The sequence below is a fragment of the Brassica napus genome, chromosome C3 (assembly GCF_020379485.1).
Source record: "Brassica napus cultivar Da-Ae chromosome C3, Da-Ae, whole genome shotgun sequence".
Classification (NCBI taxonomy): domain Eukaryota; kingdom Viridiplantae; phylum Streptophyta; class Magnoliopsida; order Brassicales; family Brassicaceae; genus Brassica; species Brassica napus.
The window spans coordinates 39,831,816-39,972,883 of NC_063446.1; the positions used below are offsets into that span (position 1 = coordinate 39,831,816).

The 141,068-nt window shown below is 36.4% G+C and overlaps 16 protein-coding genes and 1 pseudogene across 30 annotated transcripts; 11 read left to right on the forward strand and 6 right to left on the reverse strand.

Annotated features, from left to right (window-relative positions):
- The first annotated feature begins 6,213 nt into the window (after positions 1-6,213).
- LOC106348182 (NAC domain-containing protein 102-like) lies at positions 6,214-7,535 on the forward strand. Its single transcript, XM_013787868.3, has 3 exons — positions 6,214-6,473; positions 6,549-6,829; positions 6,919-7,535. Exons 1-3 carry the CDS (start codon positions 6,314-6,316, stop codon positions 7,234-7,236), a joined length of 759 nt encoding a protein of 252 aa, XP_013643322.1. The 5' UTR covers positions 6,214-6,313; the 3' UTR covers positions 7,237-7,535.
- Positions 7,510-10,273, reverse strand: LOC106348156. Of its 4 annotated transcripts, none has more exons than XM_013787834.3 (5): positions 9,991-10,244; positions 8,965-9,026; positions 8,024-8,884; positions 7,843-7,917; positions 7,510-7,761 (listed from the first exon to the last, which is right to left on the reverse strand). In XM_013787834.3, the coding sequence occupies exons 3-5, from the start codon at positions 8,855-8,857 to the stop codon at positions 7,648-7,650; spliced, it is 1,023 nt and encodes a 340-aa protein (XP_013643288.1). In that variant the 5' UTR covers positions 8,858-8,884; positions 8,965-9,026; positions 9,991-10,244; the 3' UTR covers positions 7,510-7,647. The 4 variants fall into 4 exon arrangements, with proteins under 4 accessions (XP_013643288.1, XP_013643305.1, XP_048606659.1 ...); XM_013787851.3 differs by having other exon boundaries at positions 8,982-9,026; positions 9,991-10,229; XM_048750702.1 differs by having other exon boundaries at positions 8,024-9,026; positions 9,991-10,273.
- A 976-nt stretch (positions 10,274-11,249) lies between these two features.
- Positions 11,250-15,395, reverse strand: LOC106438584 (diacylglycerol kinase 2-like). Its single transcript, XM_013879796.3, has 8 exons — positions 15,198-15,395; positions 13,753-14,886; positions 13,155-13,530; positions 13,000-13,076; positions 12,702-12,821; positions 12,194-12,364; positions 11,936-12,073; positions 11,250-11,739 (listed from the first exon to the last, which is right to left on the reverse strand). The coding sequence occupies exons 2-8, from the start codon at positions 14,254-14,256 to the stop codon at positions 11,590-11,592; spliced, it is 1,536 nt and encodes a 511-aa protein (XP_013735250.2). The 5' UTR covers positions 14,257-14,886; positions 15,198-15,395; the 3' UTR covers positions 11,250-11,589.
- A 744-nt stretch (positions 15,396-16,139) lies between these two features.
- LOC106441987 (probable E3 ubiquitin-protein ligase ARI13) lies at positions 16,140-17,301 on the forward strand. Its single transcript, XM_013883730.1, has 2 exons — positions 16,140-16,573; positions 17,052-17,301. Exons 1-2 carry the CDS (start codon positions 16,140-16,142, stop codon positions 17,299-17,301), a joined length of 684 nt encoding a protein of 227 aa, XP_013739184.1.
- A 1,126-nt stretch (positions 17,302-18,427) lies between these two features.
- LOC106441988 (probable E3 ubiquitin-protein ligase ARI15) lies at positions 18,428-21,151 on the forward strand. The gene is made up of 2 exons (XM_013883731.3): positions 18,428-19,753; positions 19,847-21,151. Exons 1-2 carry the CDS (start codon positions 18,891-18,893, stop codon positions 20,493-20,495), a joined length of 1,512 nt encoding a protein of 503 aa, XP_013739185.1. The 5' UTR covers positions 18,428-18,890; the 3' UTR covers positions 20,496-21,151.
- A 281-nt stretch (positions 21,152-21,432) lies between these two features.
- Positions 21,433-23,361, forward strand: LOC106443758 (probable E3 ubiquitin-protein ligase ARI15). The gene is made up of 2 exons (XM_013885313.3): positions 21,433-21,759; positions 21,863-23,361. Exon 2 carries the CDS (start codon positions 21,869-21,871, stop codon positions 23,162-23,164), a length of 1,296 nt encoding a protein of 431 aa, XP_013740767.1. The 5' UTR covers positions 21,433-21,759; positions 21,863-21,868; the 3' UTR covers positions 23,165-23,361.
- Positions 22,589-31,440, reverse strand: LOC106441990 (protein KOKOPELLI-like). Its single transcript, XM_048750704.1, has one exon. The coding sequence runs from the start codon at positions 24,575-24,577 to the stop codon at positions 23,303-23,305; it is 1,275 nt and encodes a 424-aa protein (XP_048606661.1). The 5' UTR covers positions 24,578-31,440; the 3' UTR covers positions 22,589-23,302.
- Positions 31,441-34,747: 3,307 nt separating this feature from the next.
- LOC106367414 lies at positions 34,748-35,812 on the forward strand. The gene is made up of 3 exons (XM_013807185.1): positions 34,748-34,986; positions 35,047-35,641; positions 35,723-35,812. The coding sequence occupies exons 1-3, from the start codon at positions 34,748-34,750 to the stop codon at positions 35,810-35,812; spliced, it is 924 nt and encodes a 307-aa protein (XP_013662639.1).
- Positions 35,813-42,079: 6,267 nt separating this feature from the next.
- Positions 42,080-45,826, reverse strand: LOC106348203 (probable LRR receptor-like serine/threonine-protein kinase At5g63710). 6 transcript variants are annotated; one of them, XM_048750706.1, is made up of 10 exons: positions 45,457-45,826; positions 44,878-45,003; positions 44,665-44,794; positions 44,519-44,590; positions 44,293-44,436; positions 44,142-44,207; positions 43,984-44,054; positions 43,424-43,909; positions 42,732-43,126; positions 42,080-42,673 (listed from the first exon to the last, which is right to left on the reverse strand). In XM_048750706.1, the coding sequence occupies exons 1-10, from the start codon at positions 45,494-45,496 to the stop codon at positions 42,332-42,334; spliced, it is 1,872 nt and encodes a 623-aa protein (XP_048606663.1). In that variant the 5' UTR covers positions 45,497-45,826; the 3' UTR covers positions 42,080-42,331. The 6 variants fall into 6 exon arrangements, with proteins under 6 accessions (XP_048606663.1, XP_048606664.1, XP_013643375.1 ...); XM_048750707.1 differs by having other exon boundaries at positions 45,484-45,825; XM_013787921.3 differs by having other exon boundaries at positions 42,080-42,652; positions 45,484-45,802.
- A 2,969-nt stretch (positions 45,827-48,795) lies between these two features.
- LOC106380350 (SOSS complex subunit B homolog) lies at positions 48,796-49,710 on the forward strand. Of its 4 annotated transcripts, none has more exons than XM_013820128.3 (2): positions 48,796-49,017; positions 49,090-49,710. In XM_013820128.3, the coding sequence occupies exon 2, from the start codon at positions 49,237-49,239 to the stop codon at positions 49,654-49,656; it is 420 nt and encodes a 139-aa protein (XP_013675582.1). In that variant the 5' UTR covers positions 48,796-49,017; positions 49,090-49,236; the 3' UTR covers positions 49,657-49,710. The 4 variants fall into 4 exon arrangements, with proteins under 4 accessions (XP_013675582.1, XP_013675590.1, XP_013675576.1 ...); XM_013820136.3 differs by having other exon boundaries at positions 49,155-49,710; XM_013820122.3 differs by having other exon boundaries at positions 48,797-49,017; positions 49,095-49,710.
- A 1,666-nt stretch (positions 49,711-51,376) lies between these two features.
- LOC106348232 (pyruvate kinase, cytosolic isozyme) lies at positions 51,377-53,962 on the reverse strand. Of its 2 annotated transcripts, none has more exons than XM_013787931.3 (4): positions 53,868-53,962; positions 53,346-53,622; positions 52,504-52,965; positions 51,377-52,417 (listed from the first exon to the last, which is right to left on the reverse strand). In XM_013787931.3, exons 2-4 carry the CDS (start codon positions 53,601-53,603, stop codon positions 51,605-51,607), a joined length of 1,533 nt encoding a protein of 510 aa, XP_013643385.1. In that variant the 5' UTR covers positions 53,604-53,622; positions 53,868-53,962; the 3' UTR covers positions 51,377-51,604. The 2 variants fall into 2 exon arrangements, with proteins under 2 accessions (XP_013643385.1, XP_013643391.1); XM_013787937.3 differs by having other exon boundaries at positions 53,740-53,915.
- Positions 53,963-59,205: 5,243 nt separating this feature from the next.
- On the forward strand, positions 59,206-62,039 carry LOC106380380 (WD repeat-containing protein 26 homolog). 3 transcript variants are annotated; one of them, XM_013820144.3, is made up of 6 exons: positions 59,207-59,618; positions 59,922-60,159; positions 60,244-60,531; positions 60,799-60,900; positions 60,969-61,610; positions 61,690-62,039. In XM_013820144.3, exons 2-6 carry the CDS (start codon positions 59,923-59,925, stop codon positions 61,849-61,851), a joined length of 1,431 nt encoding a protein of 476 aa, XP_013675598.1. In that variant the 5' UTR covers positions 59,207-59,618; position 59,922; the 3' UTR covers positions 61,852-62,039. The 3 variants fall into 3 exon arrangements, with proteins under 3 accessions (XP_022555508.1, XP_022555509.1, XP_013675598.1); XM_022699787.2 differs by having other exon boundaries at positions 59,206-59,618; positions 59,922-60,531; XM_022699788.2 differs by having other exon boundaries at positions 59,206-59,535; positions 59,922-60,531.
- Positions 62,040-64,733: 2,694 nt separating this feature from the next.
- Positions 64,734-66,629, forward strand: LOC106348245 (serine/threonine-protein kinase SRK2H). Its single transcript, XM_013787951.3, has 8 exons — positions 64,734-65,038; positions 65,109-65,285; positions 65,366-65,419; positions 65,514-65,606; positions 65,675-65,767; positions 65,843-65,947; positions 66,031-66,129; positions 66,201-66,629. The coding sequence occupies exons 1-8, from the start codon at positions 64,919-64,921 to the stop codon at positions 66,516-66,518; spliced, it is 1,059 nt and encodes a 352-aa protein (XP_013643405.1). The 5' UTR covers positions 64,734-64,918; the 3' UTR covers positions 66,519-66,629.
- Positions 66,630-67,000: 371 nt separating this feature from the next.
- On the reverse strand, positions 67,001-70,021 carry LOC106348251 (TOM1-like protein 5). The gene is made up of 10 exons (XM_013787963.3): positions 69,739-70,021; positions 69,334-69,446; positions 69,097-69,175; positions 68,894-68,992; positions 68,666-68,779; positions 68,412-68,572; positions 68,240-68,318; positions 68,054-68,139; positions 67,705-67,971; positions 67,001-67,605 (listed from the first exon to the last, which is right to left on the reverse strand). The coding sequence occupies exons 2-10, from the start codon at positions 69,432-69,434 to the stop codon at positions 67,263-67,265; spliced, it is 1,329 nt and encodes a 442-aa protein (XP_013643417.1). The 5' UTR covers positions 69,435-69,446; positions 69,739-70,021; the 3' UTR covers positions 67,001-67,262.
- Positions 70,022-77,685: 7,664 nt separating this feature from the next.
- Positions 77,686-80,786, forward strand: LOC106348261 (DEAD-box ATP-dependent RNA helicase 31). Its single transcript, XM_013787974.3, has 9 exons — positions 77,686-78,520; positions 78,648-78,754; positions 78,854-78,909; positions 78,999-79,223; positions 79,303-79,509; positions 79,583-79,765; positions 79,851-80,066; positions 80,159-80,341; positions 80,439-80,786. Exons 1-9 carry the CDS (start codon positions 77,790-77,792, stop codon positions 80,664-80,666), a joined length of 2,136 nt encoding a protein of 711 aa, XP_013643428.1. The 5' UTR covers positions 77,686-77,789; the 3' UTR covers positions 80,667-80,786.
- A 423-nt stretch (positions 80,787-81,209) lies between these two features.
- LOC106348269 (alcohol dehydrogenase) lies at positions 81,210-83,468 on the forward strand. Its single transcript, XM_013787985.3, has 8 exons — positions 81,210-81,673; positions 81,757-81,892; positions 81,983-82,052; positions 82,123-82,216; positions 82,303-82,516; positions 82,594-82,735; positions 82,803-82,973; positions 83,073-83,468. Exons 1-8 carry the CDS (start codon positions 81,385-81,387, stop codon positions 83,262-83,264), a joined length of 1,308 nt encoding a protein of 435 aa, XP_013643439.2. The 5' UTR covers positions 81,210-81,384; the 3' UTR covers positions 83,265-83,468.
- Positions 83,469-110,425: 26,957 nt separating this feature from the next.
- LOC106397936 lies at positions 110,426-111,940 on the forward strand (annotated as a pseudogene).
- Positions 111,941-141,068: the final 29,128 nt, after the last annotated feature.

Sequence of the window (141,068 nt, forward strand, 5' to 3'; positions counted from 1 at the left end):
TATGAACACGGATTTGTACGATTCTGAGCACCTTTCATTACTTTCCGAGGTTCCTTATTATTTGGAACTTATCTGTCTATCTCTAATAGACATTGTAGAAACTTGATTGTGTCTCTTAGACATCAAATTCGTGGTGCTTAAGCTGGTATGACATAGTCATTTTTTTCTTTTCGGGTCAGTGTGTCTGGCATATATTTATGCTAGCTTTTATATCTTTTGATCATATTCATTTAGAACGTCTAGATCATAATCTTTGGTCTGAGGATCTTGCCAAGACAACTATGGTTGATACCATTATATTTATCTTTTACTCTTTACTCTTTATCAGCCTGATAACTTTCTCCTTTCAAAGTTGGATAATCAGATTACTATCTTTTGTAATCTGTGTTCTTGGCCACTTGATTAAATCATCCATGTTTGGCACAAGATACATTATAGTTTCGTGGAGGAAGTCTTATTTATCTAATATATATTCTCAATCCTCATCTGAGGTTCCATCTTAAATGGCACACATATATGTGGTGGAATATTCGTATTTTCTTAAGATGGTTTGTGTATATGTCTGGTTTATGACCCTTAATCATTCAGAGATGGGAATGTCTATGCTTACATGTATGGCCTGATGTAAATCAATATTTATATACATAATGTCCTTAAGCTTTAGGCTGGACGTGGGTGATGTACCATTAGTGAGAGCTTTAAAGCTTTCCAGCCGTGTATATTATGGTTGTAAACCATGGAATCCGAATTTATGATATGATCATGGACTGTGGGTTTTAGTCCTCTCTCCCCCTCATGAACATACTCATAATTTCGTAGTGCTTAGGACAGTGGAGCCTTAATTATTTTAGTGATTTTCCCTTTTGTGTATTTATAACACATTGTGAGATTTTATGGGATCACTTTTGTGCCTTAATTAATTTTTCATCATGTTTTGGATCAAGATGGCTAATCTGGTCATGCCATAAGTGTTTATTTCATGGTGAACCATACTGGTTACCATGGCTTTATGCCTCTTTCATACTAATCCTTAGCATAGAATAAATCAGTAGAAAATATGGATATAGGCATTCATAATGCTTTTAGGCGATTTTTCAAAAATCTGAAAGGAATCGTATTTTTTTTGCTCACTGGTTCAATGTAGAAAACATTGAATTTTTTTTTCTTTATAACTCAATGGGTCTGAATAATGTCGTGTCTTTTGCCATTGTCAGTACCAATTAATTGATTTCAAGTGATTGTAGGAAGGTAAAGTTGAACCTATACAATCAAGATGAAGTTAAATCTATGCGAGAAATCAATCTATCAGTGAATTGATTCATTAGTATACACCCAACAATTGATTTTATGTGATTGCAGGAAGGTAAAGTTAAACCTATACAATCAAGGTAAAGTTAAACCATGCATGAAATAAACTATATAAAAAAACAAAATCGTTTTTATTATTTCAATAACATAAATGAATAACAAATAAATCAAATCAGATATGAAAACATAAAATCAGAATGTCGGAAAATTATTCAATGTATAATCCAACCTCATGGTCCATGAGTGTCCACTCGGAATCCTCCTCAGATCTCTTCTTATCAAATGTGGCTTTATTAGCTTCATGGATTTTCATCTCACTGTCTAGTACTTCATAATATATCTCCATGATGTCATTAAACCGTCTGATGTTATCCATCCTTTTCTGCTTTTTGCTCAATGTCTAATAAATATGAGAACAGGTCATAATAGGTGGTGAAACCTTTGGCCTGATGTGATAACAACACTTCCTCTTAATGGAATGTGTCACGAGTTTTGTTTAACAAATCCTCGTTTGTTACCAATTCACCACATAGTCTAAGACTATAGGTGATTCTCATAAGATCAGAGTGATAATTGTCCACGGATTCATAATCCTGGAACCTTAGAGCTTCCCATTTTTTCTTGGATTCGTGCAACAATGGCTCACAGAATCTAGAATTCAAAAATGACCAGAGATTATGAGGATCATTAACATATCCAAACTCGTCTCTTAGGTCCTCATAGAGATGGTGTCGCATAATCATTATGGCTCTGTGTCTTTCACACGCAAGGGTGTCATTGCCATACTTGATGCACTTCCCAAGTCCTCTAGACTTCAAGACGGCTGAAGTGTTTATAGCCCAATCAAGATAATTATCTCCAGAGAGATCAAGAGCTTTGTAATATGAGGGTATGAAACTCGACATCTGAAATCATTATTCAAAACAGGTCTTAATCAAGTAATCTTTTTGAAATTTTTCATGCTTCATATCAATGCCACACACGGACCAAAAGAAAAAATTTCTAAATGATGCATTTTCTTAAAACCATACGGTTTAAGGTGTGGATCAATGTATTTTTCAGATTTAAGGTCCTCTTATTTCAAACACAAGGTTTCAAGGCCTTTAGGGATTCTATCTTAGATGATCAGAAAAATGTTCCATATTTTCTTGATCCCATTGGATCGGATCATTTAGTATAATGATTTTTTTCAGTTCAGATCAGATTTCTTGAAAACTATGAATGATCTATATCCCTAACAGTCGAGATTTCATGTTCAGTATGCAATATTAGTATGCAAACAATATGCAATCAAGCAAACTAATTCAATCATGAAATCAGGTTAGGGTTTTCGAAAAATATACCATATATTTATTATTATTATTATTATTTTTTTTTTCGAAAAATAATCAAATCAGAAATTATTGTGACTTAAAAAAATAAATCAGGAAGATTTAATTTTTTCAAGCAATTTATTATATACTTTTCGATTTAAAAATAAATATATTTTCTCAGATATATCTCTGATATTTTGATTTTAAATATTAAAAAAATATTTTTTTTTTCAATCCTAATCAAGTTCTAGTCGTTATCAATCATCAGGAAAACAAATTTCTCAGACAAGAACAGGAGGGAAAACCTCGGATTAATTTATGAAACTATGATCAGATTTTAAAAAAAAATTATGTAACATGCAGTCCTTAACAGTTCTAGTTGATTCAGATCAGGTAAGAACATTAAACAGAACAATATTGATAAGTTTAACTTTCAATCCTAAACAGTTCTAATGTGAAACTATCATCAGGAAAAATTTTAAACAATTTTAAAATCAGTTTCAGATTAAGAACAGGTTCAAAACAAGTTCAGGTTCGAGATTTTAAAGAGTTTATGGTTTCTGGTTTTATTTTATTTGCAGAGACATGTTGCTAAATATAGCTACATGGGGGTATTTAATACTTTTATGGGTTTTAGATGAGTTTTCGATGATACCTGAAAACTTTTGATGGGTTGATCGGTCTATCAGTTAGAGATCTTCCTGGTTAGCTGATGGATTGCTTGGAATTATTGTTTTTGTTGCTGCTTGTTGGAATAGGAGACTGATATATGGTTGAGAGAAATTTTGGTTTCTGGAACAAATTTTCCGCCTGTATTGTAGCTGAGCGTGAGGGCGCGTCCGAACTCCGATTGATGCAGGGTTAGTGGCGTTGGCTTCATCTCGTCAAGAGCTTTAATTTGGTATCTGGCTCGTCGTCTGGATCCACCGGAGTTGAGGGATAGAGCTGTTTGAAGTTCGTCGGGAATTAAGGTTTTTACTGCTCGGATTTATTTCTGGTTTTTAGGGTTAGGGTTTATGACAGCAACGTCGTGCTGATAACGTGTTGTAAATGAAGTGTTGGGGAAATCCTTCTGTTATTATTACTGTCGACCAGAAGGTTCATATATATACAAGGTATTAAACCGTCATAAGGTCATGTTTATCCTAACAAGATAAGGATAAGGATAAACACTATGTTACATATATACATGGAATATATACTAGATAAACACATAGTCTCTGGTTGTCTTTATCATGTCCCGGATTGAGCCTGCAGTACGGATTGGTCCATGGTCGATCATCATTTAGTTTATAACACACTTTTTTTTTTCGACGTCAAAAAAAAAATGCACACTTTTTTTGGCACGAGATGCCTACTATGTTCGTATTTTACTTGATTTTGACAAACATACTACTCATGCATTGATTTAATATTGTTTCTCGTCCTAAAAGCATATAAGAATCCTGTTACACCAGTCACCTCCTATCCGGAGAACAGCATGCCACCAACAATATCTCATAACACAATAGTCCATATACACAACTGACACTCACCTTAAGCCCAAATAAAAATTTGAATAAAAAGCCCAGTAGCACCAATCCGTCCAAATATCATATATTCGTTAGTCTCACCTGAAATGGAGAAGATAGAGGGGTGAGTAACGGGGAAGTCACTCAGTGAGGTATGAGATACTAAACCCGAACTCTATGGACCCGGACAGAGCACTCCGAATAAATATAATTTAATCCTAACACGTTGCAAACACGGTACCTAAAGTACCCAGAGATCAAACAATGGTCCTAGCGAGGTGCACACTCGCTGCCCACTAACATGCCAAAAACACCACCGAATATGTAGTCGGTAACACACGCCCATAGACGATTTCTCGACCTCAAAGCCTTGGCACAATAGGTCGACTACGCTGTGCCGCAGCATCCACCACACCCAATGTACTGGCCGACACACCCATGGTCGGCTAACATCCAAATCACCTCAATATACTATATACATATATATTATCAATTATAAATGAACAAGCACTGTTGAACCATCTAACACCTTAGTTCCGGTTTAAGCAAAAAATCTAAAAACTAAACAAACAATGACATACTCGATTTCACATAGACGAAACATATTAGAAATAAATTATACTTATTCGAGTTCGTAAGCCGTGTAAAGAAGTTCGGGAAAAGACCTTCACCTTAACCACGTTGAGAAAACACTCGGGATTTGTCCAACAAACCTCTTCGGTCAGGATTTAACAAGAATTAATTATCAAATAATTCACACCTTAAGTCCACGATGGTTTCCCTACGCATGAACCAATTAAGGGTTAAATTATATAAGTGAATTTCTTGTAGCACAAGAAATTGAGAAGAGGACACTCAACCATCACGGCTTGGGTTTACGTTATTGGCTCTCGTACTCCGACAACACGGCTCCATCTACGATGACTAACAACTCATGGTGGTGCAGAACGGTGGTCGGCGGTGTTGAGACGGTGACTCCTCACGTTCATTTATCAGATCAATATTAAACCAACCACAAAGCACTTGCGACTGAACTTGGTCTAGCAAGGGTAGTGACATCACGGCGGTAGCTCTTCGGTGATGGATGGTTCGCGGGGAACGGATCGGTGGTGGTTGGTGTTAAACGCCGCAGCTCCAGTTTAGATCGTGTCTCCTCCGCATCTCTCGGTTATAATCACATCCATGACGAGGGTGATAAAGGCTCCGGCGCGGCAAGGATCTCAGACCCTCCTCCGGTGAGATGATCATGACGGTGGTGAAGAACCGGCGACGATCAAGGCATGGATCTCCGGTGGACTGAGATGACTCAAGGATTTGAGCCGTGGTGGAGAGGTAGAAGACGATGGTGAATAACGCGCGGCTGATGTCACACTATCTTAGGTTTAGAAGATGAAGTTACGTATTAATAATATGTAAGCTACACGATTTACATTAAACCAGTAAAGAAATTGCTTTGAGTTGGTTTGGTCCAATAATTAAACAAACAAATGCTCAAATCTGGTTTACAGTAACCGGGTCGTTACAAATCCATTATCCATGTGTTTCAATTCCCAAATATACCTCAAGACTCAACTATAAAACAAGATCGGTAACCAACCTTTTTCGCTAAGAAGATCAGTCACTAAATAACTACTAAACAACATTCTTTAGTAAGAAATTATTAAAACATGTTTAAAAATAAAATGTCGTTTTATGCCAATTATATATACAACGATGTTAGTCAAAGAAACTGTCAATTATCGCATCTGTAGCTTTACAAAGTACGTATAAGCCGGCATGCGACTCTTAAAATGGCGACATTCCAATGACAGAACATAAAGTAATCCTGTGCGGGGAAGCGTGCCGTAATACTCTTCACAGTCCACTCACAAGTCGTAACTCATATACATTGACCAGAAAAACAACGTGTTTTACACCGAGAAGCAGCCGATGGCGTCCACAAAGATTCGTGCGCATGACGTAAGCAATGACATCACACACTCTGTGCACCGATTATCAAATCATTCATCGCCACGTGTAAATTCAGTGGTCTGCGCAGTCGACGTTGAAAAGAAAACGGTTAGTTGACAGTTCTATCACATGTGTCAAGAAACCATCTCTCACACGTGTGATTCACGAACCTCTTCTTTATAAAAAGCTCCATGGCCTTACTATATCCTCCCTCGCAATCGCTGATAAATAATGAAGGCTGAGCTAAATATACCGGAGGGGTTCCGATTTCACCCGACGGACGAAGAGCTCGTTAAGCTCTATCTTTGCCGGAGATGCGCATCGGAGCCGATCAGCGTCCCGGTAATCGCAGAGATTGATCTGTACAAGTTCAATCCATGGGAGCTTCCAGGTATTACTTCAACACCACGAGGCTAGTCTCTCTTTGATAATTCGATTGTTGAACTGAAATGGAATCTTGTCCCAGAAATGGCTTTGTACGGAGAGAAAGAATGGTACTTCTTTTCACCTCGAGACCGGAAATACCCAAACGGTTCGCGTCCAAACCGGTCAGCTGGAACCGGTTATTGGAAAGCGACTGGAGCTGATAAACCGATCGGTAAACCGAAGACGTTGGGGATTAAGAAAGCACTCGTCTTCTACGCCGGGAAAGCTCCGAGAGGGGTGAAGACGAATTGGATTATGCATGAGTATCGTCTCGCTAACGTTGATCGATCTGCTTCTTCCAACAAGAAGAACAGCTTGAGAGTACGTACGCTTTCGTAATTGTTTTTTTCTGGTTCTTGTCTGGATGCATATGATAGTGATTAATGGGGTTTTGTCGGAAAATTTTGCAGCTTGACGATTGGGTTTTATGTCGGATTTACAATAAGAAAGGAACAATGGAGAAGTGTTATCCGGCGGTGGTGACTACTACGAGTACGTCGGACTCTAAATGCTCGAGTCACGTGATTTCACCAGACGTCGTCACGTGTTCCGACAACTGCGAGTCGAAATGGGTTGATGATCTCAAGGACGAGTTCATGTTTGGTTCCACGTTGCAAAATGACTCTTTTGTCCCTCAGTTTCTGTATCAGTCGGAATTCGCCACACCGTACGAAGATCCGCAGGAGCAAAAGCCGTTCTTGAATTGGAGTTTTGGTCATCAGGGGTGAAGTTACAAAGAGCATAAAGGTTGAAGCTTTCTCAGAGTATCCAGCCACCGCACACGAGGGGACTCGGTGTCGGATTCTGACCCGTAAACCAAGTTGGGCCATACAGTTACAGAATTGGTGTCCACTGGTTGTTCTGACTCTTCAGCTAGATTCGATTTTTCTTTTGTTATAAATGTCTAAAAAGATATCGAAGTAGAAACAGAGGAACTGTACAAGCAACAGTGACCATTATAAATCATATATATATATATATATATATATATATATTCATCATAATCAATGAGCATGAGCTTATTTTACTTTGATGAAACAATGTACATTTTTTTCTCCAAAATAAGATTACAAGAGAGAGCGTAGAGCAGTGAGAGAGAAAAGAAAAGAAAAGAGAGAAAGAGAGATGGTGAAGATGGGTCAAGAGTCACCGTGAGAAGAACGAGAAGCCCAGATACCAAACACAAGAAACCAGAAGATGAATAAGATTGCCCAGTAGCGTGCAGGACCATACTTGATTCTAGTCAGCACCACCTGTTTTCAATTTTTTTTTTTTTTTGTAAATTAGTAAAATAAGAGCCATGAAAATTATGTAAAATGAGATGATTCACTTACGAATCTGAAGAAGATGACTATTGTTAAAGCACATAGACCACCGAGAAGGATATGAAGTCCGCTCCTAGCAGTTTTCTGCACAAATTAAAAGAACCGTTAAACCATTTAAAAGCTAATAATATACCTATCACTGCTATCAGAGAAGCCTTAATACTATACACGGTTTGATTGATGTACATACCTTTCCAACACGAGGAGCAATGAGCCAGACCAAAGTAACAGTGAGTAAACCGGTAGCAAGTAGAATACCAGTACCTTCCACAGCCCATTTAGTTGCACGGTTTTCCGCAGGCAAGACCCCAAAGTTCACAGCATCTAAAGGTTGTTCTGGCATAGCCTGAGAAGCTGCAGCAGAGTTACTGTTGTTGTTCAGGGAATGGGGACCAAACCAGGACGATATCTCACTAAGTCGTTGCCTTCGAATTGCAGCAACTTCATCAGCATCTATAGTTGATTCTGTATTCACCGGCAATACAGAGTTTGCATCTCCTCCTCCATCAGCTGTTCTTTCTCTCAAGGCGACAACCACTTTGTTGAAATCTGCAGTTTTTATATTTTCCGCAGCATTCCCACAGATTTCGCAGACGGTAGATCCATGGTTGAGAAACCATTTGAGCGCACAAGCGTAGTGTACCAAGGCAAGCTCGTTTTTGCACGAACATCCAAGCTCAAGCAATGCATCCTGATGCTGCTGGATTCCCATTTCGATATCAATGGGGTTTGCCCCATTGCTCTTGACGATGGAACTCTTCTGCTCAGCCTCTGTATCTTTGCTGACATATTCTGCATTGCTTTTACGAGCTTCTGGAATGGGAGGAGTGATCCCCAAAACCCCCAAGGCGGTGTCTCCTCTTCTGTCGGATTCTACAGAGTGGCATACACGACAAGTTGGCAAACCAGAGTCAGTGTCTGTACTGTAACGCGCCTCAGCTGCTAGTTCCTCCTTCTTGACGGGTGGAGAATCGTGATCATTGACTCCACAGTTTGCTGTCTCCAACTGATTCTCTTTACCCATCAAGCCCGGAAAAGAAAAGTTCTCTTTCTTCACAAGACCACAAACAAGAAAAAAAATCTACTTTAAAGACATTAAAAAGGCCTAACAAGACATTAAAAAGACCTCACTGTATCTAGTTTTGTACACTAAGAGAGAGATGGGCTATTTTTTCATTTTTTCAAACGAGCTCCTGCAAGTGAAAACATTAAAATGATGTCATAAACATAAAAGTGGAACAATCTTATGGTACTAAACACTGATCACTTTCAACAGAGACAGAAAAACGTGAATTAAGAGAAAGTATAAAAAAAACAAGCAAATGAAAGAAAAAAAAGGAGCCAAAAGCTTACATGCAAAAAAAGGAACAATGCATAAACAACTAATGATGACTGAGCTTTGAAGAGGTTAGTGAGAATGTGATACTAAGTGAGCTTAAAGGTACCATTTATAATCAGCTTAAAGATCCAACCCAACCTTTCAGATATCAAAAGAGCCAAAAACATGGTGAGATCAGACTCAAAAAACAAGAAGAAACTGACCAAAATACATGACAAAATGATGTCTGAAACAAATAAATCTTTTCTTCCAGGTAGTAACCGAGGATGATGAATTGCAGCAAATCCAAACGAAAGAAAACATTAACCATAAGTATTATAAAATAAATATATACAGTAAGCAGATGAAATCAGTCATTACTCCAATTGGTTTACTTAAGCAGCCATAACTCTAATTTTTAAACTTAAAAAAGTAGATTAAGCAGCCTTTACTTTTAATTTTATTTTTTTTAATTAACAGAAGCAGATGAAAACAAGCTATTACTCCAATAGGTTTTAACTGAAGAAGAAGCAGCATGAAGCAGCCATGAAAGATTTAATTTAATTTTTTTAATCACACTACCAAATCTTCACCACTGATTTTAAGGAGAGAGAAGAAGACCATTGAAAAGATGACATCAGCAGTTTTTGTTCTTACTCTCATTGGACTCATGAGCCACCGACTAAAACAGAGACAAGAACAAAATCACAGACATACATGAAGATTTAAAGCGATCTAAAGAATGAGAGATCAAATCTGAGCAGAATTTGAACGTTTCCGGATCAATAAACTTAGGCAGAGAAAAATAAGGGGGGGGGGGGGGAGATGAGTGAACAAACCTCCGCCGAATCTGGATGAAACTTTCGAAAAGGCAATCTGGTTTTGGATAACTGGGTTCCTCGGATTCTGGGGAATTGAGGAAAATGCTCGTCAGATTCGGAAAGAGAGAGAGAGAGAGAGTTCTTCTTGCCACTACACCAACCTTCACATGGTGGTGCGGAGAGCTGAGTGTTTTTTTTTTCTTTCTCTTTTCAGTTTTCTTTTCACTATATAACGTTTTTTTCGAGAGGAACCAAAAAAAAAAGATAATAAAAGAATAAAAAAGATGATGATAAGTAATAGATGATACGTATATTTTGAATTGGAATATTTATTTTCGAATTAAATGGTCTTAGATTACATTTTGGGAGAAAAAATCTTGACTTCATATATCTTAACAGTTTTTGTTTCGATTACTTCGATTTAGATACTTGGTCAAAACGTTTATTTCCCTTTTATACCAAAAAAAAAATCATTATGTTGACTAGAAACTCCATAGAATCATAATTAATGGATAGTAACTATTTTTTTTCTATAAGAAAACCCAAGCGCTAATTTAAAATAGGGAAGTCTGGATTTAATAAAGTTCTATACGGATGATATAAAAGCAGACGATCTGTCTTCGTTTGGCTCTAATTTGTTTTCTAGATTTTTTTTCTTTGAGAAAAATTAAAAATATTCTGTTTTTTTCTGAAGATTTTTTTTTTGAGGCAAGATGGATGGAAAGGAGCTTAATTACCCAATCTAAGAAATTCGACCCAAAAAAGAATATGATTATAAATATATGATTTAGTGTAATTGATTGCTACATTTATATACGTTTTCTTCACAGCAACTTAAAAAACGTATATATGTAGTAGTAGATAATCTAATCGTACTGGATAAGCTCAAATTACCATTGGTTTACAAAACAAAACTTGAAGTAGATGGTTTAATTTTAATTTGATTTAATCACTGAACACTGCGTTTACACTGAATAAGATTCCTTCTTCTGCTCTTACTTACGTTTCAAAAACAATTCAACACATTTGACAGGAATGCTTAAACTAGTGATGTCATGGCAAAACCCTACCATCGATTCACGCCTGAAAGAAGCAGAAGCTGTTTGAAAAATATGAAAGTGGACTTTGTTTTTAGTTCCTCTTATACATTTGGACAGCCACATCCAGGTTGGTTCTAGCTTTCGGTGCTGAACCTAAAAAAGAACCTTTATAGGTTCTCGAGGAAATTACACGTAACTGAATCTTATACGACACAAAAAAAAAAACAAAAGCTCATATCAGACAATGAAAAGACGATTGATGTGGGGTAGGTAAATTAAGCCTTTCTTCATGGCCTTTGTATCATACCCTAAAAATTAACCACTGTATGTATGTATATGACCAAAGTTTTTCTAGTTGACACTTTGCGAAGCCAATCTCGGGGGCTTTCGTATGGACACACTATACATATGACACTCTTCACAACACACACAAAAAGGGAAAAATAAAAAATACACAAAAAATCAGGGTACAAAGCAAAAATCTCGTACCCGGGCTTTCTAGTTGGGTAAGACAAGATTGTAAGTTACTATTCTTGTTAGCAAAACTTGTTGAGATGATATTTGTATTTCTCTTCTTCTAAGAGAGATGGAGAGCCATTTGTTGAAGAAGTTCTTTCTTTTGACATGCGTTTATGACTCCTTTGCATTCTGCATCGAGTAAGACCTCGTTCATTATGGCCGCTGCATGGCCTCTAGGTTCATCTGATGCTCTTCTTAACATAAACACCTGAACACAAAACCAACCCCTACATCATCATCATAACTCATAAGGGTTTCTGATAGTGTTTACCCCTACTAGAACTACTAGTCATTCTCCACAAAATGGTATGAAACAAGTGTTTCATTGTTTGATAAGGTAGAGCACAGAGTTTGTAGACTTAAGTATTCTGTCATATGATCGACGAGAGTAAGAAGTGATGTACCTGCCCGTGGTGAGTTATTTCCAAGCATCCAGGTTGCTGAATAAACGGTTCTCCATCTATTTGAACAGGGAAAGGACTAGAAACATGTATTTTTATTACCTTCCCCTGTGCTAGCCTCCTAGCCTGAGAAAGACCAACCTGAAATGAAGAATCACGCGTTCAAAAGTTGTTGAATCCATTCAGCCTCACACTGAATGAGGAATACTGCTAGTAAGTATCATAAAGGAGAGCAAAGAGACATCTGGGAAGAGATTAGACCTGTAGCTTCCCCAGGTGCCACGCTCCACGGACACATACAACCTCGAGAGTCTTGTCGTGCATAGACTGAATGCTAAAATTATCATCATCGTCATGTTCATAATCATTTTGCCAAAGATCTACTCCGCCCATATAACTTCCAATGTTAAGTACTATTAGACCCTCTGAATCCTGAAGGAAAAACAAATCAGGGACATCAGTTCCTAGATGCAACAACAACGATGTTAGCCTTTTGGGCAAATAAACCTAGTCTCAGTTACCAGAATCAAAGAATTTTCCACATACGGAAACTAAAAGGAGTTGTCAGTCAAGTTTTTTTTTTATCAAGCAACTATACATTATCTCTCATGCTCAATTTAACTAATATATGCAAAACGGTAGTGGTCGGGGTTTCCATATATCAGAGAACAAAAAGGCCTAACAGTGAGGAAAGTGACAGAGACAAATCCTGTAAGAACAGACCACACAAGATGGGGAAATAAGGATTGATTTCGCTAGAGTACGATACCTTGGGAATATCAATGTCTTTTCCATCAACCTCAAGCCAGACTTGCCATGGTAAATCGGCACATGCTCGATCCATGATATCCCTAGCACCTTCTTTAGCATATCGTAATTTATTTACAAACTGCATAATAAACAAGATAAGCAAATATATCAACCGTTTGTTTTGTTTAAATAGGATAATTGTTGGGTTAAGCCCACAATGCCTACAACACCTATGACAATGATACTTAGTTTCATCTACATACTGGTGCTCAATATATCAAATAAGTTCAGGTTAAGATAAACCCAACATTGAGTACCTGACTACAAAACTTCTCTGGATTTTCTTGCCGCATCATGTGAAATTCATATGCAACCTTGGCATCGCAGCCAATACCTAAACAAAGAAAATGTCAGCTATACTTAATGATCCAAGACAGAGGCCAAAAAAATCAATGATTCAATAAAAATGCACCTAAGTAATTCATCATAAACTTGTGGCTTTCTCTTGCCGGAAATATTTTTGTACTCTCTTCTACAATCTTTACACTCCAGCGATCCAACATTGTGACTGCAGCATGATCAATGTCTTGCAAAAACGTTCTTAGACTTCCTTGTCCATCAACTACCGAAATACCTCTTCCCCACTGCAAAACTCTAGATAGATCATTTCCTGTTCCTAACGGAAGAATAGCGACAGGTGGAGGAGATTCGAAATTCCGCTTCTCAATGGCATCAAGCACCCAAGCAACTGTTCCATCTCCCCCGCACACCAAAACTCTAAAGTACTTCACTTTGCTACATAGGTCTAGACCAGCATCTGGCCCTTGACAAGATCCAAGTTCAAAGACCTGTAATTTAGCAAAGAGACTATCACTTAGTGATATTATACCACTCAGTAAACAATATACTTAACAGCAAACAAACTTCAGAACAACATTAACTACATGATACGATAAAACTAGAAGACAGTATGGATTCCATATTTCAAGCATCACTTGCTAGTTGCTACTGGGATAATATTAAAAAAAAATCTATAGTGGAATTCTGACAAACTGAAGTTCATTTGTTACCTGTACTGGATTTAACAGCATATTGAGTCTCCTATGTAGGAAAGGACCGAGCTGGCCTCCACTCTTAGCATTAATAAAGACCAAAAGCGGTCTTGCATCCGGGGGCAAATCAACCAAGCTATACTTCTTCATACAATTAATAACAGCATTTTTACTTCGTTTAGGTGCCCCAATACCATTTGGCATGTCCGAGACCTTCTTTAAGCAATCTATGCTCCTGTCTCTGCGTAGTTTCTTAACTACAAGCCCATTAACTAGGCTTTTCGCAGGATTGCTGCCTGAATCCTCCAATAGCTTACCACCATTAGATTGGGCATTCCCATTTTTACCCCTATTTCGCTTTCTTCTCATCTGCCCTCGTATCGAAGCTAACTCGTTTTTAATAGTACTCAGTACTCTGTTAACGCCACTTTCTCCGCTGACTTTTACATGCACTGGAGAGAGAATCACCCTTCTGAGAGAGCCAAGATCACAAGCGTCACCGGATTCCTTGGACATAATCATGTGACACTTGACATGTATGAGGCGCTGGCATCAAAGACAGTGCCACATCGGAGAAGCCTCAATGAAAGGAACACCACAGGGTTCATCACAGTAGAAGCAAAAAGCAGACATGTCGGCATTATCATCCATGTTAACCCACCGCTCAGACCAGTGATGCCTTACATGGTCAGATCCAGCCTGCGCAACACATTTACAATCTTTCGCCGCAGAGCCTGAGCAGTAAAAGTGAGCTGCTACGCCACATACAGAACACCTGTGGACAGGGATACTCAGAGCTGCTTTATTAGAAACATTCTGGCCTGGGACAAGAGAGTAGAGACAGACGCAGCAGGTGGATGGCTGAGGGCCGTAACCGTAATCATCGGTCCATTGATGATGAGAGAGTGGAACTCTCAATCGTTTCCATACCTTCTTCTTCTCTCTAGCAGCAGCTTTAACCCAATTAAGAGAAGTTTTGTTCTGCCATTTAAGAAACGCGTACACAAGAGCGAGAACTCCAAGTGATCCAGTTACAAGCCATCCGAATATAAAGGGACTATCAGCCCCAGAATTGATCAGCCAGTGAATAAAAGAGAATCCCACTTCCATCATTGTAAACCTAATATGCCATTTAACTTACAGCTTTTACGCCTGCCAGAAAATCACATACGACAACAAAGGATCCGTGAGAAGGTAAACCTTAGGCAAGAGATTTGACTACACCAGAAACAATCACAGATTCAACATGGCATAACATTTGATTCTAACGTAGTTCGATTAAATTCGAAAAAATCCACAATGAATTGTCTAAGCACCCGAAGCTATACGAAATCAAGCAATTCGGAGAAACAAATCACGCAGAAGGAGTCATGTAAATCGAGAACCGATCTAATCGACTAGAAGCTAAAAAAAATCTAGATCTGACGCGAATACTAACAGATGAGTCAATTTAAAATCCGTACCAGATGAAATCAAATTCACAGAATCGGATCGGAGTTCACGACGGAGAACGGGGAGGTAAAATTAAAACCCTAGATTTTACGAGCACCAGTCAAAATTTTCTCCAATTCCTTTTACCTCCTCTAAGCCAGCGAAGCCGAGAAAGAGAAAGAGAGGTGAGAGAGAGAGAGAGAGTGTTTATATATAACGAAGGGTGAAAAGCAAAAGGCGGGACTTGGGGCTATATACGCGCTACAAACCAGCGAGCAGTCTCTTTTGTTCCGTCGGTGTTGGCTTGGACCCCTTTTACCATTATACCCCTCACTAGAAGTCCTTTATGACGTCACTTGCTTTAAAAATAAATCGCGTCACTCCAATTACTTAATTTTGACTCCACATGCCCTAGATTTGGTAATTTCTTCCGTCAAACAAATAACAAATTTTAATTTTTTTTTTTTTTGATTAACCAGGTGTTGACCTTGCGACCCCCCACCTAGGCCCGGCGCCACCCTTTATCTGTACCTTGTTACGGGCCCTGGACACACCTCCTCCTCCCCGCGAGTCGAACAGCCGACCTCCCCTCCCCAAGGAAGTAGTACCACTGGACTACGAGGTCCTGGGTACACAAATTTTAATTTCGACGATCCAAGTATATATTTTAGTTATTGTTTAACGAAATCAATACTGATTATCTCATACAATTAATAAATTGATTTTATAAAGTTATCCAGAAAAAAAAAAGAAGGGGAATCAGCTAGTTGCATAATACAAATCGTGTTGGAGACCGTATTTTCTAGATATTTAAGGCCCAATGGGACTAATTTCCTTTATTAGAAAAAGTCGGTGTGAAAAAAGGAAAAACCTAACTTGAGACGCAAGCTATCGAGAAGCCCTTAACTCTATATATATCCACCTCTCTTTGCTCAGTTTCTTGATTTGTTCTTTCAGATCTCAATAAAATCATTATGGAGGACGATCTACAGAGACCCTATTTTGTTTGTACTAGAGATGATCTTAAAGAGAAGATGAATAAACAGATCAATGATATCTCCGAGATCTTCTGCGTTTCAAACTCCGACGTGACTGCCCTCCTCATGAAACTCAGATGGAACTCGCAGCTTCTCTCAGAGCGGTTGTGCCAAGAAAACAACAAACTGTCGACTGAGTCAGGTTTTGTCACTGACTCGAACCAAGATTTGTCCCATTCCGATTCTTCTTGTGATGACGTTGATGACAAAGTCTCCACACCCTTTTGTTCTCATCAGTTCTCCATAAATTACTGGAGTAAGTACCTTGAGAAGAACAAGAAGAAATATACAATCTCTTGTCCTCTTCAAGGTTGTCCAGCAGAAGTTGAGTGGGACGCGATCGAGAACCTAACGGTAAGGAAAAAGAACAGGTACGATGAGTATGTTCTGAGATCTTACCTGTATATTGGCTTTCATCTGACAATATTCATTGGTTATATACAAAGTTACAAACACACAACTAGGTTTATATCACCACAAATAAATGTAGTGTTTCAATACAACTAGCATGTCGAGATAGTACTTTATAAGTCCAACTTCTTCAACCTGTTCCCACTCACTCCATCTCTCTCAGCTATCAGCTTAAACCACCAATCCTTTGAAGCAGCTTAAACCACTCCAGAAAGTCTATATTTTGGGTTAAGTTTGTGCGCAGAGAATAGCCACTGCATACGAATCCAGCAACTAAAGATTAGGTTTCAGTCTTGTCAGACAATTCAAGTCCTTGCATAATCAAGCAAGAGAATGATTTTCTTCTTCTTCCTCCCAGCGGGAAAAGTAGACGGTGCGTTGACCAAAACGACCAAAACCAGAAACAACAGTTGTCTCTGATGACTTTACTGTTGACAGGAATACTCAGAGCTGCCTTGTTGGAAACATTCTGGCCTGGAACAAGAGAGTAGAGACAAACGCAGCAGGTGGATGCGCAAGTAATCCAGTAACAAGCCATCGGGATATAAACGGACTATCAGAACCAGAAGTAATCAACCACTCATTAAGACAGCTTCCATCATTCAACTCTGTTCAATTCCACAATGAAAGGTCTAAACCATTAATCACCTATAAAAACACCAAAGCTAAACGAGATCAAGCACAATGAGTCATGTATATGGAGAACCAATCTAACTAATCGACGAGAAAAATGTAACAACATTTCAAATTTTATTATTATACTATCCATTGAGTTAATTTATGATCCGTGCCAGGTGAAATAAGATTAGGGAATCGGATTGGAGGATGGCGAGATGAAAGCAAAACCCTAGATTCTCAGGGCCCCAGTCAAAATTTTCTCCAATTCTTGATCCTCGTCTAAGCCGGCGTAGAGAAAAAGAGAGTTTTTATAATGATGGGTGAAAACTGAAAAGCAAAAGGCGGGATCTGGGGATATATACGCGCTACAAACGCGCCTAGTGTTCGTCTTGCCTTCTTATTGGGGGTTATAACCATTTTACTATTATACCCCTCGCTCAAACCGTTTATGTCGTCACACTTGCATGATAAGGCCATTATTAACTCCGGTTCTTAACTTATGATTTGACATTTTTTTTTTACACTTTTCAGCTAAAAGACGATTGTTATATCTCTTATTTAAAAGACAGTTCTTAATTTTTCTTATTTAAAATCTAAGAAAATGTAAGAACCGTATTTTACCCGAAACTAATAACCCCAATTAAAACACTGGGTTAATGATGGTCTAAACATCACTATGATTACTTGACTTTGATTCTCTCCTTATATTTTGCCACATGCCCTAGATTTTGGTTTTCTCTCCGCCAAACTCAAAAGTAGAGCTGGCAATTTGAATAATTATCCGCGGGTCATGTTCCGTTTGACCCTCTCTAGTGGATGTGGATTGAGTGATTTGAATAAAAATGATTCACGAGTGCGGATGAGTGTTTTTTATGCCGGATGTGTGCGAGTCAGCTAAAATTCAGCCGTGTATATCCGCCAACCCGTAAAAATATTAATGAAAAAAGATTTTTAAGGGCAAAAAAATTCTTTTAAATATTTTTTTTTTTAAAAATATTTAATTTTAATTATAAATCGATAACTATAATTATTTTTAATAAAAAATATTAAAAACAATAATTTTATTATTATTAATATTATCCACGGGCTTAACGGATTATACACGGATTTAAACGGAGCGGATGCGGATTTTCTATTTTCTTCTTGCAGGTCAAACGGGTTAAATTTTTTAAATAAAAAAATCACTCAACCTTCAGATTGACGGATCAAAGAGGACGAGTTTGACATGCAACCCAGCTCTACTCAAAACAAATAATTTTGACGATGCAAGTCAAATATTCAATCCTTTAATCTATTTTATTCTTAATTTTTTTGTTAATCAATAATTACTAATTAGAGAATGGTAATGTATACTTTTTTTTTTCTTTTTTAAAACGCTGTAAACCAAAAAGGGAAAATCATCATGTAAACAGAGGGCAAAAATTAAGGCCCGATGGGGTAAGATTCTTTGGACGCCAGGCGGTGAAAACAAAAGGGAAACCCTAAAGCGCCTATAAAACAAGAAATCAATCAATTAGCAGTTAAGTGAGGCGCAAGCTATCGATAAGCCTTTTTATATAACTCTTGTGTCCGCCTCTCGTTGATTTCCTTCTTTCGGATTCTATAAGTTTATCCTCTTCTTTCTCTTTTCTCAGTTTCTTGATTTTGTTCAATCTCAATATGGATGATGATGATCTACAGAGACCGTATTCGGTTTGTACAAGAGATGATCTTAAAGAGAGGATAACTAAACAGATCGATGTTATATCCGAGATCTTCTGCGTTTCAACCTCCGATGCCACCGTACTCCTCATGAAACTCCGATGGAACTCGCAGCTTCTTTCAGAGCGGCTGAGCCAAGAGAACAAGAAACTGTTGACTGAGTCAGGTTTGAAACCAGTTGTTGTTACCGACTCGAACCAAGATTTGTCCGATTCTTCTTGTGATGAGTTTTATGAGTTCTTTGATGACGTCGATGATGATGATGTTAAAGTCTCCACACCCTTTTGTTCTCACAAGTTCTCCACTACTTATTGGAGTAAGTATCTTGACAAGAACTTCTTCTCCGTGGAGAAAACCCTAGATACAATCTCTTGCCCTCATCAAGACTGTGGAGCTGCTGTTGGACGGGACACGATCGAGAAGCTAACGGTGAAGGATAAAAACAGGTACGATGAGTACGTTCTGAGATCTTACCTCGACACAAGCAAGAGACAGGTCAAACAGTGTCCTGCACAGGGCTGCAGTTACTTCATTGAGTTTCACAAAGGGACCGATGCTGAAGAGTACGGTTTAAACGTGGTGTGTCTATGTGGTCACACCTTCTGCTGTAGATGCAGCCTTGAGACACACAGACCTGTGACATGCAACAACGCCTCTGATTGGTTGTCTAGAGACTTACAGAAGCTGTCAGAGGCATCAGATAAGTCACTGAGCTTTTTATGGATCGAAGCCAACACGGAGCCTTGCCCTCACTGCCTATCTCCTGTGGAGATTGGTCTTGGTTCGCTAGACTCCAAGTTCGTTCCTTGTGGCTACTGCAGGTTTGGAAAAAAAAAACAAACAAATCTTATATTGTTTAAGTTTCTATAATTAAGTGTTAATTAATCATCATTGTGTGTTTTTTTTTGTTCTAGTGGTAGCTTCTGTTGGGACTGTATGCATTCTGAAGAATCCCACAAAACGGAATCAGGAACCTATGGAGACTGTCTTGAACCGGTAGAGCAGGATCCACTCTGGAACGTAGAAGTGGTGGATACTTCGTGTTTGGATCGCTGGGAGGCGTGTGAGGTTTCATTGGTGGAAGCTAGATCCGAGCTCCAAGCTTTCAAGGAATCCGACAACACCAGCGAAGAGTACATTAGGATTGTAAGAGAAGGGCTGATGCTGATTGTTCAGTGCAGACAGTTCCTTAAATGGACCTGCGTGTACGAACACATCCACTTGGAGTACGAGGCCTCAAAGAAGGAGTTTCTGAGGTTCCTACAAGACTATGCAAACACACTTGTCAAGAGCTACGCGGAGACTTTGAAGGAGGAAACAGGAAAGGGCTTGTCTGCTGCACAGCTTGTTTGCTCGAGGAGCAATATACCCGGCGTGACAAGCAGCATTGGTAACTACTTTTATAACTTCTCCAAGGCTTTAAAAGATGGTTTGGACGCTGTGAAGGTGAAGCACTATGACGACTTTGCTCCTTGCTGGTTGTGTGACCGCTGCAGCTATGCAAACACTTGGCTTCATAAGGCGTGTCAGATGTGCTGTGAATCTCCTGTGGTGAACAAGTGATTCGTTTCTTAATTAGGTTTCTTCTTAAGGATAGAACAAAAGTATTAGTGGACAATTAATGAATCTTGAGAGTCTTTTGGTCCTCTGTCAATTTCTTTTGAGTCTAGTTCTCGTCATGTCTTTTCACCTGTTTGGAAAAAATCAATGTCTTTCGTCTCTTTTCAGTGTCTTTGCTCGGAAACTTCACACCACCTTGACGTTTTTAATGGTTTACCAATTACCACCAATGCAAGAAACCACGAGAAAGCTCAAAAAAAAAAAAAACTGTGCATAACAACTATCATCATCGTTATCATACCACAACAATCAATTGATTATATACAAATACACAACTAGCTTTATGTTACACAAATAAAGGGTGTGTTTTCAATACAACTATTAGCTCGAAACAGTACTCTCTAAGTCCAATTTCTTCAAAAGCTGTTCTCACTCACTCTCCATCTCTCAGTTATACACCAACAATCCTTTGAAGCAGCTTTAACCACTCCAGAAATCGCTAGTCTATCTTCTGGTGAGCTTTCTTTGCAGAGAATAGCCACTGCATACCCACATCCAAAAACTATAGATTAGGTTTCAGTCTTTTCAGACAACCTAGAGCTTTAAAAGAGTATTCAAGTCTTGCATGATCAAGCAAGAGGATGATTCTCCTCTCTTTTTTTTTTCCCAAGTGGACTGACCCAAAAACGCGTCCAGGAGGCGTTACACCTCTGATGTAACAAGAAACAACAATTGTCTGTGATGAGTTAACGACTTTATTGTGCACAATGTGACTATTGTGCCTCGGACAAGAGTTAGTGACATGAGTCAAGCTATGTGTCCACAAGTTTTGACTTCTATGTCCTTGTTTAACATATACATAATCATTTATATTTTTTTTTTGTTATTGAATTGATAATCATGATTAGGGTCCAATGGGCCAAATTTTTTAATTAGAAAACGTTGAATTATCAAAAAAGTTTGTGATAGTGGGAAACAGAATAAATGTTGCAACTCTCGTATCCTTCCCCGTAGGAGAGTATCAAAAAAAAAGTAGAAAAGGTTGAATTATCAAAAAAGTTTGTGATAGTGGGAAACAGAATACATGTTGCAACTCTCCCATATCCTTTCCCCGTAGGAGAGTAAAAAGAGGAAAACCCTAGACTGTGAGAGGAAAAAGGAAAATAACAAGAAAAAGGGAAACTCAATTACGATCATTTCTCTGATCTCCGGGTCAATCTTGTTGATTGAGACACAAGCTATCTATTGATTGAGGCTCAAGCTATCAGTAAAGCCCTAACCTTAATTGTTTGATCCGTCTCTTCTTCTTCTTTTTGGTAATTTGCTGACTTTTGTTTCTTGTCTTTTTTTTTTTTTTGTTTTTTTCAAAGAAATCAATGGAGGGAGATCAACAGAGACCATACTCTGTTCTAACCAGAAATGAAGTTAAAGAGAAAATGAATAAACAGATCGACGACATCTCAGGAGTCTTCTACGTTTCAAAAAACGATGCCACCGTTCTCTTCATGTATCTCCGATGGGACACGCTTAGGGTCTCCGAGCGTTTGGGTGAAGACAAGGACAAGCTATTGTCGGAATCAGGTTTGAGTTCACTCGTAACTGATTTGTCTGATTCATCCTGGGTGATTTGCAATAATAAGACTAGTGATGATCATGTGAATGATGGTTTAATCTCAACGCCGTGTTGCTCTCACAAGTTCTGCACAACCTGTTGGAGAGAGTACCTCGACTCTCTGGAGAAGAACCAAACCGTAATCTCATGTCCCGACCAAAGCTGTCGAGCTTCTGTTGGACCGGACACGATCGAGAAGCTAACGGGAAAGGATAAAGACTTCTACGAGAGTTATATCTTTAGATCTTACATCGAGGAAAACAAAGGGTTGATGATCAAGCAGTGTCCTGCACCGGATTGCAACTACGTCATCGAGTTTCATCAAGCCAATGATGTGGAAGAGTACGGTTTAAACGTGGTGTGTCTCTGTGGTCACACCTTCTGCTGGAGATGCGGCTTCGAGTCACACAGACCTGTGACGTGCAACAACGTCTCTGATTGGTTATCCACAGAAGTGGAAGTTTCGGTTGTGGATCGCTGGGAGGAGCGTAAGGCTGCAATGGAGGGAGCTCAAGACGATCTACAAGACTTCGAAGACTACATCATCAAGAACCCAGATAGTTTAAAAGAGCAAGACGTTAGGATTGTGAGAGAAGGTCTTATGCTTCTTATTCAATGCAGGCAAGTTCTTAAATGGAGCTGCGTCTACGAGTACTTCCACACGGAGCATGAGACATCGAAGAAGGAATATCTCCAGTTCTTGCAAGACATTGCGACGACGACGCTACAAAGCTACTTAAAGACTTTGCTAGCGGAAACGGAAACAGCCTTTTATGCAGCAGATGCGTTAGTGCTTTGTAAGTTTAGGCATAACTTGACTACTGCGACGAGCAATGTTGGTAACTTTTTTTATCATTTCATCAAGACTTTGCAAGACGGTATAGTGGATGTGAAGGTGAAGTCTTACGACAATGTCGCTGGTCCTTACTGGCTTTGCGATCGATGTACCTATGGAAACAGTTGGCTTGATATGAAGTGTAAGATGTGCTGTGAGGCTACTACATCTAAGCTAGATGATTTATCTCGTAAATGGGTTTCTAAGCAATCATACAAGCACTAATGCACCGGATCCCGTCAGAACTCCGCAGTTAAGCCAAGAGTAGTACTATGCTTGAGTTTGTGTCACAAAAAAAAAGGGACAAACATGAAATTTGCAACGTTTAAGGTTGTTTTTTGCTTCTTGTATACCTTTATAAGACTAGTTTTCATCATGTTGTTGATCCTTATTACATAAATAATTTGTTTTTTCTGACTTAACCCTCTCTCTTTTGGGAAGCTTGACAACACCTTGACGCTTAGGGGTTTGCAACTTTTTCTTTTTGTTCTTTGAGTGTCTTCTATGATGTCTCATGAATCCTTTTACCAGCGCATGAAACTGTCCACCTTTGTTGTTATGTGTAGTTAGACCTTTGGATTCTGACTTCATCCACCTTTCGGGCAATTTCTCTTTGTCTTTGTGGAGATGTTTCTTCACTAAATGCCTCCAAGCTGATGGCTTGCGGCCTTGCTCTTCTTCCTTGTTGTGATGCTCGTGGTGGTGGTAGTGGTGATGGTGAAACACTTTACCTAGCTTGTCCTTGAATCTTTTAAGCCGCCCTGTTGTTGCTTTTTTCCTCTGTTTTGCAGGACCCCTTGATCTGTTATGTGGAGGAGAATCACTGACTTGAGGGTTCTCACCATCACCTTCACTCTCTGATGGATATGATGAGTCTGTCCCGGTGACGCTCTCAGCATGAGTTTCCCAGCTTGAGCCAGAGGTTGATACTGTTTCCCCAGAGGCTTCTTCTGATTCTTGATCTGTTGAGTAAACTTGTTCTTCACTTTCTGAGCTTGTTCCAGTCTCGGTTCCTTGATCCAACAACAAAGTTGGTTTCATACTCGCCATCTTCTGTGACGTTCTGCTAGGCTTCTCGAAACCAACGGACCTCAGAGGACGTGGCGGTAATGGTGGTCTTGACGTGGCAAGAACAATCTGATCATCATGAGAAGAGTGTGACTGAAGAGCCAAATCTGGATCATAACGGCTTCGAACTGTTGCATTATTAGTCACACTTCTCAGGCTAGGTGCTACGCTTGATGTTCTTGTAGTATGCCTCATTTGCCTACTCCTTAAATAGCTTTGTCTTGGTTCCATCAACGCTTTCTCGCTTGACCTATGAAAAGGCATTACAGAAGATGAGTAACCTTCTTCTTCCATTGGAGTTATTACACTAGGAGACTTGCATGACCTTGTTCTATCACCACGACTAGAACAAAACTGATAAGCAGAAAGCTGCGTTTCGATTCGTTCGATTGAATCAACGACTTCATGTGTTAAAGCAGCCTTACTAGGCAACTTGACGATACCCCTTGAGATTGAGTTTGCTTTAGTAGTAGCAATCTGTGTAGAAACCCTCTCTGGCAAACCTAACTGTGCTTGTGCAAGTACCTGTAACCAAACCCAAGATTCAGAAGCAGGAATACGATGTAACATGGGGGGGTAATAACAGAGCCGAACCTTGTGTTGTCTAGCCAAAAGTTCCTCGGTCGCAGAATCGAGCAACCGTTTTAGTAGAAACTGTGAATTCTCATCTAACTGCGATTTTTCAGAGTTACTAATGTCAGGTTAATAAATGACAGAAATTATAAGATGAGAATCGCAAGAGATATTAATTAAACTCACCAAAAATGTTTGGGGTACATATTCCTTGTTTGCATTTGATTGGAGAAGAAGAAGATTGTATAATCTTCTCAGTGACTGAAGATCGCATTCAACGTTAAGAGGCTCCATCAAACAAAATAATTATTCAGAACAGAAGAAAGAACGAAGAAGATAGAAAGAAAAATAACAAAATAACCGTTTGCAAATAACAAAAAAAAAAACTTTATTTAAATTTTAAACCGACGAGCGAAGGCAATGTTTCTTCGTGTCGTTTTATTTAAAAAGAAACAGACTCATTTGTAATTTTTTTTTTGAATGAATGTAAAATTTATTCAATCAAAACATATTTACATCAAGTGCTTCTGTTTTTACCACACAAAACAATAATCAAAATTTTGATCTAATAATGAAAAGAACCCGCCATCTCATCTTCATTGCATTTTTGTACCAAACCAAACACTTAATCATTCCTTAAGGTATCTTTTACATGTTCCCTTCGCTGACAATAGTTTCAAACGAATTAATTTGTCTACAAGCTTGGCTAGTAACTTTTCATCCTTCGGCTCTTTCCCATGTCTAGGAGCGTTACGCTCTCTCCATATGGTATGAGCCACTATTTAAAATATATAGCGGAGCGGAAATACTTCAGTTGAACTACATCTCGGATTAGATATGATTGATATCAGCTCCCCCCAATCTGTTGTGAAATCTCCTTTTAATATACCACCAACCATTTCTTTCCAGATTTCTCCAGAGTATTGACATCCAAAAAATAGGTGTTGACATGTCTCTTGTGCTTCCTTACACAGCACACAAGTCACATCTATTGTATTGTTCCATTGATGCATTCTGTCACAAGTTTGAAGTCTATTTTTCATTGCAACCCATACCAGAAAGGAATACTTCGGTGTAGAGTGAGGAAACCACACTCCTTTGCTCCAGTAACATTCAAGCTGAGATTGACGCATATGCAACCAAGTTTTCTTTGTAGAAAATTGCTTAGCATATTTGTCCTCAACTTGCTTCCAAAGTGTGATGTCTTCTTCTTGACTTCTCCGAGTTTTTATAGCTTCTATCTCATTTTCTACGTCATTTAAAAAATGTACTATGTGTCTTCTTCTTCTATGCCGAGCGAGCACATCAGATACCAGAGCATTATCAAGGATTCTGAGATCCATTGTCCCTCTTTCTCTAAGACACACCTTCAGGCATCCCATGCGAGACCATGAATCATGCCAAAAAGACGTATTTTCACCGTTATTAACTTCCATCTTGTGATAAGAATAAGCAAGCTCCCTTAGTTTTAGAAGCTTCTTACATGCCCATGAACCTGCTACAGAGTGACTTTTTATTTTCTTAGTCTTCTTCTTTTAATCATTTTGCTTTCTTTTAGCATTGATTAAATTGAAGTGAAGGTTATAAATTTGATGGATAATAACTAGAAAAATTCTTCACAATTTTTTTCTTATTTATAAACGAACAGAGTTTCACTCGACGAAACATGACTTTGATGAACACTGAATATGGAAGAGTGGAAACATTTTCTTTCATACTTCTCTTTTGTTTTTTATTTTTATTTTCAAAATTTCGAGCTTTGATTTTAATTCTAGATTTGATTATTTCATTTGAAGGTATAAGCGTTTTTATTTTTTTGTTCTTTTATTTGAAAATATAATATATTTTTAATAAATGACTGCGATGACAATATGACTCTAAAATTTATATAATATGATCCCAAACTAAATAATTATGTTTTGGTATAAAACCGAATAAACCGAAAACCAGCGGTATATAAACCGAACCGAACCGAAGTAAAAATGGATTTAGAATGGTAGTTATATTTTATTAAGCGAAATACCGAAAAACTTAAAAAACCGAACCGAAACCGAACCGATATCCGGATTGAACATCCCTAAGGAACCTTTTCTTATCAAGTAAAACTGGACCCATTTTACCCACAAAGGAGATCGAACAGAAGATAATCGCCAGATGATTTTCAGACCAAACACTGTACTGATTTCTTTGGGTGGTCTCAGCCCCAATCCACCTTCCTCTTTACGTAGACAAATATCTTTCCAGCTCACTTTTGCCTTGCTTGTTTTAAGATCAGGTCCAAACCAAACAAATGCAGAACACAAGCTTTCTATCTCCTTCAAGCAGCTACTTGGTAATCTAAAAGCCGATAGTCAAAACTTAGATAGACTTGTAATGACTGAGCTGATAAGTTGCAGTCTACCTGCGTGTGATAGGAACCTCCCTGTCCACGATTTCATTCTTCTTCTTATCTTCTCTACTAACGGTAGCTAATCATTGACAGACAACCTTCTTGTGAGCAGGGGAAGCCCAAGATACCTCACTGGTAACTGGCCATAAGCAAACGGAAATCTGCTCAAAATTTCCTTCTCTTGCGAAATTGGAATTCATGCAGTGTATAATGTTGATTTCTCCACTTATCTTAAGCGCTAACATAGCTGCAAATCCTCGAATATTTTAAGAACTCCCTCAACAGATCTTTTTTCTCCATTAGCAAATACCAGCATATCATACGCAAAGCACAGATGTGTGAGCAGTATATTTTGGCATCTTGGATGATATCATATCTCCTTCCTTGCTGCTTCTTTATCAATCATATGGGATAAGACGTTCATACAGATCACAAAGAGGTATGGTGATAACGCACAACCCAGCCTTAACCCTCTCTTACTTTGAAAAGAATCCTGCAAGTTCATCATTTACTTGAACATAAAATGATGGAGTGCAGACACAAAGTTCAATCCATCTTATAAACTGATCATGCATATTCAAAGCTCGAAGAGTGTCAAACAAAAATGGCCAATAAACAGAGTCGAAGGCTTTAGCTATTTCTATTTTCATAGCACATCTTGGAGAGACATCTTCTTTGTGATAGTCCTTTACAATTTCAGTAGCTACAAGTAAATTCTCTACTAAGAGCCTGTCCTTCACAAATGCAGATTGATTATAGGTTATACACTGAGGGAGCGTACCTTTTAGTCGATTTGCAATGATCTTGAATATCACCTTGTAAAGTACATTGCAACATGAGATTGACCTATAGTCCTTCATCTCAGTTGCATTGTCTTTTTTCGGGATAAGAGCAAGAATAGTCGTGTTTAAGCCCTTTGATAGAAATCATTTACTAAAAAAAGATTGCACTACAGTTGTGAGATCCCGTCCAATAATACTCCAAAAGGCTTTAGAAAATTCTGTTGTATACTCGTCTGGCCCTGGCGATTTGTTGCTAGGCATCTGAAACAAAACCTTTCTTATTTCTTCATTAGTGATCGGTTTTATCAGTTGGTTCCTTTCCACTTCAGAGCATCGAAAACTGAATATCTGTTGTATCTCTTCTACACTTCCCCTCCGGATATCATATGGCTCACGAGATAAAAACTCATTGAAAAATCTTTCAGCTTCTTTTTTAATCCCTTCCTGCGTTATAACTACTTCTCCAGATGGGTATTTGATCTCCCGAATCGCATTCTTTGTTTCCCTTATCTTTGCCGCATTGTGAAAAGCCTTATTGTTATGATCTCCTAGCTGTAACCAATGCATCTTAGATCTCTGTTTCAGAATTTTCTCCTCAATATTTGATATTCTATTCCATCTTTCTGCTGCACTCACTTCTCCTTTATATTCTCCTGTGAAGGATTATTTAAAAGCCTCTCATGTTTCTCACATAAATCATGATAAGCTTCTTTAACTTCATTGATAGCTTCCCCGGTTTCTTTTTACTCAACTGTCTTGTTAGAGGTTTCAGAGTTTTTAGAGATTTTGAGAAGCGAAAGAGAGCTGATGTCGGCTCAAACAATGGTGGAGTATCCTTCCAATAATCTTCAATTAACTTGAGAAACTCAGGCATGTCAACCACTGCATTAGTGAATTTGAACGGCTTACGCTTTCCTACTGCTTCAGCGTCTATATGAAATCTTTCTCTTAGGTGATCAAAACATCCTCCAACCTCAAAAACCCATACGCCTGAGTACGTTGATGAAGCCAGGTTTCATTTATGAGAAATCGATCTAGCTTCTTACATGTAAGTCATTCCTCTCGCTTATTACACCGAGTGAATTTTGGACCCTGACAGCCTAATCAGTTAATCACCGCATTATTCATCATTCCATTGTTTCATCTTCTCATCTCCCATGACTCTGACAATTGCAGAAACTGTTAATAACTCCGACCTTATAGGACATTTTTCCTTAACAAACGATTTAAATTGCAAAAATGTTTACTAACTTTTTGAAATTCTAATTCACGCTACTATACAAAAATCAACAATATACACATCACATCACATCTTCTCTCTCTCTGTAAGATTTGTTTCATAGAAAACAGTCAATCAATCACAACAGTCTCCAACAACGGGGAAAAGAGAGGAAGTTATTTTTCATTTTCATGTTACGTGTAATAACATTTCAACTTGACGAGACTTTTTGTAGTATGGCGGAAAGCCATATGGTGGTTTCCACATCATTCACGTACAAAGCTTTCTTTTGTTCTTTGTAATCTTCTCTTTTTCCTCTACCCTTTTCACCTTTGTTGAATTATTAATATATATATATATATATAAATAACTTTTCCAAGTGACTATAAATTTTGACCAACACACAAAAAACGTACATGCAGTGAACTGATATATATGTCAATTATAAAGTTTAGTTGAAAGGTTGTAACAAATATTGTTTTTTTTTTTTGAACATTTGTAACAAATATTGTTGCAACTCATAGATGTGAAAAAAGAGAAAATGGCCAATTTATATGTTTCATGCTGCCTCAATAGATTGTTGTTTCATGATAACTTAACTTTTTCCCCAAAGTTGGTATGAATGGAATATATATGACTAGACGTGTACGTTTTAAAAACGGAAAAGTGAAATATCTTTCAAGGTGTATAAAAAACACAAGGGATTTGCATTCATAGATCCAGATTTCTTTGGTTACTTCTTTGTTCCTAGTAAAAAGGAACGGCTAACAAATAACAATCCGCAAATAAAGGCTCGAAACACTTCAAGGGGAACAATATTGAAACATAGAAGAAAAAGATGGTTAACATTTTAAGAGAACATTGATAATTCTAGCTGTTTGATGAGTTTGTCAATGGCTATATAATAACTAACACTGCAGCATGAATCATAAAATGAACCTCGATGGAACAATAAGCTTTAGAAACTTAAGTATGAATGACAACATTTTCTCAACCATGAATCAACTACCGTGATGAGATCATTGAGATGTGACGTTAAAAGTAATAGTTTGAGGAAATTGCGATGAATAGGTTGAGGGGGATGAAGCCTGGTCCGAGAATCATATAGAGTTTTGTATTTCGTTAAATATCGACTCTTCATGACCTCGAGCCAGACAACATTCCTCTAAACCCTAAATCGCTTTAGAAGAAGAAGAAGAAGAAGATAAAGAAGACAAGAAGGTGATAATCTTTACGAAAGAAGAAGGAAGGAAGCATGTGACAGGGTAAGAGACCCTCGTAGTTTCTTCTATTTATAGAGAGGACAAAAGATCTAAGCCCTAGATTATTCTTTTGTATTTTCTTACATGGACTTAGTAATTTCGGTTTAATAGTTTGATTAATTTGGTTATTGTCTCTATATGGTGCGTATAGGGTTACCTGAAATAGAATGTTACAGTGAAATCCAGAGCGGTAAAATCCGACGTACTCCAAGTAAGTACATTCAATTTCAAACCCTTTTCATGATACAAGTCAATTTCTTCTGAAAAATACCCAGTTTAATTGTCTCTTATACATATTTAATAACCGTCATTTCCGAGGCCAACAGAAATCTTCCTTCTAATTTAAAATCCCTGTCAAGTCCCCAAAACGACATCTGCACATATTTTACATATAGATATGTATATATATCAAGGGTTTTGTGCTTGTAATTAGTTATAAACATTAATTATATGGAAAAAAAATAATCGCATTGTTTAACAATCTTGTTGTTTATAGACTGAATATTTACTTCCATTGCAAAAGTTACATTCCATAGATATGAATCATATGATCATATGATCATATTGATTCTTTTTTAACCTCAACTTTATAGACATACATATATATAAGGGAATTTATGTATATGTCTTCCTTATTATTACCTCCACCTCAACTTATAAGTTAAAGTAATTGTATGCTTTTACATTTTGTTGTGCGATGAAGTCTAAAATATACCATCGATTGTTATCTACCAAAACATATATAATTGCATGCTTTTACATTTCTGAGGTGGTTTTAACAATTTATATAAAAAAGGTAAACCTTTTCCGGAGACAGAACGAAAAGAATGTAAACAGTTCCGGTGGTCATGCGCTGTGTTTATTTGAGTTAGCATCAGATTCGAATTCAGATCTCTTAAAATCCACAGAACGCCTTGTGCCACCTGACGACATAGGTGTGGTTAACAATTTATATAATATGATAAATGAGTTTGCGATGATGTAGGTTGTTACTAGCGATCAAAAACATTTTAACCAATATGTCAATCTATATATATTATCAAAAGCAAGATGATTTTTAATCCCATTTTTCATATGATTCTACCTGTTTACAATATCCAGCCGGGATCACGCGGGTTTAGAATCTTTAGATATATTATTAGGTGCCATGCAATAAAACGCAACGCTCATATTTTGTTAGCTACATGGGGTGATGCAACAACGTACATTCAAATTAATTGCTATGAAAACGACAAAACATTGGTTAATTTTGTCTTCACATCGGTTCGTGCCAAATTTCCCTCTTGTAGATCATATTTCATTTTGAGTAATTAACTTTCTTTTAAAGTAACATACGTATGATTGTATTTGTTTGACTTATTTATGCATTAATGCATTATCATTCTTTTCAGTCAAGAAGATTTGTATTGTCTCTCTTTTTTCTTGAACACCTGACTTGTATAGTCTCTAAAAGAGAATGCATTTACGTTTTTCAAAAAGCTACTCTGACGGGATACTTAGAGAAAGTTTATGGTAGATTTATAGTATAATTACAGTATTGATTTCAAATCATATACTCCATATTGAAAAGTGATCTGGTGGCTTATATGTGTACTTTAATAATATTTAAGTTTATGGTAGATTTATAGTATAATTACAGTATTGATTTCAAATCATATACTCCATATTGAAAAGTGATCTTGTGGCTAATATGTGTACTTTAATAATATTTAAGTATTTTGCTTGTTTTGGTCAACAGCATTTAATTTATAGTTTAATCAATTTTTTGTTTGAACATGATAATTTTCATTTTTACTGGGTTGGATTCTTGAGTTTGGTTTATTTAGGGCTCGTCTGAGAGACTCAGGCGAAATACTCGAACCACACGTCACAGATAGAAAAGGAAAAGAAGATCTGAATCGTCCATTCCAGAATGAATCGTAGGGTAGAGAGCAAAGTTACCTAGGAACCGGACATGTCGGTGTCAGCGGAAACCAAGCACCAATAACCGAGAAAAACAGCCCGGTTTACGAGGACGACTCTTTTTCACTGACTGCTTACGTCTGTCTCGGGTCCCATTTATTGCCCATCTTTCTCATTTAACGCACACAAAGTACAACACAAAATTAATCCCTTTTTATTTTGATTAAATTATTAATTCTTGGTAATGTGTAGATTTTCTTTTGAATTGATTACTTAATGGATCACATTATGTCTTTCTCTTACACTAAAAGACACATAGCACATGTGAGGCACTTTCCCTTGCCCAAAGATAAAAAATTGACTAATATACCCTTACCAAAGGCAGCTTGATATTTTGCTTCCCAAAAGGAAACCAGTTTGGTCTATGGAGCTCGGTTTAGGTTAAGGTTTATTGATTGAAGTCACTTAATTTAGACCGTCAGATCTGGATCTTGTGTTTCTAATCAAAGGCCAAAATTAAAACTTAAGAAGTAAGACAGCTATGATAAAGGACGTAAATTTGTTGTGTTGGGTGTGGAGGAAGCCACTCTCGTTGTTTCTGTCTTTATTGGAGCTGTTCTTGGCAAACATTGAAGGTGTCGATTTGTTCTTGTTTTGGGTTTGACATTAATCGATCCAAGTCATTCACTTTAACGCTTGATATTTGTGTTTCAGGTTGGTGCGATGGAGGATCAGTGCATGGTCATGTGCGGCGAGTGGGTTTGTGATAATGGAGGGAAGTGGGATTTTGTGCTTGACAAGCGTCAGATGGCGCGGCTGGTTCCTTTGTACGAAGGAATGAGCTTGTTTGAGCTTCAACGCAACGTCTTGCGTGAGTTTTGCGTGGAGGAGGGTTTGTTTGTGGCTGCGCTTAGCTACTGGCCGCCGTCGAACTTGGAGCTAGACACCGGGATAAAGACCCCGCCGGTATTACTGACAAATGATGGAGGTATAAGATACTTTCTGCAGCATTTGAGAGTGAAAGGAGCTATGAATCTGTTCGTGAAATTTGAGAGGACCAGCTCCGACGATTTCGTTGATGATTCCGGAATGGGTTTTGTAACGCCGTTGACATGTAAACCGAAGGGAACTTCCAAGTTGAGTTATTGCGCATCCAAAAAAAACACACCTTTTGTTTGGTCGGCGACTTCAAAGTGGAGTTCTTGCTCGACCCAAAAGGAAACACCTTTTGTTACGGCGGAGGATTGTAATCCGAAGGTGAGTGGTGGCTCGTCGAGCCATTGTTTTGTGACGAGAGAAGGTCCAACAGATGCTCCAGAAGAGGCTCCAGAAGAGGCTCGCATAAAGATTCCAACTTCGCGTGTTGTTAATGGTGAGGATGTGGAGTTTGTACGTGAGGTTGAAAGGGTTGAAGAAGTAATCAATTGTGGGAGTGTGTTCAGACATGAAGAAGTTCTAAGCGGCAAAAATGTTTTGGAAGATGCTGTGGATGAAGTCGATGAGAGAGACGTCAGGCCTAGAGGCTATGAGAAAGATTTTTGGAGTCCACTTCTCAACGACGACAATGGTGGGTCTAATGCTGTTAATGTTATCTACAATGAAGATGAGCTTGTGGAAGATTTGATGAAGAATAATGGTGGTAGAAGCAGCGCTAAAAGTGACTCTGGTGATGACAAACCGACGTGGATGGGGACTAACACCTACAATCCGTGGACGGGTGGGGAGAGCAGTGTTGACAGGATGCCACGGGTTTCAACAAGAAAGCTAGAAGACGTCGATGATGAGGAGTTTGATATTCCGCCACTTTTTGATGATACCATCTATGCTGCAGCAGAGATACCAGACATGGACTTGGAGGAAGGTGATGGAAGGATCCATGTTGGGAAGGTGTTTGGTAACAAAGAAGATTGTCAAATATCACTGGCTATATACGCGATAAGAAATCAGTTCCGTTTCAAACAGACTAGGACAAAAGTTGACTCTTTTGTAGTGGAGTGTCCTGATCCAAGGTGTGATTGGCGTGTGACAGCCCATGAAATAAGAGGTACTGGCTATTACGAGATCAGGAAAGCACAACTAGATCATAGCTGTCCGATTGATTTTAGACAGGGCTATAAGAGTAAAGCTACAGCACGGGTGATTGCAGCTGTGTACAAATCGAAATTTGGTGATCCAGGGAAAGGGCCGGTGCCATCCGAATTGCAGAAGCTTGTGCTGGAGGATCTTCGTGTAACTGCTTCTTACATGAAATGCTATAGGGCTAAAGAGAAGGCTGTAATCGACATTCATGGTTCTGAAGAATCTTCTTATTTGAAACTGCCTGAGTATTTGCACATGTTAAAACTTGCGAATCCTGGTACAGTGGCTGATATCGAAACAGAGGTTGATGAGGATGGTGATGAGCGGTTCCTTTATCTATTTCTTGCCTTTGGAGCATCTATACAAGGTTTTAAGAAGCTACGGCTGGTGCTGGTTGTAGATGGAACACACTTAGGAGGCAAGTACAAAGGTGTGTTACTCACGGCAAGCGGACAAGATGCAAATTTTCAGATTTTCCCTCTAGCTTATGCTATTGTGGACAGCGAAGATGAAGAAGCATGAAGTTGGTTCTTGATGAAGTTGGAGAGGATATTAGGTGATTCTCCTAGGCTGGCAATCATATCTGACCGTGCAGCATGCATTGCATCAGCTGTGAAACGTGTGTACCCTTCTGCTAATCACGGTTACTGCATTGTTCATTTGGCTAGAAACGTCAACTCTCGTTACTCAAGCAAAAACTTGGCTAAAATGGTAACATCAACTGCAATGGCTTACCGTATCGGAGATTATAGGGATCTGTTAAGCAAAGTAAGGTCTCAGAGGAGTGAGTGTTGAGTGTATCTGAGTAAGATTGGTGTTGCTCATTGGTCAAGGGCTAACTTCCCGGGAGACCGCTATAACATCATGACTAGTAACATAGCGGAGCAGCTGAACCATGCACTCGTGGAAGGGAGGACTTCACCTATTATGGAGTTGGTTATTTTCATTCAAAGGATGATGACAAGGTGGTTCAGTGCAAGGAGAAAGAAGGCGGAAAACCACAGGGGTACAGTTAGTGTGGAGGTGGACAAGGTGATGACAAACAATATGGCAACAATGAAGGGGAGCAAAGTGAATTCTTCTACTGAATGGAGTTGTGAAATTATAGGGAAGTATGGTAGGAAAGAACGTGTGCATCTTGCCACTAAGCAGTGTAGTTGCAAGTATTTTGATAAAATCAAAATACCATGTGGCCATGCTATGATTGCTGCTGACAGTTTGGGAGTGCGTTATGAGACTTTGGTTGATCATTACTACAAGACGTCTACATGGAGGGAGACATATGCTGGGGTAATCAGTCCAGAAGGAGACCCTCGTGATGTGGATATACCTGAAGATGTGAAGAAGATGGTGTTGATGCCCCCTGTCACAAAGAGACAACCTGGTCGCAGAAGGAAGAACAGGATTCCCTCGATTGGTGAATATTCGGTAAGCATCTTATTTATTTGTTTCTTCACATAATTAATGGAGAAGATCCGAGCCCTTTATACACACCTGTGTTTGTGTCAGGTTACGAAGAAGACGAAGCTGGTTCCAAACAAGTGTGGTAGATGTCGTATCGAAGGGCACAACCGTTCCAGCTGCACCAACCCAATATAGATTGACGTGGACGGCGTTAGCGTGGATGATGGTGTCGAAACATAGAATGCTAACGTGGATGATGGTGTTTTTTTCGAAGTGGAGAAGATAGTGTTTTGAGATAAAGAAAGGTGCTTGTTAATCGACAGAAGTGTGATATGTTCTGAAATGAGAGAACCTTCTTGTTTAATGAATACTCTTGTTTAGTGTTATCATGTCGACATGAGTGTGGTGGGTTGAGACTAATTGGATGTTTAGTGTGATTTGTTTTGAAATGATTGTGTTTTGTTTTCAATCGAGAATACTATGGTCGACTAGTTTAGATAGACATGTGGATGTTGGTTTATCAAATCATAATGTTGGTTTGAGAATCATAAGTGAGTTGCAATGCAAACACACAAGAGCACATAGAGCTACAACAAGTAAAAAACAACCCATAGAGCTATAACAACTAAGATCCCTAAGCACACGCCTAAACAAATGAACAACAATTCAGAACAAAGGGAGAACAATCAAGCCTACAGCTTGGTTGGCTTGAAATTGATATAGTTAAATATAATTAAACCGGAGTTGACCGGTGTTAAATTGTGGACGGACATAATGATGTCCACACAATGACAGTACTTCTACACCGTCCACATCCTTTTTTACGTTCAAAAAGAGAATAGCTAAGCGTATTGGCATCATGCCCAACAATTGTTCCAAACAAAAGAAGACACCATTCCACATCCGATAAGAAAATGTATGATCAACCTATTACATTGTTTTTAGTATGATTCACCCAACCAAAAAAAAAAAAACATTGACATTGTTCAGAAAAGAAATCCTAAAGTTTGCATAACCGAAGATAACAAGTTCGTGAAAAGTTAGGAGCCTATGCTCAACCGTAGTAAGCAGGCATTACAATGGTCTTGTAGATGTCAAGCACGTACTGTTTACGGAAATCATCAATGTCGCGGTCTGTGATGCTTGACATGTGATCGGGATCCCCTTGTGCGTGCATTTCCAAAAACTTGACAGAAACAGGCCCGCAGTCACCTCCCCTTTCGTTGATGTAGAGGTCTTTGATACGATGACATGTAAAAGGCGCAAGGCCGCGGAACTGAGTGAGCTCGTAGTTTGCAACCTTCTTGACAAGGTAAGGTAACACCTTCAGAACCGGAGCCATAAAACGCCCAACAGCTGAGTCCTTGTACAAAGTGGGGAGAGGGTCTAAGACTTCAACACAGCCCAAGTCGAGGTTTATCGCAAGACCAACCCAGTGTTTATCGCCCCATATCATGGGTGTGTAGACAGTGAGCACATCTTCCATCTATTTCTTCCCGGGCTGGAGAACAAGACCCGTCAGCTGCTCATCCCATTCGAAGGTATCCCTCTTTCTTGACTTGTTGAATGCCTTGGATATTGCCTTGATTCCCGAAGTAAGGTGAGGGGTAATGAAGGCAAGTTTTTGCTCCTCAAAGAGGAGGCTATACCTTGCAGCTAGCATGTGCATGAGGATTTCCATGTGCTACAAAGAACAATGCAACCAACGTATATTAAGCATATGACATGATTAAGAAGTTCTAGTCACAAGTGAGAAGGTAAGCTAAAATTCAGAAATTTGAAAAGAAAAGTGATGGAAGTTTACGTAAGTTGTTGTCCATTTCATAGGCTGTGCTAGTTGGAGTAGGAAGTTGTTGGAGAAGTCTAGTTTGGAGGGAGTTATATGGAACCTGACAAAATTGAAAGGTGGTTAGGTAAGCTTTAGAAAGCAAAAGAGGAGTCATAAATTGAAATGCACTTACGCAGCGCTAGACTTCGAAATGATCTTTTCGAAAAGATCCCACTCAATTTGAGGTAGTGGGCTTATAAGATCTGGTGCAGGGACAGTCTTGCAGCGCTCGAGTTGTTTTGCAAGGTGGTTTTCTTCGATTGATGGAATATGCTTGGGCCTTTTCGGAGCTGGAGAGCCGTCGCTGTCGCTCAGAGACACAACGTCGCTGTCCTCAGTTGGTTGAGCCTAGACATAAACAACAGGAATTACTTGCATGAGTTCAAACTACATTCTAAGTTGACAGTTGAAGCAAATACATAAAAACACTGAAACTACACACCTGTTGAGCAGAGGAATGTTTGGTCTTGGCAGCAGAGGAAGGTTTGGATGTGGCGGTGGCTGAGAATGCGTTGATTGTTGACGGATGGCCTACGAATCCTGGGAGACTGTCTGAACCCTTATTGGGGGAAGTCTCGGGAGTTAAATGGAGGGGTGACAAAGGGAAGTTTCGCTTCTGCGAAGATTGATTGCATGATGTGTCGTATCGGGGTTGGCTTAGAGAGGGTGGCTCCGGACTAATGGCTACGGGGCTGTTGTTTGGGTGGGCACTAGCACCGTAGATGGGCGAAAGAGGACGAAGAGATGGGGGAGTAGTTGGATTGGTAGCAAAGGGGGGTGTGTTGAGAATTGAGTTGGGGGAGGTGTGGATGGGGGAGATGTGGATAGGGGAGGTGTGGATGGGGGAGATGTGGATGGGCGAGGTGTGGATGGGGGAGGTGTGGATGAGGGAGGTGTGGATGGGCGAGGTGTGGATGGGCGAGGTGTGGATGGTTGAGGTGTGGATGGGGGAGGTGGTTGTTGACTTGCTGTGAGAAATTGAGCCGTAACGCTGTGCAGCGTATTGGCTGACGACGGGTGACTGAATGTGATCTTCCTCCATAGGAGCTTGCGGCTGTGACAAGTAGAGGAAAACCAAAAGATTATGTAAGTAAGCCTCACAGTTAATGGCACCTACAAGAAGTAGCAAATAAACAACATTACCGTATGGTGAGAGATATCAGCTTGTGGCTCCGTCTGGCATACATCGTGTGAAGAGACAGGAACGTTGTCGTTTGTTGGTTCAGTCTGACATCCTTTGTGTGCAAAAGCAGTTTTGCCTTTCTTTACCAATCCTTCTCCGAGAAGAGTGATGAAGGCAGAGCGCTTGAACGAAGTTGTAGTCTTCTTGCGCTTAAGCAATTTGCGAAGCAGCTTTGACTCCTTTTGAAGCTTGGAGACTTGATCTGAAATTGCAGTCAGGAGCTCCAGTATTTTGTCGTTTGATATGCTGGAAGAAGACGCGGCATGAAAGTAACTACTGATGCGTCTCTGCTTGCGGACCGTGTCTTTTTTCTTTGCTGTCTTCCTTGGTTTGAGGACCTTTTTGGTGACTGGTTTGGCATTTTTGGGAGGTGCTTCCGGCTTGATCTTCTTAGATTTGAGTTGATCTTCATCATTTGTAGCAGTAGTGATTAATGGCGCAGATGTGTCTCCACCATGCCAAAGGTCCTTCGTGAAGGGGCGATGGTCAGCTATAAGTTGCTCCATGTATGACACACGATCGTCGTTTGAGACATCAGGCCAAACTCCCCATCCAGGTTGTGGTTGGCTATGTATTGGTATCAACGGTGTCACTTGAAGCTGAAGTTTATCAAAACATTAACAAAAATGTCAAGACTTCAGAAAATAACAGCAAGACAAAATTATAAGAGAGTGTAGTATGTAGCTTACATCAGGGTCAGCTTCCACACTTATAATATCGCTGGCGCTGGGCGCTGGATAGGAAGGAAGATTAGGGCCGTCGAGGTCCATGATTGTACGAGAATCAAACGGGATGGGAATGGTTGACTGAAGTTTTGGGATCGCCTGGTATGCAAGGAGTTGTAGTGCAAGAGGGAATCCCCTAAGCCTCAATGACTCCTGCTTGAGGAGCTGAACCATTGCTCCGATAGGGTCCTGACATTTCTTTGGGACGAACTTCGGAGGTTTCATGCAGACAATGGTCTTGATAAAAGACTCTCTACCCCAAGGATGTGAGCAGAAAGTGTCAACGTCTTGGACCATTCTGACATACTTCAGAGTAGGGCGTGGCGTTTGTTGATGAGCAATGAGGACACCATCGACTATTATTATCAAAGCAAGCTGTAGCTTCTTTTTCCCCGGCATGTTCTTATCGGTCTCCAGCTTGTTACGCAAATCAGCAATGGTTGTGAATCTCTTTTTCCCTATCAACTTGATCCAATCAGGGTCTTTGTTTGCTTGAGACTCGTCTTCTTTATCAAGGGTGTATCCAACAGGGAAAGCTCCACAAGGCAAACCGGTAATGGTGCCAAACTCTTGGAGGCCGAACTTGATTGGATCGCTTCCGAAAACAGACCAGAGTGTGTGTTTGTCCGCACAAACTAGTTGTCTGGTCAACATGGCGTGTATCAGTTTACCCGAAGACGGACATTGACGGGCTGGGAGGTCAAATAACTTCCCGAAGCAAGAGCTCCTAATATACTCGAACTCTTCGGTGCCTCGAAGAACATGACGGATGAAAGCTAGAAGCTCTGGCTTTGAGTAAATGTTGTGGCGTCCAATCGGGAAACGGTCGGTGGCGAATAGTCTTGGTGGGAGACGGTGGTCCGGTTGATTGTTGCCTGAAAAAAACCGACGGAACAAATTAGGAAAAAACTTTAACGGCGGAATCGATTTTCTGGGTTTGAACAAAACATAAACCAAAACCCTAAAGGGGTCGATTAAGATGTAATATAAACATATAATACTGGATCTGAACAAAATAGATGTATATTAGACGAAAACAAACCTTGCATGACTTGATGTAGAGGTACAGAAAACGACGGCGGCGGATGCGATAGATTCAGCGGATGTCAGAGAACGGCGGAGTGACGGAGCTTGTGTGAAGAACGGAAGGAGATGAAAGGATCTATGGAGCTCACTTTCGAAGGAGAGACTGTGAAGAATTAGTCGTAGGGTTTGGTCGAAATCGCCGCAAGGCGGAGTGACAGAGATTGTGTGAAGAAGGGAAAGAGATGAAAGGATCTAGCTGGAACCGTCGAAGGAGAGACTGTGAAGAGAGTAGTTCTAGGGTTTGGTCGAAATCGCCGCAAGGAGGCGTGAGAGAAAGAGAGAGAGAGAATCGTAAAAGAGAGAGAAATGTGTAAATTTGAATTAGAAATTGGTTTGGTACAAAGGCATAAACCGATGTATAGGATTTTGTTCTGGTTTGGATTTTCTACTTTCTCTACCATAAGGGTATAGAAGACAATGACTAAGGAAGAAGTGTGTGACATGTGCAATGTGTCTTAGAGAGTAAATCCAAAGACATAAAGTGTCTTAGAAGGTAAAAAATTCTTTTATTTTCCATCTAAAAATATTCAACCGATATAAAGTTAATACATAACCTGATAGAATAATAAGAGCATGATTAACAATGGTTTTACTCAGTTTCTTACAGATGAAAGGTAAAAAAAAATTGGAGAGAGAAAAAGTAAAAATATCTGATCTTACACATTATTAGAAATCCATCAGAACCTTATCATCCAGATGTCACTTTTGTGGTGGTTAAATTTTATTTTTTAAAAATTTGATTTAGTTAACTAATTAAGCTTGATTTTAAAAATTGGTATTTTGTTGTTTCAAAAATTCATGTGAGGTTTTGCCGATAATGCTGCTCTAAAAAAACTTTCAGAATCAAACATCCACTAAAAAACAACTAAAACCTACATCGGAACAACTCAAGAAATAGAACCAAGCCTAAACTACAACTAAAAAAAAAGATTATAAAAACTCAAACTGATAATAGCACCCTAGACTTGCAACTTCTTGATACTTCCAGCCATAATCAAACAAGATTCATCGTTGTCGTCCACGCCCTACCAAACGATAATATCAATTTTTAGTAACACCGAGAGAACACCTCTCCAACCTACACCCACCAAGAAAGAACTACATTTGGTTTACACCCTCTTCCGGATACGGTAAAAATGCTCTGAAACGAACACTCCAATCTCAATAGATTAGGAGAAAAAAGAGATCTAGCCAGCCAAAACCACCAAATACAAAAATGTTCCGACTGCAAAAGCCAAAAGATTAGGAAAACGTTTACAACAATACCAAAAACCCGAAAAAGCAAGCTTAGAGATCAATTTACCAAAAGTGAGCCAGGGAAACTTAAAACAACAAGTATAATCCATTAAATAAACCGAAAGGACGAAGAAGTCAAGACATATAAAAACCTAGATCCAGAACACAATCTTAAGACAATACACTTTATAATGTGTAATTTATGTTTTGGAGATATGTGACAATACACTTTATAAAAGAATTTTAAAACAGCCAAATTTGAAGGAATGAGCTCAAAACCTTTGTTGCCTAAAAAAAAAAAAGAGCTCAAAACCTTAGTAACGGTCTTACGACATCATATGAAACGACTACGTAGCAATTGTTTCTTAAAACAGAGCAAGAATCAACAAGCGCCAAAAACAGAGGAAACTGTAATGCACTGCTGCCTCCATAACAAACCATTATCAAAACACAATAACCAATTCTTATATACAAAAACACAGCTAGGTATATGTATGTATATCATACGATCTATTACACAAACCAAGCTTGTGTTTTACTTAGTTTCCCACCTGTTTTAATACAGTTAGCAGATCAAATACACTTCTAGGTTTATCTTTTATACATGTAATGCAAAGTTTTTTTTTTTTAAATATCTTTCTAAAGCTCCTTCAACCTCATCTTGCTGACGATAAACTGATAGATTCTTGATCAATGGTGGACTCTTCTTCATCCCAAGTAGCTGGTAAGGTGGGAAGCAACAATGCTTCTTTGTTCCTAACTTCTTCAAGCTGTTCCCACTCAACCCATTTTTCAGCCAAACTACCAGTCCCTTGAAGCATCTTAACCACTTCAGACATCGCTGGTCTATCTTCTGGTGTGCCTTGTGTACATAGAAGAGCCACTTGAACAATGGTTTCAACTTCTTCAGAGTCATAAGTAGTCAAATTGCTATCAACAATGTCTCTCAGTCTCTGCTCTCTCAACAGCTTCTTTATCTGTTTCAAACACATCCAACACTATTTCATGTAACTTAATACACAAGAAATCTTAAAAAGATAATTTCTCAACTCTTACATGATCAAGCAAGAGAATGTTTTCCTCCTCTTCCAAGCGCGAAAAGTCTATTGCACGCTGACCAGTAACGAGTTCTAGAAGTGTTATACCGTAACCGAAAACATCGGTTTTCTCTGATGATTTTCCTGTGCAGAGATACTCTGGCGCAATGTGTCCCATTGTGCCACGGACTTGAGTTGTGACATGAGTCAACGATGTATCCACAAGCTTAGCTAAACCAAAATCTCCAAGAACAGGTTCAAAGTTGTTGTCTAGAAGTATGTTTGCAGCCTTGAGATCGCGGTGTATGATCTTAGGGTTACAGTGCTCGTGTAGATACTCTAAACCATGAGCTGAACCGTAAGCCACACGCTTCCTTGTTGGCCAGTCTAACCCTTCCTCTCCCGCCTTTAAATCTACAATGTAACAAACTCTCTTCAACACATAATACAATCTAAGTCATTGACTACTACTATAGAGAATCTATTGTGTAATACTTCTAGGTTTTTTAATTTAAATTAAAAAATGGTTAAATGTTCAGTTTTGCCTTTATTTAACTATCATATTTCTATTGCATTCAGCTTTTTTTCTTTCTTAATTTATGTAAGGATAAAAAGATAAATGATTACATAAATTTCATTGAAATCCTAAATAACAATTGTTTTGTAACAAAAATTTCACTCAACAAAAACACAAATGGAGGGAGTATATACCTCTTAGTCGATATGCGACGCTAAGATTCTCCATGTATGGATACACAAGGATCCTCTCAGAGGAAGTTGTGCAGAAGCCAATAAGGCGTAAGAGATTCTTATGAACCGCGACGCTTATGAGCTGAATCTCTCTTTGGAAAGCTGCTTCTCCTCCAGGACTGAAGTAATCAGCAAGTCGTTTCACCGCAACTTTTGTTTTGTCTGGAAGCATACCTCTGTACACTTTTCCAAACCCTCCTTGTCCGATCAACTTACTCTCGTTGAAACTATCTGTTGCTAGCTGGACTTCGCGCAAAGAGAATCTTTTTAGCTGTCCGAAGGAGATCTTCCTGTCATCTTCACCAGCTACATCGAAAAAGATGTCGTTCTTGGTTCTGCGACGGCGATGGTGGTGATACATAACCATAGCTCCAAGGAATAAGATTACAGAAGCAACACAAGTTGCGGTTAAAGTGATGTTTCTTAGCTTCTTCTTGGAGGACGTGACTGCAGTTAAAAAGATACTAAGTTTGTAAGTCTGTTCTGTTAGTGAGTTGTATGAAGATGAAGTAATCAAGAACCTGGAAGACGAGAGCTTGAAGAACAAGGCTGATTCAAGCTTTTACCACATATTAGATGAGTTCCTGAAAAACTGAAGAAACCACACACTATGTGGTTATAAAACTGAGAAAACACTGTGATATAAGTAGATTCATGAGGATTAACAAGATTGTTTTACTCGAATGTTGGGATTGAGAAGAACTGTGTAGGGATGCTTCCTGTTAAGTTATTGTTTGAGAGATCTCTGTGAATCAATAAGCCAAAAGAAAAACTCGTTAAACCATAGTTAAAAGAATGTCTCATATGAGGTTTGTTTCACGTGGACTTACAAGTGCTTTAGATTCGAGAGCTGACTCCAGCTCGCAGGTATTGAGCCGCTGAAACTGTTCATTGATAGGTTTAACGTCTGAAGATTAACCATGCTCCCTAGATAATCCGGTAAAGTACCAGATAAACTGTTGTTCTGTAACTCTCTGCATTTAAGGCATCAAGAAAAAATATTATGATTAATGGAATCTTTAGAGAATCAAAAAATGGTTTGTGATGTCTTCTTACAGTGTAACCAAGAACTTCAGTTTTGTAATAGATGGAGAGAGTGTTCCTGTGAATCCATTTGAGGCAAGACTCCTACAAATTGATTCAAAAGAGTCTCAACACAATCCAAAATATCAGAAAAATAAAACTTGAGGAGTGATACTTACAGAGCTACAACACTCTGGTCTCTGCAGGTGACATAAGACCAGCTAAAGCAAGGGCTAACGAAATCTCGTGTCCATCTAAGACGATTGCTTGAATCCTTAAGTGAGTCTCTGAGCTGCAACAAAGCTCCTCCTAGCAGGTTGACAAGAAGTAAAGCCAATTGATACCTTAAAGATCATTTATACAAAAAAGGATAATCATAAATATATATAGACCTTCTATATCTGGTTGAGTTGATGAAGAAGTGATCCCCACAAAAGTTAAGATCATGAAGCATTGTAAGATGAAATGGTTCCATGTAAAGCAATTTCTTAGAGGATTGCAAAATCTTTCACCGTTCCCTGCAGTTTATTAGATGTCATAAGAATTGTTATATATATGAAAGTTTAGTTCTTCTACAAGAAACGCATAGCCCTTATGATCAAACAATGTTAACTAAACATTAATAAGCAAATAAAAGAAAAAAAACAGATGGTGGGTCTAGTTATATATTAATAACTAACAGCTTTGTTTGTTTTTAATATGAAACATTGTCAGATCAATTCCCATCAGAGATCACTTGAAGCCAAAACATGAAGAAGATGAAAGCATCAAGAACGAAAACTTTTCTAACTGTGTCGTTGACTCTTTGCTTTTGATGTTCAAATACTCTCTTAAAAACCTTTCTGTGTTTCACCTAAATATGTACCAAATACTTTGTAGCTTGAAACTAAAAGAAGCAATTAATATATTACATAAAATAGCAAAAACCAAGAAGCCTGAATAATATATAAATGGAGAAAAAAGAGACTAACGTGTAAGAATAGCAAAGCTTTTGGTACCTGAGTGAGCCATAGATAAGCTGAAACACTCTAAACACAAGAGAACAAAAACATGGGTTGTGAAGAGAAATGGAGGGTTTGTGTAATAATGAAGCCAATAGGAGCAACAATATTGAAATAAAAATTCATATAAAGAAGATGACTCTTTTAGAAGTTAGTGGCTTTAAAGGACCCACAAAAGGTATTGTTCAATTTTTTATCCCTATGATGTAAAGAAGAAGAAGAAATGCTGCTTTGAGGGAAAGAGAATCCCACTAAGTTGAAACATCTTTGATTTCTTAATTGGTGTGGTGTGTTTGTTTCTTTTTTCTTGCTTCTTTATTTTGATTGATCTCTTTTGCAAGTGTGGGACTTCATTGAGATTGGGACTAAAAGGTGAGATGAATGAACCTACAAAAGATAATAATAATAAAGAATGATCTGAATGAATCAGTCATTTAAACACGAGCTTGATTAAGAAGTAGATTATGTTTTGGAAAAGAGCTTTTGATTTAGGAATAGACAGAAGCATGTGTAAGAAGGTTCCACTTGTTCAGATTATTATTCCACTAGTCTGAACGATGGCAATGCAAAAAGGGGCATTCTGTGTATATATATTCTTCTCATCTCTCACTCACCTTCAGTGCCAGTAATGAGAGGAACAAATAATATACAAACACAAATATATTTTGAACAGAAAAAACTGAGAGAACATTATTCAGTTTGATGGATATAAAATTCTAAAGCATTTTCTTATAAGAAACAGGCTAATCAAAGAAAGGATCAAGAAAAGGTTAGATATATTTAAAGAAAGTTAGGTTTACAAAAAAAACATAACGTGAGGAAGAAGCAGACTAAGAATATATGTGGAAGAACAATGTTATAAATAATATCAATAATAATATGCTTGAACTTGAATATGTTCTCATGCTCATGCCTTTATGTAATGTCATACGATTCTTCACCTTGGTGAGACTTTTGTTCGGTCTGCAAAAGATCTGATGATCATCACAATCTACAACGTATATTTAAAAAGTGTAATTTTATCTACATTCACAGATAAAACAAACACAAATATATTCTATTTTCATAAGAAAAAAAAAGAAAATGAATCAACGCAAGTGAATAAAAACTAAGAAAAAAACAATATACTTAAACTCTTACATTACAAACTAACATACTACTAGTTTAAACCTTTATTAAGAGTAGCTTAACTTTACTTAACCTTTGGACTAATCTTATAATTAATGTATTAGGAAACTCCAGCCACAAATTTACAGTGGTGAGAACCCAAGGCATTGTTGAGTTAAAGTCCTATACGGAGTGTAATACTTTGGCGAATTTTAAGTTTTATTAGTAAAACCATGTCCAAATAGAATACTTGGTAGTAAAACCAATGTTTTTATATAATGAATATTATTAAGGAAGAGTATTACATAAACAGTTTAATAGAAATAAGTATTTTTATAGATTCTTCTTACGATAGCCTTATGATTCACACAATAACTATGAAAGTTAAGGAATCATTTTGGGAAAATGATAGATATTCCTAAAACTATAGAAAATAATCATCTGAATAGTTTTAATAGTCTTATGTACTATATACATAGTCTAATAATAGATAATATATGGGTTCTATATGTTAAATTTACGCACTACTTGCAATATATAGGAGTTTCAAGTTACACATAATAAAACCAAGTAATCCTAGTATTTCAAATTACACATAATAAACCTAGTAATCCTTGTAGTCCGAATTACATAAAATAAACCCAGTAATCCTAATAGTTCAATAATTTTTCAACATAGTAGAACTTTTTTTTTGTGCAACTTCAACATAGTAGAACTAATAGTTCTAATAAAAATGTTTTTCCATAGTAATACAAGTTGTCTAAGTAGTACCTAATTATTTTCACATTTACTACCTAATCGATGTTGTTCGGATTAAACCAGTACTATTATTTCTATGACCATATTAAAGTCATACTATACTTCAAAATGAAGTAAAATAAACCAACCCCATAAACACAGTTTTAAAATAATTTTTAATGTCTCAAAATTTTCATTAAATCTTACGTTATTTACATTATCTAAGATATACATTTCATTTTAATTATATTCCAAATAAATTTCTGCAAAAACAAACATAATAAACCTAAACCCCAGAAAACCCAATTTTAAAACTCGTTTTAAATCTTTCGAAATTCTTAGGAAATCTTAAATTATATACATTACCCAAGATTTACGGTTCATTATAATGATAATCTAGGTAATTTTTTTTAAAAAACGGATATAATAAATCTAAAATTAACCCCAAAAAAACAGTTTTAAAACTCATTTTTAGTCTTCCAAAATTTTTAGTAAATCTTACACTATTTACATTATCCAAGATGTACAGTTCATTTTAATGATATTCTAGATAAATTTATTTTAAGAAAACAGATATAACAAATCTAAAACCCAGAAAAAAAGTTTAAAACTTGTTTTCAATCTTTCGAAATTCTCAATAAATCTTACATTATTTACATTCCCCAAGATGTACAATTCATTTTAATGATATTCTAGATAATTTTTTTAGACGGATATAATATATCTAAAACCCAGAAAAACAATTTTAAAACTCGTTTTCAATCTTCCGAAATTCTCAGTAAATCTTACATTATTTACATAACCCAAGATGTACAATTCATTTTAATGATATTCTAGATAATTTTTTTTAAACATATATAATAAATCTACAACCCAGAAAAATAGTTTTAAAACTTGTTTTTAATTTTTCGAAATTCTCAGTAAATATTACATTATTTACATTACCCAAGATGAACAATTCACTTTAAAGATATTTTAGATAATTTTTTTTAAAAACAGATATAATAAATCTAAAACAAAAAACAGTTTTAAAACTTGTTTTCAATCTTCTAAAATTTTCAGCAAATCTTTTATTTTTTACAATATTTTAATATATTTTGAAATTTAAAGCTATTTTATAACAAATTTCATAAAAAAATGAACATATATTAAATGTTGTATAAAGTTTCAGTTAACAAAAAGAAAAATGTCACGTTAAAAAAAGAAAAAAGAAAAAAGAGGTCACGTTGAAGAAGAGAAAAATGAGGTTTCATTGGTTAAAGTTTATTGTGGGATCCAACTGATTTTTGATATAAATTTAATTCATGATTAATGAGGTATCAGATTTATAATTAAAAATTAGAAGGTTAGTTTGGTAATCACAAAGAGAGAATGGTAGTGAGAAAAGAAGAGGGATAAGGAGAATAGTTTTTTTTTAACAGGGGCATATTGAGTTACACTCCATCTGTATATTGTAACTTGGATTGGAAACAAACCGGTCGGTTAAACCGGCTTTAAGTTTAATAAGGGTGAGCAAATTCGACATTTACGGCTTTGCCCCTATCTATTTAAAAATTATACATTGGCGCTCCCGACGTTTCCCTCTTCTCACTCACGTCTGAACCTTCTTCGCCTTCTCCACTCATCGGTGTTTCCTCCATCTGCATCGTCGATTTGAAATGATCTCCCACTCTCTGCTCTAAACCAGTAAGTTTCTGTAATTTTTGGTTTGCAAACGATGGTTTGGAGTCCGTAATCTGATTATAGATTCTTAAATAGCGTAGATCAGGCGTTCGATAAAATGTCTGAATGAGAAATTGAAGTGTGGTTGTGTTCTCCGTTAGCTTCTTTTTTGAACCAGTGTTAGAGTCCTCCCTGTTCCAACTTCCAATTTCAGGAGATTCTATCCTAGCGGTTTCCGACAAGATGCACTTGTTTCTCAAGGACATAGTTCCGGCGGCACAGAACAACATAAACACGCGTTTCATCATCCTCGACAAAGCAAGATCACCCGCCTCGGCGAGCGGAAAGAGTTGTATCGCGTTAGCTGCGGATGAAACGGCGGCGGTTCACATACAGCTGTGGGGAGACGAGTGCGAGGCCTTCGAAGCAGGGGATATCGTGAAGCTCACCAATGGGATATTCTCGTACGTTAGGAACAGTGGGCTCCTTCTCAGAGCTGGGAAACGTGGGAAGATGGAGAAGATGGGTGAGTTCACGGTTGCGTTTGTCGAAACGCCCAACGTTAGCGAGATCCAGTGGAATCCTGATCCTGAGAATCCCAAACGCTATATTCAGAACGGGGTCGTTTCAGCGCATTCCCGTATTTTCCCTCCTTTGCCTTGATAAGGTTTGTAAACAACACATGGAGAATGGTAACAAACTTGTTTTTTTTTTTTTTTTTTTTGGCTCAACATCAACTTTTCCATTAACCAAATGATTCTAATACAATCAGATTGTGACCACATTGCCTCGGAAGAGGCTTTAACCACAATATGACATGAGGATGAAGATACAAGTATCACCTAGAAACACTCATTTGGTTCCTACGTTACCATATCATCTCATCCAGTCACTTTGACCACGTAATTAAACCACATAGTTACAAAAGACCAGACCTAAACCGGTTCAAAAGAGAACGAACACGAGACATCAGTTGAAAGCAAGCAGTGATCTCCTTATGATCAGAATAAGATACTTGGATCAGCTGCCACAACACTCTAAGTGCTTATTGCTCGGACTCCTCCTTCTTATTGGGGTCGAAGTCTCCGAACTTTTCACCAAAGGGCGGAGCATAAGGCCGTATATACAAGGTTTCATCACACCCAAACCTTCCCAGATATTGCAATTATTCACCACGCTATGGTCTCCTATGATCAGAGTTCTGTGCATGTCCCATTAGCAACTTCACCCAGAGGCGCTCCACTAGAAGAAGCTTGAGGCCATTGATGTTTCTTGCTATAAACCTCTGCCGCTAGCGGACTGAAGGTCCGACTGAAAAAAATCTAGAGACTAGGACGGGTAAAGACATTGATACTTCAGCTAACCATACCCCAATCCGGTATCTCTTGCAAGTTCCCTCTGATGTCTCCATAGGATAAGAGTCGAGTTCAAGACCATCAGAATCATCGTCGAACGGCGCAACCCGGATTTGAGTCATACCGTCGTTGTTCTTTGCCTCCCGTCATGGCCAAGCCGGATACTTGTCCGGAATGAAACGCGGATTGTGATGATAGAAAAACGCAAGAGGGAATCTGATTCAGCATTTATGAGACCTTGTTGATGATGGCGCGTGGCCCCACTAACCTCTGTTCGTCGCACTTCTCCTCCACCCATCTCGCCACCACACAAGGAGGAAGAGTCGAGTTAGAGGAGACGTCTATCCTTCTCCACGCGCCATCATCAACAAGGTCTTCAACTAGACCTGGAAAAACAAAATTAGATCTGTTTAGACCTACAATCCTAAAAGCCGACTCTCTTCTTCTCAGTCTCGCCAACGTCTCGCCGCTACTCCACTCAAAGGTTCGCCGACTCCGACCAGCACCACGCAGTTCCGGAGGACAAAACATCGTCAGAGAAGCGCGCATATCGACTCGGTCTGGATCTGGGAAGAGGAGAGCACAAATAAAACAAGGAAAGGGGAGAAGGTGGAGCCTCCGGCAACGCCAAAGGCGGCGGCCGGAGTTAGGGTTTAGCTCTCTCTGAGATTCTCTTTCTCTTTCTCTATCTTTTTCTAAATGTGTTTAGCAATGACTAATAAAGAAAATTAAATTTAAAAAATCAAAAAAGTGATGAGAAATATCATGAATGAAAAATCAGCAAAATAATTTTTCTTAACAAATACTTCGTCTCTAAATAATGCATGTTCTATCGCTTTTTACTTGTTTTTAAAAATCATTGTTTTACTTCAAGAATGTTAATTGACAATTTTGAATTTATTGAATTGGTATTTATGTTAATTTATGGGTTATAATTTTAAAAATTAATGTATTGATAGTTAAATATTAATTTTTTAAAAATCTAAAACATGCGTTATTAAGAAACAAATAGAGTATATGGAGATTAATAATTAGAAAGGCTCGTGTTAAAAATATGATAAAGTGGTATTTGTTTAGTTAAATAAACTATAACAATAAGTGCATGCATTCATAAAAAATCTTATAAACTAAAAGTAGTAAAAGAGAAGAAATGCAAACAAAAACCCAAAACATTTTCGGAACACCTGTTTCCTGTTCTTTATTTCACCCTGGAACATAAACCTTGAGAAGATGATGATATTGATTTGACCAAAAAATCACTTGACCACACAGATCTTGATAACAGAGGCAGCTCCAATACGGTGCAGAGCCACCACAGCATCACCATGGTTACACAGTCCTTTCTCAGTCGCCTGCTTCAAAGCAGACTCAATAATCTCCTCTGTAGATTCATTATCAGTCGCTTTTGCAGATCCTTCAGCCAATACCGGAATCAAACCTCTATATATCAAACTATGCCTGGCCGGTGACTCATCGCTGCAGCTCCAATTAAACGTGTCGCTGGTGAAAACCGGAACAACCACCGAGAGAATAGGAACAGCCGGTCTATACTTAGCCACCAGCTTGGCCGTTGTACCTCCTCTTGTCAACACGATGATGAGTTTGGCCCTGGCTTTGTTTGCTGTTCTTACGGCGGATGATGCAAGACTCTCCAGCGTGCTCATTGGAAGTGGAGTCGCTCTAATCATCTCCTTGAAGATTGTGTTGTAGTCAAGCGACGATTCTGCTTCTATGCAGATTTTAGCCATTGTTTTCACTGCTATCTCAGGGAAGGCTCCTGCAGCGCTTTCACCGCTGAGCATGACGCAGTCTGTGCCGTCCAGAACCGCGTTTGCCACGTCAGTGGCTTCGGCTCGTGTGGGACGTGGCGATTTGATCATAGACTCGAGCATTTGAGTGGCTGTGACCACCGGTTTACCAGCGAGGTTACACTTGTAGATCATCATCTTTTGAGCCAAGAAGATCTTCTCTATCGGTATCTCCATCCCGAGATCTCCACGAGCAACCATGAATGCATCTGTTTCACGCAAGATCTCGTCGAAGTTCAGCACTCCTTCCTGGTTCTCAACCTTCAATGATTCAAATCAAACTTAAAAAAATCAGACAACACTAACAAGACAAGAACAAGGTGTGTGTGTGTGTGTGTTGTTGTTACCTTGGACATCAACATTATACTCTTGGAATGTGATCCAAGTACTTTCCTGACATTAACAAGATCCGATCCTTTGCGAACAAACGACAGAGCAATCATGTCGATTTTGTTTGGAACACCCCATTTAAGAATGTCTTCAACATCCTTCTCAGTCAACGTGGGGAGATCAACAACAACACCGGGGAGATTCACGTTCTTTCTTTCCCCCAGCATCGCTGTGTTTTCACATCGACATCGTACGGTTCCAGACTTCGGATCGCATGACAGTACAGCTAGACTTATGCTTCCATCAGCACATAGTATGGTATGTCCTGGCTGCACATCCACCGGCAGCTTCTTGTAGCTCATGGAAATCGTTTTCTCATCGCCCTTGATCTCGTAATCGGTGCTGATAGTTATCTCCTGGCCTTCCTTAAGCTGTATAGGGTTCCCATCTTTCAAGAAACCGGTTCGAATCTCAGGCCCCTATAGTAAAACATGAAAATTAAACATTGAACCGTTGTAAACACATACTAATACACTCCATTCGAAGTTAGCACATAAGATCTATTGGTTGCTAGTTTGAATCAACGCCATCAATTAACATATGTATCTATCAACACTGACAAGCATGTAAACACTAAATGCCCAATCCTCATGCTCCAGACCTTAGCTAGAAGCAACTCAAACAGAAACCAATGACACTCCAAGCATTAACCATGTTCTAGTTTCACCTTCTTTAAAACTGTCTAATTTCTCAACTCAAAGTTTCTTAATTTAGAGGTTGAAGCTTTCATGGAAGTAAGGAAGACAAGCTAAACAGAAATATTCATGATCAAGCAGAAAAGAAGAGAGAAAGATGAAACCTTTGTGTCAAGCATAACAGCAGCGAGGATGCCTGTATTCTGCATAGCGGCGCGGAGATTGTCAAGAGTCTCCTGATGGTACTCATGGCTACCGTGAGAGAAGTTGAAACGAGCAACATTCATTCCCGCTTTGAGAAGCTTCTCAATCATAGGAACAGAGCGAGACGCAGGACCTAGAGTGCAAACGATCTTCGTCTTCGGAGTCCTCCCATCGTTAGGCAGCTCCTTCAGTATCCCTTCAATGTCTATGTTCGACATTTTTTCTTCGAATCTCAACCTGATTTAAACAAATGGAACCAATCTTCGATAAAGGATCGAACTTTATCAGATCAAAGTGAAGAGATCATAACTAATCAAAGTCCACGTTTTAAAAACAAGCGGAAAAGGACGAGACTTTGAGATTCAACGAACGAATATGAATAGCTATTACAGCCGATGATCTGATGCACGATTACGATTTATGAGGAGGGATCTAGCGATTATCGAATGATGAAGAGATGATCGGAGAGGATCGGATCTAACCTGAAAACTGCTTCTGTCTGTTTTTTTTTTTGGAGTGTGAAAGCTGCCGGCGACTCGAAAATGTTAATGAAGAGACTTTATAACGGCGTGAAATAAATGACACGTCGAATTATTTAAATTATTACATCCAATGGTGATTTTTCGCTTTAAACAATAACCCAAGAAAATAATTTCCGCCCCTTCGAAATCTGGATATAGTGGACTTGTTCGTTTTATTTGGTTTAGTGAATTTTTAAATAAAATTTTACTAGCAACATGCTATGAACATATGACTACGATTATTCTAACAGAAGAATATGCTTTTGGATCTAAAAGAGAGGTGTGCTATTCTTTCGTTGCTAATAAACCAAAAAACTCTAATTTTCTTAAGGCTGGTGTTAATTTATTAACTTAAATTTATTTGGATTGATTGAACCGAGAGTTTCATTTATGCTTTTTAATTGCATGAATTTCATTTAGGTAATAAGGAAAATCATGTCGTTTTATATTACAATATTTTTCTTATATAATTTTTCATGCACTACAAGAAAACACAGTTTTAGCAAGGAAATTTAACGATGAAAACTAATCCTCGTGAAATTACGTTGACTTAACGATGAAATTGCGAGGAAATAAAGTTTTCTCGTAACGGCCTTGTAAAATACCGAGTAATGCGTTTCCTCGTAAAATCGTCGTAAGTTGACGTGGTTTTTCCGAGAAAAATGTGTTTCGTCGCAAATTCGTCGTAAAATTAGCATGATTTTTACGAGGAAATAACTTACGAGGAAAGAACGAGAAATCCACCAACTTAACACGTTTTTTTTGCCACCAACCTAATATTTCGTCGTAAATTCGTAGCAAAATTCAACTACCAGATTCGAAAATTTTCTATAAATATGGAGGTTTGAACATAATTTTAAGCACACCAACAAGAAAACAAAACGTGAAAAAAATGTCGGGCTTGGGAAATATTTTCGAGTTGCGGAGGTGGATGTATATGCATAGAGATGCTAACGGGAGAGTGACGAAAGAATATCTTGCTGGGTTGGAGCGTTTTATGCATCAAGCAGATTGTACACCGCTCGCCCAAGAAAGCGGTAAAATATTCTGTCCTTGTAGAAAATGTAACAATTCAAAGTTGGCAAATCGTGAAAATGTTTGGAAGCATTTAGTAAATAGAGATTTCACGCCAAATTATTATATCTGGTTTCAACATGGAGAAGGTTATAGTTATGATCAGAATGAAGCTAGTAGTAGTAATAGCAACTTTCAAGAAGAACCGGTTGATCATCAATTGCATAATGCACATAGTTACCATCAAGAGGATCAGGCAATGGTAGATTATGATAGGGTTCATGATATGGTAACTGATGCATTCGTAGCTCATGATGATGAAGATGAAGAACCTAACATAGATTCAAAAAAGTTTTATGAAATGTTAGATGCGGCAAATCAACCACTTTACAGTGGTTGTAGAGAAGGTCTCTCTAAATTGTCATTGGCTGCTAGAATGATGAATATTAAAACTGATCACAATCTACCTGAAAATTGCATGAACGAATGGGCAGATTTATTTAAAGAGTATTTGCCGGAAGACAATGAGTCTGCTGATTCTTATTATGAGATTCAGAAACTGGTTTATAGTCTTGGGTTGCCTTCGGAGATGATAGATGTTTGCATCGACAACTGCATGATCTACTGGGGAGATGATGAGAAGTTGGAAGAATGTCGATTCTGCAAGAAACCACGATTCAAGCCGCGAGGAAGGGGACGTAATAGGGTACCGTACCAAAGGATGTGGTACCTACCAATTACAGATAGATTGAAAAGATTGTACCAATCGGAGCAGACTGCTGGAAAGATGAGGTGGCATGCCGAGCATACTCAGACGGATGGTGAGATGACTCATCCATCAGATGCAAGAGCCTGGAAACATTTTAACAAAGTACATCCGAATTTCGCTAGCAATAGCCAGAATGTGTACCTCGGATTATGCACAGATGGATTTAGTCCATTTGGAATGTCAGGGAGACAATATTCATTGTGGCCAGTCTTTCTTACGCCATACAACCTGCCACCGGAGATGTGCATGCAACGGGAGTTTTTATTCTTGACCATATTAATACCCGGTCCGAAGCATCCAAAAAGGTCACTTGATGTTTTCCTACAACCACTGATAAAAGAGTTGAAGGATTTGTGGTCAACAGGGGTGAGGACGTATGACTGCTCAACGAAGAAGAATTTTACGATGCGAGCTATGCTTTTGTGGACCATAAGTGACTTTCCTGCCTATGGGATGTTGTCTGGATGGACTACACATGGGAGATTAGCTTGTCCATATTGTAATGGAACGACAGATGCATTTCAACTGAAGAATGGTAGAAAGACAAGTTGGTTCGATTGTCACCGTCGATTTCTTCCAGTTGGCCATCCGTACCGAAGAAACAAGAATTTGTTTAGGCACAAAAAGGTTGTGAGAGACACTCCTCCTCCATATCTAACTGGAGAACAAATTGAAGCGCAAATCGACTACTACGGAGCTAACGAAACAGTTCGCTGGGGTGGTAATTGGCATGTCCCTCGTAATATGCCTGATTCTTACGGTGTTCATCACAACTGGCACAAGAAGAGTATATTTTGGGAGTTACCATATTGGAAGGATCTTCTTCTGCGCCACAACCTTGATGTGATGCATATAGAGAAGAATTTCTTTGAGAACATCATGAATACAATATTGAATGTCCCAGGGAAGACAAAAGACAACATAAAATCGAGGTTGGACTTGCCGGATATTTGCTCAAGAAGTGAGTTACATATAAAAAGCAATGGCCAAGTTCCCGTTCCAATTTTTAGATTGTCTTCAGAAAAAAAGTCGGTTTTGTTCAATTGGGTGGCATCAGAAGTGAAGTTCCCTGATGGGTATGTTTCAAATCTTTCAAGATGTGTTGAAAAGGGTCAAAAGTTCTCCGGGATGAAGAGTCATGATTGTCATGTCTTTATGCAACAACTTCTGCCATTTGCATTTGCGGAGCTACTTCCAACAAACGTACATGAAGCACTTGCAGGTAGTTTACAATAGGACAATAATATTAAATTGATTTAGTTTACAATAATAGTATTTGACTAACAATGTGTTTAATTGTTTTTGGAATAGGCATTGGAGCATTTTTCAGGGATTTGAGCACACACACTCTTAAAGAAGAAGTCGTAGAACAGCTTCAGGAGAACATTCCTATCTTATTGTGCAACTTAGAGAAGATATTTCCTCCAGGCTTTTTTGACGTGATGGAGCATCTAGCTATCCACCTCCCATATGAGGCATTGCTTCGTGGACCGGTACATTACGGATGGATGTATCAGTACGAGCGAGCCATGAAATATTTGAAGGAAAAAGCAAAGAACCTCGCCAAAGTTGAAGGTTCTATAATTGCTGGAAGTTTGACAGAAGAAGTTTCTTACTTCACATCGTACTACTTTGCGTCAAAAGTACGTACCCGAAGAAGAGCTCCAAGAAGATATGATGATGGTGGCGTTGCGCCCACATATGCAGTTGTTGGTGTTCCAGAAATCTTTAGCCAGATTGGACGACTTGGTGGGAAATCAAAACAGGTTTGGTGGTCGAGTGAAGAAGACGCTCATAGTGCACACACCTATATTCTACTCAATTGCGAGGATCCATTGATGCGTTATTTTGAAAGGTAACTTAAATTGAGTATACATTATATAATTGAGAGAGATTAATTCATGTAAAATGTGATTTTACAGCATGTTTGTTTCACAAGTCGAAGAAACATTTCTTGGTATATCCACAAGTGACGTAGACAAAAGAAAAGATCAACACTTTGTTAAATGGTTGAAGAATCAGGTATTAATCAAATACTTTTAAAATTTTCATACATCAATGATTTGTATTTCAACGTTCTTTTTATTTTTTAAATAGGTTGATTTTTAAATTTTCATACATATGTTACTATCTTTTCTTTTAAATAAGTACCTTGATTTTGTTTTCTGTTCTTATGAAAATTGAGAAGACATACTTGGAAACAATACCTTTTTCTTTTCCTTCAGACTCTTTTGGAATGATCAAGGAGCCATTTGTTGTCTTTATATATTCTAACTTAAAAGAGACACTAGGAGACTATTTTTATTTAGTTATTAGAATTCTAACAAAATGAAAGCAACTAGATATTAATGAAACAGTCTAGTTGATCTAAAGTTTCTTAATTCCAAGAAGCTTAAGGTGGCTTTTTACTTACGTTAACACCTTTTCCATCAATAAAATACAGAGTTTTTTTTTCACTCAAGTTGAGATTTCATGGATGAAACCTAAGACACTCGAAGAAGCAGGACTTCTTGGACAATCTTGACATGGACCCATTACAAGACTGAAGACACATAAGCACCTAATATTGTTTAGATGAAGCTCACATAATGTGTATATGTTGAAGAGTCCAATTTAAAAGCATGATGAAAATATTATAATACCTGCATTTCCTCTGGGAGTGGCTCAGAGAGAGAGCAATAGTGTAGGAAGTGGCAACCGGGAGCAAACTTCCCTGTAAAATTTAGCAACGCCTTGCAATCAGCTAATCATAAGAATTTTACACATGGAGTTATATAAAAGAGACAAACCCCCACTAAGCCTCTAAAACAACTCTTAAAGCAGTAGTAAGCTTTGGGTAATTTTGCCACTATGATGTCACAAATTTATTACATTTTTAAGCGGGTAGATGCTGGTTTGGCCACTTTACCGAAACATATGGCCGAAGAATCCACATGCAAACTTTTTCTTCTCTTTTTGGATAATATAACCTATCGACTCTGAAGAAAAATCATGGACTTTTTATTCATTAAATGAATGAAATTTTTAAAAGAAGCAAATTGTAAACGTCGTGTAGCAGATCTCATGTTGACAAATTTTAACGTTTAAATCGAATATAAATTGCATTAGAAAAATTTGAAGGGAAATGTCATATATTAGTACAATTTTCTAACTCTGTTGAATCTGTTTCATGCAATTATATATTACCAAAAAAAAACGGTAAACATTTAACCTAAATCAATTATAACCAAAGTTCTCCCACCCATTTGTCTAAGGCTAAGAATTGTTTGAAAAATAATTATGGGCAAATCTCCAAAATAGCATCTTTCTAAGTTTATATCACAAAAATAACACTCAAAAACTAAAATGACCAAAATAGCATTTTATTTTTTGAAAATTTTAATTTTTTTATTTTTAAAATTTGAAATCTTATCCCCAAAACCTCATTTCTCAACTCTAAACCCTAAACTCTAAACCCTAAACCCTAAACCCTAAATCCTAAACCCCACCCTTTAACTCTAAACCCTAAGTTTGTGACTTTTGATAAAACATTAAGTGCTATTTTTGTGACTTTTGACCTTGAGTGGAACAAAAACTTGATTTAGTGCTATTTTTGTATTTTTCTCAATAATTATTTCAAAAATATAATTAACCAATTATTTGATTCAGTTTCCATAGTAACCATCAATTAATATAAATAAGCGGGAAGAGTAGTACACATGCCTCGAACACACAAAAGCAGAGCGCTAAAAGAAAATATAAATACGAAACTGAGTGAAATCTCATTAGACGTTAATATTTCGCTCTGATTCTTCTTCTTCGTCGTCTTCTTGTGTCGACCTATAAGTACTCTTCTCACTTTCTCTCGTACGCCTCTCTCTCTCTCTCTCTATCACTTTCTCTAGTCTAAGATCGCTAAAGCCGACTTGCTGGGTTTTGCTTCTTCTTTCGTAAGATTGAATCTTTTTTCCCCCTAAAACCCTCTCTCTGTTTCGCAACTTCGTAGATTGTAGATCACATTTTTACGTTTTCACGAACTGAGCTTTCTTGCGATCCAAGGCTAGTTTGTTCTTGCTGATTTTACGTTTGATTGATCGTTTCTCATCGCTACTTCGCTATCACCATTCTCGTAGATCGTTTGTTTATTATCGATGTCAGTCACAAGAGATGATCTTCCTCTCTTTATGTATACTGTGTGCTTAGTTGATTCAAGAAAGCTCAAGATTTGATTTTTTTTTTCCGACTCTCTGCAGGATGGATGGTACGATAGGCTCCAAAGGTCTCGTCAAAAAGACCGAGCTCGTTAGGATAATCACAGATGCACTCATCTCCCTTGGTTTCAACGGCATTGCTGCCGATTTAGAGAACCAGTCTGGCGTTAATCTCCTCGATCCTACTATCAAGCACTTTCTCGACCTAGCAGAGCGTAAAGAATGGCACAACTGCATTACACTACTACAGGAAGAGGGATTACAAGTGCGTGATGAAAAGGTTGCGAGATTCTTGCTACTAGAGCAAACCTTTCTTGACTTCTTGAAGGATGATAACCTTGATGATGCACTGAACACTTTACAGGAAGAGATGACGCCTCTCGGTGTTAAAAGGAGGCGCCTTGAAAAGCTTCCCTCCAAATTTGTGTTTCCAGATTCTGGTGAAGAGAGGTTCATTGAGGTTATGAGGAAACTGCAAAAAGTGTTTCCTCCTGCAGCTATAGTGCCAGAAGGGAGGTTGGTGCGTCTCTTAGAAGAGTCACTTTATCATCAGATGAGGGACTGTGATTACCATAATGCTCCTGATACTGATATGTCCCTATGCTTTGATCATTGCTGTTGGAAATCTAAAATTCCTTCCAAGGCTGTTCAGGTAAATTAACACTATGCTAAGGGTTTTGAAGTTATGAGTGTTACATTGTTTCTTGTTCAATATCTTTAAGTTGTGAGTGTTACATTGTTGCTTGTTCAATACGTTAACTTGTCTATATGTTTGAGTGTGAGTGTTACATTGTTTCTTGTTCAATACGTTAACTTGTCTATATGTTTAAGTTGTGAGTGTTACATTGTTTCTTGCCGACTTACCTTTAATGATGATATAGCACAATATGTTTAATTTGTCTATATGTGAATGGTTCAGACATTGGTGGGACATACTGATGAGGTCTGGTTCTTGAAATTCTCAAATAATGGCAAATACTTGGCTTCTTCTTCTAAGGATAACACAGCAATTATATGGGAGGTATGACTGTGACTTGCTTTTAGCTTCTAAGGATTGATTCACTTATATATGCTTTTTTGTTTGTCCAGATCAATGCAGAGGGAGGAGCGTTTTCGATGAAGCATAAACTTGAGGGACACGAGAAGCCAGTTGTAGAAGTCTCATGGAGTCCAGATGATCAACAAGTCATCACATGTGGAGAAAGCGAAGTCATCAAGCGCTGGGACGTTGGTTCAGGACAGTGTGTTCAAACCTGCGGAAGAGATGATGTTGGTTCCATTTCTTGCGGATGGCTTCATGACGGTTCGGGTATAATTGGCGCGATGGCAGACAGGCGGATCTACTTGTGGAACTTAGATGGGACTGAGATAGAGCACGAGCAAGGGCAAAGGGGACAGAAGATTTCTGATGTAGCCATGACGAGTGATGGGAAGTGGATTGTAAGCGTGGGAAGGGAGCAGAATGAGATCTCATTGTTTGATAGAGTGACTAGAGGTGAGACGGTGATTCAAGTGGAAGGCATGGTTACCTCGTTCTCGCTTTCGAGAGACGACAAGTATCTTCTAGTCAATCTCATTACGCAGGAGATCCACGTCTGGATGATTGATGGCAGACGGGAACCACGGAGGGTTTACAAGTTCAGTGGCCACAAGCGTAGTAGGTTTGTTATCAGGTCTTGCTTTGGTGGCTATGATGAAAATTTCATCGCCAGTGGGAGTGAGGATTCTCAGGTAACAAAAACAAATCTCATTAGTAAATGGACCTTAAGATGGAGAGTGATGGTGTCTATGTTGGTTGTTGTTGTTGCAGGTATACATATGGCACACAGACTTTGAGAGGGGACCTTGTTGTGTATTGCCAGGACACGGAGGAGCTGTGAACTGTGTGAGTTGGAACCCCACTGATATTCATATGTTGGCCTCAGCGAGTGACGATAGAACTATCCGGATTTGGGGACTTGACTTGGAGTGATGATGGCTTAGCTGCAAGTTTGATATTCATTATGTGCATAGGATATATACCTTTTAAGTGTGTCTCTTGTTTTCATTTTCACCCTCTTGATGTTTTTTTGCTTCCCTGGAGTACAATAGAGATAATAGCAGATGTTTGATTACTAATCGTGAGACACAGAAGACACAAAAAATATGCATTTGAGAACAGTTTTGCTCTAATGTTGATGCTTCACTTCTTCTCCTAAGTAACTATTGTTCTCTCTGTCTCTCTTAGTTCAGCAATGAACTTTCAATAGAATCTTTATTTGAAGTTGGTCAAATGTTAGCTTGAATCGATCAAAGTCTGTGAGTTTTTGAGGACCACCTGTAAAGCCCTCGCCACAAGAAGATCATGGAGATAGATTACGTAGCAAACACTCCACATTTATACTCATTTTACTATATCAGGCCTAAACATATATATGGACCTTAAACTGACAAGAGATGAAACGTTACAAAAAGGCCCATAGAATATACATTCAAGAAACACTCCACATTTATACTCTTTTTTTTTTGTGCAAAGATCAAATATACTCTTTACTTTAAATAATGATGTGTGTGTACCAGATGCAACAAGTAGATCTCACCATTTTTAGACAGCTTAGTCTGTACTCTACAGTAATACACGGATCAAGACGACTTAATCCCTAATATATAAATTATTGTATGCTTGAATTTAGATGAACAAAAAATATATAAAAAATACGACTGACCCTTTGCGTTTCCACACATGAAAGCACTTACTAACTGAAGATTTTTTTTTAAAATAAAAAAGGAAGAATACAAACAATATTATCCACAAGTAAATTATTGACCATTCTTTTGAGTTTTGACTTTATATATGAGTAGCAAACACCACACCACGTGGTTGGCAACAGCTTGGCCCATTGTAACGGAAAACAACTTCGAATGAGATGTATCTCTTAAGGAACCTACTCTTAAGCTATGGGTTCATACATTTCGCATCAAAACCTTAAATTATATGACATATATTATATAGTTTGACAATTGAACCCATTGCTATTTATTAGAACATGAAGAATGGTTATGAATCAACAAGTGTGACACGTGATGGGCCGGCTTAGAAGCTCCAAATATAATTTAATTACTTATAGTTAGTAACTTAGCGAGGTAGTTATGGACCTTATGGTCGGTTGACAACTACTGATACACATGCCTACTGAATTAATTTATTACTAATCGAAACGTTCAATGTGGTTTGTCTTTATTTAACCGACCTCGACCATGCCGCGTACAAACACAAGAAGACATCAAAAAGATAAAATCATTACGGTATTTTATAAATATCATTTACAATCATTTAAATTTAATATCATTAATTATTATATAATCAAATTGGAAAATTAGCATAGTGATTAGTGATGCTCTCCCTAAATTCTATTTTGCATGATCTAAGGAGTAAGGTAAGTGTTGGATTAATAAAGAAGGAAGAGTAATTTTTATAGTATTAACTGTTTAATTAAATAGGAAAAAATTAGTGACCGTTGGATGGAAGGTGTTCATCGGAAATCGAGCGAAGACCTCTTCACGTGGCACAGTACCATTGCCCATCTCCTCCGTTTACTCCTCCATACGACGTTATTATGTGTTTTGTTTGCGGATTTTTAAAGTTTTAAAAATAAATAAATGCCATTCAGATCCATTTAGTTAAATGAGTTTTATATGGGTTGTTTTGGTAAGACTCATTTATTAAATGAGTTTTACATTAGTAAGACTCTTTTAACCCATTTAACTTAAGATAATTAATTAATTATTTTTTGTAGAAAAATATGATTGTATAGTTTTGGCGAAAAATTCGATTTTACGATTTTCGCGGGAAAACACGATTTTACGGTTTTGGCGAGAAAACTCGATTTTACGGCTTTGGCGGAAAAACTCGATTTTACGGTTTTGGCGGAAAAACTCGATTTTACGATTTTCGCGGGAAAACTCGATTTTTACGGTTTTGGCGGAAAAACTTGATTTTTATGGTTTTGGCGGGAAAACTCGATTTTGCGTTTTGGCGAACTCGATTTTACGGTTTTGGCGAAAAAATCTGATTTTGCGTTTTGGCAAGAAAACTCGGTTTTAGGGTTTTGACGGGAAAACTCGACTTTTACGGTTTTGACGGGAAAACTCGATTTTACGGCTTTGGCGGGAAAACTCAATTTTTACGATTTTGGCGGGAAAAACTCGATATTTCGGTTTTGATGGGAAAACTCGATTTTACGGTTTTGGCGAGAAAACTCAAATTTTACGGTTTTGGCGGGAAAACTCTATTTTACGGTTTTGGCGGAAAAATTCGATTTTACGGTTTTGGCGGGAAAACTCGATTTTCCGATTTTCGCGGGAAAACTCATTTTTTACGGTTTTGGCGGGAAAACTCGATTTTGCGTTTTGGCGGGAAAACTCAATTTTATAGTTTTGGCGGGAAAATCTGATTTTGCGTTTTGGCAAAAAAACTCGGTTTTAGGGTTTTGACGGGAAAACTCGGTTTTACGGTTTTGGCGGAAAAATCTGATTTTGCGTTTTGGCGAGAAAACTCGGTTTTACAGTTTTGTCGAGAAAACTTGGTATTATGGTTTTACCAGAACAATTTGATTTGCGTCTATATAATAAAAATCAGTTTAAATTTTTTATTTGTTTCATTTATTTTTTGTTAAAAACTATAAAGTTAAAACAATTAAAAATTAAATCAACAATAATTTAAATGAGTTTAGATGGTCTAAATGGGTTAGTACAAAATTTGTGGATCTAAATGGATATCCCTAATGGGTCTAAACGGGTATGAGTTTTAAATGGAGCAGGTGTTGAAGGGGGTGGGTTTTACCATTTTAACATCCCTACTCCTCCATAATCGATACATACACATATACATACACTAAAATGAGTGTTGCATGTGGGAGGCAATCTCAGATCCCCACGAACATCGCTACCCTTTATAAAGATGTGACGAGTTTCTTCAATCATCCAACTATCCAAGTAAGTGTGTGTGTGACACATTCAAAAGACTTAAAACTTTGATCTGGAGGAGGAAGTAAAGAGAGATGGACAAGTACGAAGTTGTCAAGGACTTGGGAGCTGGAAACTTCGGTGTGGCTCGTCTCCTTAGGCATAAAGAGACTAAGGATCTTGTCGCGATGAAGTACATCGAGAGAGGTCGCAAGGTTTGATCTTTCTCCTCTCTTTGGCTTAAAAAATGAAACCTTTGAATCAAAATGATGACGTGGTTTGTAGATTGATGAGAATGTGGCGAGAGAGATTATTAATCACAGATCACTTAGGCATCCTAACATCATCCGATTCAAGGAGGTGGTTCTGACTCCAACTCATCTTGCTATTGTAATGGAGTATGCTTCTGGAGGAGAGCTCTTTGAACGAATCTGTAATGCTGGTAGATTCAGTGAAGCTGAGGTGAGACCTTTCTTCTTAATATCCTAAGTTGGGGTCTCTTCTTGGTTTGTTTATGTTAAAGGATCTTTATGTTTTCACAGGCTAGATACTTCTTTCAGCAGCTGATTTGTGGAGTGGATTACTGTCATTCCCTGGTATTTAGATAACTAAACCCAAATATTATGAAGCTCTAGTAGAGATTTTTTTGGTTTAGTTTGCATGATTGTTTTTTTTTTTTTTTTAATGCAGCAAATATGTCATAGAGATCTGAAGCTTGAGAACACTCTGCTCGATGGTAGTCCTGCTCCATTGTTGAAAATCTGTGATTTTGGTTACTCCAAGGTACATTCATTAGTCTCCTTATTCAAGATTTGTCTTCCCATCTAATAAGTCATATGTGTTTTGTGTAGTCATCTCTGCTTCACTCTAGACCTAAATCAACTGTTGGAACTCCAGCTTACATTGCACCTGAAGTTCTCTCTAGAAGAGAATATGATGGAAAGGTAACATCACTACAATGGTTCTCATCTTTATGTTTCACTTGTTCATGTAACGGTTTGGTGACTGGTGTTATGCAGAATGCGGATGTTTGGTCTTGTGGTGTGACTCTTTATGTGATGCTGGTTGGAGGGTATCCATTTGAAGACCCTGATGATCCCAGAAACTTCAGGAAAACTATCCAAGTATAAACCAACTCCAGGAACCTTTTCAATAACTACGTTTCTTTCACCTCAATTCTTATGGTGTTTGTGAAAATGTTCTGCAGCGTATAATGGCTGTCCAGTACAAGATCCCGGACTACGTTCACATATCTCAGGAGTGCAAACACCTTCTCTCTCGCATCTTTGTCACCAATCCAGCTAAGGTACTTTCTCATTTTCTCTGAGTTAGAAAGCGTTTCTTTAGTTTTTTTGACTATTTGATGAATATATGCAGAGGATCACACTTAAAGAGATCAAGAAGCACCCGTGGTTCTTGAAGAACTTACCAAAGGAGCTTACGGATTCTGCTCAAGCAGCGTACTACAAGAGAGACAACCCAAGCTTCTCTCTTCAAAGCGTTGAGGACATTATGAAGATCGTTGGAGAAGCAAGGAATCCAGCTCCTTCTTCTAGTGCCGTCAAGGGCTTTGATGAAGATGATGAAGACGAGGTTGAAGAAGAGGAAGAAGAAGAAGATGAAGAAGAAGAAGAGGATGAATATGAGAAGCATGTCAAAGAGGCACATAAGAGCCAAGAGTCTTCTAAAGCTTAAACAAAACAATAACTCACTCTGCTGTTTAATATATTCAATCTCTTATATTATATTTCTGTTTACGTGAATTTGAACATCTCTTTAATCTATAAGCAATTTGATTCAAAATCACCCATTTCTCATATATGGCATAAAGATAGCATTTTCCAATGTTCTAACAAATAGCTAGGCGGTAAGTAGGCGACTTATAAAGGATTAGCGATTATGCATATTATTCGGAAAGTTTTGGCATCAACAATTATTAATTTATTTTATATTTATACAAGATATTTTAGTTTTTGAGTTTAGTTATAAAATTATTTTGATGAATTACCAAGATTAGATATATAAAACAAAAAAAATTAGATAGATTTGTAAAGTTGTACTAACATTATTTTTTTATTTAACAGATTTAGACTAATTTGGATCAATTTAAATTAATCTAAATCGATTTAAAATGATACAAATCAGATTTTTAAGAAATCCTATCCTGCCTAGACTGATTTTTAGAACCATGGAATTTTCACATTCATTTTCATTACACAAACAGGAACAACACACCTCTGTAGAATAGCATAGATCATGTTTCAACAAAGTGAAAGGAGGTACCTTTACTCGTATACATAATCAGATCTCATGGGGCCTATATTCTAATTTCACACTAGAGATACAGAGCAACAGCAACACAAAATAACAAAGCCTAAAGAGAGCAGGAGTAAAAGAATACATATATATTTAGGATGAGACCGAAGTTTTGGGTGTGTTTCAGTCACTGAAGTCTACACTTCCACTGCGTGAGCTGCTGCCATCGCGGCTATGCAAAGAAAGACCTCTCATATGACCTGGCAAACCCGAGGCACCATCAACTTTCTTCTCCTTGAAGAACTTTTCCCTCTCAATGTGTTTTGCAGGTGGTGGTGGTATCACAACAGGCGGGGACTGCGAATGGCTATGGCTATCACCACCGCGTGATGACTCCTCTGATGGTAAAGGACGAATGAGTGGGCGGTTTAGCTTTTCGCTATGGATTGCTGATCCAAGTAAGGCTTGTGGAGGTGATGGCTTTTCTTCATCCTCAGGCATTGCTCTAGCTTTCCCTTTTCTCAATCTGCAAGCAAAACATTAACATGGTGGATCTTTGGACTTAGCATCAAGAACCAACTTAGTGATTTCAAATTTCGAGACTGAGCAGTGTGAGGGGAGAGACCTTCTGAATAACTGCTCAGGCTCCTCTTCCTCATCCTCATCTTCAAGATTAAGATGGTTTGGATTAGAGATAGAGCTGCTCGATTTGGTATTTGCATTAGAACCGTTTGTGGCAGGACGACTAGGTTCGTGATTGGAATGATAACCATTGGATGCAGCAGACCTGCCTGGCCCTGTGATTCTACCAGACAGTAAGTCTTCATGTCTATTAAGAATTCTCTGAAGTTGTTCATTCAATTCGATTGCTTGAGAAACTGCTCTTTCGTCCCTGCACAAGAAAGCCGTTCTACTTGAGAAAGAAAAATACTTTTTTAACATGTCATTTAAAGCAAGAGAGACAGGAAACTTGCCTAGATGTCATGACGAGGTGCATTACACGCTCTTTCTGAAATGAGCATTGCTCCACAAGATCAAGAGTAAACTCATCTTTTGCTCCCTAAATGTTCAAAAAGAGGATCAAACTCGAGTCATCACTCAGGGCCTCAGGCTAAGAGATCAACAAGAGAAACAAAGTCATGGAGGTAAATATTATATACCTCAGGATTATGAGAATCATCAACTGCGTCAAGCACTTCCTTCAAAACTTCTAATGCAGCACTAGCTTTTTGTAAGATGCTACAATCAAAGAGATTAAAAAAAAAACAGATTTAAGGCCTCTTAAAATTTAAAGGAAAATTTTAGGCTACTGACATGTGGAGAAGAAGATACCTAGAAGGAGTTGGAGATTCTCGTTGTTGAGTAGGAGGAGCAGTCCCCTCGTTTCTAGCAGATGCAAGTTGTTCATTGAGCGTATTTCTTGGAACCGCTTGTGCAGTGACCACAACTGGTGGGGTAGAACTAGGTCTCTGAGGAAATTGAACTCCTGCTTGCTGAATGTAACAGAAGATGACAAAACAGAAAAGCTCTCAGTCTTGGAAGAGAGATTCACAGAACTAGGATGTTCTTTTGTTTCAAAAACTTACCACTAAATCATTGTATGCTGTATAATACTGAGGGAATTTCCCAGAAGCGCCACCAAGAGAGGTTTGAGTTGCATTAAGGAGGAGAAATATCCTCTCTCTTACAGGCAAATCCGACTAAAGGGGAGTGTTCGAAAGACACCAACAAAAACAATATGCAAACTAAAATTAAGCAGCTTAACACTCAAATTCTGTAGAGAAGTAACATGCAGAAACAGAAGATGAACATACTTTTTTCTTTACTATCTTCACAAGTATTGGGAGTACACCTATGTCTATAACCTGCTTATGAATATTCTCTCCAATATTGTTCATCAACATCTCCAGCAACTGAAATTATTATCAAAATAATAGTCTCAATTCTCAAAACGTTCAAAGGTATGCTAACTCTCCTAAAGCATGATTCCGCGGTAGATTTAGACCAGGAACCTTACCTGGACAGTATATAATTGAGTGTTTGGGTTCTTGCTCCCCAGGCGTTTTTTGATAGCTTTGATAACATCTTTTGCATGCCTATTTACAATATAAGAAGAACTCATGAACAGGTCAAAAATGCTAAGACGACAATGAAGAGTTTTGTTAAGATAAAAAGCAGTCTGATTGTGGTCTATGCACTACTGTCACAGTTATATAAGAAGATTAGAGATGCTATGGGTCGTCGTCATAGATACCTTTCATCTCGAGCAGCAAGTTCACAGATCTCAATGTTTTTGCCCCAATCCACATCAGTAAGCTTCTCGCTGGTTGCAGAGCTCACAAGCTCCGAAGCCATTTCTTAATTTATCTGTTCAAGCCAGAGACAATCAGCAACCAAGATACATTTTGCAGATTTCAAGATCAGATATTTGGATCATGTTATCTCGACAAGGAACACATGTGGCAAAACCCAAATCCTAGAAACAGACACAAATCTGATCACGAAGAGGACAGAACAAGACAAAACTGATAACTTGTCCGAATACAAAAAAATATATCAAGCTGTCGAGGAACATTCTGACCCAAAAATAGATCTCAACAAATAAACAATCAATCAATCAAGTGGTTTGATTGGATAACGATAGAGTGAAAACCCTTACCTGATAAACCCTAATCAGCTTGAGCATTACACAGAGACGTAACGAAGATGAAAGACGAAGCCTTTGCGCCTCTTCTTCACCAGACTAATCAGATATATTTGATTACTCCTTAAAAACAGAAACTTGTACTGATGGTTTTTAGTTAGGAGAGTAGATTATTATTATTATTTTAAAACTAATAAATAAATAAAAAAGAAAAGAAACAATCAAAGGCTGAAGAAGCAGACACCGCCATGAGAGAGAAAGCTGTTCTCTTGGTAAAGTGTTGTTGGCGCGGGGAAGAGAGATAATATTATAGTCACGCGCTTGTCAGCTTTAACTAACAACTGACAGCCTGGTTGACCACCACGTGTCCTATCCCTTTTAATTAGGACACCCGAGAAAATCTCGGGGGAATACTTTCTTTTTCAGAAACGTCCCTTGATTTCACTGTTATTTAATATATGTCCCTTATCTTATTTTCTAAATATTTATCCCCACCTAGAATAAATTTCAAAATATGTTTCTAATTTAAAGTTGGGCTTTTTGCAAAATTGACCTACAACTTAAAGTCAAACACAAAACTAACCTCTTTTTTTTTTGAAATTTGGTTTTGCCCTATTCACCACACAAGTTCATATAATTTACGAAAATGCCATCAATTTTTTTTTTCTTTTTTTTTTTCGAAAATGACATCTTGACTCTCTCACCCTCATCATCTTCAAGTAATTACAAGATTGACATTGTCATCAATACCACAACCACCATGAACAACCAATTTGAAGCTCTTAATGCTCCCAAAATCGATTTACCCTTCTTCTTTTTCCATTCTTGTGAACTAAACACAACATATCTCTCACTTTCTCTCCACAATGAGCTAAAAAACCCAAGATTTTGATTCTAAAATTTTTATTGTTCATAGAGTCATAGAAGCTAACGATTCTGGGTGAGTGACTTTCGTTTGTGATTCTGTGTGCTTGGAGAAGCCTTATGTATGCTAAGGAACTTATCTCACCAATTTAAGGTATGACATCGAGTTTTTTTTCCAGATCTGTTCGTCAGACGACTTACTTGGGAAGTCGTCTGGCTGTAGACGACTTAACTGGAAGTCGTCTGGCTGTAGACGACTTACCTGGAAGTCGTCTGGTCAACGCAAAGGTTATTTTTGCAATTGACTTTGAAATCTGTAACCTGAGACGACTGAAAGTTAAGTCGTCTACTATTGTTTGGTTTCAAAAAAATTTCCAAAGAACCTAGACGACTTACATTTCAGTCGTCATAGGTTAGTTTTGCATTTGACTGGATAATTACAGAAGTTTGACTTACCCAGACGACTTACATTTCAGTCGTCTGTCGAAAATTAAAATAATAATATTTTTTTAAAAGTAAACGACTTACAATTAAGTAGTCATAGGTTAGTTTTGCAATTGAAAAAAAAAACTTCAAGATTTAATTATACACAGACGACTTATAATTCAGTCATCCACCAGACGACTTACTTGTAAGTCGTCGAGGATTTTTTTCCGAGATTCTGGTCAAACCTCGTAAATCCTGGACGACTTACATTTCAGTCGTCTCGCGGACGACTGAATTATAAGTCGTCTGTATATAATTAAATCTTGAAGTTTTTTTTTCAATTGCAAAACTAACCTATGACGACTTAACTGTAAGTCGTCTACTTTAAAAAAAATATTATTATTTTAATTTTCACTAGACGACTGAAATGTAAGTCGTCCAGAAAAGTCAAACTTCTGAAATAATCCAGTCAAATGCAAAACTAACCTATGACGACTGAAATGTAAGTCGTCTAGCTTTTTTGGAGTTTTTTTTTAACCAAACAATAGTAGACGACTTATTTTTCAGTCGTCCGAAATAACAGATTTCAAAGTCAATTGCAAAAATAACCTCTGCGTTGACCAGACGACGTATAGTTTAGTCGTCTGGACAACTTAGATTGAAGTCGTCCGCGTCTTCTCCGCTAGTTTTTAAGTCTTCTACGTTAGTTTTTGAATAACTTGTATTTTTAAGAGTGATAAGTAACTTCAAGATATGTAAAACTCATATTTACAAAATATGTTCTCTCCCTTAGTTTTACTAAATTTGACTAAGTTTTTCAACGCAAACTTATAAAAAAATATGATATGCTTTGACTAGTTACTATTGTTTGTTTCTATCTCTTAAGTATTATTGTTATAGACAATAATGATGACTATTGTTATGAGTTGGAAGAAGGGTTAAATGCTTCTTAAAATGTTGTATCAATATGAAGCTACCAACATTCTTGTTTATTAAGATGAGAAAAGGCCATTGGAGTTTATTATTGCATATGAGAGATCCAAAGATAAGAAAAAGGCTACTGAAGTCTATTATTTCATTGATTTGTAAATGTGTAAACACATTGTTAGCACATTTAATACATCTTGAAAAACATTATTACTGATTTTACAAAAAAATCACAACTAAAAGAGTAGACATGCAATTCACAAAACAGACCACAAACAAAACTATTATAGATCATTCCTCTACAAAGACAAGCTTGGATTCCACTTGAGTAGACAAGACCAGACGACTTTTAAGAAGTTCAGACGACTTCTAAGAAGTCCAGACGACTTCCAGGAAGTTCAGACGACTTTGTCAGAAGACTTTTAGGAAGTTCAGACGACTTGCAGACGACTTTACAGGAAGTCCAGACGACTTTTAGGAAGTCCAGGCGACTTTCAGACGACTTCCGGACGACTTCCAGACGACTTCCAGACGACTTTCAGACGACTTCCAGACGACTTCCAGACGACTAACAAGTAAGTCGTCCCAGAAGTCTTCCAGATCTGAAAAACCTGCATATTAAATCCAGATCTGAAAAACCTGCATATTCAAAAACGTTCAAATGGCTTAAAAACAGAAAAACGAGTGGAAGATTAGATAAATCTACCTTTACAGAACACACAAAAATACATATCTAAAAATAATAGATCTACCTTTAAATTAGTGGAAGATGAGTAGCATCTAATTAAAAACCTGCAAAAAAGATAGATTAGTAAGAAAGACATGAGACAAAACTGAAAAATTCATATAAAATTTGGTGTTTTCAAGTTAAAGAGATTAGAGTGGGTTTGGAGAGTTTTAGTTTGGGAAAAAAGTAAGAACTTTATACAACAAGAAGTTACCAAATGAAGAAAAATCAGACATAAGAACTTACCAAAACGCTCAGAAAAATCCAGACGACTTCCTGGAAGTCCAGACGACTTCCTGGAAGTCCAGACGACTTCCTGGAAGTCCAGACGACTTTGTCAGAAGACTTCCAAGAAGTCCAGACGACTTCCAGACGACTTCCAGACGACTAACAAGTAAGTCGTCTCAAAAGTCTTCCAGATCTGAAAAACTTGCATATCAAATCCAGATCTGAAAAACCTGCATATCCAAAAACGTTCAAATGACTTAAAAATAGAGAAAATGAGTGGAAAATTAGATAAATCTACATTTATAGAACACACAAAAATACATATCTAAAATTAATAGATTTACCTTTAAATTAGTGGAAGATGAGTACCATTTGATTAAAAACCTGCAAAAGAGATAGATTAGTAAGAAATACATGAGACAAAACTGTAAAATTCATATAAAGTTTGGTGTTTTCAAGTCAAAGAGATTAGAGAGAGGTTGGAGAGTTTTAGAATGATGAACATTACATTTTTGTTGCAGCCATTTGAGAGGAGGAGAGAGAATGTGTAAATTTTTCTTTATATAGGGAGACAAAAAATCCAATTAGGTTAAATATTTTTGACTCAGACGACTTCCTAGACGACTTACATTTCAGTCGTCTGTTGAAGAAATTAAAACAGACGACTTACATGTAAGTCGTCTAGAAGAGTTTAATATTTTTAGTGGGAAATTAAATATTTTTAGCGGAAAACTAAAATAGAAGACTTTCCAGACGACTTACTTGTAAGTCGTCTGGTTTAAATTATTTAAGCGGGAAATTTTTTTTAAAAAAAAAATTAGGCGGGAATATTTGGACGACTTACATGTAAGTCGTCTGTTTTAATTTCTTCACCAGACGACTGAAATGTAAGTCGTCCGAGTAAAATGATCGGTTAGGTTAAAACGTACATTGGTAAAATTAAAGGTTCGGTACGATGTGGACGACTGAAATATACGTCGTCCGGGTAAATTATTCAACAGACGACTGAAATATAAGTCGTCCACACCCTAAACATAACCCCTAAACTTATTTATCTAATTAAGCACTTCATAAAACCAAATCAAACTTGAAAAGTGTTTACTATACACAGAAATAAACACATATAGGTGAAAACTAATTTTTGAAAAAAACATTTTAGTTTTCCAAAATCTAACCCTAACAATACATACAATACTACAACATATGTTTGCCAAACTCCTAAACCTAAGTATTTCATGATTCACTACTTCCACTCATCTATCTTCAAAACAAATCAATTATCATATCTTAATTTATATTACTTAAAACTGTTTATAATTACTTGATTTTTATTTTTCACGCATCAAAATATTTTTTTACAAGATTTATAAATTATTTTTAAAATAAACTGGTACCAGACGACTTACACTTCAGTCGTCCAGACGACTTCCAACATCTCAGACGACTCAGATGATTTACTGGGGCTATATTCGTAAAAATGGCTTATGCTTTTTTGTTTGGTCACAAGGGGTTGAGCTGTAATTTCACTAGGCTTTTAGGTTAGTTTTGCATTTGATTCAAGTTTGGGTATAGGTTTGAGATTAAAATCAAGTTGTGGGTTAGTTTTGGCAAAAACCCCTTTAAAGTTTCGGTACAAAATAATTCTCCAAAGAAATACAAAAGTTACTCCCTCTGTTCTTGAAAGTAAGATTTTCTAGAATATGCACGCTTATTAAGAATTTAATAAATGTTTATAATTTAATTTATTTTTTGCTTTATTATACAGTTTCCAATAACTTTCCACCAATGAAATTTAATCAATTCAAATATTCTCAATTAATGTTCCTCAAAAATATAAAAAAGTACCTTAACAATATAGAAAATCTATCTTTGTGGAACAAGAAAAAAATCTAAAACATCTTACTTTCAGGAACGGAAGTAGTAATTAACTAACATTTAAAACTCTTAACTACCAGGCTGACTTTACTAAAAATTAGAAAAATGGATTTGACCTTTAACAAAATAATCAAACAGACAAGTTCCAAGTGTCCACTTCGTAATGAGCTCGTAATTTATTTTCTTTTGTTATCATTAGTTTGTATTTTTTTTTGGATTCGTAAAAGTTAAGCTCTACCAATGAAATCATTTGTTTCTGTACGCATTCTTTTTTTTTTTTTTTTTTTTTTGACAGCAAGAAATTTACAGACTCATGTTGACTCTGTAAACCATATTGGTAACTCCGCATCCATGTGAACGACAAAGGACAGTTGCTTGCGTGCACTACGTGGTAAGCTATCCGCCCGAAGGTTCGCCGTCCGAGGTACATGGACGATGTCTGAGTTGAGGAAGTTTTCTTTGAGGAGTTTGATATCTTCCAAGTAGCTTCCAAATGCTGGCCATTCTTCTGGTTCCGAAACCATCTTCACCAATTGAGAACAATCCGTTGCAAACGTAACCTGGACCTGTCTTAAATTCCTCATACATTTCATTGCCCAAATCAAAGCCTCTATCTCCGAATGCAGGGGAGAGAGGCATGCCCTTACATTCCTTGCCCCCAGTAGACCCTCGAACCCCGGTAAAGTACTATGCCAGCCTTGCCCTGACATTAATTCTTTATCCTTCCATGATCCATCAATAAAACACCATCGACCTGATGTCTCTAAAGGAGGAATGGTTTGTACCGAAAGCCCCCTCCTTGGTTCATTTCTCACTTGTGCGTCTGCCCAGAGTGATGATTCCACTTCAGCCAATTTAAGAGTATCCCGCGGATCAATATCCAAATTACTATAAACTTTGTTATTTCGGGCTTTCCATATATACCATAAAATCCATGCAAAATGGTGGTCATCCATTTGCGGTTGTACTCTCCAAAAAAGATGATCCATATTAACAAATAAAGAGCTGATAGGGAAGATATTATGCGGTGAAGGAATCTTGGATAGTGCCCACACTTGACGTGCAGGAGGACATTCAAAAAATACATGATTTATTGATTCTTCCGGATCTCCACAACGAGCACAACATATATCTCCTCTGATCCCTCGTGCCTTTAAATTTTTCATCACCGATATACATCCTGATACCATTTGCCACAAGAAATGCCGTATCTTTGGTGGACACCGCACTTTCCAGCAGAAAGCTTTAAGTATATCCACTGTGGGGCCATTAAAAACAGGAGGTTTTAACCTATCAGGGTAAATACGTTCAACCTGATAACCTGATTGGACCGAATATTTTCCATTATTAGTAAAATGCCATCCATCCTTATCCTCCATCTGAATCCTACTTAAAGGGATACTTTCAATAATTCTTACATCCTTCGGATCCACTAGAGCCCTGATTGCCTGTATATTCCATGAACGAGATTCCTGATTGATGAGGGAATCCACTGTGAGTTCCGGATAAAAGTTGTGAAATTTTTTATTTGCTGGTCTCGGGCGAGTGGCTGGGATCCAAGGATCATTCCATACAGAGATAGATGATCCTGTTCCCACCCTTTTAATTAGTCCTTTACAAACCAGAGATCTAGCAGAAGTAATACTCTTCCAGCCATATGACGGGGAGTAAGATCGGATCGGTTCCAGGGGTGAAGCATTCCTGTAATACCGTCCTTTGAAAACTCTTGAAAAAAGAGTATTTGGTTTCTCAATTAGCCTCCATAGTTGCTTACCAAGCATTGCTGTATTAAAATCCATAAGATCCTTAAAGCCCAAACCACCATTATCTTTGGTTTCACACACTTTATCCCATGATTTCCAATGCATACCTCTTGCACTACCCCCTGGACTCCACCAAAATTGTGCTACAGCACCCGTCAGCTTCTTAACTGTAGCTTTTGGTAACCTATACACAGACATCACATGGTTTGGTAAGGCCGTAATCACCGATTTAATAATCACCTCCTTTCCACCTTTTGTAAAAAAACGAAAGGTCCATCCATTAACCCTTTTATTCAACCGCTCTTGAACAAATCCAAACACTTGTACCTTAGAGCCACCCAGACTTTCCGGCAAGCCTAAATAAGATCCCATTCCCCCATAGATTTTGGATTCCCAAAATATCTCTCAACTCTTGCCGAGTAGCTTCCTCAATCTTGTGTCCAAATTGAATTGACGATTTCTGGAAATTAATCTGTTGCCCTGAAGCAGTCTCATAATCCTTTAGAATCCTAAGAATAGTTTGACACTCTTCCTTGTTTGCCTTACAGAAAAACAAACTATCATCTGCAAATAGTAGATGAGAAATTGCAGGACAAGCCCTTGCCACTTTCATCCCGGTTATCTTGCCATTCAGTATAATGAATTTGAATTATAATCTGCCATAATTATCTTGCTATTTATAGATAATTTGGAAAAATATACATGTGTAATATAGCTGATTCTACCATTTATACATAGATAATAACATTGCAATGTCCACATATCATAACACATGTTACATGTCCACCACATATGTACCAATAAATTGTGAGAAAAGAAATGAAGAAATCGAGTTGAGTAACAAATACTTCCTATTGTTATTATTGAAGTTTCAAATGATTACAAAGTTGCCGTCGAATGAGTTAACCTTAGGTGAATTACTTAGCTAAAACATAGAATTATGAAAAAAAAATGTTTACAAAATAGTTGACTAAAACATCTTGAAAATTCAGTACATTCATCATACGCTAGTAGTAACAGTAACACTACCAAATGGTATACGCTCGGCTCCAATAATCACGACCGGTCAAAGGAATTGATCCGTTTATGGAAAAAAACGACGTGCCGTTTTCACGTTTCAGCATACCATGAAAATGTAGTCGTTTTGATGTCCTTCTTAGATGAAATGAAACCCTCCCCAGTCCCCACTTGACTGAACCCTTTCATTTGCCGGCCACCGGAGACGCGAACTCCGTTTTAACACAGAGCTCAAAGCTATGCCTTTGAAGTTCCCTCGCCGAATACGATTCATCACTCATTCTCTCCCGCGCACTACTAATAATCTCGCTTCCTTCAGTTCTGGTTCTCGAGCTTATCATTGTAACACTTCTAGCTCCTCCCCTTTGCTCTCCCGGATATTCTCGTTGAATCACTTAGCAATCGGGCCTCACATCAACTTCTCCACTCGTCCCAACGGAGGCGAACCCCGCGCGTCGAGGAGCCTGATCGAAGACGAGGAAGAGCTCAGCAACTGGGTAAGCGATCTGAGACCTGGGTCATTGCGTGTCCACCTCACGAGCGACGATGATGATGATGACGTGGATCGTAGCAGGGGGAGAAACCAAGGATTTAGAGGGACTCGCAACAAAGTGGACTCCTTTAGGGAGAATCTGTTTAGTGACAGAGATAAAGGATCGAACTTTCGGAGTAGTCAATCCTCTTTTCGTGGGAGGAAGGAGAGAAGTTTAGGTAGAGATAGAGAAGGATACAAGGGTTTAAGGAAGCAGCGGCGGGGAGATGTTCTAGATGGAGAGAGTAGTGATGAGGATGTTAAGAGTTTAGTTATGGGAGGTATTGGGGATTTGCTTAGTGAAGAGGACGAGGAAGAAGATGAAGATCACGAGTTTCTTAAGAAGAAAGCTGCTTCTGCTTTTGGTTTTGATAAGCAGGAGGGTGTAGAAGCAAGTAATGATGTTAAAAGCTCAGATTCTTATTTGACCAAGACAAGGTACGTTGTTGTTGTTGTTGCAATTCTAGTTTCTTCTGTGCTTCTGATGGAATAAGCTGAGAGTAACTTAAGTTATTGCGTAATTGATCTCCTTTGTAACTGACTTACTCTGACCACTTGTTAACAGATTCGATCACTATCCTTTGTCTCCCTTATCGCTGAAATCACTTAACGATGCGGGATACGAGACAATGACTGTTGTGCAGGAAGCTACTCTCCCTATCATTCTCAAAGGTATGCTTTTATTTGTCTAGTCCTTAAGGTACAAGGGCATGTAGCCTTTATAGTTTTTTTCTTTAACTCATTGGTTTCTTGGGCATTGTTTGTTTTCAGGTAAAGATGTTCTAGCTAAGGCCAAAACAGGAACTGGGAAAACTGTAGCGTTTTTGGTGAGACTTAACACGAGTATAATAAGTAGGCCATTTGATAATGTATTGCACATATGATTTGTGCTTATTGTTTCTGTTTATTTTTGAAGCTTCCATCAATCGAAGTAGTTGTCAAATCTCCTCCGACAAGCCCGGATAATAAGCGACCTCCGATCCTTGCACTTGTGATATGCCCAACTAGAGAACTTGCCAATCAAGCTGCTACAGAAGCAAACACCTTGCTGAAGCACCATCCAACTATTGGTGTTCAAGTTGTGATTGGAGGCACAAGGCTTGGTTTAGAGCAAAAGCGTATGCAAACAAATCCTTGCCAGGTTAGTATTGTTTGCACATGTGTGCGTATGCTTCAATATTTGGGCCTTTAAAATGAAAGGTGTTACTTGAAATTTTCAGATATTGGTTGCTACACCTGGAAGGCTCAAAGACCATATTGAGAACACTCCAGGATTTGAAACAAGGCTAAAGGGTGTGAAAGTTCTTGTGCTTGATGAAGCTGATCATCTTCTGGACATGGGTTTCCGCAAGGACATTGAGAGGATACTTTCCGCAGTTCCTAAGGAGAGACAAACTTTTCTATTCTCTGCCACAGTACCTGAAGAGGTCTGACTCATTTTCTTGCATATTTATTTTGGTTTATGTCTTGGGTTTTGACTTGAGTTTTAACGGTGTAAAGGTTCGCCAAATGTGCCTTGTTGCTCTGAGGCGGGATCACGAGTTTATCAATTGTGTTCACGAAGGCACTGGAGAGACACATCAACAGGTCAGACAAACGCACATGATTGCTTCACTGGACAAGCATTTCTCTCTTCTGTACACACTTCTTCGAGCACACATTGCGGATAACGTAGATTATAAGGTACACAAGTCATCCCAGCACCAGTATTAGACCGCATGACCTATGTTTTTCTCTTTCTGGCTAACTCTGTGGTTGGTTCCTGAAGGTCATTGTCTTCTGTACAACTGCTATGGTTACAAAATTAGTGGCTGATCTACTTGGTGAGCTAAACTTAAACGTGAGAGAGATCCATTCTAGAAAACCGCAGAGTTACAGGACAAGGGTTTCTAATGAGTTCCGGAAATCCAAAGGTTTGATTCTTGTAACATCTGATGTGTCAGCTCGAGGAGTTGATTACCCTGATGTGACTCTCGTTTTACAGGTAAACTCAATCGTACTATAGTACATAACTCTTACTTAGAAACTTTTTTCTCCTGTTTTACAGATATGGTATACATGCATTTGCTTGTACAGGTGGGATTGCCAAAAGACAGAGAACAATATATACACAGACTCGGTAGAACAGGGAGAAAAGGGAAGGAAGGAGAAGGCATACTGTTGTTGGCACCATGGGAGGAATACTTCCTATCATCCCTTAAAGACTTACCCATCACTAAGTCTTCTCTGCCATCTACAGACCCAGAAACCGTAAAAAAGGTTAAAGCCTTTATCCTATTTCACTGATCTTGGCATTGCTTCAAGGAGATTAAATTTGGAATGGGGAATTAAGTTGGTTGAAAATGGAATGTACCAGGTGCAAAAAGCGCTATGCCATGTAGAGATGAGGAACAAGGAGGCGGCTTATCAGGCTTGGTTGGGGTACTACAACTCACAGAAGATGATAGGAAGAGACAAAGAGAGGCTTGTGGAGTTGGCTAACGAGTTTAGTCGAAGTATGGGACTTGACAATCCTCCGGCTATACCTAAACTGATTCTTGGTAAGATGGGTCTCAAAAATGTTCCTGGTCTTAGAGCCAAATAGATATATTTTCTTTTAAGCAAAATTGATTGGTCATCTTAATAACATATTACTTTCGATCTTCTTCTTCTAGCTTCCAGCCATTTTAGTTTATACTAATTATTATAGTTTTCACATGTTTGAGTTGGTTTCTTCGCGGGCTGTAACAAAACAATGCAGAAGAGGCCGCAGTTGAGAGATTCAAAGTTGAATATGCAGTAACTATTAACTAATAGTGAAATCTATATGAAAACAGCAACAAAACAATGCATATGAGCCCAAAGCTCAAAAGACAGTGTGCACATGAGGACACAGAGCTGGATGAATCCCAAACCGTTGGGTTATGACTTCAGAAAACTTGCTTGGCTTTCGAGCAAACCAAACCAAGTAAATAGTCGAATTAATTAGGCCAGGTCGGAGCACTATCTATTATCTATTGATAAATGAACCCATTTCTCTCGTCTGATCTAATCTTTAGTTCCGTAGATAAGACAGACACGCGTGTAGGTGGGCCCATGTTTGGTGGACATAAATCAACAGCACACACGCACTATCGACGCGTGAGGAACACCCACACAGACTGTATATTAAAACTTGTAAATGAGCGCGTGGTCTATCAGTCAAAACTCAAGAGTGTTTACGTTTGTTTGTTAACAAATCTCTTACCACGTTCAAGTGTGTCCTTCGTTGCGCTGAAAACTCCGATCAATATCTTCAATCAGTTTACCTCCGTCGTCTTATCATGGCGTTTGCTCCGATTCTCCGCCGCGCATCCGCTGCTAAGAGCCTCTTTTCACTATCGAGACTCTCCCTTGGTTCTTCTCCCTCCGTTAGATCTCTTCAAACCGGAGCCTCCGGCGACGATCGTCAACCCCCTCCGCCGCCGTCTCCGTCGTCCATCGCTGGGTATCACGTGAGCTCCGGCGGATACATGCGAGGAGCTGTGTATCGCGAGCCAAATCAGCCTCTAACCATCGAAGAATTTCACATTCCCCGACCAAAGGTGAATGAGATTCTCATCAAAACCAAAGGTAATTAATTACATATATCCTCATGGCTTGATTCGTTTTGAAATAATTAAAAAAAAAAAAGCTTCAATTTGGCATGTGGGCAGCTTGTGGAGTATGCCACTCTGATCTACATGTGATGAAAGGAGAGATACCATTCTCTAGTCCTTGTGTTATTGGTCATGAGATCACTGGTGAAGTCGTTGAACATGGTCCTCTTACTGATCACAAGATCATCCAAAGGTTTCTCAAACTATTTTAATTGGAATCATATGTTTTTTTTTTTTTTGTTTTGTTACAAATCCTGAATGTCTCAACCTTTTTTTGTTTCAGATTTCCAATTGGTTCTCGTGTAGTTGGAGCTTTCATTATGCCCTGTGGAACCTGTTCTTATTGTGCTAAGGTGCGGAGGAAAGTGTAGTCCTTTCATTAGGTTTCCGATCTTAAAGCTGATACTCTTTACTCGGATACAGGGCCATGATGATCTATGTGAAGACTTCTTTGCTTTTAATAGAGCCAAAGGAACTCTTTACGATGGTGAAACTCGTCTGTTTTTGGGTCATGATGGTATAAAAAGTTAAATTTGATTAGGCTTTGGTGGCATGTTAGGGAGTAGGAAGCATGATTGTTTTACATTTCTTGCTCTCCGGCAGATTCACCGGTGTATATGTACAGTATGGGAGGGATGGCTGAGTACTGTGTCACACCAGCACACGGTTTAGCTCCTCTACCAGAGTCTCTGCCCTACACTGAGTCTGCCATTCTAGGGTGTGCTGTTTTCACAGCGTATGGTGCTATGGCTCATGCTGCTGAGATCCGTCCTGGAGATTCTATTGCTGTTATTGGAATCGGTGGTGTTGGCTCCAGGTATGTTACTTATATGTGTCATTACCTGATTTGGTATGACCATAATAAATTAACCATCTTTGAGGTTGTTGCATCAGTTGTTTGCAGATAGCAAGGGCTTTTGGAGCCTCTGATATAATAGCTGTGGATGTCCAGGATGATAAATTGGAGAAGGCTAAGACTCTTGGTGCTACTCATACTGTCAATGCTGCTAAAGAAGATGCTGTTGAAAGGATACGGGTATGATTGATTAAAGGCTGGTTCCTTGTTATTCACAAGCTAGTGATTGTTTTTACTGTTTTGGCAGGAAATAACCGGTGGGATGGGTGTTGATGTTGCTGTTGAAGCGTTGGGAAGGCCTCAGACTTTCATGCAGTGCACACTAAGTGTGAAAGATGGTGGGAAAGCTGTGATGATTGGACTCTCACAAGCTGGATCCGTTGGAGAAATAGACATCAACCGACTTGTTCGTAGGAAGGTTTGTGCTTCTTGTTTTTTTTTCTTAAATCTATGATGCTGAAAAATGGCTTTTAAGATGATGACGTTTGAATCTCCTTGTTTTTGTAATTGTGTGAAGATAAAAGTGATAGGGTCATATGGAGGAAGAGCAAGACAGGATCTTCCTAAAGTAGTGAAACTAGCAGAATCAGGGATCTTCAATCTGACAAACGCGGTTTCAAGTAAATACAAGTTTGAAGATGCAGGAAAAGCGTTTCAAGATCTCAACGAAGGGAAAATCGTGAGCCGTGGTGTTGTTGAGATACTATAAAACTAAAAAGCCCTGGTTCAGGTTTTGGTAATGACCGCTTTATGTCTGATTTCACTGAGGTCTAGTTGCTACAATCTTCGGACAGGCTCATTGTTATCTGATTTTTAGAGGCTTACTTAAATCTGCTTTAATGTCCATAGCAATGTCTTGTGAACCTTGTTCTTGAGAATAAAACAAAGGTCATAATGGATGTGTTCTCTTATATTTTGTAAGAGTTACGGTAACTAGCCGAAGTAACTTCATTTAACTATTACGGAATTTGTTTAACGAATACTGTTGAAAGAAAATATTAAACTTAGTTTAAAACCAAAGTAAAATACAAACATATATGCAAGTAGACAAGGAAAACTAAAATCATGTACCTAGTGGGTCTTGAATATATGTAGGGGTCCCATTCAATTTTTTAACAATCAAATTTTAAAAAAATTCAAAACTTTTACTGTATAATCTCAAATAATATTACATACTATTTATTTATTCGTAAGTCAATATTATTTTAAACCAAAGGTGTGTCTGCGCCTAGGGCAGAATATTGTTTTACCGTAGTTTAGTATAATTTTTTAGATGATGTAATTATGTTGTCGTTTTTATTTGTCAAAAGCATTATTTTGTGTTTTTATTGTGTTACGTAGTAATACGATGATAGGTAATATATTTTGTGTTTGTTTTTTTCAATAATGTGTTGTTGTGTGTACAGTAATACTTGTCCGTGGTGAAGTGAGCCTCTGATGAAAAGCATATTGAATTTCAACAACTTTAAATTTAGACATTTGTTGATTTTAAAATGGTTTCAACGTTAAAATTTAGAATTAAAATTTTGTTTTATTTTATTTTCAAAATTTTGAACATTATCTTTTTAAGATGTTTTGTCATCTCTTCATATTTTGACCTTGAGCCGTATCATTTATGTATTTTGTTTACCTTTCCGGTTTGCAATGCTTCTCACCATCACCGGAAAAAACTCATCACCGTGTTCTTGTTCTTTCTCGCCTTCTTCTCATGTGAGATTATCTGATATTTGTTGTAAATCGGGTTTATGAATATTCAGTTGTGCGGTTGTTTCTAACGACGTTTTAGGTTGTTCTAGTCAATATTGGATGTTTCTCTTCTTTCTTATATTTTGGCAGATGTTAGGGACTGCATCTCCTTGAGTTGGGTCATAATTAGTCATCTTTGATGTTGTCTTCCTCGTCGTTGGCTTGCCGTTAATAGTCCATGCTCGTATTAGTTTTCAAGATCTGGTTTTTGGTGTGATAGAGCTTCTATGTTTCTTTAATAGCTCGAGGACAGCTCCAAAGTTTGCCAATTTCGTTTTGTCCCCCCCTTCATTCTCTATTTTTTCATCTCGTTGCAGGTTTCATTGCTGCTCGCTTCTCTAGTGGCTCTTCCTTTCACCAAATTTTGCCACTCAAGGTTTGGATAGTGTTTTCCTCCGTGTATGTTCTGTGGGCTTGGAAGATTGTTTCTGGTCTCAAGCTTGGACTCTGGTTTCTCGGTGGTTAGCTTCCATTCTCCCTCCCTCAAGTTGTTTCTCTTCTTCCTATTCTTCATTTGGTATATGTGTGCGGAGTTAGTTTTTTAGAGTTTTGATCCCTTTTATCCAGAATTTTGTGGCTCTTCGCTGGAAAGGGTGTCTTGTTTGTTCTTGTTTAGTTTGTGAGGTTCTTCTTACCTCTTAGCTAGTGGTTATGCTTTTGGTTCTTTAGGCCCGTGTTTTCCTGCTTCGTGGTGACTTTGGCCTTCCGGTGATTATTCTTTCTCTGACCCGATTTTTTATTCATTGCGTTCGTGCTTGATCGCGCTCTTTTGTGCTCGGGGAATTGATTTTGTTTCGGATTTTATCTTTCTACTATTTTCTGACATTTGTTTTTCTGGCCAAGACAGTCTATATTAAGGTGATGTAAGTTAGTCTTCGTTCTTGATCTCCTTTCAGCTCTGGACATTTATTGAGTAGTGTTACTATGACATTTTGATTTTCTATGTTATTGTGGATGCTTTAGGTTTGGATTCCGTGTTGTGCTCTAGTTCTTATTTTTAGTTTAGTTATTTTATAATTTTTACTAGTAAAATAAATATATAATTTGTAAATTAAATAATAGAAAATAGTAAAAAATAATAAAATAGTAAAGTTTATGTTATTTTTAGTCGTGAATAAATTAAATATTTTAAATAAATTTATATTATTTTACTTATTTCTTTATTTACCAAAAAAATAAATTATTAAACTTCATATGATGATGATTATTGCGAAAAAGATTAGATAACGAGAGACGACACACACAGCAGAGTCGACCAGCAAACCAGCTTGCCAAGGTGATAGAGAAGACTATAAAACAGATGATTATGTCAACTCGATACTATGAGAAGAGAGGACTAACGAGACTGATGCATCGATGGTTTGAGACCCATATTGGGTAAGGATAGAAGCAAAGAGCAAAGATTTTGGATTTCTAGATTCATTTTGTACATAACTATTATTTTCCATGATGATCAATAAATTTAACATTTCATCAAAAAAAAAAAGGATTAGATAACTAAATTCCCCAGACCAGTCCTACCTATCAAATTAAATCATGTTTAATCCAATGGTTGAAATTAAAAGAAAAAAATGTCATTTACAAAAATAAATGCTTTTTTAACTTCTTCTTGCTTTGATATCTCATTTTATTAGTTTTCCAAATCTCAAATGCTTAAACCAACAAAAAAGATTATGACTCTGAATATTTACAAACTGCACTGCACCTGAGTTATTGTAACAAAAATCTCTACATACCTATATTTTTATATGTTTTTGTTATTATTAGAACTGCACCGCGGTTAATCTGCATGTTTATAACTTGATTAATGTTTTATTGTGTGCTGACACCTCGGGTTTTTTCTGCTATTTGTAATAGAAAAAATAACATTTTCTTCATCAAAAATTAGTCTATTCTCAAATATTTTTTCCTACCTATAGAGTTGTGGTGTTTTTACATTTATAGTGGATTCGATGATGATAAATTCAATTTGAAGACATTAATCGAATAGAAAAATAGAAACACAACTATTTAGATAATTTCTAAGAAAATTTATTGAGAAAAAAACAGTGATCATCTAAATCTATGGAATAATTTTATCTTTTAATCGAGAGATAGAGAAAAATGGGAGGTTGCATGTGACACCTCATATTTTTGATCATTTTAGTATATAAAGTTGTATTTAAGAGTCATTTGTATGCATTGGGGGTTAGGGTCACAATTAAAAAATTTGGAACCAGTTCAAAAATAAAATGTATAATTAAAAAGTGTTGGACTAAAATGCAATACTCTAAAATAAAAAAACGTAAAATATAGAAAAAACACATTAGAACAAGTGTCAACAAAATCGCCTTTCACATGTCATAAGAAGAGTAAAAAATCTACAATATATGTTGATACTGCATATTTTCAAAATAAATAAATATATTGTTATTTATTATATTAAAACCATAAAACAAATATATATATATATATATATATATATATATATATATATAACTTAATAATGGAGGTCCAGATGAGCCTCTTTCAAATGTTTCACAGAAATGGACTCAGCCCCATTCTTAACTGATAAATATATATTGTCGTCGTTATATGACTACTCTTGTTGTTGACAAAGAAAAAGAAAACAAATATATATATATTAAGGCAATTCTTTCAAATAGATCCTTTTTAAAGGTTTTACCACAAAAAGACCCCCTAAAAAATGACATAAATAAGTTTTATTAAATGGACAAAAGATTCTTATATCCTAGATAAAGAAAAAATATATATATAATAAAAAAAGAAATTAAAAAATAAAAAATATTTCTTTTTGATAATTTCTAACATATGTTTTCAAATTATAATTTTTTATAATTTTTTTTTTCAAATTTTCTTTTTAAAATTCGAAAATGCATTTTTATTTGAATTCTTCAATTCAATTTGGACACAAAATCGAGGAGTCTAGTAGACATGAATTGAGAGATATCTTGGGAATACATAATTTAGGAGGAATGCTATCTTATTTGAGACCGCCAGAGAGTCTTGGAGTATCCAAAATACAGGTGTTTGGTTTGTACTATCAATAGTTTGAATAACATGATTAATGGCTGAACTTTTAAATTCTTCACTAAAGGAGGAAATGATGTAATCATTAAGTCAGTGGTCACGGGCTTACCAAATCACGTGATGTCTTGTTATCGGTTACCAAAGGCAACCATGAAGTTGACGAGTGCGGTAGCACAATTTTGGTGGAGTCCAGGGGGAGCACAAAAGGCATGCACTGGAATTCATGGGAAAAGTATGCATAAATAAAGATGAAGGCGGTCTGGGTTTTAAAGACCTAACTGATTTTCACACGGCTATGCTTGGAAAACAATTACGGCGTCTAATAGAGTAGCCAAATATCTTATTTGCTCGAGTTTTCAAAGGACGGTACTACAGGAATGCCTCACCCTTGGAACCGATCCGTTCATACTCCCCGTTATATGGTTGGAGGAGTATTATATCTGCTAGATCTCTGGTTGGCAAATGACTATCAAAAGGGTGGGAACATGGTAATCTATATCTGTATGGAACGACCCATAGCTCACAACCACTCGCCCGAGACCTGCTAATAAAAACCAACATAACACTTATCCGGACCTTACAGTGGACTTTTTCATTGACCCAGTTTCACGAACATGGAATTCGCAAGCAATTCGGGATTTGGTGGATCCCCAGGATGCTAAAATTATCGAAAGCATACATCTGAGTAGGAATCAGATGGTGGATAAGGATGGATGACACTTCACAAATAATGGGAAATACACGGTTAAATCAGGATACCAATTAGAACGGGTCTACCCCGATAATGAAAAACCACAAGAAAGTTTTGGCCCCACAGTGGATATCTTAAAAGCGTTTTGCTGGAAGGTACGATGCCCCCCGAAGATAAAGCATTTCTTATGGCAAATGGTATCAGGGTGCATAGCTGTAAAGAAACATTTGAAAGCGAGAGGAATACAAGGATACATATGTTGTGCTAGATGTGGATCTGACGAGGAATCAATAAATCATGCTTTTTAATGCCCTCCATCGCGTCAAGTTTGGGCGCTATCCAAGATACCATCAAACCCAACTATTTTCCCCACTAGTTCTCTCTTTACAAATATGGATCATCTTTTTTTGGAGAGTCTTCCCGAAAATGGAAGATCATCACTTTGCGTGGATATTATGGTACATTTGGAAATGAATGAACAACAAAGTTTTTAGTAATTTGGACATTGATCCTAGAGACACGCTCAATATAGCGGAAACATAATCAACACTTTAGGCTGGAGCACAAATGCTGAACATGCAGCAAGCATCACAACAAGTGGAGGTTAGGCACCTTCCAATAATCACAGGACGCTGGTGTTTTATCGACGGTTCGTGGAAAGATAAGAATCTTTATTCAGGGCAAGGTTGGTATAGCACTCTCGAGGGTTTTGATGGATTGATGGGGGCAAGAAACATTCGGGCAAGTCTCTCACCTCTACATTCGGAGATGGAAGCGCTGATATGGGCAATGGAGTGTATGAGGAACTTACATCAGTTTCAGGTCACGTTTGCTACGGATTGTTCTCAATTGGTGAAGATGGTTTCAGAACAAGAAGAATGACCGGCGTTTGAAAGTTATTTGGAAGACATAAAGACTTTAAAGATAAGTTTCCTCAGTTCAGAGATTATTCATGTACCTCGGACGGAGAATTTACAGGTGGATAGTCTAGCACGCAGTGCCAGAAAACAATAGTCTTTCGTCGTTCACATGGATGCAGAGTTACCAGTTTGGTTTGCAGAGTCAGTATGAGTCTGTTTAAATTGATGACAAAATTTTTTTTTGAAAAATTTAGCTATATATATCTGAGGGTGATATTAGAGAACTACACACGACGGGACGTACATGAAGAAGACCATACGATTTGTCACATAAAAATACAATATTACCCCTAATCCAAACTAGGATCAGTTGGCGTGCAGAGCTCACGCGGCTTGGAGATACTGGATAATAAATTGTAGCTTACCTAGCATTGTAGATATACGGAAGACAGTTATTAGCCACATGATTTCTTCCATATTTGCAGTCATATTATCAAAAAAAAATATACTCTATGAAAAAAAAAACTAATAGACAGAGATAATTAACAATGTGGTTAACTATATAAAATTACTAAGACAAATTAATTTTTTCCACGACGAGTCGACGACCAAACAAACTATTTTTCCACAAGGTTAATTAATGAAGCTAACTCATATGCATATGATGTGTACAATCCCACCAAAAAAGTCATGCGTCCTACAAATCTCTCGCCATTAGTCTCAAACTAGAGGAACTCCTTGCATATAAAAATGAATATATTTTGGGAGGAAGATCCTTGCGATTTGTTTAACAGCGACAAAAACACGTAAATGTTTCAGCTAATGTAATTTGTAACCACTAACAAAAAAAATCATAATTGTTTGCTTAAAGTGACCTAAATATATCAAAATACATCATGTATAGATGTCTAAATATATTTATATTGTTGTTGTGTTAAAAATTACTATAAGATGTTAGCGTTTAATCTTTTAAGAGATGACAACATCAAAAATATCATTGAAATAGCATATAACCAGATAAGTCCTATGTAATTGAAAATAGAATGTTAATTTTTAATATTATATTTTATAAATTACACTAGCGCCTAATTTTATTATTTAACTATAACAGTAGTATGTAATCAGAAATGTAATAAGTACATATGATCAATGTTGAACAATAAAAAGAACGTAAAAGAGAAATTTTTATAGTTAACGAAAATCCATATTTTTAAACCAGAAAAGGAATGTTAGAGGCAAAAGTTTATAGTTAACAGTAATCCATAATGTATGTACATTGGACATTAGTTGAGTCTATCATGTATACAAAAATATCTGTCAATTGCCTGAAGACAAGTCCAAACATATTATCAACGCAATCATCTTCTATACGATCCTCCCACCCATAGTCATGTCTAGGACCATCAACTTTGCGTTATCATCTAATATGAACTTCACATGGATTTGGATTGATAGGAAATTAGATAATTGAGAATCCACATAATAATTTGCAGAAAACCAAAAGTTCACAAGATGACTCTCATAACATAAATTAGCCTCTATTATTTCATTATGATCTACGAGTACATGTTAGAGGCTAAAAACAATTATCGAAGAGCCTAATAATTTAATTTTAACACAATAGGATCCAAAAACAAAATGAAAATTGCCCCCTACAAATTACTTTACTATCTATCCCACCACATCAACCATTTATCAGATAGTAAACCATTTATCAAACAACATATTAACTCACAAACCATTTATCAACTCATTTGTTAGCTACCAACCAGGTAGCAAATAATGTACAAAGTGACAAACTATTTATCAACTACACAAACCATATATAAGTTAACAACAAATTTATGTAACATACAACCATTTATCAACTATTTGGTATCAAAATATGTATAAGCTAAAATAACATATACCATGTAACAAATCATTTATCAGATAACCAAATATTTATGAAAAATGTATCAACTCACACACCATGTATCAACAAATTTATCAAGTAACAAATCATATATGAAACAATGTATAAGTCGACAAACCATCTACAAAAACATTTATCAACTAATAAACCATGTAGCAATTAACAACAAGTATTTTACAACATCTTATTTATTTCAAAAAAATTGCCGTATGGATAAGTTTGTGTGAAAGATGTTAACTCAACGATTTAATCACAAACACTAAGAATCCACTCCATTTTCTTCTCCACATGGCTTCCTTTTCACTTTGAAGAAGCTCTAGTCTTCATAGCAGCCAGAAATCATTGATAAAAAAATATTACAATACTTTTAAAACAAAATTTTGAGAGACTTGGTTTAAACACAAAGATTGTGTTTTACCACAGATATTTGTAAAGGGGTTGGAGATAGCTAAAACTAAAAGTGTGTTGGTGAAATTTCATAGTGAAATGAATGTGAATTTTCAGAGATTGAAATAATAATTGAAATCTCAAATTAGAAAACAGAGAATATAGTGAGAAGAGAAGAAAGAAAACTGGGAGGGAAATAAAATTTGGAGAGAAAATGATAAAGATTTAAGAGAGAGAATGAGAAAGAACTAGAAAAATATAGATAATCATTTGTTTGACACAATCCTTACACACCTATCCACTAGATGAAAATTTTTACACACTTATCCGGTAGGCTGACACAATCCTTACACACCAGCTATACATAAAAGGTAAGAGTAGAAGGGAAGCACATTTTTGGAATGTAAAAATGTAAAAGAAATGGGGGGGGGGGGGGGGAGGGGAGGGTAAGTTGCTAATATGAGTTGTTTCTAGGGCTATACATTCTAATTTTCTCTTTTTATTTTTAAACTTTTAATATTTATTCTGTATTTTTAAAAATTTTAAACACACCCCAAAATATCACCCTTCAACTCTAATCCCTAAAATATAGAGTAGTTAACCTTAGGAGTATAAGTATATATTTACATTTTTAATGAAACATTTTAATCATTTTAATCTTTAATAACTATATTTCTTACAAAAAAAGCATCTAGGACTATCTAAAGATATTTCTCATTTTATATATATATGTAGTTGTATGTTTGATGCACATACAATATCTATATAAAAAATTACTAAATTTTATCACTTAAATTGCATCACAAAAATAAGTAATTATTTATTTAGAATTGACAAGTATATATAATTTTAAGTCTGTTATAACAATTGATGTTTTATTAAAATATTAACATAAATTCAGTAAAATGATAAAAAATCAGTAAATTTATATTATTTATATGAATTTGCATCATTTTAACAAAGCCAGTATTGCTATATAGATTCGTATCAATTCAACAGTTGATGCATTTATTATTTTGGTTAACATCACTTATCAAAATGATATATAATTTATATCAATAAAATACTGATGCTAACAAAAATTATATAAGTATATTTTTTTCTCTAACACCACTTTAATAGACATGATGTTATTTTATCTTAATTTGCATCAATTAAAATATTTGTTATAGTAAACTTAATTTACAGCGATAAAATAATTTAGCTAGTTATTAACATATATATAAATATATATAATAAAATTATCTATGTGATTGGTTACAATCCCTACAAAAAAAGGAAGAACTACTACAATCTCAAATAAAACGTTAACCGATTAATTAAAATATTATCAACTTAAGAGAGAGAAAAAGAGATTAGAAGTAGTAAAATATTGATAATTTGCATTTCATATACAAGATCAAGTGTCATTATTTCTTTTTCTTCTAACGGTTGTCGTGGTTTATTGTTGAGGATTTACGTTACTTTAGGATTAGGTTTTACAATTCGAGGTTTAAGGATTATCTTTTGGATATATGGTTAAGGTTTACCCTTTGGAATAGATTTTATTTTTGGATTTATGGTTTATGGTTTATCCTTTAGATTTAATGTTTATCATGTGGTTTGGGTTTAGAGTTTATCCTTTGGGTTTAGGATTTATCATTTGGGTTTAAACTACAAGAAAACGTTAATGAGATTAACGATGGTGGTATTCCTCGTGAGTTCATCATAAAAGAGGCTTTACGAGGAATTAGCGAGGAAACACGTTTTGTCGTTACTCGTTCGTCGTAACACATATTTTCTCGCCAATTCGTCGTAACTTAGCGAGGAAAACATTTCGTCGTAAAGACGAAGTACATCATTTCGTCTTAAAGACCACGTAATCATTCCACGTAAGGAGGTCACTATATTTCCTCGTAAATACCTCGAAAGGTGTTCCTCGTAAATTACACGTAAATATCCCGAAAGTATTTTCTCGTAAAATACACGTAAATACCTCGAAAGTATTTTCTTGTAAAATACTCGTTTAACCTTCCTCGTCATTTCCTCGTAAACTTTCCACGTAAATAAGTCGTAATTTAGCTACGAATTTACTTCGTTTTTTTATTTTACAGAAATAAAAAATATAATTAAAAAAATAATTAAAATTATTTAATTTATTATTAAAATTATAATTTAAAATAAAAATCAATACGAAAATATTTTATATATAAATAAGTTTTGAATTTATAATACAACAACCGGGAAAAAAAAGAACTAAGGGTCATTCATCGCCTGGTAGAATTCTTCACTCCTCGCAACATCTGCCTCGTTATGTGTGCCAGATGAATCGCCTGGAATGGGATGTTGTTGTCGCATGTTCCTCAACATGGACTCCTATTTCGGATTTGTGGCCGCTATAACGTCCAAGAAGCCCTCGACTCCACCCATACGAGCTGTGAACGCAGTTTTTGTCGAGGCCAACTCGTTACGCAGCTCAGTGACTTCCTCATCCCATCTCTGACCATAAGACGATGTCGCTCTCGGAACATCGTTGACAGAACCAATCCCCAACGTACATCCCTTTTTCTTAGGGATAACCTTAAAAACAAAAAATAAATATTGTTAGTAAAAATTTAAAGTTAAATTAAATGAATAATAAAAAAATAAAACTTAAAAAAATTTACCTTCTCGTAAATCCTATCCACTTCAAGTGTGGATAAGGTGACGGGTAATCCGTCGGTGGACTGCTGGGTCAGCTGGGTCTGGCGGTCGTCAACCCGAGCAACCAAGTCGTTGAAGATTTGCTCGGACTTACCATCTAGAAATTGGCCCGCCTTGTTCTTGTTGGTCCTCTCATAAAGTTGCAAAAGAGACGTGAGTTGTCCCGTCTCTTTGGCCTAAAAAACATTTAAGAAAGTTAGAATATATATATATATATATATATATATATTAAAAAAATTATTAAATAAAATATTTAATTACCATTTCCAAACGGACACTGGCGTGGAGTTTTTGGCCCGTAGAGTGAAGCATCGGCCCGTGGCCGTGCTCATCTACCGTATTACGGGAGGCAGTGCAAGACTGGAAGATTCTAATGGCGTCAGGATCCCGCCAATAACGGATGAGGCCATCCCACACATCCGTGGTGAGCTCAGCGGGTTTGCCATGCTCATACCCTTTTACGATCCAGTCACCCTTCCAGTTGGAGACCGTGTCCAACAAGCGAACTTTCGCCTTTGCGTAAAACGCTTTCCTCACCCTCTCATTGACCCCCATGGACCAATGATGTTTTTGCTGTAAAAAAAAATTAAATTAATAATTAGTTTTTTAAAAAAAATATATATAAATCATGAAAAAATTAAAGTATATATAATTAATTAATTCTAACTTACAGCGTAAATTTTGAACCACGTCTTTCTGACGTAGATCGGCGTCTTTTTCCAGTTCGAGTGTGGCATGAAGAAGTAACCTTTGATCGTGTCGGTTATGTCCGATGCAAGACATCCGTTAACCCCAAACCTGAAAAAAACTAAATTTAAATTATAAATTATTTATTAATGTTACAAAAGAATTTTAAAAGAATTAAAAAAAAATAATTAATGTAACATACCACAAAGTTCCGTCCGGTCGGTCGGGGTCTATGACCGGTAAACCTTCTCTGTCTGGCTGACCGAGAAGGTCCTCGACAGTGTACTGCGAGTAAGGAGCACTCGGAGGCACCATCAAATCGGGATGAATCTCGGCAGGCATCAGAGGAGCCATCGGAGGAGGCAAAGGAGGAGGCATCGTCGGAGGAGCCATCGGAGGAGGCACATGAGGAACCGATGGTGCACTAGAAGAAGGAGACCGAGAGACTCTCTGAGAAGACTGAGTCTCGGGGACAGTCTCCGAACCCGAAGAACCGGGAGCTGAAGAAGAACCGGGAGCCAAAGAAGGTGGGTCTAAGCGACTACCAGACTCACCGAACAACTCTCTGTAATGGGGAGTAAGCAGGTTCTTTCGAATGCCCTGCAAAAAAAATTAATCTTTGAGGTTAACATCAACAGTATTAACAAATTCTATAATTAACAATTTCTATAAATCTAGCTAAATTCCCTACATTAACCATCTAATCAACACTAATTAACATAAAATCCGTAAACATATCTAAATTTCCTACACTAACCACCTAATCTATCCTAATCTAATCAAATTAGAGAGAAATTAGAGAGAGTTGCCATTGCTACGAAATAGAGAGGAAGTGGAGAGGAAGTTGAGACGAAATAAAAGTGTGAGCGCTCGCGAGTATATATAAGAGATTAGATATCCTCGTAATTTCCTCGTAAATTTACGAAAAATAACAAAGGCCCGCATTTTGTTTCTTCGTAAAACCCACGTTAAATTACGAGGAAATAGCAAAGCCCGTGTTTTTATTTTACGAGGAATGAGTGAGGCCCGCGTTTTCTTATTACGAGTTTTTTACGACGAATACGGCTTACGTGGAATTAACGACTCATGCGTTCTTTATTTTTTAATTTCGTCGTTATTTCCTTGTTATTTTACGAGGAAATTATGAGGATTATTTTTAAATACCTAAAATCCAAAACCCCAAACCCTATCTTCCTTATCTTCTACTTCATATATTCTAAACCCCAAACCCATCTTCCCTTTAACGAGGAACTCGCGAGGCCCGTGTTTGGTTTCCTCGTAACGTCCTCGTTCATTTACGAGGAATTAGCGAGGCCCGCTTTTTTATTTACGAGGAATGAGACGAAGCTAATTGGTCGTAAAACCTTTCGAAATTTCCTATAAATACTCACCAGTTTGCTTCTCAAATCAAAGATAATCTCACCAATTTGCTTATCAAATCAGAGATAATTACTCACCAGTTTGCTTCTCAAATTAGAAAGATTTGAAAAAAAGAAGGAGAAGAAGATATTGGAACACATGTGTGTGGAGACAAGGCTAGACTTACATAGGTCTCGCCTTGTTTCTTCCCACCTGTGATTCCAGTATCTTTATTCTCTTCTTTTTTTCAAATATTACAACGGTAGTCCCTAATTGGTCGTTCATTTACGAGGAATTAGCAAGACCCGTTTTTTCATTTACGAGGAATGAGCGAGGCCCGCGTTTTCTTATTACGAGTTTTCTACGACGAATACGACTTACGTGGAATTAACAATTCCCGCGTTCTTTATTTTTTATTTTCGTCATTATTTCCTCGTTATTTTACGAGGAAATTACGAGGATTATGTTTAAATCCCTAAAATCCAAAATCCGAAACCCCAAACCCCATCTTCCTTATCTTCTACTTCATATATTCCAACCCCCAAACCCATCTTCCCTTTAACCTCAATCTATTCTTTCCATTCCAAACCCCAAATTATTAAACCACAATTCCTTAACTTATAATCTCAATCTCTTATTTCCATAACAAACTACCATTACCTTACACCAAAATCAAATTATATAAATAGTTTTTCATGATTAAATCCATCAAATCACATGCATTAAGTCTGAAAATCAATCTTATTAAAAACAAATACATCAATCGAATACATCAAAATTCTCGTCATCACTAGAAACATCATCATTTTCATTAAACTCGTCTTCAACAGCTTCGTCTGTGGCATCGTCGGTAAGATCTTCTACTTATGATTATGCGGATCAATTAGAAGGATGTCATTAATTTCTTGTTCAGGTTCTTCGACTTCATTTATATGTTCTTCTTGCAATGGTGGTTCTTCTCCACTGATGATTCGTCCTCGAGGTGTAACTTTGATCACGGCTAACCAATTTATTCCCAATTCTCTCATCCGAGGGTATGGAAGGAAGCTAACTTGGTGTGCTTGTGAAGCTAAGATGAAAGGCTCGAATTTGTTGTACCTTCGTCCACCATTGACATCAACTACACCGAATTTGTTAAACCGAACACCTCTGTTGACGACGGGGTCGAAACATTCACATTTGAAGAGGACGCATTTCAGCTTCAATATCCCTGGAAATTCGACTTCAATAATCTCCGTCAAGATCCCGTAGAAATCTGTTTCCCCTTTCACACATATTCCATAGTTACTGGTCGCCCGCTGTCTACCATACTCATATGTGTGAAAAGTATAGCCTCATGTGAAATACATCTGTGATGTGGTGACCTTTACAAGTGGAGATTGAATTACTTCGTGTAACCATTTAGGATAATCTGTATCGTCGTCATAATCAACCTGCAAAAATAAAGAAAGCGTTGAAATACAGATCATGTATGAGATCGACCTGAAAAAATTAAGAGTTTGAGTTAATACCCGATTCTTCAACCATTTAATAAAGTGTTGATCTTTCCTTTTGTCTACGTCACTTGTGGATATACCTGGGAATATTTCTTCGACTTGAGAAACAAATAGGCTGTAAAATCACATTTTATATTAACTAATCTTTGGTAATTATATAATTTATACTTATATGTATTTAGAAGTGTCCATATATGTTACCTTTCAAAATAATGCATCAATGGATCCTCGTAATAGAGTAGAATATAGGTGTGTGCACTATGAGCGTCTTCTTCACTGGACCACCAAACCTCTTTTGATTTCCCACCGAGTCACCCAATCTGGCTAAAGATGTCTGGAACACCAGCAACTGCATATGTTGGCGTGACACCACCATCATCATATCTTCTTGGAGCTCTTTTCCGGGTATGTACTTTTGACGCAAAGTAGTACGATGTGAAGTGAGAAATTTCTTCCGTCAAAATTCCAGCAATTATAGAACCTTCAACTTTTGCGAGGTTCATTGCTTTACCCTTCAAATATTTCATGGCTCTCTCATACTGATACATCCATCTGTAATGTACAGGTCCATGAAGCAATGCCTCATATGGGAGGTGGACAGCTAGATGCTCCATAACGTCAAAAAATACCAGAGGAAATATCTTCTCCAAGCTGCACAATAAGATGAGAATGTTCTCCTGAAGCTGTTCCACGACTTCTTCTTTAAGAGTGCGTTTGCTCAGTTCCCTGAAAAATGCTCCAATGCCTTGTGTATTCCAAAAACAATTAAACACATTATTAGTCATATATTATTGCAAACTAAACCATTATAAAATTACTACGTTATAATATACTACCTGCAAGTGCTTCATGTACGTTTGTTGGAAGTAGCTCCGCAAATGCAAAGGGAAGTAGTCGTTGCATAAAGACATGACAATCATGACTTTTCATCCCGGAGAACTTTTGACCGTTTCCAACACATCTAGAGAGATTTGAAACATACCTATCGGGGAACTTCACTTCTGATGTCATCCAGTTGAGCAACACCAACTTTTTTCTAAAGACAATCTGAATATCGGAACGGAAACTTGTTCGTTGCTTTTTATATGTAACTCACTTCTTGAGCAAATATCTGGCAAGTCCAACCTCGATTTAATGTTGTCTTTTGTCTTCCCTGGGACATTCAATATTGTATTCATGATGTTTTCAAAGAAATTCTTCTCTATATGCATCACATCGAGGTTGTGGCGCAGAAGAAGATCCTTCCAATATGGCAACTCCCAAAATATACTCTTCTTGTGCCAGTTGTGATGAACAACGTAAGAATCATGCATATTACCGGGGACATGCCAATTACCACCACGACGAACTGTTTCGTTAGCTCCGTAGTAGTCGATTTGCGCTTCAATATGTTCTCCAGTTAGATATAGAGGAGGAGTGTCTCTCACAACCCTTTTGTGCCTAAACAATTTCTTGTTTCTTCGGTACGGATGGCCAATGGGAAGAAATCGACGGTGACAATCGAACCAACTTGTCTTCCTACCATTCTTCAATTGAAACGCATCTGTCGTTCCATTACAATATGGACAAGCTAATCTCTCATATGTAGTCCATCTAGACAACATCCCATAGGCAGAAAATTCACTTATGGTCCACAAAAGCATCGCTCGCATCGTAAAATTCGTCTTCGTTGAGCAGTCATACGTCCTCACCCCTGTTGACCACAAATCCTTCAACTCTTTTATCAGTGGTTGTAGGAAAACATCCAGAGACCTTTTTGGATGGTTCGGACCAGGTATTAATATGGTCAAGAATAGCAACTCCCGTTGCATGCACATCTCCGGTGGCAGGTTGTATGGCGTAAGAAAGACTGTCCACAATGAATATTGTCTCCCTGACATTCCGAATGAACTAAATCCATCTGTGCATAATCCAAGATACACATTCCGGCTATTGCTAGCGAATTCCGGATGTACTTTGTTAAAATGTTTCCAGGCTCTTGCATCTGATGGATGTGTCATCTCACCATCCGTCTGAGTATGCTCGGCATGCCATCTCATCCCTTCGGTTGTCTGCTCAGATTGATACAATCTTTTCAATATGTCTGTAATTGGTAGGTACCACATCCTTTGGTACGGTACCCTATTACGTCCCCGTCCTTGCGGCTTGAATCGTGGCTTCTTGTAGAATCGACATTCTTCTAACTTCTCATCATCTCCCCAGTAGATCATACAGTTGTCGATGCAAACATCTATCATCTCCGAAGGCAACCCAAGACTATAAACCAGTTTCTGAATCTCATAATAAGAATCAACAGACATATTGTCTTCCGGCAAATACTCTTTAAACAAGTCTGCCCATTCATTCATGCAACTTTCAGGTAGATTGTGATCAGTTTTAATATTCATCATTCTAGCAGTCAACGACAATTTAGAGAGACCTTCTCTACAACCACTGTAAAGTGGCTGATTCGCCGTATTTAACATTTCATAAAACTTTTTTGCATCTATGTTAGGTTCTTCGTCTTCGTCATGAGCTACGAATGCATCAGCTACCATATCATGAACCCTATCATAATCTACCATCTGCTCCTCCTTATGGTAACTATGTTCATTATGCAAATGATGATCAACCGGTTCTTCCTGAAAATTGCTATTACTACTACTAGCTTCATTATGATCATAATTATAACCTTCTCCATGTTGAAACCAGATATAGTAATTTGGCGTGAAACCTCTATTTCTTAAATGCTTCCAAACATTTTCATGATTTGCCAATTTCGAATTGTTGCATTTCCGACAAGGACATAACATCTTACCGCTTTCTTGGGCGAGCGGTGTGGAATCTGCTTGATGCATAAATGTCTCCAGCCCCGCAAGGTATTCTTTCGTCACTCTCCCGTTAGCATCTCTATGCATATACATCCACCTCCGCAACTCGAAAATATTCCCGGAGCCCGACATTTTTTTTTCTTGTTGGTGTGTTAAAATGATGTTCAAACGTCCATATTTATAGGAAATTTTCGAATCTGGTTGTTGTAATTTTGCTAGGAATTTACGACGAAATTTAGTTAGGTTGTCGAAAAAAACGTGTTACAACTACAAAGTTGGTGGATTCAAAATTTCCTCGCTAAGTAGACGTAAAATATTTCCTCCTAAAATACACGCTACATTTACGTCGAGTTTACGAGGAAAGCGTATTTCCTCGTAAAAACCACGTGACATAACATTGACTTTACGACGAAATATTTTACGAGGAAATAACGTTGATTTTATATTTCCTCGTAAGTTCCTCGTAAAGTCGATGTAAATTTACGAGGATTAGTTTTCCTCGTTAAGTTTCTCCGCTAAACTTGTGTTTTCTTGTAGTGTTATGGTTTATCCTTTAGATATATGTAAAAACCCATAAGAAGACATAGGATAAATTCTTGCATTATGAATTAACCGCCATTAAAACTAATATTAAGATTAGTTGTTACAACATTTCAATTGCATGTTGGAGTTGTTAGCTAGAATTTACCCAAGGGTTTAAAGTTTTGTGTTTAGGATTTAGGGTTTAGTTTTTACCCAACGGTTTAAAGTTTACCCAAAGTTATAGGGTTTAGTGTTTAGGATTTAGGGTTTAGTGTTTGGCTGACGGCGTTAATAATGTTAAAAAAATTTCCCTTTTTTGTAGCTACTACTATTTTTTTATGTATTTTTTACTTTTTTTTTTTTTAAAACATAATATGATTTGACAAATTTTTATTATTTTATTTCTATTTTCAAAAAAAAATTGAAAATGAAGTGACAAACTATTATTGGTTGGTGAACCTACCTAAGAAAAACTTTTGGGTTGATGAACCAATAGGTTCACCAACCAATAGTATTTTGTTATTTTATATTTCATATATTTTAAAAAAGAAAACAAAATAAAAAGAATTTATCAAGTTATATTATGTTTTTAAAATAAAAAGATAAAAATAAGTAAAAAATAGTAATAGTTGTCAAAAAAAAAATTAAAATATGCCAACAATACAGTAAACCCTAAAATCCTAATTACGAAACTCTAAATACTCCTAAATCTTTGGGTAAACTCTAAACCCTTGGGTAAACCATAAATCCTAGGGTTTCAGAATTATCTAAGGGTTTAGGGTTTAAGATTAAGGATTTAGTGTTTTAAGATTTTAGTGTTTAGTGTTTATGATTTGAAGTTTAAGATTTATCCAATGGTTTAGGATTTACCCAAAGATTTAGGGTTTAGTGTTTTGATGACGTCGTTAAAAATATTTTTTAAAAAATATTTTTTGGCAACTATTTTTTATTTATTTTACATTTTTATTTTAAAAGTATAATATAATTTGTTTTTATTATTTTGTTTACTTTTAAAAAAATATGGAATATGAAATAATAAAATAGTAGAGCTGAACCCAAGAAAAACTCTTATTTTAGTGGGTACATTTGAGTTTAAGACATTTAATTTTAATTAAAAAAATTATATTAAAGTACTAATATAATATTACCTAGAAACTAAGGTTGAGAGAGGTACATTTGAGTTTAAAACATTTAATTTTAATAAAAAAAAATTATATTAAAGTACTAATATAATATTACCTAGAAACTAAGGTTGAGAGATTGACCACTATGTGACTAATCGAACGAGCTCTCTAATGAATTCTTCAAAAGGTTCCTCCACAGTTAGATCACGCACAATATTTATATGAACAATGGATTTTCTGGTTGTTAATCTCCTTGCACGAGATACACGATCTTGACAATATATTCTGTAAAAGGTCATAATACCCAATAGGTCACTTTATTGTGTATAGTGCAATAATTATACCAAAAAGAAGATAACTATAATTCAATACCAAAAAGAAAATAATGATAATAGTGTACCTAATGCACTATTATGATAACAATTTTATATTCTGAGAAGTGCTTTATATACACAAAAAATACGTCTAATAATCACCTCTCTGCCAACGAGAAACAAAACAGCTGCAATAATTTTTTTTAACGTTGATTTATTATGACATTATATTTATAAGAAATATTACATAAACGATTCGATAACCGACAATACTATTTATCTTATGAGAATCTACGCATAACTGCATTATTTGAGCCGTCCTATGAAGATCGTCTCCTGACCAGATTTAGTTGTACTATGTTGAAGAGATGATTTATTATGACATTACTTTTTTTTTTGACAACAAGACATTCACAAACTCATATTGACTCTGTAAACCAGATCGGTAACTCCGTATCCATGTGAACGACGAAAAACGGTTGTTTCCTAGCACAGCATGCTAAGCTATCCACCCGTAGGTTCTCCGTCCGAGGTACATGAACAATATCTGAGTTGAGGAAGCTTCTCCGTAAAAGCTTGATATCTTCTTCATAAAAGATTTATTATGACATTACATTTATGAGAAATATTACATAAACGATTCGATAACTGACAATACTACCTGCCTTGTGAGGATCTATGCATAACTACATCATCTGAGCCGTCCTATGAAGATCCACTCCTGACCAGATTTACTTGCACCATGTTAAAGATTTCTTATAATCTTTTTTTTGTAGTCTGTATTGATAAATCGCTCTCTCCGAGATTTGAAACCTGGATTTCCTGTAATCTGCAAGAAAATTGCATAGTCTCAGATCCGAACCCCAGGCCTGAACGTAGAATCCTTTAAATCTTAACCCGTATGCTATGGTGCTTCCGCAACAAACTGCAATAATTAGGGTGTATCTTATGCACTATTATAATAACAGTTTCTCTTTAACCGTCCTCTATTTGTTTTACGAAAAATCTACTCATGGCTTCACAGTCAGGTATTAGATATATACCAATTTTTTTGTCAACTACCTCCACGTTATTTTTTATTTTTTATTTTTTTGATAATCCAGTATCCGACCATTTTTGCGTGATCGACTAGCCCACCGAGCCTAAGCCCATGCCATTACAGGGTTTTTAAGCGTCCACTTAATGGCCCCTAGTTACGCGAAGTGGTCTGGAGGGCGAGAGGCAGTCCATGTAAAACCCCTCGTGGCCAACGTGAATCGAACCCAGGACCGTATCGTGGCAACCTCCACGTTATTACTCAATTCGTAAATATCTTCAATAATTCATATGTAACATAATTAATAATTACATACTTACGTATAATCCTATATACAGTAATTTAGATAAAATTAATAAATGTTGCAACTTTTCTAATTTATAATATGTTTCTTCTAAAATTTATATTGTTTAACTAAGAACTCTTAGCTTTGATTATTTCACATTATTGTAAAAAAATATGATATTGCAATTTCGAAGTTTATATTGAATAAAGCACCACTACTTGATTTAAAATACAGTTAAAATGAGTCGGATAAACGGTAAGGATATGCAACCCTAGTAATAATATATAGTTTAATTGCTCGAAAGTTGACGAACTTTATTATTTAGTGTTACTACCATTTACGATGCATGTTGAATAAAACTATTAAACAGCTAAACTCATACAATGGCATGTTCAATAAAATGAAAATGACATATTAGATTTGTTGAATATTTTCAGCGAATTTAACAAATAAAACGTGGGAGCAATGAATACACATATCACTTTCCAATTGAAATTGAAAATTAATATTTGGTGAAATAAAAATTGAATAATAGATGAATAGATGCTCTTAAGAAAATGGAATGCATGAAGAACTTAAGGCAGTACCGGGTCACGTTTGCAACGGATTGTTCTCAATTGGTGAAGATGGTTTTGGAACCAGAAGAATGGCCAGTATTTGAAAGCTATCTGGATGACATTAAGTTTTTGAGAAGAAGCTTCACCAACTCAAAGATTGTTCATGTTCCTAAGACGGAAAACATAAAGGCGGATCACTTGGCACACAGTGCGCGGACACAACCGTCTTTCGTCGTACACATGGATGCGGAGTTAACACTTTGGTTTACAGAGTCTACATGAGTCTGTAAATATTCTTGCTGTCAAAAAAAAAAGATGAATCGATGCTCTATCACAATGAAAAATGAAAGTGAATATATTTTTTCCAGATTACACATGAGAACATGAATTTTTTGTTCAAGTATATGTAATCCATCGGTAGTGAGAGATTTTGAACAGAGATCTCTGAGAACAAAACTCAATACCTGCATAAATATCTTATAAATTCATATATTTAAATAATATATATATCTAATTTAAGTAGAATAAATGATAATAAAACTAACTCGCAATTGACTCGTGGACAATTTTTTGGCAAGAGTTCAGTAAACGAAAATGGAACAAGCATTACATGTACATCCCATATCATCTACCAGCGTGGTCATCTATACAATTAGCTAGATTTGAAGCATATCCACCGGGGAACCTAACATCATCATTCATCAACTATCCACTGAAAAAATTCATTCCTTGTGCTTGCATCTAATCTAAAAATGGGCACCGGAGCTTTGCCATTGTCCATCAAATGTAACTCCTCATGCAAACATATATCAGCCAAACCCAAACGTGAATTTCAATTATCTTTTGTTTTTCCTTGCACATTCAAGACAGTGTTGGTGATATTGTTAAAAAAATATTCTCAGTACGCATAACATCAAGATTATGCCTAATTAAGAAGATGATTTTTCCACTATGGCAAATCACAAGATATACTTCTCTTATGCCAATTTTAGTACCGACCATAATCACCAATTATTTCATGTCCATTTCCCCCGCAATCTATTGTGCGATCTGCATTAAATTCTATGAAACTGCCTGAGTATATCCGCTACATCATAGCTTGAAATGGGCTCATCATGCATAACTCTGTTTTTTTCTAGGAAAAAACTTCTTATATTACACCGGTAAAGGTGATTCTGAGGTAAAAACCGACGATGACAATCAAACAACATGGCTTCTGGCCATGCTTTAGCTGGAATGCATATTTATTATCTTGAGAGTACGTACATGATAGTCTTCCATGTGTGGTCCAACCCAATAACATTCCATAAGCTGAGAAATCACTAATTGTTCACATCAAAACAGCTTGCATTTTGAAATTATTTTATAGTGAGACATAATATGTGAACACACCTTCGAACCATAACATTTTCAGCCCTTCGATCAAAGGTTGTAGGAACACATAAAGTGACCTACGAGGGTGAGCTGGTCCGGGAACTAGTATGGTCAAGAATATAATTTCTTGTTTCATGCAGAGAGTCGGTGGTAGATTATACGGGGTCACAATAACTGGTCATAGTTAATACTTCCAACATGACTTCCCAAAAGGGTTAAACCCGTACGTGCATAACCCAATATACACATTCCGCGCTTCAGCCTCAAAATCATTATAAACATTTCGAAAATGCTTCAATGCTCTGCATCAGATGGATGTGAAATTCTCCCAGTGAATTCATTTTCAGTGTGCCATATCATTGGGACTGCAATTATTTTTGATTGGTAGAACCTTTTTAATCTATCAGTGATTGGCAAATACCACATTTGCTGGTAAGGATTTTTTTTACTCCCAGACGTTTCATTAAATCTTTGCTTTCCCCACCACATGCATGATTCCAAATTGTTGTCATCTCTCAAAAAATCATACAATTATCTTTGCATATGTCTATCATTTCGTATGGTAACCCTAGTCTAGAGACCATTTTTTGAATTTTGTAATATGATCATTATTTGCATGCATATAATCTTTAGCAAAATCTGCAATTGCGTTAACACAATCCTCAAGCCAAATTCTATTATGTTTTAATACTCATCAACCTAGTTGCATCTGATAGACCATCTTTGCATCTTTCATAGATCGGATTTCTAACCGCTTGTAGAATGTCATAAAACCGCTTTGCTTGTTCATTTGGATCCTCACAAACATTAGCCCCCTCAATGGCTTCACGAAACGTATCTCCAACTATGTGAGCACCACTTTCTTCTTCCATATTCATTGTATTTTCTTCTTCTATATCAATATCTTCTACTCTTCCATTTCCACACTCGCCTCTATTAGCATGACTACTACTATGCAATGTTCCAAAACTCTCTCCATGTGAAAACCATATATAATACCCTGTGTGAATCCTTTCCTACAAGGACAACTCATTTTATCACATTTGCTACAAGGATAACTCATTTTACCTTGTCCACAAGAGATATCTTTATTCATATAACAAATTGCATAAATCCAGTAAGACCTTCCTTGTATTCCTTATTTATTTCACATGTAACTTCATATACCCGATTATACATCCATTCATGAGCTTTGTATATATTGTGATTAGAAATTACAAAAAAAAAATCTACCTCTCAAATTTTATCTCTTTTTCTCTCAGTTTTTCAGATTCTTTTGTTTCTTTAGATCGATTTGAACAAGAAGAAAGACATATGGGAAAAATATGGAGTTGTTTGCTCACAGTAAATATTCTCACCTATAATAATTTATTATCTATCTACTTGTATATAATAATTTAATCTTCTGTAAACTTGATTTTGTGAAGCACATTTCGGTTATGCTTTGCCACAATTCACCGAGAGTACACGTTAACTTCCTACAAAAATTCAATAAATAATTTCAAGGACATCTTGACCTTAAATTTTCGTAGAAAATCAATGAAATAATACCAAAAAAAATCAACTTGATATTAGTTTACGACAAAACGTCAATGACTGATTCCGAAGACATTCCGACCTTAAATTTTTGTCGGAAATCTTCGATAAAATACATAGTAAAGTCACATCAATGTTAACTTCCGACGAAATCCTGACAACTAATTTCGACGACATTCCAATCCAAAAAAATGTCGGAAATATCCGATAAATTACCCACTAGAGATTTCTTTGTTTGCTTTTACGTCGGTATGTGGTCGATAACTTACCGACTAGTTGGAATCTAGGAAGCTTTTTCGGAGCCAGTGATGATTTCTTGTAATGATAGTTTTATTGTTCAAAACTTGACGAGCTTTAGTATTTAGTGTTACTACCATTTACAATGCATATTGAATAAAATTATTCAATAGTTGAACTCATACAATGGCATGTTCAATAAAATAAGAAAATGACATAGATTAAATTTTATTGAATACTTTAAGCGGGTTTAATAAGTAAAATGTGGGAGCAATGAATACACATGTCACTTTCTGACTAAAATTGAATATTAATATTTGATTTAATGAAAAACTGAATAATGTGTTGTTTTCTATTGGTTGTTGAAGCATTTAGATTTTTTTCACTCAAGTTCTTTGAAATCAATTATTTGATAGTAGATTAATTTTCTATATATTTATAGCAAAACTTATCATTTCAATACTCTTTTTTAAAAAAGATTTGTTTTATAGATTTAGACATATAAATAATCGAACTGTTTATGACAGAGTGTCAAACCATAATCTGATACCAAAATTTAACATCCGTCTCCTCTTCTCGAGAACGGCGTGCCACCAACAACATCTCCAACACACATCTCATAACTCCATCTCCACTCATCCTAAACCCAAATAAAATCCAAATAAAAATGTCAAATAGCACTGATCCATTCAAATATCATCTACTCATCAGTCTCACTTGAAATTGGGAAGAAAAATTGGTGATTAACAGCCATGGTTTATAAGTGTTTAATATATATTTACTACTATATAGAGTCTATTTAGAGTATTTACAAGTTCAAAGACTATTTGGAGGAAAGTGGTGATTTTGGTGTCTTTTGGAGCCTTTTGAGTGCAGAGCTGCACAGACACATCAGATATTTAGCTATGGATGGAGACCTTCCCACCGTTAGATTGAGCCCATTGACACAAGATAGAGCTTTGAGTTAGATTTCCAATGCCACCGGTTTGAGGTCAATCAGCATCCTATAGAAGAAGTTATGCATGTTTTACTGAAGAGTGGCCAGTCTGCTTCACGAGAGGAAGCTGTCGAGGAGATGAAGGACTGTCGATCGATGGTGCACCCTTGCCATCGATCGACGGTGATTCTAGAACGTGGGCCAAGCATTATTTCAAGACCGACTGAAACCCAGAAGCCACACAAAGTTACCAAAATATCCATGGACGACCAGAAATCCTATTTATGTTATTGTTGACGGCTATGCTATCTAAGCTTTCTTTAATTCATAGTTATAGGTTAGGAGAGAAAGAAGGAACTCCTTCAGAGTCCTCCTGGAGCTCCATTGGTTTTGGTTTTTATATTTATTCTATTGCAATTTCATCTATTCTTTCTATTATTTATGTGACAAACTTCATGCTTGAATAGATTCACCTGTTAGGTTTAGGGTTCAAATAGGTTATGAGGGATTAGCCCCAACTATAGATTGCTAAGTTGTGTTATTCATCTTTAGGATTTTCATTAATGCATGTTTCTAGATTAGCTACCTAGAACTTGCCCTAGGAGTTGTAGACATAAGCGATAGCTTGCATCTCACCCTGAATCTATCCTAACTGAGCTAAGATTGCTAGAGTAAGGCGAGAGCAGATCTAGGAAGCTTAGTGAGCACATTCAACCCGCACATTAAAGCTTGACCAAAAGCATCGATCGATATTCCAATAGAATAACCGGTTGACGGTTCAACAAGTGTATCGATCGATATTCCTATAGAATCATCGATCAACACTGGTCAATAGACAAACCTAGAAAGCGAGAGCCTAATGGTTTGTTTATAAGTGTTGAGCTCTATAATATTATGCATATGTAGGATTATAATCCTGATTACCTGAATAGAAACCCTAGATCTAGCAACCATCCTTCTATCAAACAACTCAATCAATCAACCGAGCAACTACCTTGCTCACCACTGCTATTTACATTTAAACTATTAGCCTAGCTTAATCATATAACTATTATATCTTTTGTGTGCCCTAGCTCCCTGTGAATTCGATCCCTAAGTACTACAACTCGGCCTCTTATTTGAGAGAGTATAAATCACTCCTTAGGGTAATTTGAGTGATATCATTAGGTATTGGATGCTAAACCCGAAATCCAAATACTTGCACATAGCACTCTGAATATACATAATTAACTCTAACATGAATCAAGCACATTACCTAAAGTGCCCAAAGAACAAGAAATGATCCCAGTTACGAGATTAGTGCTCGCACACACCCCGGTATAAGTCTCCCTCTACGCAGGATTCAAGTATGGGACTAGTGCCCACACCCACCGTCCCTGGGACGCTTTATCTACCTCCTAGGCTGCGGCTCAACAGGTCGACTCAAGCTGGCCGCAACATCCAGACAATCACAATATGGCATACATAATCACTCTATGTATCCGCCTAACAGTTAAACTCATCTCATAATTTAACTACATATATATAACTCCCATTAAATGAAGCAAGCAAAGTTGAATCATCTAACTTCTTATTTTAGGTTTAAGCAAATAACCTAATAACTAACAAGCATACTCCAATATGGACTCCAGACGGACCCAATTCAAACATATTGAACATATTATAACTAAACTATTTATATTCGAATTCATAAGTCGTGTACGAGAATTTATGAGAATAGCCTTCACCTTGGCCAATGTCCGGAATGATTAACAGAAAAAGTGGTCAACTGCAATACGATAAATAAAAATTTATATTTTGGGTTTCTTAAATTAAAGTTTCCGAAAGTAAACTTTCCCAGAATGGAAAATTTCCTAATTAGTTATTTTTACTATTTGAAAAAAAGTTAAGAATACAAAAAATTACTTAAAAGTATGTTACTTTTATTTATTTTATTTTAATTTCAATAGAAAATTGTTATTAATATGTAATTTCAAAATTATTAAAGAATAAAAAAAATAAAAAACAGAATTTTATTAAACAATTTCATTGTATGAGTTAAAAAAACAATATTGAATAATTACGTGGAAGTGAAAAACGGTAATGTGGATTGTTAAATAAAGAAAATGAAGGTGCTGAATAAATTTGATCATTGTAAAGTGAATTGAGGTGACACGATAGTCATGTTACACATGGGATGCTAGTTGCTACATTCAAATATAAATACCGTATCGCAGCTCCTCCCTCCGTTCAACTTCTAACCCACTAAGCTATTGTTTACTATTGAAAAGAAAGTAGAAAAGAGAGTGCACTGAAAACGATGGACGTCCCTATCGTCGACCTTAAGTAACCCCAACGAAGATCTCGTGGCACGTGCGGTCGTGAAAGCGAGCGAAGAATGGGGAATTTTCCAGGTGGTTAACCACGGGATCCTGCCGGAGCTGATACGGCGGTTGAAAGAAGTTGGGACAGAGTTCTTCGAGCTTCCCGAGACGGAGAAGGAAGCTGTTGCGAAGCCAGAAGACTCCATGGACGTAGAAGGATACAGAACCAAGTACCAGAAAGATCTAGAAGGTAGAAACGCATGGGTCGATCATCTCTTTCACCGCATTTGGCCCCCGTCCAGAGTCAGTTACAGATTCTGGCCTAAGCTTCCTATGGATTACAGGTATCAAGTCTACTAAATGTTCGAACTTATGCTAAAACATTACACATGTGAAAGTAGGATGTAAGTAAAAGTCATATCATATAAAAAGACATATGTCGGTCTACTTGTCAAAATAGTTTTTAATTAGAAGATTCTGAGTTTCTTTTTATTAATCGTTTGATTATGAATTTTATTTGACAAGGGAGGTGAATGAGGATTACGCAAAACACCTTAAGAAACTATCGGAGAAAATCATGGAATGGCTATCAGAGGGGTTAGGTTTACGACGTGAGGCATTGATAGAAGGTTTAGGCGGCGAAACGGTGGAATATTTAATGAAGATCAATTACTATCCGCCGTGTCATGATCAAGATTTGGTCATAGGAGCTCCTGATCACACTGATGTCAATGGTATCACATTCCTAGTTGCTAATGAAGCGTTAGGGCTTCAGGCGTTCAAAGATAATCACTGGATCGACATCAAATATACCACTTCCGGAATCATCGTCATCGTTGGCGACCAATTCCATGTAAGTAATAATAATAAATAATTCATAAATATTTTTGTATCAAATAGAACCTTGAAAACCTAAATCCTACTCTGATAGTAGTGTATATTTAAAAAGAAGAAAAAGAACTTGTATATATACATTTTAGATATATATTTTCAAAGCATTATGAACTATGGGTTTTCAAGCAAATTCCAAATATTGGAATTTTATTGATTTTGCAGAGGATCAGTAATGGGAAGTATATGAGTGCAAAGCATCGAGCGACGATGGATAAAGAGAAGACGAGAATATCATGGCCGATTTTTGTGGAATCTAGCCTTGATCACGAGTTTGCACCTTTGCGGGAGCTGATAACTGGCGAAGACAATGCTCCTAAGTTCAAGCCTTATGTCTACAAAGACTTCAAATTTCGTAAGCTTAAGAAGCTTCCTCTCGACTGAAAAACAGAGGCGTGATCATCCGTTGTTTCGTTATCGGATTATTATTCATAAAGCTTGCATGCTTAAATTATTAACGTTAAAGTTTAAGTGAATCATCAATGTGGTGTCTCGCGTCCTTATTATATCCTTTAATAATTATATGTTAAAATTTCGGTTGATTTCAAATTTGATGTATTGCGTGTGGGTGTTTACATATAAAATTATGAAGTAACTTTTGGAAATTTTATTTTACCAAAAAAAAAAAAATTTTTGGAAATTTTAGTTTGCAAAAATTTTATTTTACTTTTCTTAATAAACTTCGTTAAAAAGCATAAACGAATTGAAAATCACTTTTTCATCTTTTATAGTTAATATATCTAATCTAAACTCTTAGAAATGCACTGTGATAATTAATTACTGCAGAGACCACTAATTATGTTTATTTACCACCAAACCAAGACAAGTCAGTAGGCAGTGATTTTCTTTGTTCATTTGTTGCAAGTGCGAATCTCAAATTACAGCGTTTTATAAAAAACTTCTTACACCCTCCCTGGAACACCATATGATAAACACTGGACCATATTTTGGATTAACAAAGACCTAAGACTTAGAGCCTAAACAACATCTAAGGATCATTTTTCTTCTCTCTTTTATCATCTCACTTCTTCTATATATATATGTTCTTAGAAGCTTCAGTAGATTAAGCTAAACTTAATCCTTACTACCTTATCTTTTCTTTCTGTAATCTTTTGTGTGGACCAATTATTAATTTAAGAAAACCCTTTGACAAAAAAAAGTAACTTAAAAAAAAGAGAGAGTGGGTGGTGCTTTCATTTTAATATACTTTTGAATCATTTAAAATTTGTCAAGATAACAAACACAAATCCACCACTTGCGCACTAATACAAGTACTTAATTACGACAATAGTGTAATAATTAGTGTTCTTAGAGAAAATCCTTAATATTTGTAAGAAAATTAATAATTCGATATATATCTTCAAGGACTTATCAATGTTTGGCCGACAAACCCCATATTCGATTACGATAAAGAATAATAAATCTTTAAAACCATAAAGGCGACGGGATGAGTCAGCTCTACTGGTTAGAACCTTGGGGGCCAATTGTCATGCTTCCGGGTTCGACGCCAGCCGAAGGCGAACTGCTCATCCATGTCACGAAGCGGGTACTGGGCCTTCGGGCTCAGGACATACCCTCCCGGGTGAAGCCGGCCCGCTGTCTGACCGGGCCCAGGGAATGACCCGCAAAGCGGGGAACCCTGGATTACCAAAAAAAAAAAAAAACCCATTGATAAAGGCTCTTCTGTTATAAAACTAAGAGGAATAGTTTGTATATTTATTCATAAAACATATGGTTCCTTTATATAAGGATTACAAGATATAGAAATATGGAAAATATCTAAAACCTAAACCAACTAGTATTAGGAAAACTATTAAGACAAGAGAAAGAAAAAACATCCCAAAGACTTAGCCGCCTATGTGTATGGGCCGAGTATAGTCTTGGAAGATGCTATGGTTATGGGCCATTCACAATATGATTTATAACACTCCCCCTTGGATGCTATAACCATTAGAACTTGTAATACGCTTTGGATGTTGCCTCATTACACTACAAGAAAACACACCGAATTCCGACGGAGGTTCCGACGGATACCAAGGTCGTCGGAAATTTGTGACGGAATACTGACAAATTTCCGACCAAATCCAAAAAAATTAAGTCGTCGGAATTCCGTCGGCCGTTTCCGACGGAATTCCGTCGGCCGTTTCCGCGGAATTCCGACGAAATATGGTTCGTCAGAATTTTCCGACGACTTTTCGACGACATTCCGATAAAAAATGTAACCGTTGTAGTCGTCGGAAGTTCGTCGGTATATTCCGACAAATTTCCGACGACATTCCGATTAACAGCAAAGTCGTCGGAATTCCGTCGGTATTTTCCGACGGAATTCCGACGAACCATGTGACCGTTGCCGACAAATATATATGACCGTTGTATAGCCGTTTGAGATTGGACAATTCCGACGGAATACCGACGGACTGCTTTACATCCGTCGGAATTTCGTCGGAAAGTCGTCTGAGGTCCGTAAGCAATTTCCTATAAATACAACCCCTCCTCATTCAACTCATTCACACTTCATTCTCTCTTCATTCTCTTTAGTCATAACAATTCCGTGAAAATCATGTCTTCAGAAGTTTATTATCGTTCGTGGATGGATAAACCTCATTTGGATCCGAACACCAATTTGCTTACGGAAGAATACGTTCAAGGGATTGGAGAATTCATGAGGCTTGTTCAACAGCAACCGGATGCAAAAAGTGGTATGTTAAGATGTCCCTGCTCTTCTTGCAATAATAATAAGGTTATAAAAGAATTTGATGTTTGGACTCATTTGTATATGAAAGGGTTTTCACGTAATTATAAAGTTTGGTACCTTCATGGGGAAACTGGTTATGAATATGGTAGTACTAGCGAACCTCAGCCTGTTAGTGAACCTCAGCCTGATATTAGGTTAGAAGAATCTAGAACGGATATAGATTATGGTGTAGGTACTGAGCAGATGGTACATGATCATTATAGAGGGGAAGAACCAAACCCCGAGTCTAGGAGATTTTTTGACATGTTGGATGCAGGAAAACAACCTTTGTATCAAAATTGTAGAGATGGTCATTCAGTCTTATCATCTGCAACTAGATTAATGGGTATTAAGACAGACTATAATTTGGCTGAAGAATGTATGGATGCGATTACTGATTTTGTCAAAGGTATTCTACCTGAGGATAACCTTGCACCGGGTTCATACTACGAGGTTCAGAAACTTGTTGCAGGTCTTCAACTACCGTATGAAGTGATAGATGTATGTATTGACAACTGCATGATCTACTGGAGAGCGGATGAGACACGGAATGTATGCAAATTTTGTGGGAAACCTCGTTATCAGGAGACGAGGGGAAGAGTTCCGATCCCATTCAAAAGAATGTGGTATTTGCCTTTGACGGAAAGATTGAAGAGGTTGTATCAGTGTGAGCGCACAGCAAAAGCAATGAGATGGCATGCAGAGCATTCCACAAATGGTGAGATTAGACATCCTTCAGATGCAAAGGCTTGGAAACATTTCCAGTCAACATATCCAGAATTTGCGGAAGAGAGAAGAAATGTTTATCTTGGATTATCTACTGATGGTTTCAGCCCATTTGGAAAGCATGGAAGGCAGTATTCTCTATGGCCAGTTATTGTGACACCGTACAACTTACGGCCGAGCTTGTGCATGCGACGAGAGTTTTTGTTTCTCTCAATTCTCGTCCCCGGGCCAGATCATCCTAAAAGATCACTAGATGTGTTTCTTCAACCACTAATATATGAGTTGCAACAACTATGGGCGCATGGTTTTGAGACATACGATGTTTCGCGCAAAGAAAACTTTCAGATGCGGGCAGTACTTATGTGGACAATAAGTGACTTTCCAGCATATGGTATGTTATCTGGATGGACAACACATGGGAAGCTATCATGTCCATATTGTCAAGATGACACAGATGCTTTCCAACTAAAGAACGGAAGGAAAACGTGTTGGTTTGACTGTCACAGACGATTTCTACCACCTGATCATCCATACCGCAGGAGTAAGACTTCGTTTACGAAGAACAAGCAGGTGTTTGATGGTCCACCTGAGGAAGTTAGTGGGAAAGATTTGTTGAAGCAGTTTAGGTATTTTGATGCAGAAAGGACGCCAGATGTAGGTGGACATGAAAACATTCGAGTCAATGCGGTTGGAGAGCTACATAACTGGCACAAAAAGAGTATTTTCTGGGATCTGCCATATTGGGAGAGTCATCTATTGCGGCATAATTTAGATGTCATGCATATTGAGAAGAACTTCTTCGATAATCTGATGAACACAGTCCTTAACATCCAAGGTAAAACGAAGGATAATTTGAAGTCAAGGTTGGATTTAGTCGATATTTGTGATCGTTCTGAACTTCACGTTGATGAGAACGGTACGGCCCCTTTTCCCATTTATCGGCTAGATGGTGCTAGAAAAGAAGAGTTCTTTGATTGGATTACAGATAAAGTGAAATTTCCTGACGGATATGCATCAAATTTGGGGAACTGCGTTGATAGAAGCGAAGGAAAGTTTACTGGCTTGAAGAGTCATGATTGTCATGTAATTATGCAGCGCCTCCTTCCGTTTGCTTTTTCAGCATTATTGCCACGTAATGTTCATGAAGCAATTGCAGGTATATTATATTTTTACAATTTAATTTATTTTTATATTTAACAATTATGCTTATAAAAACTTAATACTTACGAAAATTATGTCTTTTATCTATGTAGGGATTAGTGTTTTCTTCCGCGACTTATGCAGCAGAGTAGTGACTGAAGAGGGTATTAATAATTTGAAGACAAACGCACCAGTCAGCATGTGCAACCTTGAGAAGATATTTCCTCCATCATTCTTTGATGTAATGGAACATCTTGCTATTCATCTCGCAAGAGAATTGGAACTTGGTGGTCCTGTGCAGTACAGATGGATGTATATTTTTGAGCGTTATATGCATCATCTGAAGAAGATGGTCAAAAATCAAAGCAGGGTGGAAGGATCTATAGTGGCACAGGTGATCAATGAAGAAACTGCAATCTTTGCTGAAAATTATTTTCCACCAGAAGTGCATACAAAACACCGAAGACCTGCTCGGCATGATGATAGAGGGGAGAGAGCAACATATCATGTTACTGTCCCAAGCATGTTCAAGGAAATAGGACGACTTAGTGGAAAATTCACGAAGCGGAGACTTACGGACACTGAGCACGCTCATTTGCAAACATATTTGCTCACCAACTGTGAAGATGTTCTACAATATGAGAGGTAAAAATATTTATTCATTTATTGTTAGATTAATATTCAATAATTTTATTTCATATTGATAATATTTTTGTATATAGTGTATATATGGCGGAGTTGCGTATGACTCACAGGCATGCAACAGAAGATGAGCTTCGACAACTTAGAGATAAAGGATTTGCTGCGTGGCTTCGTAGTTATGTGAGTCATATATCATATTACCCTATGCAAATGATTAGTTTAAATTTAATATATATAAACTAATTAATTTTGCAATCATATATGTTTTTAATTTATAGGTGAATGATGGTTTGGCCAGAGGTCTTGTGTTCGATGATTGGATACGCGAATTTGTGCAGGGACCAAACTATGTGGTCAAATCATATCCTAAATTTTGTACGCGAGGATATGCATTCACAAGGAAAGGTCATTCTAAGACAACATATGATGCTGGTGTTTCATCTTCTTCTGGTGACGATGTCTACTACGGCAACATAAAAGAAATATTGGAAATCCAATTTCCTGGAATGGTTGGATTGCGTTGTGTAGTATTCTATTGTGATTGGTATGACACCACCCCAGATAGAGGAGTGAAGATTGATGCGTTTGGTGTTACATCAGTTCATTCGCGGCGGAAACTTCAATATTATGATCCCTTCATTCTTGGTTCGCAAGCTGATCAGGTATGTCAATCTATTCATAATTTTTTACCAATATAATTAATTAATGTTATATATTTTACTAATACTTGTATAATTGATATGTATAGGTGTGCTACATCAGTTACCCTCGGGTGACGTACAGAGACGATCCATGGGTTACTGTAACGCAAATCAACCCAAGAGGACGAGTGGATGGAACTTCTGATGATGATGAACCATTGCAACCAGAGTCTACCAGCAACGCCCAGGCAGTTGAAGATTTGGAAAATGTTCAACTCGTTGAGAATTTGACTGTGTTTGGACATGATGCTGTCGTACATTCAGAGCCGGAAGCCGAGGTTGGGGAGTTTGATGAAGATTCAGAAGATTCTGATTAGTTTTTTTTTTTTTTTTTTTTTATGGTCCGTCGGAAATCCCTCGCAATATACCGACGACATAGCGACGACAACGGGTTTCATTGAAAATTGGAAAGGTCGTCGGTATTTCGTCGGAAAATACCGACGACATGTTTTTCTATAAAGTTTCAATCATAAAAATCTATAAATTTAGATGCCAAAACTATGAAAATAACACATAATAAGTGTTTAGTATAGTATTAGATCGCAACCGTTCAAATATAACAACTCATTAAAATATTTATGTATGCATATCATTGTTTTCATAACATCTCATCTTAACATTATATACTTATACAATCATATTTATATAAGCTTACACTACAAAAAATGTTGTTGTGTAAAATCGTGTTATAAAACATTTTTATTGTTAAATCTTTATGCAAATACTATATATATTATCAAAGATTTGGATTTTGCATTTAGAAACTTGAAATCAACACCCTAAACACTAAGTCGTCGGAATTCCGTCGGAATTCCGTCGGAATATACCGACGGAATGTGTCTGTCGGAAAATACTGACGGACACATTCCGTCGGAATTTCAATTAGCCCGGGAGAACCAAACCGCTTGAAAATTTTCGCGAATCGGCATTTGGTATATTTTAATTATACCGACGGAATACCGACGAACCCGTGTCCGTCGGAATCCTCGGATATAAAAAAAACCCTTCTTCTTCCTTCTTCGTTATCTCCGCGGCCTCTCTCTCACAAAACGAAAACACTCCGGCGATTTCTCCCCCTCTCCGGCGATTCCGGCCTTTCTCCACCTCTCTTCACCGGCGAATCCTCTCCTCACCCTCATATCTCTTCCCCAAACCCCAAATCATGTAAGAATCATCCCAAACCTTCTTTTTTATCAATTGTTTAGGGTTTTGGAAGTTGATCTCGGATTTTAGGTTGTTTGATTGAAAATTTTAGGATTGAATGGATAGTTTAGGATATATAAGTTAGGATTGTTGTTTGGATTGTTGTTTTAGTTTTTTTTGGAACATTTTTTGATTTTTAAAAACGTTTTTTGATTTTTAAAAACGTTTTGTGATTTTTTAAAACGTTTTTTTTTATTTTTAAAAACGTTTTTCAAGTTTCCAGTAATGAAATATATATAATAAAACGTTTAAATTTTTTTAAAAATATTTAACAACATTTTTCTATATTTATAAATTTATAATTTTTTATAAGTTTCCACTAATAAACTATGTATAATAAAACGTTTTTTAAAAAAAATATATAAATATTTAACAACATTTTTCTTCATTTATAAATTTTTAACAACATTTTTCTATATTTATAAATTTTTTATAATTTTGTATAATATATATATATAAAAGGTTTAATAGTTTTTTTTAAAACGTTTATAAAACCTTTTGTAAATATATAAATGAAAACATTAAAAATAGAAATGATTTGAAAATATGTTTGATTGGTTAATTTTTTTTTTTAGGGCCGAGGATGAAGCCCGCCCCGCAGCCCGTCTTCGACGTAGTTCGGTGAGCAGTTCCCGTGCATCGGGATCGTCTCATGACTCGGTTCCCGCATATATTCCCGCTCCAGCTCCCTCAGCCCCTCACGCTGCTGCTCAACAGGATCTGGGGGTCATGCCGGTTCATCTATTGGTTCAACAACCAGGTCGAGAGCATCTCCCGTTTCTCCAAACCAACCCACGACGAGGCCATAACACTTGGTTAGTATTTTTTTTATTTGTACCGTTATATTTTTTCCTTTAATTAACTTGCTAACTTGTATTTTTTTAAAGGTTCACCAAGTCGAAAAATGGCATTAGCCGGAGCATCAACCAGATGATGTACTCCATGCTCCATTTTGGATATCCAAAGTGGAGTGTGATCCCTTCCGACGAACGAGAGTTGTGGTTTCGTCAGTTCGCGGTATAGTAACTCTTCAATTTTTTAAAGTTTGAACATTTTTTTAAATATATTTACTTATTAAATTGTGTTTGTAGCAAGAGTTCAACTGACACTCCGATCTTACGGAAACAGTCCGTAAGAAATTCAACGAAAAGGCCATGGACTCTTACACAAAGCAGATAAACTCGTGGAAGACAGTTTGGCAGAAGAACAAGAAGCCACGGTTCATCAACGGGTCGGTGTGGGAGCAGTTGATAGCTCATTGGGAGAAGGAAGAAACTGCAGAGACGTCTTCTAGGAACTCCAGGAACCGGAAGAGCGATCGTGGCGGGAAAGGTATGTATGTGCACAACCTCGGCGCTTGCTCTATGTCTACTAAGGAGGATGAACTTGTAAGTTTTTTATTATTATTTATCATTATATTTTTTAAATAAATATTTTATATATTTCTTGGCTAATAATGGCGGTTTTTTTAGATCGAAGCAAATGACGGTAATCCCGTTGATCGTCTACAACTCATTAAGGTGGCTCACACTAACAAGACGACGGGTCAAATTCAGGACCCCGTGATCAAAGGTGTAGTTGATTTGGTGGAAGCTGAAATAGTTTCCCAATCTCAGCCTCTCTCTGATGACGGCGACTCCACGGGAGCTTCAACCAACCTGTCTCTATTGCAAATAAATGAGATGGTTGAAAAGGTAATTTTTTTATTATATTTTTTTAATAATGTCGATTACTTACTTGTCCCTATTTACTTACTTTAAATATTTTTGTAGGCGGTTCCTAAAAGGAAAGGAGGCCGTTTAGTTGGGTTGGCCCGTCGTGCTTCTTCGTATCCGGCATCTTCTTCACAAGCTCCGTATGCCGATCCCATGATTCTCGAGGAGCTACATGACAAAGATGAACGGATTGGGGCATTGGAGGAGCAGAACACCACTATCCTTTCCGAGAATGCCACTATCCGTTCGGAGAATGCCACTATCCTTGCTGAGTTGGCATCCCAGAAGAAGTTCAACACCGAGATTATGCAGAAGCTAGATCGTTTGATGTCTTCGAGTTCATCTTAGTTTATTTCGGCTTTTTAAAACTTTCGGAATGTTTTTTTTATTTCGGTTTGTATGAATTTTAAACTTTATGAATGTTTTTTTCCTATTTCGGTTTTTATGAATTTAAATTTTATAATATTATTAGTTTTAAATTTCTGATTTTTTAAATTTATTAATATCAAAAAATATATAAAAATGCAAAATTAATTTGAAAAAAAAATGGGTATATACCGACGGACAGTGGTCGTCGGAATATACCGACGGACATATATCCGTCGGAATTTACCGACGAACCTCGTTCGTCGGAATTTACCGACGGACAACGGTCGTCGGTATATTCCGACGACCACTGTCCGTCGGTAAATTCCGACGAACGAGGTTCGTCGGAATGCACCGAGGAACACTCTTCGTCGGAAGTGTCCGAGGAACGTTCTCCGTCGGTACGTAGTTTTTCCGATGAACTCTGGTCTCGTGTATCCGCATCGTAATATCGTCGGAAGTTCGTCAGAATGACGTTTCTCGGTATTCGTCAGAAAGTCGTCGGAAGTTCTGACGAAATTCCGACGAATTTTTTTTTTCCGACGAAACGATACCGACGGACGGGTTCGTCAGAAATTCGTCGGAATCGGTCTATTCCGACGAATTTCCGACGATTTCGGCCATCAGAATCCCCCTGTTTTCTTGTAGTGTTAAAACCTTATCAGGAAAACCCAATTGGGACAAAACCATGGTGAAGGAAAAAGAGTAAAACATGTATTACTCCCCCTGATTTGAACCTCACTTGATGAATAGATCTTATGAATTGTTACTTGAATGAACTTGAATTACTTGTACCTCTCCTGCCTTTGCAATGCGTGGGTGAAGGAAACTTTGGGCAGGATACGCTTCTTTGCCGTCGACCATCCCATGTTCTGACCGGACCTCGACCAAAACACTCTCATAGTCCACATATGCCGAGCTTGTTAATGTATGCTTATAATCCAACCGGGAGCTCCAAAGGTGATTAGGTCGAGCTGGTATGTCTTCGTGTAATAATGACGGGCTGGTCTGTTGAGTCATGGATCTCAAGACACACACACCCACGGCTTGCCTCTTGTATGGCTATGCTTTCCGCGTGATACTACAAGGTACTGCAGTCCCACGTGCTTTTGTTGCTGCAATGATATGGATTGCCAAGATATTGCATAACCTGTTTGAAAACAAATCAACAAAACCAAATAATCTCTCTTTGGGATGGTTAGTATAAAATAAACACAAGGAATTCAAATTTTTTTATAAGGATACATGGACTGATTTGAATTGTTCTTATAGAACTTCTTTTACTAAGTATTTACTTAGTCTATCATACTATATGCATGTGCTTTGTTTCAGTCCATAAAAAGTTTTGTTCAGCTTTATACAATTTTGTTTTCTTGAGAACTTCTTATCTCATCTTTGAGCTCAATAAATTTCTTTATCCAGTGGATCATATGCTGCATACTACATCCTTTATACATTAATCTAATTTCTTTTTTTTGTCCAGACTTTATCAATTTCGAAATATGTAGTAGCATCCGCCACAATCTCTATTCCTGGTCTCTGTGAGATTTCTTGTGTAACAAGCCATGCTTGAATGCTGTAAGTAGAAACATGGACAACTTAGACCACGTGATTATGTTCTTTATTTCACGATTTTACTTCTCACAAGACTCATCTATATTCCACTAGTTTAATCATAGGGTGTCTTTATTTATTGGCCAAATACGCCTCTATTCTTTAAATTATTTAACCCCACGTTTCCATTTCAGTCTAATCTGATCTATGAGTGTACACTCTTATATTGACGTGGGTTCATGATCCTCGCTTATATTCATATGTTCAAGTGCTACCTTTTATGCGCTTCCTTATATCATCTTATGTCGACATTCTTTATATGTTCCATTACATTCCAGACATAACATAATTGGTTGCAACCTTATTACCTTCATGACCATTAGTACTATGGAGTTTGGCGTCCCAAACTCCATTGGGTGTTACCTTAGATTGGACGTCCATTGTCTATGTCTTGGATGGTTTCCTCGACCTCAGATTTGTTTTATCATTCTATGCACCTTTCTCTTTTGTTTCCGAGGATTCTTATCTTTTGGAACTTATTGGTCTATCTTGTATAGACTATGTAGCAACTTGGTTGTGTCTCTCTTGGACATCAATTTCGTTGGTGCTTTACAAGCTGGTTTATAACTTAATCATTCTTTTCTTTTCTTTTCTTTTCTTTTCGGGTCAAATGTGTCTGGCATTTGTTTAGCTAGCTTTTGTAAATGTATAATCTTTGTATTTATCTTTGGACGTCTTATTTCACTTTAGTCCGAGGATCTTGCCAAGACAATGATGGTTTATTCCATTCTATTTCTTTACCATCCTTTTACTCTTTTACCTTACCAGCTTATTACTTTTCTCCCCCTGATGTTGGATAGTCGGATTTATTAACTCTTACAATCTGTGTTCTTGGCCACTAAATAGATCACCCATATTTGGCTCAAGGTACTTCATTATTTGTGGGAGATTCATATCCAATATATATCCCCATCCTCATCCTCTTCTAAGGATCCATCTTAGACGGCACATATATTTGTGGTGGCTTATCCAAATATCTCAAGATGGTATATGTCTGGCTCATGACCCGTAATAAATTTGAGATGAGAATATCTATACTCACTTAAATGATCTGATGCTTATTAGTTAAGATGCATGTAAATTTGTGTATCCCCAAGCCTTGGACTGAGAGTTTGGACCTATGGGTAATGGCCAAGCTATATATAGTATGGACATGTGCGGATTTGTCCTCACTGCCCCCTCATGGACATACTATAATCTTTAAGTGCTTGGGACATCATGGCCTGATGAGTTTCCCTTGTGTTCATGCTACACACGTGAGATTCTATGGGATAACTCTTTGTGCCCTTTCCAATATCAATTTCGCATCATGTTTTGGACCAGGATGGCCAATCCGGTCATGCCATAAAGTGTATAATTTTGTGGGTAAACCATTCGGGTTACCATGACTTTTGCCTCTATCTTACTTATCTTGGCATAGTCTAGATCAATAGAGAATGCAGGTATAGTGTAGACTACTTTTCTATGGTCTTGTGCGATTTTCATAACTCTGAAGGAACTTTTGTTTCCTTTTGCCCATTGTATCATTGTGGAAATCATTCTTATATCTCTATATAATCTCAATGGGGTTCTTTGGGTGAATATAAAGCATCTAAATGCTTGCCCTTATACATATATGGATGTAGTCCTTAATGTGTACCATACCCGCAATTTATAAACTCATATTGGCGTTTTCAATAATAAAGTCATTCATCTTATTAAATAAAATCAGATAAGATAATAGAAATAAAGTAAACTCAAAGAAATCATATTATTAAAAATGTAAGTAGCAAAGCAAACATAAATCAAAGCAAAAGCACAAAAACAGAATGTCGAAATCATCTCATTCTCTTAGGCAATCTGAAATCTCATAATCCATAAGGTCATCCTGGTCATGATCAAAATCGTTTTCCCCATCATGGTGGACCAAATGAGCTTCTGGATTCTTCCCTTTCTGGCTCTCTTGATAGAGGTCACAAAGATGTCTGGGAGTCCTACAATTCTTTGCCTAATGGTTATCCATTCCACACCTGTGGCATACTGATTTGGAAGAGTGTGGTGGTTTAGAGATACCACTGCTTCTGCCTCGACCACAGCCATAGCTGGGAACGGCCATAGCTGGGACCACTACCATGGTTATAGTGGTTCCCTTTCCCACGGCCGTGTGAGCTATAATTGCCACGCCCACAAACGTCCTCTCCATCCACCACGGCCTCCTCTACCATAGCCATTTCCATAGCCGTGTGGTTTATCATGATGGACGTGGTTACTTTCTTTGGTGGGTTCTTTCTTTTCCTCTACAGCCTTATTGGCTTCAGGTAATGGAGTTGATCCAGGAGGTCTCATCTCACTGTTCCTCATGAGCAACTCATTATTAGCCTCAGCTAATAATAGGCATGAGATCAGATCAGTATAGGTGGTGAAACCTTTCTTTCTGTATTGCTGTTGCAGCAACACGTTGCTAGAATGGAATGTGGAGAAAGTCTTTCCAACAAATCCTTCTCTGTTACAGTCTCATCACAAAGTCTCATCTTGGAGACAATTTTGAATAGAGCTGAGTTATATTCATCCACGGTTTTGAAATCCTGGATTCTCAGATGTTTCCAATCATATGTAGCCTTTGGTAGTAACACCGTTTTCTGATGATCATATCTCTGCTGTAAAGTGGTCCAAACTTTTAGAGGATTCTCAATAGTGAGATACTGATCTTTTAGACACTCAGTGAGATGATGGCGGATAATACTTATTGTCATGTATAAATTTTTGTCATTCTCTTTATTCCCCTCGATGATAGTATCACACGGCTATGGGGATGATATGCAATGAGGCCACACGGCCTAGGTGATATATGATGCATAGCAAACTTAGGATTTAGATGATCTATATGCATCAAGATTATTATGCACTAAGGCCACAGGGCCATACTATCAAGATATAAACAAGGCCACACGGCCACGGTGCAATTACTAGCATACGAATTCACTAAGGGTTATATAGCAATTTAGCTTTCAATCAAAGGCAATGAATCGGAATTAGGGTTTATGCGGATTTAGGGTTTCAGAAACAAGTCTGGTCAACTTAGGGTGTAGGCTTTCAGATTAGGGTTTAAAAACAATTAATCTAGCCACTGATCCTAAAATTCAAATTAATTTAGAAATCTAGCAATTAAATTTAGCAGTATGCGATTTAAAGGTTTCAAAGCCTTTAAGGTTTCATATTCGATATTAGGGTTTTTAGAAAACAGGTTATGAGATCAACCAAACTATCAACCTAACTCTCAATCAACAAGATCAATCAAAACAAATAAGAATCAAACATGCTTCAATTCGGATTTATAACATGTTATTTAGGGTAAAACGGATGTAGGGATTTCAGAAAACATAAACAGATTAGAAGGTAAAATATTCTAGCAACCTAAACCTCAAAACATTAAAAGATTTAATCAAACAAGAACAATCATCAAAACGGATTCACATTAGGGTTTAGGGTTTTGATTCGATTTCTAGCAATTTTAGGGTTTACGTTTTCTGGGTTTTGATTTAATCATAGATCAAGGGAGATTTAAGCACACGATATGATCATTGGATCATAGGGTTTTGAGATTCAAAACCGATTAGGGTTTTGAGTTTAATTGATCAATTGATCAATCTCATTTAGGGTTTGGGGATCGAACTTTTAGAGCTACGATTTACTCATTAGGGTTTGATCTATTATCCTATGGCTTTTATCATAAAGATTAGGTTTTATGGTTTCATTCTTTATCAATCAACCCAATTCGATTCATATGTTCTTAGAATTCGAATTACTTTTAGCTTAGTTGATTGTTGAAACCGGACCACCAAAGAATGAACCTCGAGCTTGACTGGAACGGGACGTGAGCTAGACAGGAACGGGACGCGAGCTGGCCTGGACGCGAGCTGGCCTGGAAAGGATTGAGGCTGAGATCGTGAGCGGCTGATCGTTGAACGGGAGCTGTTGCTGTCGGATCGCGAGCGGCTCTGATGCGAACGGGACGCTTGCTGTCTGGAACGCGAGCTGTCCTGGATCAAGAGCTGAGGCTGAGTTCGTCTGAGCTGAGATCGTCTGAAGCTGAGACGGGAACGCGGGGTTGCTGATCGGGAACACGTAGGATCGGGATGCAATCGGGATTAGGGTGTTCACCGGGTAGGATTTGGGTTTATCGATTTTTGGTTTTAGCTTTAGGGTTTTAGAGGCTATCGTGCTGATAACGTGTTATAAAACTAAGGGGAATAGTTTGTATATTTATTCATAAAATATATGGTTCCTTTATATAAGGACTAGGACTTAACCCGCGTTACGCGCGGAGCTATTTTGATTTTCAAATGTCAACTATATAGTTTTTTTTACATTGTATTACGAAGAACAACAAAATTCTGAATTGTATGTTTGTGTGGATATATATTTTCTTAGAAAAAAACTGAAAACTATACATTTTTCAGATAGATGTTTAATATAGTTTTTCATTTCTTATATCATATATTTACTTATTATTTAGTTTTTCTTATATTGTAGGACATCTCTCTCAAATTTTTTTTTATTTTTTGTCACAAAAATAACATTGAATAAGTAAAATGACCAAAATATCCACTTTTTATTTTGAAAATTTTAATTTTAATTTTTTTTTAATTTGAAATCCTATCCTCAAAACCCCACCCTTAACTCTAAACCCTAAATCTAGATTAGTTAACCCTACGGTATAAAAGTATTTTTACTCTTTAATAAAACTTTTTTTGGTCATTTTTCTTATTAAGGCTATTTTGTGACAAAAACTTAAACTGACCATCTTAAGGAATTTCTCTGTATTGTATACTTATTTATTCTAATTTTTTTGCTTTTATATCAAATGGTAAAATTACAATAGATATTTAATGTAATATTTCTATGTCTTATATTGTATATTTTCTTATTATTTATTTAACTATACATTTTCCATTTAACTATACATTTTTGAAATAGATGTATAGTTTTTTTTATATTGTATATTTACTTACTATTTATCTTTTATTATTTTGTTTATTTACTTTTTCTAAATTTCTTGCTTTTATATCAATGATAATATTATGATATATATTTAATGTAATATTTTTATTTTTTATATACCATATTTACTAATTATTTATTTTTTCTTATATTTTTACTTATTATAATATGTAACATTTCTATCTTTTATATTGCATATTTACTTACTATTTACTTCTTCATATATTGTATATATATTTACTTATAAAAGTATTTGTAAATAATAAAAATGTAAAAATATACATTTTCAGATAGATGTTTGATGTTAGTTTTTATTTCTTATATTGTATATTTACGTATTATTTATTTTTTCTTATATTGTATATTTAATTTTTTTATTCTAATGTTATGATAGATGCTTAATGTAATATTTTTATTTCTTATACTTAATTATTGTTGTCAAAATAAATATACTTAATTATTATTTATTTTACTATACATTTTTCAGATTGATTTTTAATTTAGTTTTTTCAGTTATAATATTGTATATTTACTTATTGTGTATTTTTCCTTATATTGTATATTTATTAATTCTAATATTACAATAGATGTTTAATATAAAATTTCTATTTGTTAAATTGTATATTTACTTATTATTCATTTTACTAAACATTTTTTTTCAGAGAGATGTTTAATTTAGTTTTTTTAATTTTTTAATTTTATTTTACCTATTGTTTATTTTTTTCATATTGTATATTTATTTATTTTAAATTTATTCCTTTTATACCAAATAATAGTATTATGATAGAGGTTTAATGTGATGTTTATATTTCTTATATTGTACGTTTCTTTTACATATATTGTATGCTTGTTTTACTTATATTTTATATTTACTTATAAAATATTTGGAAATAATAAAAATGTAAAACTATACATTTTTCAGATAGATGTTTAATTTAGTGTTTCTATTTCTTGTATTGTGTATTTACTTATCTAATTGTTTTTTTATATCAAATTGTAATATTACGATAGATGTTTAAAGTAATATTTCTATTTCTTATATTATATATTTACTTATTATTTATTTTATAATATATTTTTCAGATAGATGTTTAATGTATTTTTTGTATTTCTTATATTGTATATTTACTTATTATTTTTTTATGTTTTATATTGACTTATTGTAATATTATAATAAATATTTAGTGTAATATTTTTATATTGTATATTCACTTATTATTTATTTAATTATACATCTTCATATATATGTTTAATTTACTTGTTCCATTTTATATATTGTATATTTACTTATTCGAATTTTCTTGCTTTTATATCAAATGATAATATTATGATATATGTTTAATGTAATATTTCTATTTATTTTATTGTATATTTACTTATTATTTATTTTTTCTTATATTGTATATTTAATTATTATTTTTTAATGTAATGTTTCTATTTCTTATATTGTTTATTTACTTATTATTTATTTTCTATTTTTTAAATAATAATGCCTCGTCTCATGGGAGAAGTTTTTTTCGCTGATGTGAACCCTATATGGAACCTCAAAATATCTTTTTTATTAGTATCTATTTCTACTAATGTATATTTACTTATTGTGTATTTTTTCTTGTATACTTACTTATTCTAATATTATGATAGATGTTTAATAAAATATTTCTATTTTTTAAAATTGTATATTTACTTATTATTTATTTTTTTAAATATTTTTTTTCACACAAATGTTTAATTTATTTTTTAATTTCTTAATTGTATTTTACCTATTGTTTATTTTTTGTTATATTGTATATTTACTTTATTTAATTTTTTTTTGCTTTTGTATCAAATGATAATATTATGATAGAGGTTTGAAGTAATATTTATATTTCTTATATTGTATGCTTGTTTGACTTATATTTACTTATAAAATATCTGGAAATAATAAAAATGTAAAACTATACATTTTTTAGATAGATGTTTGATGTAGTTTTTTCATTTCTTATATTGTATATTTACTTTTTTTATAGTATATTTACTTATCTAAATGTTTTGATTTTATATCAAATTGTAATATTACGATAGATGTTTGATGTAATATTTCTATTACTTATATTGTATATTTACTTATCTAACTTTTTATTGTAATATACTTTTCAGATAGATGTTTAATGTATTTTTTGTATTTTTTATATTGTATATTTTCTTGGTTTTATATCAAATGATAATATTATGATAGAGGTTTGAAGTAATGTTTATATTTCTTATATTGTATGCTTGTTTGACTTATATTTTATATTTACTTATTAAATATCTGGAAATAATAAAAATGTAAAACTATACATTTCTTAGATAGATGTTTAATGTAGTTTTTTCATTTCTTATATTGTATATTTACTCTTTTTCTTTGTATATTTACTTATCTCAATGTTTTGCTTTTATATCAAATTGTAATATTACGATAGATGTTTGATGTAATATTTCTATTACTTATATTGTATATTTACTTATCTAACTTTTTATTGTAATATACTTTTCAGATAGATGTTTAATGTATTTTTTGTATTTTTTATAGAGAAAAAGACAAAAATAGCACTAAATCAAGTTTATGTTCCCAAACTAGCACTCAAAGTCAAAAGTCACAAAAATAGCACTTAATGTTTTATCAAAAGTCACAAACTTAGGGTTTAGAGTTAAAGGGTGGGGTTTAGGGTTTAGGGTTTAGGGTTTAGGATTTAGAGTTTAGGGTTTAGGGTTTAGATTTTAGGGTTTAGGGTTTAGGGTTTAGGGTTTAGGGTTTAGAGTTTAGGGTTTAGGGTTTAAAGTTTAGGGTTTAGGGTTTATGGTTTAGGGTTTAGGGTTTAGAGTTTAGGGTTTAGGGTTTAGAGTTGAGAAATGAGGTTTTGGGGATAAGATTTAAAATTTTGAAAAATAAAAAAATTAAAATTTTCAAAGGATAAACTTAGAAAGGTGCTATTTTGGTCATTTTAGTTTTTGAGTACTATTTTTGTGATATAAACTTAGAAAGGTGCTATTTTGAAGATTTGCCCTTTTTTATATTGTATATTTAATTATTCTTTATTTTTCTTATGTTTTGTATTTACTTATTGTAATATTATAATTAATGTTTAATGTAATATTTTTATATTGTATATTTACTTATTATTTATTTAACTATACATTTTTCAGATATATGTTTAATTTAGATTTTCCATTTTTTATATTGTATATTTACTTACTGTTTATCTTTTCTTATTTTGTATATTTGTTTATTCTAAATTTTTTGGTTTTATATCACTGATAATATTATGATATATATCTAATGTAATATTTTTATTTCTTATATATTATATTTACTTATTATTTATTTTTTTATATTTTATATTTATTTATTCTAATATTACGATAAATATTTAATATAATATTTCTATTTCTTATATTGTGTATTTAGTTATTATTTATTCTACTATACATTTTTCATATATATGTTTAATTTAGTTTGTTATTTCTTAATTGTATATTTACTTATAATTTATTTTCCTTATATTATATATTTACTTATTAGTTTAATGCAATGTTTCTGTTTTTTTATTTACATATTATTTATTTTTCTTTATATTGCAAATTTACTTATTATTTATTTTCTATTTTTTAAATAATAATGCCACGTGTCATATTTTGGGAGAATTTTTTGTCGCTGATGTAGACGCTCTACGGAGCCTCAAAAGGACCATTTTATTAATATAGATTACAAGATATAGAAATATGGAAAATATCCAAAACCTAAACCAACTAAGATTAGGAAAACTAGTAAGACAAGAGAAAGAAAAAACATCTCAAAGACTTAGGGGGATGTATTCAATCTAAAATTTGAGATGATTTGACTTTTAATTGAGGTTTTAGATGATTTTAAGGAATTGTAGAGAATAAAATGATTTTTGTTAAACCACTCTAGAATATCATCTAAAACCATGGGATTTGAGTTTTATTTTTTTTAACTAAGAAACTCCACCCAAACACTCTAAAATCACTTGAAAACTTTAAAACTCTACAACTTAAAATATTTTCAATAACAGTGGATTTCAGAATACTTTATAAAATGTCAAGTTCAATAACACTAGATTTTAAATGAATTTTTAAAATTCATGTTTCAATAACAGTAGATTTGTCATTTTGACACAAATCACCTAAAACTCTCAATTGAATACACCCTTCTTAGCCATCTATGTGTATGGCCGAGTATGGTCTTGGAAGATGCCATGGTAATCTTTTGTGTGGACCAATTATTAATTTAAGAAAACCTTTTGACAAAAAAAAGTAAAGAGGATATTGTCTTTGATCTCACCAGTGCCGGCTAAGAGGGTACACTGGGGTGGTGTGTGAACTTAAGAAAAAAGAGAGAGTGGGTGGTGCTTTCATCATTTTAATATACTTTTGAATCATTTAAAATTGTCAAGATAACAAAAACAAATCCACCACTTGCGCACTAATACAAGTACTTAATTTCGACAATAGTGTAATAATTAGTGTTCTTAGAGAAAATCCTAAATATTTGTAAGAAAATTAATAATTCGATATATATCTTCAAGGACTTATCAATGTTTGGCCGACAAACCCCATATTCGATTACGATAAAGAATAATAAATCTTTAAAACCATTGATAAAGGCTCTTCTTGTTAATTATATAAACTTCAAACTGTAGTAAATTATTTGGTCCTTTTGCATAAATAAACTTACGTAGAAGATAAATTTTACAATACGTAGCATAAACACACACAGGACTGGGAATTTTGATTTGTAGAAAGGAGAAAGAAAAATAAACTGATTATCATTTGGATCAGTCGACGGGAAGCTTATAAAGCCTACGGTATTTAAAGTCCTTGCAGATAATAGACTTGAACATAGAAGGATTATCGCCGGTAATGAGCTCAGGCAATGGTCGGATGACGACATCAGGATTAGCATCGACAAAAACCGGCCACGACATCCTCTGCTTTTCTTTATCCACCGTCACTCTATGCAACACATTCTTGTACTTCCCGTTGCTCAGCCTCTGCAAGATCCACCAAAAACTAGTAATATAATCTACTGATGTTTCATGATATATCCACAGTAAAATAAATCATGGTTTGTTTGTTTTTTTTGCAAAAAAATTTCTATTGAATGCGAGAGTTTACAAAACATACAACACTTTGCTAGCTTATTCTTAGCTTCCAGAGTAATAACCGGAACAGAGGAGACAAACACAGAAGTAAAAAGAGCCCAAAAACCGCTTAGAATGAGCTAAACCAAGCGCCTCAAGGTGCGGACATGAACTGAGACAAGATAGTGAGCTAAGGTACCCGTTCATACCACCTAGCACTAAGCCAATCCTTGAGAGGACAGAAGAAGCTACCAACGCACAGAGACCAAGCAACCGAAGACCAAAGACCCGATCAACCTCTAAATGGCTCAAACCCCTTTGGTTTAAATAAGAACAGCAAACCCACGTTACGCAACAAAGTTTTCTTGAAGAGAATACCTGGACAGTCAACATAACTGCTCGAGAGGAGAATGCACAAGGATATAGTGATGCAAAGTGTAAACCTGAGGAGGATCTGTTGGTGGCGAGAGAAGAAGCACAGGCCGCAATCACTAATCTGAACCTATCAGAGCGGCAAGGGAAAGAAGCACGGACACTGACTAGGTTACTAACTAGGACCCAAGGCAGCACAACCGAGAATCATCCAAAGCAAGAACCGAGGAGCGACAATGTCAGATAAGCCGGAGAGAGACAAGGGAAGCCTTTGACAGAAACAGAACACATCGACAAGGAAAGAGGCACAGACCAGCCCGAGGGCAAGGGAAGAGCACATATCAGGCTTGCTTTGTGGGAGACTGACTACAGAAACACTCATCTCAACCAAACTTTCAGAACTAGGACCAACTCAGAGAACACGAGTACACCAACAACAGAGGAGGAACATAAAAAAATATGAAGGCACAGAAAAAGACAGAGACTTGCGCAAGAGGAACGAAACTAAGGAGAAGGCTAGCAATACCGCTGAAATAGGAGAGAAGCTCTACCACCATGGAGAAACCTCCTACGCCTGAACTACGAGGGAGAGCGCGAACGCTGGCTGGAAACAGTGACGGTCGGAGATGGAAGCTTTTACCGATGTCAAGCTTTTACACAGTCTACATTACGACACAAGAGAGAAGAGGGGAAGAGGATGAGGAAGAGAGACACTAGAGAGAGTTTCTAAACAAAAAAAAGAACAAAAACATACCAGTATCTGATCACCGATGGTGACTGTTATGGAAGAGGGAACGTACTGGACATCGAACCAGTGGCCTTCATGGAAAACCTGAAGACCTGGAACTTCATTGGTGACGATGAGTGCGAGTGCGACGATGTCAGTGTGCTCCGGTAGTCCCAAGGTCGCATCCGGTTGACGATGCCGAAGGTGGACGGTTAGAGGTTTGGTTTAAATAGTGAAATGTTGTGGTGTGGACCATATGTGGTGGCAAAGGCCTTTCCCATATTTTTTTAACTTTGTTTTATTATTCATTGCGTTTGAGCAACGTATGAGAATTGTTCTCTCTTTACTGCATTGCGTCAGTAAAATAATTAGCAAAACTAATTTATGGCGATCTAGTAGTTTATGCCATTTCAGTTATGATTAACAACCGTAAATGTTTTTAAAGAGAAGAATATTTTTTTTATAGAACTACAGTAGATATTCTCTCGTACTTATGCATAAATACAAAATATTAATAATGGGATGATGTACCGTTTTGATTTGTTTATAAATTTTATTATTTTGTAATATATAAGTATGCAACATAAATAAAAAGGTGTGTAAATTATACCATGGTATTATGTTAATTAAATGTGTCTTGTCATGTATAATAATTTGGATCAGTTCAATTATTATGTTGGCTATGTTTGGTTACCTCTATTCTCTCTAATTGAATCACAATTTATTATTATTCTAATTTGATTAAAATGTGATTAGTTTTAAGTTCATTTAGTTTGATTCATCCTATTATATTTATAGATACTAGAGACATTCCCGGGCTTCGCCCGGGTTATTTTCCTATATTTTAATTGAATTTCGATTACTTCATAATTTATATCTGAATGTAAATATATATTTTATAGAATGAATACAATATATACTATAACAAGCTCATATTATTAATTGTTTACTGATGTCTGAAACCCTTAATAATATAACATGCATATATATAATATATATATATATATATATATATATATATATATATATATGTGTGTTAGATTTATATGAGTCGTCGAACTTCTAAGAGTATCTTTAATGTAAATATTTTTTTTTCCTTTTAAAATATAGTAAAAATGAGTATAGAGTAAAAAATATTATAATCCTACTCTATTTTTTACTTCATAATAAAATAATGAACAAACAAAAGTAGATTACTTTATCTATGGAGTTAACTTTATTTTGGAGTAACAAATAAAATAAGGTTAGAAAGTGTTTTAATCCATAATTAGTTTTACTTAATTTTGCAGGAAAAAAATGGAGTGAAGTTAAAAATGCTCTAATGCCAGATCAAAATAATCTATTAGCAATTTTCTTTACATCCATCCATATAGGAATGTTAAAATGGAAAAATCAATACATCTGAACGCACTCCATTTAAGACTCAACCCATTCAAAATTCATACCGTTAGATTCATTTTTAAATTGATATGTCAGAGACTTTTTCGTTTACGGATGAAATTTATTTTTATTGTATAAAAATATTATTAAAAATTAATTCAACTAATAAAAAATATAATATTTTGAATAAAGAGAACATCTTTATTATGAAACAAAACAAAAATCTTAAAACACCAATTAATTGAAACAGAATGAGTATAATATTACTCTAGACTATAGTTCATTTTAGAGCTTATAAATATATGTTTAGGAAAAGGGCTAATTAAAAAACATTTTAGAACAGAAAATGGCATTTTCTATTTATGTATAGTAATTGATCACAGACTGAAAATCATGTTTACCCATGACTCCTGTTCTAGAGAAAACGTCATTCCGTTCACGCTTTCAAATTGCTTTTCCGCCCAATTATTGTATAGTCAAAATATTAAGCCGCAAATACAAAGAATGAGTTGGTATATTCAACAATGAGAGATTCATGATCGCTGCCCAAAATCACACGCTTAAATTGTGCTGTACAAAAATATGATTGATTTATTTACTTTGAAAAGTAATTGACAAATATAAAATTATGAAAGTGAAGTTGATTCATTCTTCAAGATATTTGGAACAGACATTTTAAAGGCCGTGAACTCATGCAAACTCAAAACTGGTGTTCTCAACCATCAAAATTAACTGGTAGTAGTGCAGACCTTTGATGATAGTCCGTAGAATATGTTTTGGCCAATAAGGATAGAGTTTCTCTCTCTCTCTGTTTCATGTGCAAACTCCTCTGTTTTGGTTTATATATCAATAGTTGAACAAAAAAAGGTGTACGTAACTATATATACATTCATCTTAACAGATTCCAATAGACCATATCAATCTCCTGATAAGTGCGAACACAGTAAACATCAGTTCGTATGTTATGCGATTTTATGTGAAAATGTTAGATTGATTGTATTGACAGAGGCAAATGCGGTTAACTTACTTGAGCCCAGGAGAAAGGCTAATGAAACATGAAAATTGAATAAGTATACAGAGACAACTGTAGTGAGAAGCAGTGCCACTGAAGTCTAATAAACCTACATACAAATTTACAGAGGTTAAACCCCATATACAAAAGTGACTACTACTTAAGGGAATATGTTGGCGAATGAACATGCATTTACCAGTTAATTACCTTTACAGTATTCTCTGCATATTTCATCACCACTGACACGACCTAGCCACTGAGAAACAAACATGGGAGTAATGTTTTAATGTGTTAGGTACACATAAACTGAGATTAAGAGTTAAGAGAAGAATTTGGCCTTAAAATTAGCTTTTACCTGAAAGTGTGGTTAAGAATCATCAGAACTGTGATCAATGAGTAGCCATGGAAGGATCTCCTGAAAATGATAAACCGACCCCTTTAATACCTGAGCAGATGCGACATAGGGGGATAATAATGCAGCAACCCAATAATAATGAGCTCTCTGATACCAACACTATAAATAAGTGGCAGTTTCTTGAATTATTTTACATGAAGCTTGAGGGAATTGGTTACTGAATACGTACATAAATAAGAAGATGAGTTTTGTCTTAACTTATTTGCGATGGCATCGAAATCTGGATCACTATAGCAACAACACTAAAAGCCATCCCAAAGACATACAACAATAAGTTCTGTACTTATATATTCTTTATAGGCCTCTTATTATAATAGCCTGCAAAAATGAAAAGCATACCACTTATAATCTCTATGAATCAAAGTTATATGATGGACTGATCATATTCTACTGATATGAATAACATAAATCAGTACTTTCACAACAAAAGTAAAAAAAAAAAAAACAGGGCTAGATTTGAGTATTTTAAGGAAGAAGACGTAATAATCTTACTTCTGTATACACTCCAGGGAAATCACTTGAAAGAGCCATAATCTACAAACGACGATAAACAATCACATGCATTAGTGTAGATGTAGAAGAAGCTTCACAACTCTTAGTAGGTATTAGGATGCTAAGATCTATACGAAGCTAATGTCTGAAGTACACGATTAGAATAGAAAACGTAATATTTAATATGAGACTATGTAGTGGAAAAATCAGCAGAGACTAACCATCGAATATTTGAAAAGAGTTACTCAATCCCATGTTGATAGCAGTCACTATAAGAATAGAGGAAAAATGTTAGGGGAAAACTTTGACTTCAACTAAGCAGTGGTGCACTGAGAACACAGTAGGATGTCCAGTGAGCTTCGCTCAACCTGTTAGAGAAGTAAGTAAGCAAACTGAATAAAAAGAGCCTCTTCACAATTGACATCCATAAATTTGTGTTTAGGACAACTATTCATTGGAAGCTATGAAATCCATTTGGCTGACAAATCAATTACCTTAAGGATCTGAAATTCCAAAAACTACGCTTTTAGAGTTGTTTCTTCTTTGAAAATGTTTCAGGAGAAGAAATGAAAGAAGAATTTCATTATCCCGTTATTTCCATGGCATCTCCGTTGTCACCATAGAGCTCTGGCTCCAAATATTTGAAGGTCTCATCTTGTGATCCAGTAGACCACCATTCCGGCACCGATCTGCAGTAATACAAAGCCAGAGTTTCCGGTGGAGAGGGGAGACTTTCCGTTGGGTTTCATTGCCATAGCTCCAGCTTCTTCAATGGAGGTTAGTGTTTCTGGGTGGATTAAAGTATAGCCGGAGGTTTTATACAGATGGAGAAACAAAGCAAAGCGAAACGAACTCATAAAGTCGATAGTAATGAATACAATTAATTGTTAAGAGATGGGTCGATAACGGAAATTTCATGAAGCTGAAACGGAGAAGACGAAGTATGTTCGAGTTCTATAGTGTGTCAATTTGGGCTACTACAAATAGATTCAGCCCACACGAACCCACTGGTTTTCATTTTGACAGAAGAAAAAATGATATGTCAAAAAGAAAACTTCTGATTGGTGGATTATTTTAATTGATGTGGCATGCTTCTCCTTGCATCATATTTGGCTTTTAGTATTGTGATATGAGTCTGTGAATCTCTTGCTGTCAAAAAAAAAAAAAATATATCGTGATATGAGTGTCACATATAAAAAAAAACTAATTTCTCGAAAAAATATTATAAAAATATAATTTTATTCAAATAATAGAAATCTATTGTACAAGTAGCTATGACAATTCTTTTATAGTCTTTGACAAGAACAAGACAAAAATATATCACAGCAGCGTACATATACTATTTTTCGATCACTAATCATCGGTAATAAAAAATTGGTTGGATTTATAAGAGTGAGTAAATATTTTACTTTAGTTTATAGTTAGTTTTGTTAATTTCACACAAGTTCTTTTTTTTTTTTTTTTTTTTTTTTGATCAAATTTCACACAAGTTCTTATTCTGTATTTTTACAGCGATAACAACAGCCTTTTTTAAGCAACACTTTCACAACGTCCACGAACAATTTTCCGTGTTAGATTTAATTTGGGTTAAAAGTAAGCAAGTCTACAAAAAGGTTGAATAGTCCCTATCGCACCAACCCCCAATGGTGTTTGTATATAAAATAACCAATACCACGTAAGTCAACCGCCACCTACCTACCAATCTATTAACTTATGCACATGTTGAAAAACGAAAACAAACTCTGCTAGTTTGTGTCCTCCTTACGCGAGAATTATGAAAAGTGTTAAGAAATAACTTATAATTTATAGTATCGAGAAATTTAAATAAGAGTAAAATTTAATATCCGTAGGAAGCAAGTAACACTAGTATAAGGGAGAAATTTTATTATAAGGAAGAAGAAGAAGATGTAATGGTTCTTTGATTATAAACTCTTGTTCTTGTTTATGGTGTACAAAAGAGTGAGATGAGTGATGGTATTTATAGTGAACAACAATACATAAAATAACAAAGATGGTGCTTAATTTGGTAAATGAGTGGGTGATCATAGTGCTTGATGAGTAGATGATCATAGTGCTTGAGTTGGTAAAGGAGTGGATGATCATAGTGCTTGAGTTTGGTAAAGAAGTGGATGATCATTTCAATGCTTATCTTATAACACTCCCCCTTGATCATCCATCTTGTATTACGTGGTGCTTCGTAAAAACCCTAGTCATGGAAAACCCAATGGGAAAAACCGTAGTAAAAGTAAAAAGAGTACAACTACGTAAGCTCCCCCTCGAATGAGTAGTCATAGAACCTTTAGAACAATGATAGATTTTCATCTCTCAAATTGTAACATTCTCTTTGGGTGTCTATCTTTTGTATGTTCTTTGTTGCCTCGTTAAAACCTTGTCATGGAAAAACCCAATGGGAAAAAAAAAACCATGATAAGGAAAAAGAGTACAACCACACTTACTATCATATTTCTTTCCCTGGAAACAATATCTTCAGGATATGCATTCCAATCAACTCTCTTCAGAGAATTAAGCTTAAGAGAATAAACTCTATTCATTTCTATTATGATATCTAGGGCCTTTAGACTTCTTGTCCATAATTCTCTTTTGACTTAGACAATAGTTTATTGGTCTATTTGGATTTCAAACCAAATTTCTTACATATAATCGTATAGAAATTCGTCTCGTACATACGAATTATTCATTTGTAACTATAGAAGTTACTATTATGATTTTCTTTCTTTTCATATGAAATTACATCTTTCAGTAATGAAAAAGATTAATAATTTTCTTAAATAACACTCTTACGTATGGTATTTCAGGACCAAACATATACGAGCGTCTTAAATAAAATACTTTAAGGATCTTTATGATAACATCTCAGTTTTAGATCTCCAGTTTAGAATACATAAAAACAATATAGTATTGTCAAGAGTTTTCTTTCAAAATATAATTTTTCTATAACTCTTCAGGAGTTTTGATTATATTCAAATCATGATTCTATTGATTTATAATCTCTTGATAAATACAAATGGATACATTTGTTAACCTTATAATATTTCATATATCCCATAAAATAGTTTGTTTCAATTCGATCGAATATGCAGAGTTCCCGGGAACATGATTTTGATATCATCAATCCTTCATGGATTATACTTTCAGGGATTAACATTTTTCAAGTGGATTGTTTTATTCAAGTTCTTCCTTTATTACCAGACTATAAGGAACTTGAAACTAGTTGCATCTACCATATGAAATTATGTCTCTTCACAATCAATTTCATATTGATCCTTCTTTGTGTGCAACGGTTCATTTACATCTCACTTGTTTTACACCTTTTAGTGTATGGACTACTGGTCCAAATACTTCTCTATTTCACAAGAAGTTTATATCTTTGTCTATTGCATCTTTCTGATTTGGCCAATCATTTCTTTGTGTACACTTTTCAATAGACTTTCTTTCATGATCCTCTTTCTCATTTATTATATCAACTGCTACTTTGCATGTATAATATCATCGACGTCAATTTTCTTATCGGTTCCATTTTGTTTCATACATGACATAACTTATTGAGATCTCTTCATTTGTCTCAGGTACCTGAATTTTCGTCAGTCATGTTTAATTTCTCTTCTGGAGATCATACAAAACTATATTGCCTCGTTTTGACCATTATCAATATATGCTCCTTTTCATTTACGAGGATTTATCTTGGGAACCAATCTGTCTACCACGCTGCAGGCGTGACTAGCAGTTTGATATTGTTCTTGTAGAACATTTATTCTTATTGGAGCATTTACAGCTGGTATATGTGACTTGATCACTATATTTATATGGGTCGTGTCTGGCAACTGCTTTAGTAAGTTTTGAAATGAATTATCTTTTGGACTTCTATTTCACATTGTGTTTAGCCCGAGGATCAATGATAATTCATTTCAACTTATTTTCTTTTCCAGCTGTTTATTTTCTCCCCTTATGTTGGAAGTACTAACTCACTTTTAGAATTCATGTATAGCCTTACTTATATTTTTCGGGATGGCTCTGGATTCTTAAGTGTCAATAGAGATTTATATCCAACATATATTTCCAACCTCATTTGAAAACACATCTTCATTTGAAGCTCTGTGGCGGAGCAACATCCAACATTCTTAGATGAAAATGATTGGTTTCTGATCCTATACCAATGATGGGGAGAACTAGTGAATATTTATTGGCTTGATGCGAACCAGTGTTGCTCAAAATGTTTAGCACTTATCTCAGTGAATGTGCTATAGTCGTTAAAGACTTTAAGAAGTGAATTCACCAATATTATAAAAATGCATAGTGGGTGATCAGTCCACTAACATCTTCGTTATTTATGCCAATATCTTATTTTGGCTGGTGAAAACCATATTACCCTTTTA

Excerpts from the sequence above, each read along its gene's own strand:
- LOC106348182 (XM_013787868.3), top strand. The coding sequence starts at position 6,314 with ATGAAGGCTGAGCTAAATATACCGGAGGGGTTCCGATTTCACCCGACG. Across the intron at positions 6,474-6,548 it reads CAATCCATGGGAGCTTCCAG|AAATGGCTTTGTACGGAGAG; the intron begins GTATTACTTCAA and ends ATCTTGTCCCAG. Across the intron at positions 6,830-6,918 it reads ACAAGAAGAACAGCTTGAGA|CTTGACGATTGGGTTTTATG; the intron begins GTACGTACGCTT and ends AAAATTTTGCAG.
- LOC106348156 (XM_048750702.1), bottom strand. The coding sequence starts at position 8,857 with ATGGGTAAAGAGAATCAGTTGGAGACAGCAAACTGTGGAGTCAATGAT. Across the intron at positions 7,918-8,023 it reads TTGCTCCTCGTGTTGGAAAG|AAAACTGCTAGGAGCGGACT; the intron begins GTATGTACATCA and ends TAATTTGTGCAG. Across the intron at positions 7,762-7,842 it reads TAGTCATCTTCTTCAGATTC|GTGGTGCTGACTAGAATCAA; the intron begins GTAAGTGAATCA and ends AATTGAAAACAG.
- LOC106438584 (XM_013879796.3), bottom strand. The coding sequence starts at position 14,256 with ATGATTATGTCCAAGGAATCCGGTGACGCTTGTGATCTTGGCTCTCTC. Across the intron at positions 13,077-13,154 it reads GTTTATGATGAATTACTTAG|GTATTGGCTGCGATGCCAAG; the intron begins GTGCATTTTTAT and ends TTCTTTGTTTAG. Across the intron at positions 12,074-12,193 it reads GGCACCTGGGGAAGCTACAG|GTTGGTCTTTCTCAGGCTAG; the intron begins GTCTAATCTCTT and ends TCTTCATTTCAG.
- LOC106441987 (XM_013883730.1), top strand. The coding sequence starts at position 16,140 with ATGGAGGACGATCTACAGAGACCCTATTTTGTTTGTACTAGAGATGAT. Across the intron at positions 16,574-17,051 it reads ACGGTAAGGAAAAAGAACAG|GAATACTCAGAGCTGCCTTG; the intron begins GTACGATGAGTA and ends TACTGTTGACAG.
- LOC106441988 (XM_013883731.3), top strand. The coding sequence starts at position 18,891 with ATGGATGATGATGATCTACAGAGACCGTATTCGGTTTGTACAAGAGAT. Across the intron at positions 19,754-19,846 it reads GTTCCTTGTGGCTACTGCAG|TGGTAGCTTCTGTTGGGACT; the intron begins GTTTGGAAAAAA and ends TTTTTGTTCTAG.
- LOC106443758 (XM_013885313.3), top strand. The coding sequence starts at position 21,869 with ATGGAGGGAGATCAACAGAGACCATACTCTGTTCTAACCAGAAATGAA.
- LOC106441990 (XM_048750704.1), bottom strand. The coding sequence starts at position 24,577 with ATGTTACATCGTATTCCTGCTTCTGAATCTTGGGTTTGGTTACAGGTA.
- LOC106367414 (XM_013807185.1), top strand. The coding sequence starts at position 34,748 with ATGAAGTTGGAGAGGATATTAGGTGATTCTCCTAGGCTGGCAATCATA. Across the intron at positions 34,987-35,046 it reads GATCTGTTAAGCAAAGTAAG|GGCTAACTTCCCGGGAGACC; the intron begins GTCTCAGAGGAG and ends TCATTGGTCAAG. Across the intron at positions 35,642-35,722 it reads CCTCGATTGGTGAATATTCG|GTTACGAAGAAGACGAAGCT; the intron begins GTAAGCATCTTA and ends TGTTTGTGTCAG.
- LOC106348203 (XM_048750705.1), bottom strand. The coding sequence starts at position 45,211 with ATGGGAATTGATCTGACAATGTTTCATATTAAAAACAAACAAAGCT. Across the intron at positions 44,795-44,877 it reads AACTCAACCAGATATAGAAG|GAGGAGCTTTGTTGCAGCTC; the intron begins GTCTATATATAT and ends TCAACCTGCTAG. Across the intron at positions 44,437-44,518 it reads CTGAAGTTCTTGGTTACACT|AGAGTTACAGAACAACAGTT; the intron begins GTAAGAAGACAT and ends CCTTAAATGCAG.
- LOC106380350 (XM_013820128.3), top strand. The coding sequence starts at position 49,237 with ATGCACTTGTTTCTCAAGGACATAGTTCCGGCGGCACAGAACAACATA.
- LOC106348232 (XM_013787931.3), bottom strand. The coding sequence starts at position 53,603 with ATGTCGAACATAGACATTGAAGGGATACTGAAGGAGCTGCCTAACGAT. Across the intron at positions 52,966-53,345 it reads CTGTTATGCTTGACACAAAG|GGGCCTGAGATTCGAACCGG; the intron begins GTTTCATCTTTC and ends GTTTTACTATAG. Across the intron at positions 52,418-52,503 it reads GTATAATGTTGATGTCCAAG|GTTGAGAACCAGGAAGGAGT; the intron begins GTAACAACAACA and ends GAATCATTGAAG.
- LOC106380380 (XM_022699787.2), top strand. The coding sequence starts at position 59,923 with ATGGATGGTACGATAGGCTCCAAAGGTCTCGTCAAAAAGACCGAGCTC. Across the intron at positions 60,901-60,968 it reads ACACAGCAATTATATGGGAG|ATCAATGCAGAGGGAGGAGC; the intron begins GTATGACTGTGA and ends TTGTTTGTCCAG. Across the intron at positions 61,611-61,689 it reads GTGGGAGTGAGGATTCTCAG|GTATACATATGGCACACAGA; the intron begins GTAACAAAAACA and ends TTGTTGTTGCAG.
- LOC106348245 (XM_013787951.3), top strand. The coding sequence starts at position 64,919 with ATGGACAAGTACGAAGTTGTCAAGGACTTGGGAGCTGGAAACTTCGGT. Across the intron at positions 65,607-65,674 it reads GTGATTTTGGTTACTCCAAG|TCATCTCTGCTTCACTCTAG; the intron begins GTACATTCATTA and ends TGTTTTGTGTAG. Across the intron at positions 65,768-65,842 it reads GAAGAGAATATGATGGAAAG|AATGCGGATGTTTGGTCTTG; the intron begins GTAACATCACTA and ends GGTGTTATGCAG.
- LOC106348251 (XM_013787963.3), bottom strand. The coding sequence starts at position 69,434 with ATGGCTTCGGAGCTTGTGAGCTCTGCAACCAGCGAGAAGCTTACTGAT. Across the intron at positions 68,993-69,096 it reads CTCAATTATATACTGTCCAG|TTGCTGGAGATGTTGATGAA; the intron begins GTAAGGTTCCTG and ends TAATAATTTCAG. Across the intron at positions 68,780-68,893 it reads TGAAGATAGTAAAGAAAAAA|TCGGATTTGCCTGTAAGAGA; the intron begins GTATGTTCATCT and ends ACTCCCCTTTAG.
- LOC106348261 (XM_013787974.3), top strand. The coding sequence starts at position 77,790 with ATGCCTTTGAAGTTCCCTCGCCGAATACGATTCATCACTCATTCTCTC. Across the intron at positions 78,521-78,647 it reads TCTTATTTGACCAAGACAAG|ATTCGATCACTATCCTTTGT; the intron begins GTACGTTGTTGT and ends ACTTGTTAACAG. Across the intron at positions 79,510-79,582 it reads CTGCCACAGTACCTGAAGAG|GTTCGCCAAATGTGCCTTGT; the intron begins GTCTGACTCATT and ends AACGGTGTAAAG.
- LOC106348269 (XM_013787985.3), top strand. The coding sequence starts at position 81,385 with ATGGCGTTTGCTCCGATTCTCCGCCGCGCATCCGCTGCTAAGAGCCTC. Across the intron at positions 82,053-82,122 it reads CCTGTTCTTATTGTGCTAAG|GGCCATGATGATCTATGTGA; the intron begins GTGCGGAGGAAA and ends ACTCGGATACAG. Across the intron at positions 82,736-82,802 it reads ATGCTGTTGAAAGGATACGG|GAAATAACCGGTGGGATGGG; the intron begins GTATGATTGATT and ends CTGTTTTGGCAG.